We start from the raw sequence: 101054 nt of genomic DNA, 5'->3' as shown, positions 1-101054 counted from the left end.
GTCTGCTGGTAGAGCCTTCTGCTGCCAGAGAGGTTTCTTCCAGTGGCTGGTGAGTGCAGGGTCTAGCCTTGGCCAGTGTCCAGAGCAGGGCTGATCTGACACTTGGAAAGGCGGAGCCATCTCATTGGTCAGCGACGTCAAGAAGCTCTTTGCCTTTTGCCTCCCTCCCCCCACCCCACTCCCTTCCACTGGATTCCTGCAGCTTTAGTGTCGTCTCAGTAGATGCCCACTCTCTGTCAGAGACCCTAGATCCTCAGAAGATTCAGCCTTCTTGCTTACTGGTTGGCAATTCAGGAGCAGCATGTGAAATTAGACCTGATCCCCGACCTGTAATCCCTAACCCCCAATTAGGGGTTTGGAGATAGTTACTGCAACATTTACGAAGTCTGCTGGAAACTGTCCCCTTCTCTAGAAGCAGTCCCCAGCCAGTGGGAACAGGAGCCCTCTTGGCTCTGGCTGGCCTGGCTGATGACAAAGGGCAGAGACGTGGACGGTGTGGACCTTGCAGATGGACAGGGCCGGGCTCACACTTTACTGCCCATCCTCTGCAACCCTGACCCCACCCCCACCCCCCTCACTGCAGCCTCACCTTTCTGCTCAGTCTTTGCTGGATGCAGGAGGAAAGGGGGAGCAGGGCTTCCTGTACCACCACCCACAGCCTGCTCATCCTCAAGCCAGGGCAGGGAGGGAACAGGGTCCAGCCCAAGGCAGCCCACCGGCTGCCACCTGAGGCCGGAGCTAGGGACACTGGCGGGCGGGCAGGGGTGAGCAGGGCCCTGACCAGGGTGGCGGGTGGGTTTCCTATCGGGGCCCCTGCCCCCATCACTTCAGGACACAGCGGGGCTTCTGACCAACCAATGGCCAAGAAGGGACAGTGAAGACTGTAGCCCTGGATGCCACTCCTTTATTGTCGTGCCCCCAGGATGGAGGCGGAGGCTAAGGAGGGGCGTGTTTACGCTGGGGCAATTCCTCTCTGTGCAAAAAGGCGACTTTTCCGTTTCCAGAACGTTGTGATGACCCCTCGCCAATGGGCAGCTGGATCCAGGAGTCCTCCTGACACTGGGCTGCCTGGGACTCCTGGTGGCACCTGCAGGGGTGTGTCTGGTGTGGAAGCAGAGCAGAGAGGGGGCCCCCATGGAACTGTGAACAGAGCACGAGGCTGAGCATTGTGTGGAAACAGAAGACGGGGCGCGAGGATGGAGTGGGCCCTCCCAAGGCACACAGAGGTGGTGGGAAAACGGGGCTGGGGCATCACTGTCCCTTCCAGGGAGAGGACCCAGGCCCCCGGTCTCCCTGCCAAGGTCACGGACCGGCAGGTACACAGTGGGTCAGGCGCTTTATCCCATGCTCTGGTGAGTCCAGTGGGATTTGGCCTGACACCTGGTGGGGGGCTTCTGAACCCTGGGGGGTGTGACATACACGGGAGGTGGCAGAGGCCTGCTTTGTGGCGTTTTCTAGGGCAGGTGCTGTCAAGGTGTGGCCCCGAGGCCAGTAGCATCAGTGTCACCTGGGAACTTGTCAGGACGTAGGCTTGTGGCCCCTGCTACTGATAAGAAGCCCAGGGTGGCCCAGCAATGGTTCAGAAGCTCTCAGGCTGATCCTGACCAATGCTGAGAACCCAGCTTAGACAACTCCATCACCAGCGTCCCCCGGGGGTGTGGGCACCACCCAGTGGCGATACAAAGACAGGTGTCTTCCTTAGCCCGTGGAAACCCCCGTCCCCTTTTGTCCAGGCTTCAAGTGGCAAACCAGGCAGAGAACCTTTACAAGGCTGACAGGGGGATGGGCAGGGATGGTAGTAATGGTTTCAATTCACTTCCTCTACCTCAGCCTCCCAAGATGAACCAGGTGGCAGAGTCCAGGCCAGAAACTGGCTGTGGGGATGAGAGTCCCCGGGGTGTAGCACTCCGCCCCTCCTGGGTGCTGCGCTGGGAGCCCAAGGAGGTGGGGCAGCCTGGTCCAGGGGGAGGACCAGGGCCGCGTGGACTTCCATGCCTGCCATGTCCAGACCTCTGTACAGCCCTGGCTTTCTGGCCAGTCTCCGGTGTTGGGGGACCAATGGATGACCTTTGAGCACTGTGTCCTCCTCTCCAAGCAGCTCAGGATTGGGACACCTCCCAGCAGGGACCTGGGAGGGGCTGTCCTGGGCACAGAGCTGCATCCTTGCAGGCAGGATGGGCCAGCCTCCATCCTAACCCTTTGTGTGCTCCATGAGAAACTACTGTTTCCTCTCACATTGTCTCATCTCCCGAGCTGCTGGCACCAACAGGGAGGTCCCAGTTTCAGAAAGCACAGGGCTGTTCTCTCCCTCTCTGCAGTGTGGACCTCCACCCTCTGGGTGGGACCATTCCCAGGGCAGAACCAGAGTTCTCCTACCCTAGCCAGGATGGCCTCTACCCATGTGGGCAGTGGGAGCAGACAAGTCCGGCTCTCCTGGGCCTCCACCAGGACAAGGCTGTGCAGGTGACACCTACCCATTATCCCTCCGTGAGCCCCCGCTGACCTTGATAAAGTAAGCAGGGACCTCAGCAGGGGCACATGTGCAGCCAACCAGCACTGCCCGGCCCACTGCCGCCTCCCTCGCGCCCCTCAGGGGGAAGAAGGTGAGGGCCCCTCAGCCTTCACTTTGTAAGACGTCAGCTAACAACTAGCCCTGCAGAGAACTTGGGACTTATGGTCATTTTTGGTTATCTGCACGAATCCAGGAAGTTGGAGGCAGCAAAGACAATCACAGCACCAAATTTTGGGGGGCCTTGGGACTCTAGGGTTGCTGGAAAGCTGGTCTCCCTTAGAGTGAACTGGCATCAGTGACCCCACGGCTCTTCCTGACAGCCCCAGAGAATCCCAGGGCAGGAGGCAACCAGTTGCAGGAGGCTGGTCTGCCCTCTGTGTGCATGGGTCGCCCCTCTCCGGGGGTGTGTGGTTTTAGTACAGTGGAGGCTGTGACAGGGACAGCACTGATCCATGAATGGGAAAGAAAACACCTTCACCTGGGATGGGCCCAGGTCAGCAAGAGACAGCGGAGGCCAGGTGTGCCCTTTCTGGACTTGACCTCGGCATCCTGAGGGTGGGGAGTAGGAAGTGCAGGATCCAGGACCTGGGACCCGGGGACCAGCATGGGGGTCTCTGCCCACGTGGGACCCTCTGGGGGATCTTATGAGCTGATTCATGTTCTCTGGAAAACTGCCAGCATCTGTGCTCAGTGTTTCCTAGGATTTCCTTTCTGTACTCTGTCTACATTTTGGAAAGTCCTTTCTGAAAATTCTGTGCTCCAAGAGATGCAAGAGAAAACCTAATGAAGGGACCGTGTCCACTCTGGGAAGCAGAGCGGGTCTCTGCAGGCCAAGCACTGGGGGCTGGGTGGTCCAGGAGCACCAGCTCAGGAAAAGGAGGTTTGAGGCAGAGCACCCTTCAGCTCAAGAGCTGCACCTTCTCAGTGGCTCCAGCTTCGCAGGGTCTGGGGTTTGGTTTAATCAGGAAGGATTTTACTCCCACCAACATGAAGGGCAGACGATAGTTTTAAAAACCTGGCTTTCTTTGAGCGTCAGTCCAGAAAGGAGACCCCCGAGGGGTACATGGCTGGAGACTGGGGCTTGGGGTCATGGGCTCCCAGGGGACCCTCCTGGGGAGGGCCTGGGGCAGGCACCTGCTCCCCACCCTGGTGGCTTCACTCCCTGCCCTCCACCCTGCCACTACCCAACCCTGCCCTGCAGGAAGGAATCAGGCCATGGGACACTTCTCTCCAGGTGAGATGGTGCGGGTGGGAGGGAAGGGGAAGGGGGGAGGGCAAAGGCCGCGGTCTTCTGGGGGCAGAGCCAACTCTAACTGCCTATTCGATGCATTTCTCAGAGAGCACATCCAGCAGGGGTGGGAGAGGGGTGCTCAGCGCCCATAGTGGGTATCATAGGCTCATATGCGGGCGTCCCAATGGGGGCAAAGTGGCCAGCCGCAGTTCAGGGTTCAGGAGCGGGGAGGAAAGCAGATTTCATCACAGCCCCCCAGAGTCCACGGGAGCCTAGGCCTGGCGAGGCTCGGGCTGTGCCCTCTTGCCCCAGGATTCCGGTGGTGAGCACACAGAAGTGGAGGGCGGGGGCCGAGGGTCCCTGGACAGGTGGGGGCTGCAGAGGCCGTGGTCGCAGTTACTGGGTGGGTCCGGAGGGGCTGGGCACAGAGGAGAGGGAGTTGCTGGGAGCTTCCAGGCCAGCTGGTGCTGACCCCGCAGGCCTGGCCTGTGGGCCTTGGGCCCCTGAAATTGTGAGGGGCAGTCGGAGCAGGACAAGGTTGGCTGTTAGTAAAAATGCAGTTGGAGCCTCCGGTGCAAGCCGCAGGTAAGTATCATGCCGCAAATCTGTGGGGAGAGAGTGCAGGGACACACAGGAGTCAGGAGTCTGCCAGCCTGCCGGCCAGAGCCAGACTTCCCACCCCCAGGAGCCCCCTGTGGACTCAATCAAAGGCAGATTCAGACCCAGGGGGCCTTGGGTGCAGGCCTGCGAGCCTGCGTTTCCAATAAGTTCCCAGGTGATGTGGGCAGGGGCTGGAGGCGGGGACTACTTTGAGAACTACTAGCCAAGAGCAGTATTTCTCCCATTTGAATGTGCACGGGTTGCCTGGGGATGCTGTGGATTCCAGTCCTGCCGCCTGGGTGAGGGCCTGCACCTCTAAACAAGCCTCCCGTCCACATTGCAGCTCTGTGGTCCCAGTTCTTCTCCGGAGATGGCCTGATTCAATTAGACCCCGGGTAGTGACATTGTCACTCCTCATCACTGCCGAAGCAGCCTTTCTCCAGGAAGGTCTGTCTACGTCTTGCTGCTCTCAGATTCTGGAGCAAAGACCAGGGTATAGAGTTAATTCTCTAGCTGATGTGCAGGAAAGGAAACCGAGGATCCGAGTGGAGGGCCCAGGACAGTCACCAGCTCATCCTGTAAGCCGGCTCAGGACAAGCCCCAGGCCCCGGGAGCCTGCCCTGCCTGCTGGCCGCTCTGTCCTACCAACTAGCTGGCCGAGGCTGGGCAGTGCTGGGCGGTCACCTACCACGTCTCACTTGCCGACCTCTGAACGCAGAGGAAGACGATTGCTGTTCCCCGCCTCGCTTTTCGTTTGCCTCCTCCGCCCTCCCTCCCACCCAAGGATGCACTGAGGACGAGGAGGGCAGGATGTGAAGACCAAGGAGGCCCAGGGCTGTGACGGTGACCCTGATAGAGATGACGCTGCTGGCTCCTGGCTCCCCACCCACAGGAGGGGGCGGTGGGGGGGGGCAGCCCATGACTGTGCCGTGGAGAGGGGTCCAGAGGGGTTCCCAAAGACGGGAAGCAGAGCCCCGTCTTTCCCAGACCCTCCAGCTGACCTGATCTTGCTGAGATACCTCTGGACACACCTGACGACAGGCTGACGAGGATGCCCCAGGACTGGCAGACACTAGTTTCTCTCTGAGAGGCTCAAGGAGGGCACAGGGGGTGAGCCCTTCGGCGTCCCCTTCCTCCTCCCAACTCTGTCCCCACGCGGGAGGTTCACCCCCTGGGAACACAGCTTTCAGCTGTCAGACTTGGTGCTAAGAGCAGTGCTAATCCACCTGGGGGACTCAGTCTTGGGCTGAAAGGTGGCTTAGAGCTCATCTCATCTTTCACTCTAAGCGGGTGGCTGTCCCAGCCATTCTACCCAGGTGTCAGGCATGCTCTCTGCCCTATCCCCCCATCAGGGCTCGATGACTCATCCTGCAGGGTCATCTGGACCTTTCTGACCCTTGTTGAAGGGAAGGCCAGATGGGAGCAGCCAGCTCAGCACAGGCTCACGACTGCATCTTCCAAGGTACACGCCTCACGCTGGGGAGGACCCGGAGGACGGAGCGCCTAGCTAGCGCTCTGTACACAAAGTGTGGCCCCAGGGTGCCCCGGGGAAGGCACAGTGAGATGGACATCAATGAGTGTCCACACACACACACACAAGTGAGCACGCACACACATATACACACCACCCCGGTACCTGCAGACAAGGCATGGGTGCTAACTACCTGTCTCTGAAAGAGCCCCAGCGCCCACTTCCTGACAGAGGACACAGAGGGATCTGTACCAACAGCTGTGAGTGGAGAACACGTAGGACAGGGCGCTGCGGGAGAGGAGGAGGCAAGGGCGGGGCAGGACAGGCTGCTGGGCCCAGCCTTTGTGAGGCCCAGGCGCTTGACCCTGGCACTGTGGCCAGGGTGCCGGCTGCAGATGGTGTTCTCATTGTGCTGGGGTGCAGCCTCGCCTTGGACCTTTCAAAGCTCACCGGGTGACCCCAACGTGCAGCCCTGGCTGAGGATCACAGCCTGGAGGCTCCCAGAGGCCTGTCCCTTCGTGCATCCTGGCCATTTAGCCTGCCAGCATCTCTGCAGGCAGACCAGTGCCTGGTCCGCGAGTCTGGGAGTCTGAAAGCAGGTTTGCTCTGTCATCGTCGTTTCCTGCTTGGTCTTCACAGAATTCATGAGACATCCAGGAGCTGTAGCGCCTCCAACACACTGAGGCGCGCTCCTTCCTGGAAAACCATGGGAGGCTGTTTTGGACAGCTGTCACCGCAGTCTCCTGACTCCTGCCTCCTCCCGCCAGGTCAGCTCTGGCCTCACGTTGAATAAACTGGGCTTCTGGGTGAGATTCCCACCGATGAGAGAATGTGCGTGCTGCGTGCTAAGTCGCTTCAGTCGTGCCCTGGCAACCCTATGCGCTGTAGCCCGCCAGGCTCCTCTGTCCACGGGGATTCTCCAGATGAGGATCACTTCAGTTCAGTTCAGTCGCTCAGTCATGTCCGACTCTTTGCGACCCCATTAATCGCAGCACGCCAGGCCTCCCTGTCCATCGCCATCTCCCGGAGTTCACTCAGACTCGCGTCCATCGAGTCAGTGATGCCATCCAGCCATCTCGTCCTCGGTCGACCCTTCTCCTCCTGCCCCCAATCCCTCCCAGCATCTGAGTCTTTTCCAATGAGTCAGCTCTTCGCATGAGGTGGCCAAAGTACTGGAGTTTCAGCTTTAGCATCATTCCTTCCAAAGAAATCCCAGGGCTGATCTCCTTCAGAATGGACTGGTTGGATCTCCTCGCAGTCCAAGGGACTCTCAAGAGTCTTCTCCAACACCACAGTTCAAAAGCATCAATTCTTCGGCACTCAGCCTTCTTCACAGTCCAACTCTCACATCCATACATGACCAATGGAAAAACCACAGCCTTGACAAGACGGACCTTAGTTGGCCAAGTAATGTCTCTGCTTTTGAATATGCTATCTAGGTTGGTCATAACTTTTCTTCCAAGGAGTAAGCGTCTTTTAATTTCATGGCTGCAGTCACCATCTGCTGTGATTTTGGAGCCCCAAAAAATAAAGTCTGACACTGGTACTGGAGTGGATGGTCGTTTCCTTCTCCAGGGGATCTCCCCAATCCAGGGACTGAACCCCTCTCTCTTACGTCTCCTGCACTGGCAGGCAGGTTCTTTACCACTAGGTGCCACCGGGGAACCCACGATGAGAGAACACTGCTGCTTAGAAAGGCTTGCAGACGTCCCACTCCTCTACGCTACAAGTGAGGGAACTGAGGCTCTGGAGGGAGGGTGGCCCCCCAGATCACATCGAAGAGGAACCTTTGTCTACAACGGGGGCCTCCGACTCTCAGGCATCACCCTCCCACCCTGTTCCTGGAGGCAGGGGGACAGGACATCTTGGCCTGTATCTCGTGGGCCTGGGGATCTCCAAAGTGCCGGGTCAGTGTGAGCGGGGAAGGTTTCTGGGTGCCGGGTGAATGACAGCCTGGGGGCCCGGCTGGTAGTTCCAGCACTGGACGGCAGGGGGCGATGGAGCCCGAGGCTTGGTTGCTGCTGCAGAATGGATGGAATGGACAGAGAAAATGGGTCCCTGGTGGTGGCCCAATGACGCTCTCTTGGGGACAGGAGCACATTTCTGCAGGGCACTGTGAAGGGTGAGCTGCCCATGATGGAGTCAGTGTGGAGCTGTGGGCACTGCCTGGTGGCCCAACCTCCTTGGAATTATTCCTATGGCTGGACTTGCCTGACCTCAGGCTTGGTGGTCATCTCATTCCATGCCCTTGGCCTCACTGCCCTTGTCTTCAGCTTCAGGCTTTTGAGGGCAGAGGTCAGGAGGAAATGGATGGAGAGTGAAGCCCAGATCCGGTCAGTGTCTGCAGAGCGGGCCCCCTACACCTGAAGTAGGCAGGAGGTGTCTGGTGAGGGAGGCGCAGCAGCGGGGCACCCCCTCCCCAGTCAGGCTGGCAGCTCCCAGAGGTCAGTGCATTGGGCAGGAGGCCTGCCTGGGCAGGTACGAAGGGGCCGTGTGAGTGCCCCCGAGACCCGCTGCGCCTGCACTTGAGTGGGGATGAAGGGGATGGGCTGGTCTGGCCAGGAAACCACAGGTTCTCTGGAAAGATGCCGTGCACATGTGGAAACGATAACGTAGTGGGTACCATTTCCCAAGAAGCTGCTGTCCGTTTGCGATGAGCCGAGTGATCGCTGTGCACACTGGTCACTGATCTGGTGTGACCAGCCCAGTTTACAAATGAGGAACTGAGGCTCAGAGATGGAACAGCCAGCCCTAGGTTGGCTGGTCCCCACCAGAGGGCAGGCCGTCTCCCACTCACCCTGGCTACAGCCAGGTCCCCTGGGTGCACAGATGGAGATGGTGATCAGAAGGAACCCTACCCGGGGAGGCTCCCAATCTAAAGACCGCCACCACCCCAACTCTTTCTACGGACCTTGCATCAGGAACAGAGCCTGGGAAAACAAAGGATCAGGAGCCAGGGGCCTGGTGCCAGCTCAGGGAGCGAGACCCTTGGGCCATCAGCCCTCTAATCTGCTGGCCTGGATAGGTTCTGGCCGTGGCAGGGTTGGAGGAGAGCACTCAGGGAGGCCTTCCGTGAGCCAGGTACCCCCTTTCCCACTGACACCTCTCGCGGCTGGGAATGAGCTGCTCGCTGCGAAGGCCCTGAGGGGCGGGCAAGTGACCTCTCATGTCGCACAGGAGCAGGGGCTGGATGGGACGGGTCCTGTGATGCCAGCCTCTGCTCTGACCTCCCGGGATGAGGATTCGGGGGTGACACTTTGTGGTGAATCAGCTACTCTAGCTCTGCTGGGCGAGGTGGGCCTGCAGAACCCTTACTCACTGCATCTGCCCCTCCTGAGTCCACTCCCTCCACCTTCGACAGGACCCTGGGTGGTGGCTGGGAGAGGGGTGCGAGTGATGAAATGGGGCAAAAGCATCACTCATCCTTGGAGCACAGAGCCAGGTGTACACAGGGGTGCACACTCCCCGGGGGTGCACACACACACATCGCACGCACAGAGGAACGAGTGCCTGTCCATGCACGAACATATACACACATGCACAGCACGCCTGAACACATACATGCATCCAGCCCCGACCACGTACTCCTGGGTACATGCAGACACGCCCACGGGCCCCACGCACACCACAGCAGGCTGGCGTGCACACACAGCGTGCCTGCACATACCTGCACCCACGCTCCCACTCCTCCCAGGTCTTTGTTCCTGACAAGTTCAAGGTGGCCCCCAGGGCCTTTTCCTTCATGTTTTCTGGGGGAAGAGAGTGACCTTGGCTGCAGAGGGGAGAGATGGGAGTGGAGAGGGCAGGCTAGGCAGGGGTGGGCAGAGGGCCAGGAGCTGAGATCTCAGCCAGCGAGAGACGGGTTCGGAGCTCCAGACACCGCCCCCCTAGAATCCTCACTCCAACTCACCTGCAGGCAGGCCACCCCGATGCCCACAGCCCCCATGAGCAGCAGGTGGTCAGCCAGGAACTGCTCCAGCTTGCTGATGCAGCCTCCCTGGAAGGCAGGTAGGCAGGTCACACATACACACACACACACACACGTTGGCCTGGAAGTAGGTGAGGATGGGGAGGAAAGGCTGGTGGGAGCTGCTCCCCGCTGAGGGAGGCCAGACACTTAAAGGGCCAGGTCTAGCCTCTCAAGTGCCCATGGGCTTCTCAGATGACCCAGGGGCACACTATGATGTCCCCAGATTTCCCTGGAGCAGCTGCAGCCCCCAGACTTTGTGGGGACCTTTGAAGGCCCATGGCCGTCTTGTGGTCAGAGAGTAAGTGTGATCTCCACCACCCCACCCACCTGCCCGGCCTTTCTGGGCCCCGCGGGACAGGGCACTCACCTCCACCTTGTAGATGTTGGAGGGGTGTGCCCGCTGGCCGCAGCGTGCCACCACTGTCTTGCAGCAGCTGTCCGGCACCCGGCGGCCCTCGGCCTCTGGAGACAGGATGTAGCTGCTCTGCAGCCAGTCGGCTGAGCTGTTGCTCCCGCAGCATTTGAACTGGGGGGCAGAGGCAGAGGCTGGAGGTGAGGAGGGAGCCTGGCCTCTCCAACCCCTCAGTTACAGGGCCACAGGACAGTGTTCAGACCCTAATCTCATCCATATTTGCTGGAGACTTTTCGCTTCCCCTGTTTTGAGCAGGGAGCTGGCTCTGGGGGGGGCCTTCTCTCCAGGCAAGTAGGCAGCTGGCTGCAGGAACCTGATGGCCACCTCTTCGGGGCACCCATGTCCTTTAAGGAGATTGTCCTGGGTGTCCTGGGGGCAGGGAGGATCTGAGAGAAGATGGGTGGGGGGTGGGTGCTGGCAGGTCCTCGAGGGAGGAGGGCTGTGTCTCCCTGTGTGGCAGGCCCAGGGCAGCACCAAATCACCAGGGCATGGGTTCCTGGTCATCCAGGGAGACAGGACCCCCAGGATAGGGACCCAAGCCTTGCCAGAGGCTCAGGTGTCCCCCATCCAGACCTCGAAGCTTCAGCACCTCCAGGCCTGCAGGACACAGAGGTGTCCCAGAGGCCGCTGGATGAGCAGGTCAGTGCTGACCAGAAGGGCTGGTGTGCGTGCTGCATAAGGCCGAGGTCTTACATTTGGACGCAAAGAGCCATGTATGGCCAGTGGCAACCGTGTTGGACTGAGGTCCACATGCCCCTCCCTACCTCTGCCTGACTGCGGGCCTCGCTGGGCGATTGCGAGTCCCCGCTTGGCAAGGAGAGACCCTCCATCCCCTGAGTTCTGCCTGATGATAACTGGGAAATTCTCACAGCTGCTTTTCTGAAACACTCTGCTCGTTCCAGTTCACTCTCTCAGAGCCGCGGCCGTCAGTTCCCCAGGGAGGAAGCAGGAGGCCCGCTGATGGGAAGAGCCTGGATTCTGGCACGGCCAGCTTGCTGCCCACCAGGTACCCAGAGGGGAATGCAGAGGAAAGGGAGGAATGAACGAACCAGGATCCAGGAAGCACTGCCATGCGGAAGGGCCTTCTGCCTAGAGGACTGTGGTTAACGCTCCCATACCTTGTGAGGCTTCATCTCAGAGACGTGGCAAGTTAGGCTCAGAGAAGGCAAGTAACTTGCCCAGGGTCACACAGATGGGCAGGGACAGAGACGGTTGGGAACCATGTCTGCGTGGCCTTCAGGCCCCAGCGCGATGCTTACATCCTGCTGTAGACGGTCCACAGACGCTGTGATTTCCGCGGCACCAGGCTGCATGTAGTTCTCGGCCAGGGTGCGGGTCAAGTGCTGCTTCAGCTCGTCGCTCAGCTGAGGAGCATGGAGGGAGAAGGTGCGTCAGCAGAAACACCCATCGACTGTCCCCAGGCCCCTCTAAGGCCATGCCTCCTTCATCTGGCATCTCATCCTTAGAGATGCCACTCAGGTGTCACCTCCTCCAGGAAGCCCTCTCTGACTGCCCAGGACCAGGGGACCATGGGAAGGAGGCTGCACAGAAGGCAGGATCTGTGAAGATGGTGTTGCAAAGGCTATTATCCCGTGTCAGGGCAGAGTGTGATGGATGGGAATGGGAGACAGGTGGGGGACCACAGTTCCAGGCTGGTGGAATGGCAAAGAGGAGGCCGGGCACTAGGTGACTTTAGATAATCCTTTGGTACCCAGGGACTGGTTCTGGGGCCAGCATGGGTCTTCCGTGGATGCTCAAGTCCCTTATATAAGATGGTGCAGTGTTTGCATATCACTTATGTGCGCCCTCCTGTACACTTGAGTCATCTCTAGATTACTGATAATACCTAATGCCATGTAAACACTGTAGAAACAGCTGTAAATTCAATGTAAATGCTACATAAACACTTGCACATGGCAAGTTCTGCTTTAGGGAGTTTTCTGGAATTCTTTTCTGAATAGTTTTGATCCAAGCTTGGTTCAGTCTGTGAATCGAGCCTGTGAATATGGAGGACTGTCTGTATGTGTTGATTTTCATTTTGATTACAAGGTGATATTCAAAACAGGGCTTTCCTGGTGGCTCAGTGGCAAAGAATCTGCCTGCAATGCAAGAGACTCAGGCTCAATCCCCAGGTTGGGAAGATTCCCTGGAGAATGGCAACCCATTCCAGTATTCTTGCCTGAAAGATTTCATGGGCAGAGGAGCCTGGCAGGCTACAGTCCATGGGGTTGCAAAGAGTCAGACACGACTGAGCACACACGTGTGCTTTCAAAATATTTACATAGTTATCTGAGGATATCTGCCAGTGACATGGGCGCTGGTGTGAAGGGACAATGTGGTCATCTGTCTGTATGAGCTGAGTATCACCCCTGAGTCACAGAGCGCCCAGTGGGAGGGCCTGACCACCTCTTCCTTGTCCAGAGCAGGCAGGGGAGGCCTGGGAACACCGTGTGTCGTTACCTCCCTGCCTCTGTGCGCCCCTCCCACTGTGGTCCCTCCTGGGGGTGCTGATGGGTAAAGTAAAGACAAGGAGGGCGTTCCACTCACCCTCTGGTAGTACACATGGGCCAGGACCCCCGCCACCAGCTCAACGAGGAAGATCGCCAGCAACAGGCAGAAATACTAGAAGCAAGGAGAGAAGGCAGTCACAGGGGGAGGGTCAGGCCTGGGTGGCCAGCTGGCCCCTCAGGGCCCCTGGCAAACACTTCCCCAGGACAATGGGGACCCCCATCCCTCACAGCATCTTCTGGACACACCCACCCCTCCTGGCTGCCAGCCTGGAGTTCCCCTCTCAACCCTTCACGCACTGATCTGCTATCAGTTCGTTAATCCATCCACACAGCCAGTGTTTGTTAGATACCTACCATGTGCCAGGAATGGTAGAGTAAGGCAATTATTGCCCTCAATTATTGGTGGAGGGGAGAGATAAGTATGTGATCACAACGGTGTGTTATAAACGCTACTATGGGGCAAGCTCTAGAAACTATGGAAGGCCCCAGGTTGGGGAGAAGTCAGAGTGGGCTTCCTGGAGGAGGTGACACCTGAGTAGTATCTCTGAGAATGAGACGCCAGGTGAAGGAGAAGGGATACACGTTCTAGGTGGAGGGGAGAACCTGGGGAAGCTTGGAGGGTGTACAGCGCTCGGGGGAGGTGGGGCTGGAGTTCAGGGAGTGGAGAGGGAGGAGGCTGAGTATGTAGAGGCCGGCTGGGCAGCAACAGCCGAGGCTGGGAGACAGCAAAGTGGAGATCCTGGGAAAGGCACTGCCCTGTCTTCTTCCAGCCCTGCAGGGCCCTGCCGGGCTGGGTTCCAGGCTGCGCACTCGTGGTGACTGCGGGAGGACGGGTCTGCACCCCTCGCCCACCCCTGCCTGGTGTCACTGCCTGTCCTGCGGTGTTCTTGCAGGAGCCAAGGGGTCGGGAATGCCTGCCAGACCCATGTGGCTGGGAGGGACAGGGAGGGGCTGAGGGAGGATGGGAGCAGGGACGGGGGAGAGAGGAGGAGGGGGAGGAAGGGGCCCCTCCCCCAGCCCTAACTAGTGCTGTCTCCTTCTCTGGGGGGAACCGCCCCCCCCCATCAGCCCCTGGGTCACTGGACTCCAGGGAAGGCTTGGCCTGGGGGTGAACGTGGGAACCAGGGTTCATCAGGCAGGGGACGGGAGGAGGGCAGGAAGGGGTACAAGTGGGAAGGAGACCACGCAGGGCCTGGCCCGGGTGGGGCCAGTTCCGGGGTGATGCTGGTCCACGGGGCTGCAGGGCTAGCGCGACCACCTCCCAGCCCCTGGGGCAGCTGGCACAGAGGAATAACTTTCCACTGAGAGTCAGGCTTCCTTTCAGGCTGAGTAAATCACCCCCTTCCCCACAGCCGTCTTCCTGGGTCCCGCCCTCCCAGCATCAGAGCTGCCAGGAGGGCCTCAAGTATGGGTGGGGTGGGGCCTGAGGCAAGAGCACAGCGGGGGTCCCTGGGCCCCCTTCTGCACCCACACCCAGGGTCAGCACTGTTCTGGGAAAGCCTGCATGTCCGAGCTCTGTCCATCCCCCAGCAGGGCTAGGAGCCCTGGCTATCCCTTGGCAAGGATGTGAATCAAGGCCGGGTCCACAGGACCTTCACATCCGTGCGGGTTCTGGATGGAGGCACGGGGCTCTCCAGGCTCCTGGATGCCCTAATGAGAGGTGGGGATGGGAGCGGCAGGTTCCACAAAGGTCCCGTGGACCTTTCCTGCCACGGGGAGGAGTCTGGATGAAGGGGTCCCACCATAAGTGGAACGCTGTCCAGATGAGCTGAGGCTGGAGGCTGCTCAGAGGTCTGTGGATGCGCCCTTGCTGCTGGAGGAACCTCTGGGATACGGGGCCTGGATACAGGGCCTGGAAACCCAAGCAGCAGTGATGGGACACTGGCTGATACCCAGGCTCAGCCACCGCCTGGCTCCACATGGGGGGCCCTGGTGCCTTGTGTGAAGTGATGATGTGGCGCAGTGAGTAGGGGGCTGGAAGCAGCCTCCCCACCCCTCTAAACCCAGGCAGCCAGGCCTGTGTGGCTGAACCAGCGGTTGGGATGACGGCACTAGCCTGCCGCCCGCTCCACCCTCCTCTAGCAGGTGAGAGCCCCTGTTGCCCTGCCTGCCTGGCACTGACACCACCCTCCTGCCACCTGGCCCCTACTCGCAATGACCGCTCCCAGGCTTCCTGAGTGCACACCGGGGCCCTCGGTACTGGGAGGCCCAGCGCCCCTCCAGCCACGGGTCACGTGGGAGGGTGGACCGTGCTGCCCCCGGGACATCACTGCCACAGTTGCTCCCGAAGCCAGGCTGGGGTGGAGGGCTGATGGGAAGGGAGGGGACCCAGCCACATCCTGACGCGATGGCAGGCTAAATGAGTGCCTGCCAGTCACTCAAAACCGCCCTGGGGCATCAAGTGGGTGTCAATTGTGCTACCCGACCTGGACCTGCGAGAGCTGTCAGGAGGGAGGGGAGTGTTCCCGAGAGGCTTCCAGGCTCCCTCCACCCGGTGCCCTGGATGTGAGGATGCCTCCGCAAGGGGAGAGAGGGTCAGGCTGGGGCTCTGGGGGCTGGACAGAGGGTGCCAGCGGTGAAATGATCAGGGGACGGGGTGATCAGGGGGCGGGGTGATCAGGGGGCGGGGTGATCGGGGGCGGGGTGCCGCTGCAGGCGTGTCACTCACCTGCGCGGGGGAGGCCCTGAGTCACAGATCAGGGTGACAGTCGCTGGGGGTGGGGAAGGGTCATGCTCACTGGGACCCTCCTGCACGGAGATCCTCCCACACAGGGAGCCTGGCAGCCTGGCTTCTAGAGCGGGGCTGGCTGCGGCCTGGGCATGGGGGGCCAGGCTGGGGCAGAGGGGCTCTGCCATCAGGGGCCATGAGTTGTAACAAGCCTCATCTTTGCACCCTGCCTCGCACTCCACCAAGCCTGCCCTGACTCCCCGGGTCCAGCCACATCATCTTAGCACTCCCACGGCATAGAAGTCTGTGTAGACGGTCCCTGAATCCAGGCCCAGCCTCCCAGCCTTTCTTTGCCCTGTTCCCAGGCCTCCCTGGCCTTCTATGTTCAGCTCATCACAGCCCCCAAGATCCCCCCCTGGGTCCCAGCCCCAGCGCCTCAGCGCTTCACCTGCCTCGTCTCCTGATGGCGCCTGTTTTGCTTCTCCCCTTGACCAGGCCCTGGTCTTCCGCTGCGGCTTCCCCTGCCCACCTCCTGGTCCTCATGCAGCAGTCCCCAGGTGAGTGAGGGGCCTCTACTGGGCGAGGGGCGTGACTTCACCCGCCGCTACCTGGAGGCTGCATCAGCGCGACTGCACTCTCCCCAGGTGGCCGTGAGCCCCTGGGGGAGTGGGCCCCTCTCTTAGGCTCCTCTGGCTCTTCCTCAGGGCCTGGTCCAGAGCTGGGTCGCCATGCTCGGAAAACAGCTCCAGGAGACTGCAAGCGCACTTCTCACTGAGTGTGCCTGTGAGATGGGGAACTGGCCACAGCAGGCAGCCCACACGTGGGGGCAGCAGCTTAATCCTTTTCTGATCTGCGGATGGCGTGAAATTGTTGCTTTAGTTTAATTTATGCCAAAGCTTCTCCACCTGGCATGATTCTGCCCTCCCTGGGACAACCAGCGATGTCTGGAGGCATTTTTTGTTGTTGTCACAACTCCGGGCAGCAGCGCTGTTGGCTTCGAGTGGGTAGACGCTCCGGGGACACGGTCATGGGGCAGGTCCCATGGCAAAGGTGATCTGGCCTAAATGTCACCGGTGCCAACGCTGCTGAGAAGCTCTGACTCACACATTTACCTTTCGGCTCTGAGGCTGATGCTGGGACTTGATTTGCGCGTGTGCCTCTAAGTACTATGGGAGACACGGCAAAAACGAGCCCGAGGAAGGTTGTCTGGGCCCTGAGAAGCCTGAAGCAACACAGACTGAAGCAGGTGAGGGGTTTTGCCCTGCACCTGCCTGCGAGGGCACCTTCACAGCAGGAGCTTGCAGACCACGATTCAAGGCAGGATGAGGGATGTCTACATGGACTCAGCTGAGGGCACCGTGGGACCTGGAGTGCAGAGAAGATGTCGCTGTCTGGGGGACACTCTGGGGTCCCCAGGTGGGTCCTTGGGAAAGGGCTGGCCCTGAAGGTCTGTGTGTAGTACTTGATTCTGGGAAGCATGAAGAAGGTTCTTAAGCTACAGTGTGTCCCCTTTAAATTTGGTTTGCTGTTACTTTGGAATTAACAAAAGGCAGTAAAAAATTCTCAGAACCCCTGTGAGTCATTTGCAGAAGTTGTATTTCAACATGAGTCAGGACATAAAGGACCCCAAGCCCACCATCTCCAAGGGGCCCCCAGAATTCCCGGCCCGCGGCTTAGTGGGTGATAACTTCATGGGTGCCGCCTTCTCAGGAGCAGGGGAAAGGCAGGTTTTCTATATGGGAGTGGTGGACAGGATCCCCTATACCACAACGCCCCCCAACCCCAAATTAGCCGTCCCTGGGCAGAATCAGTGCCTGACCCACCCAGATGCTCCCCAAGCACACACAGCAGGTGCTCCCTGCGCGACCCTGTTCGTCACACGACTCTGTGGCCCCAGCGTCACACGGCTCTGTGGCACGGAGGGGCTACAGTTTGGCAGAGGTCATGCTGCTAGCATGAGTCCGGAATTGAACCCAGGGATCCCGGCTGCAGAGCTTGGTGCTGACCCCACTGCGTCCCCTCGATGGCTGACAGCATGGGGGGGCAGTGGGTGGATGGGCTGGCTGAGCTCATGGTGGGGGGCCAGGGTTAGGGAGACACCGGTCATCAGGAGAGGGTGGCGACAAGAGGCAGAGGGGAAACTGGGCACAGGATGGTCTCTTTCCAACCACCACTCAGCCCCCAGCCTACAGCGCCCTCCGGGTAGGCCAGGCACGGCACCCCCTGGGCAGGCCACCTCCTCCCTAAGGGGCCCTGAGCCTTCACGCCTGTGCTGGAGTCACAGCCACGGCTCTGATGCCTACATCCGTCCCGTTCACTCTACTCAGCCCAGCCTGACCCTCCGAGTCCAGCGACTGCCCAGCTGAGCTACACCCCTCGAGCGCACACCGGGCGTGCCTTGGTCTCTGCTGGTCCTGCCTGGGTCTGCTGCCCTGACCACAACTCTGTGTGCAGCTGAGCGCCATCTAGTCTGGGCTCGGGCAAGGCCTCCACAAAGCCGTCCCCGAGCCAGAAGGTCCTGACCCTGACCTTGTGGCCACACCCTTCCTTCTGACCCCGTCCGACTCCCGGGACTCAGGCCTGTCCGACCCCCCGGGGATGTTCGCCCTCTGGCTCTGATCTGCATCTCGTCCTGTCCCCCTCCTCCGTGAGGTGAAAGGAACGCACCCACAGCCACTCCTCCCAGACCCCTGCCCTTTGCTGAGTTTTGTGACCACCTCCCAATCCTGTACTCAGCCCTGCCCCCCGTCCTTCCAGAACTGACCCCCCAAATCTTGGTCTGATAGAAACCAGTAATGATATTTCCAAGGACAGCTCTCAGAACCTCTACCCCAGAGCCCTCCATCAGGACAGGCCCCTTCCAAACACGCCAGACTGGAGCCCAGTCACAGAACGGACCAGCCTGCTAAGACAGAACAGGACCCAAACATTGACCTCCACCCTGTACCACCTACCAACATTTTTTTTTTCTTTAATTCTCTAATGGAGTAGTTTGCACTGGAAGAAAAGGTGGATAGTTTCTAAAGCTACGGATCCCAAATGAAGCTGAAACACCACAACCCTTTCTGAACCAATCTGATACCTTCTTTAATGAGAGATTCCACAGGAACCATGCAAAAATATTCCTCCTTGTGACATTAAGGTGATTAATTAGCAAGTGGATCTTCAGATGGACTTGCCCTGCCTGTATCTGGGGCAAGCCGAGCCCCAGATATAGTTTCTGGGGTGGATTCACTGGTGCCCACGAGATCGGGCAACTTAGCCCAGCTGGTGCTGTCTTGAGGTCAGTTTTAAGAACTTTATACCACTGGACTTTGGGAATTTCTCCATGGGACTGCTTCTGCCACAAATAAGGGGGTTTGGACAAAGGTTTTCTACTCTGTCTCCTCCACAATCAGCACAGTCAGGGATGGAAACCAAGCCACAGCTGGCTCGGTGTCCAGGCAGGTGGGGGTGAGGCAGAGACACTGGCCGGCTTGACTCAGAGAGAGTCTTGACTCTCTCCAGTGGGGAGAGAGCAGAGTCAGGTGTAGCTGAGCTTAAGTCTCGGGAAGAAGTGGCGGCCTGCAGCCCCCAGCTTGGCAGTGTGATCCGATCACGGCCGTGGGAGGGTCAGGGAGCTTGGAGCAGCCAAAGAGGCTGGACCGGAAAAGACAGAGCCAGCTGTTTGAGCAGCAGTGACCTCAGGCCACGTTATTTGCTGGCAATTAACTGCCGGCTGGAGGCAGTCAGGGCTCAGGGGCGCAGCTGCCTACTTGTTCGTGCAGAAAAGTGAGGATGTGGATTTTGGAGCCTGGAGCCATTCCAGTAACAAAATGTCACTGTTGGAAGGATGAAGGTGACCTCTACCCTTCTGGCCCCAGCCCAGCCACAGTGACTCCACCCGGCCGGGGGCTGCTCTGCAGGACGCCGGGGTGTGCTCTGGTTCCTGCCTGGTGCTGATACGCGAGCTGGCCTGAGAGGCTGGGAGCAGAGAGAGGGCCAGGCTGGGAGGGGAGTTTTTCCTCTCCACATCAGCTCTGTTCCACGGCCAGCCCTCACTGGGCCATCCTTGCTGGGCGCTTGCTTGTGAAATAAGGTTTGTGTGGAGCCCTAGACCAATGCATGAGATGCAAGAGATGGGGGTTCAAATCCCTGGGTAGCAGGTGCCACACCAAGGTCATCTCCAGAACTGACAGAGGCCCATAGCAACTGTTGCCATGAGCCCCCCTGACCTGCTCTCCAGGGATTGAACCCCATTCTCTTGCATTGACAGGTGGGTTCTTTACCTCTAGGACCACCTGGGAAGCCCCAGCTGTGTTAGGCTCATCTCCAACTCAGCCGAAGCGCTTCTCTGGTGCACTCACAGCTGACCCCTGCACCCCAGCGCTCTGCAGCCTGACCCCTACTTCCTGGTGGGCCAGGTGGCGGGTAGCCAGGTGACCGGCCCCCAGTCCTCACCTCTGTGTTTCCCTTTGCACCCAGAATGTAACCATGGACCCCGAGTCACAACAAGCTGAGTGCCCACTCCCTGTGTGGGAGCGCTCCAGGAAGCAGGGGCGGAGGCGGCAGGGACAGGGGAAGGGCCTGGGCCAAGCCAGGTGACGGCTGTGTGGCCTCGGGCAAGTCTGTTTTTCCAGGGCTGTGGTGAGGGTGGGGCGGTTCGCCCCTTGGCCACCAGGGAGCCCCTTCCTGCGCAGCCCCTAAACTAAGCAAGGCCAGCAAGGAGGAGGCTGATGGGAGGATCTGAGAGGAAGGGGCTGAGTTTCGCAGGCGACTACCGTGTGCTGTCCTGGTGGGGGGCAGAGCCGAGTTCTGCCCAGGCCCCAGCTGGGAGACTGGGGCCCCGGGAGACTGTGGGGGCTCTAGTGGGGCACCTTCTGGACGGCTCCTGGGGCTACTCGTACCTGATCCCCCAAGAGCCTGGCGAGGGTCCTCTTGCCCACTCCCTGCCTCCACTGATCCAAATCAAGCAGATAAGCAGAGGCCCTCTCTGACGGGGCAGAGTTGGGGTTCCCCAGGCCTCGGCTGCAGGACCCATTCCTTTGACACATGCAGGCGGTGACACCAAGAGCAGAGTGCCACCAACGGACGAGGCTGTGACCACCTGGCTGGGTGACTGGTGGGGCCCTGACCGAGTAAGGAGTGGGTGAGAAACCAGCCTGGGGAGGGACTTCCCTGGCAGCCCAGTGGTTAGGACTCTGCACTTCCAGTGCAAGGGGCACAGGTTTGATCCCCAGTCAGGGAACTAAGATCCCACATACCACATGGGATGGACTCCCTACTCCTCCAAAAAAGAGAAAGAAACCAGCCTTGGGAGGACATGGTCAAAACCCTGGCCATGGAGATCCAGGCACCCTTTATGCCACCCTGTCCCCTGCTTTTACAGAGAGAGTGGCCCAGCCAAGATGTGGGGACCTGGGAGTCACGGCCCTAAGAATAACTCCATTCATTTAGGCTCCTTCTCAAAGGAGCTGGTGCTGGTGATGCAAATGATAATTATAGCCACACTTGATGATCTTTATATAATGCGGTGACTCGTTTCCTAAGACCTAAAATACTGTCTTGTTCTCTTCATGCTTCCCCCCAGCCCCCCGTATGGGGATGGGGACATCAAGGTGGCCGGGAGGGGCCAGGTGACTTCCAAGGGGTCCCCGAGCACGCTGCACCAGGTACAGTTTCTACTCCAGCTCTGACTGCCCGGGTTAATGAAGCCCAATGGAAGCGCTGCAACTTGGGGTCCCCTCATTTTCAAAACCGGTTCTAGAACTTCTTCAACTCCTTCTCCTAAATATAAAAGAAGCCCTGATGAAGACCCAGCTGAGCCTGAACCACCCATTCTCATCTTCATCTGATTGAAGATGTGAGCGTTCAGAGCCCGCATTCAAAACTCTAAAAACATCCCTTGCTTTGGATCAGGGTAGCATCTGTCTTGGTCATCGTCTTGGACGGGGCTGGCCTGAATGACCTGGTTCATTCACGCAGCCTGCGCTAAAAAAGAGCTGGCGTGAATAATTTAAATCCCGTTCCCTTTCCCCTTTTGCAGATTTCCGACTTCTTGCTGATCATGATTTCGGCACCAGCGAAGACGTGCTATTCCTGTCCCTGATGAACATTTCCTTCTGGGGAAAGTGACTCTGAGGGGCTGCAGATGTGCTAGAAGAAGGGCTCGGGCTGGGACAGATGCCGTGCCTGTGGGAGCCGGCTGGCCCTCTCCCGGCAGCTCGAGGGGAGCTTTTGATGTCGGGCCCCTTCCTCGGCCTGAGCTAAGCTGGACGTAGATTCTTCGGATGCCTGGTCTTTCATCTCCCCCTCTCCTCTTCAGGGACCACTTTAGATAGTGTTCCACTCACTGCACGTCTCCTTTTAGCTGACTCAGGGTTTCAAAAGGAAGTCAGACATGGAGGGGGAGAAAAGAAATGAAACCAGGAAGGAAACTCCAGAAACCACAGAACACTTTTAAACTGCCTTAAGCATCCCCGCTTGCCTCCAAATGGGAGCCTGGGTTTTAAAATGTCCACTGGGGTTAACCAGAGAAGAAGTCTGACAGCCGTCTTCTTGGTTAAAACATTCCAATGCTCAGTAATTCAGGGGCTGTGGGCCAACAGGTGGATGACTCAGGGTCTGCTCCCTCACCTGTGTTCAGTCCCCAGACTGGGTCTGCCTCGGATTCTTTCAAGGGTCGGGCAGAGAAAAGCAAAGGAAGAAAACACCAGGTTTTGAGGTTTGCTGTCTGTAAGCCCCGGGCTCCACACTCCTAGATAGGTGTGTGTGTATGTGTGCGCGCGTGCGCACGGGCACTTTCTCCTGACCTCACTTTCAAGTGGACGCCTCTCTTAAGTGTCTGGTTAGTGATGCTGGGGCAAAGAGACCATCGGTTCTGTATGGATGGAAGCGAACGCAGGCAGGGGGGTCAAGGTGGGGCTGAGAAGGAGGAAGGCATCTCATAGCAGCCTGTCCAGCAGCCCCTGTGGTCCCCTGTGCTGCCTCCAGGCCCAGGGAGATGAGAGGTCTGTTTGCTGACCTTCCAAAGCTCAGAAGGGTGAAAGGTGTACTCTGGGGCCACAGGCCGAAGCTTCTGGCCTTCCTGGGTCTCCGCATCTTCCATGGTTGCACCCCCCACCTACCTCCCCAGGGCAGGTCTCAGACCACATGACGGTCTGGCTGTGATTGGGGAGGCCGGATGGCAGGACAGATCTCACAGATGGATGGTGTAGGAAGGGGAGGCTGTGGTCAGTGCTGTGCGGGTCGGTTATGGACACCTTGGCTCTCCTCTGGTCCCCAAGGACGCCAAGGGGAAGAGCCCAGCAGCCCCAGCCCCTGTGAGCCTCTGTCCCATCACAGCTGGGTCTCCCTGCCCCCAGAACACTGCATTCCTGGTGTCGCTCAGCCAGGCCTGTGTTCTCTCTTATCCAGCTCACAGTGGTCTGATCAGGGGCATCAGCAGGTTCGCTGGGACTCCAGCGTGGGGGATATTGTTGGGGATGGGCTGGCTCAAGGCACCCCTGCCCTATGGCTGGAAGGACAGGTCGGGTCAAAGCCAAGCTCTGGAGGCTGGTCCCTGTGGGCTTCAACCCCCCTTCCCCGGGAGCCACATCTGCACGGCCTGCACCTTGCTCTGGGAGATCCTCAGAGCAGAACTAAAACTTCTTCCAGGCAGGGGAGAGCCGTCCCGCTGAGCCTGGACACGCACACTGTTGCATCCAGAGCTGAAACTGGGTTGTGGCTGGTGAGAGAGGCCTGGGATTCAGCCCCTCTGGACGGAGCTTCCTCTCCCTGGTAGGATGTGCGGGTCCCAGGCTGCTGGGTCAGCAGTGGGCACGTAAAGACGGGCAGGCTAGGCACTGACCTCAAGGCTTCTTCTCGTCACTTGATTCCTGTAGCTCAACCTGATTCCTCACTGAGACTCAGACTGGATCTGCCTTGACCCTTCCTGTCTCTGTCTGAATGTTTTGCAGCTTCCCTCCTCCCCTGCCCTGGTGGCTCAGATGTAAAGAATCCGCCTGCAAAGCAGAAGACCTGGGTTCGATCTCTGGGTGGAAAAGATCCCCCAGAGGAGGGCAAGGCATCTCACTCTAGTATTCTTGCCTGGAGAACCCCATGGACAGAAGATCCTGGCAGGCTACAGTCCATGGAATTGCAAAGAGTTGGATGTGACTGAGCGACTAACGCTTCTTAATTACTGCCCACACAGGGCTTGTGGTTGGGGACATGAAAGGGGAGATGCCAGCCGGGCCCCAGGGAGCGTGATCTGTGACAGGTGCCCAGGAGGGAGGGAGGGTCAGGCCTGGGAGTCCAGAGTGGGACTCTAGCTTCTGCCCCTTTGGGTATAACCCTGACTTCCTTCCCTGAGGCTCAGGGTCAGCAGTGGTGGGGGTGGGGGGCGGTCTTCCCACCTTCCCAGGGGGTGTTTGTCAAGGAGCCTGTGCCCACCTCACCCATGAAACAAACACCTGCCTGAACGATCCCACCTGAGTCTGACCAAGCTTCTACATCCAACTCCCAGAGCATCATCAGGACGGCATGGGAAAGCCCAGACGGGGAGGGAGCAGAGCCATCAACGAAATGACCTGGTTCCTCCAGCAGACACGTTGGGAGGAAGAGTCAGAGACTGATGGGGAGCGGAGAGGCCGACAGAGACCCGAGGGGCAACTTGGCCGACTTTAACACACGGACCTCACTTCCATCCTGACTCAAATAAACTGAAAAAACAAAAAAAAGAATAGCTTATGGCTCAACGGGGGAAATCTGAAATTGCCTGGTTATTTCATGATATTAAGGATCGGCTCTTAATGGTTTCTAGGTGTGATAACAGTCTTGTCGTTACCCTTTCTCAAAAGAGAATCCTGATTTTCGAGGTATACCCTGAGGCACTGACAGACGCCTGCAGTCTGGGGTCTCGGGTGGGGTCGGGGCGGGGGCGGGGGAGGGTGCAGGCAGAGAGGATCGGCTCTGAGATGGTGGAGGTGAGTCTGGGTGATGACGTGAGCTTCATGAAAACGTTCTGTTCATTTTAGCCTATGTTTGAAAATTGCCATGATAAAGCCTGGACAGAGGAAGAAGAGGAGGGGACAGGAAGGAGGTGAGGGAGCAGCTTTGCCACCACCAGCGAGGCGTCCTCCTGGCTTAGGTCCTAATAAGAACCTGGAGACGGTGGCAAACAGCTGGCTCGTGGCCACCCGCCCCTCCCCAGCCCTCCGCAGGCCTCCAGAGTGGGGCTCTCAGCACAGAGCCTGGTCGGGGGCTCAGGGGGGGGAACAGGTGGTCGGAGGCCCAGGGCAGGTGACCCCCTCCGCCCTGCTGCCGGGCAGGCACTCACCGCAGAGAGGCAGCCCCTGTCCTCGCGGATGATGGCGCCGAAGCCCAGGAAGCCAGTCAGCATGACGAGGGCGCCCGCGAAGATGAGGATGTAGGCAGAGGCGGCGAAGGTGCTGGAGGCCAGGACGCCGAGGTAGCCGCTCTTCTCCACCAGGGTCCAGACGCCCACGGCCATGACTGCGGCGCCCCCGACCTGCAGGACACGGGGTCTGAGCACCCACTGCACGCGGGACCCTTCTTGCCCATCCACTCACTTGGTCCTTGGAGGAGCCCAGGGAACGGGTCTGGCTGCCCATTTTGCAGATGCGGAAACAGAGGCTTTTCCGTGGCCAAGGGGAGAAGCAGGGACAGAGTGAGAATCCAGGTCTGACCCCCCAGTCCCCTGCTTCCCACCACGATGCCCGAGCATCTCTGTTACGAGTCAGGGACACTTCAGTCGTGGGGACCCCTCCTGCCATCCTGCTGCTCGTGTCCCTGGAGGAGCACTTTCACAAGCCCCCTTCTCATCACCCTGGGGGGCCACACGACTGGGCTTCTTACCTGCGCCCCACCAATGGAGTAGGAGCTGCCTGAGGGCCACCTCTGGGCCCTGGACTGTGGCTCAACCATGCTGCCCCCTCAGCAGAAGGGACACATGCCCCACAGGCTGGAGTCTCTCTGGGACAGCAGGACATTGAGCAGGAGGGGAGGAGTCCTGTTTGCTGACTGATCCTTTCTAGCCCTGATCCCAGGAAGGGGCCCTGGGGACACACCTGCCCTGTTCCTCCTACAGTGAGGCTCAATGACCCTTCCTGTGATGCCGGGCAGCGTGTGTGTGCCTGTGTGTGTGTGTCCTCCAGGGGCCGGACAGGGACCTCTGCGGGTGGGTGGGGACTCCTTAACCATGAGTCTGCACCAGGCACCTCTGGGACTCAACTTCCCATGGTCTTCTTCTGAGCTTTACAAGAGTCCAGGAGGCTCAGGGCAGGTAGGTGGGAGCGCACATTTCTCCTCTTTTGCACATGAAGAAACGGAGGCTGGGGGGACTAGAATGTGCTCACGAGCACAGCGCTCAAGTTTTAAGACTGAGACGCAGATCCAGGTCTGCTGAGGGCCAGTCCGAGTATGCTATCCTGGGACTGCCCACACCGGGCTGGGAGGCTCTCGGCTCACTCCTTCTTTCAGATACACGTGTTTCCTTCTAAGGACCATTTTGTCCCGCTTAGCACCTCCAGCAGGTTAAGAGAACCAGCTCTGAGTGGAATCCACCTGCTCTGATTCCATGACACATTTTTTTCCTCACACTGTGACATCTCTAAGATCAAGATTTTTTGCAGTCCCTTGGACTGCAAGGAGATCATACTAGTCAATCCTAAAGGAAATCAACCCTGAATATTCGTTGGAATGACTGATGCTGAAGCTGAAGCTCCAGTACTTTGGCCACTTGATTCAAAGAGCCGACTCACTGGAAAAGACCCTGATGCTGGCAAAGATTGAAGGGGATGACAGAGGAGGAGATGACTGGATGGCATCACGGACTCAATGGACATGAATTTGGGCAAACTCCAGGAGATAGTGAAGGACAGGGAAGCCTGGTGTGCTGCAGTCCTTGGGGTCCCAAAGAGCCAGACGTGACTGAGTGACTGAACACCACCAACAAAGCTCAAGATACAGCTTATGGTTGATGGCACCTGACGACCACAGCTGGCAGCACTCCTGCCTTGTGGTACCGAAAACAAGGGTGTATCTTACAAGCGATGGTATCTTAGGTTTGATGAAATCCTGGCCTAGGACGGACTTTCCAGTCCTCTGAGGGCACGGGCTATCTCTGGCCACGCAACCTCTGTGACCAGTAAGGGATTTCCCACAACTGGGTCCACGGGATTGTGTCAAGTGAGGGTTTCCAGCAAAATATTCAGCACATATTCTTTCTGCCCCTACAGTCCACCTGAGAAGCTTGGGGCTGAGGGCCTCAGCTGTGCATAACTAGTTGTGTGACCTAAAGATGGTCCTTGAACCTCTCTGGGCCTCATGTCTCCATCCCTCAAACAATGGGGGTATATCAGGCCAGGGGTTCCCAACCTCTAATCACCACGGGCCCCTTTGATGACTTTCTCCCAGGGACCTTAGGTTTTGAAGGGCTTCTGTCCACCGAACGCAGCGTATTGAGTGAAAATTCCTTCCTCGTTTCTTATTAATCAAAGGCGCGTGCTACCACCAAGAAGGGATCCTGGGCAGCATGAAACAGCCAACGTGACCACGCTGAGTGGCTCTAACTTTCAGCACGTGTAGGGTCTTTAGAGAAATCTGCACATCATCCACGAGGCCTGTCGAGCCCACAGGCTTACACTGGACCTAGAACCACCCAAAGGCATGGGCGCGGACTGCCCCGGGGACACTTAATCTGCTGGGGGACATGGAACCCACTGAGACTCTGATAACCAGCTCTGCACACAGTGCCCAGAGAAGTGCCATCCACATGGACTAATGTGCCCTGCTTCAGGGGTCATGGTCCCATCTTGCATAGATAACGACCCCAGCATAGATGCCTCTCGAGGGGCCATCGCTCTCCTCTAAGACAGCACTCCTCAGTCGGGATGCACTGCCTGGGGACCCTGGAGCATCACGCAGGGGACTGGGGGGTGGGACTGCCACGGTTCCTTTACCAAGTTCCAGTAGCTTCCAGTTGAGAACCATTACATAGTGTCCTAGTTAACAGGGGTCAGTGTTCTGTCCCCCCTCCCCGAGCAGGACCCCAAGAACACCTTCCCTTTGGGCCACCACCTGGAGGCACCTGGCCGGGCTCTGGACTGCCCACCTCCTTCCCTGTCTGCGCCAGGGTGCTCGCAGTGATGGTAGCTTTGGGGTATAAGGTGGGGTAACAAGGAGCAGGATTTTCGGTCGAAAGGGATGAAAATCAGATTATGCAAGGAAGGAAAAGACTATGTGCTCCCGAGGAGGAGCACATTGACCCCTAAAGGAACAGCGCACCCTGTGGTCACAGACGGGTTGGGGTCTCACAAGGCAGGGGGCGCCGCAGCTTAGGCATGGTGGCAGCAGGCCCCTGCCCACACAGGAGGGTCTGGGTGGACACAGTGCCCTGGTTTGGGTCTGGAAAGCAACAAACCCAGACTGGTTCTGACATCCAGAAATCAGGAGGCGAGTCCGAGTCAGTGGGGCCTCCAACCCTCCCCTGGGGTATCCCATGCGTCTACTGGGGACACGGAGTGGGTTTCAAATCCTCCAGGGGGGGTCCTCCTTGGGATCCGGTTGGCTCTTTAGAAAATCATCTTTAGGGACTTCCCTGGTTAGTCTAGTGGTTAAGACTTTGCCTTCTAATGCAGGGGGAGTGGGTTTGATCCCTGGTCAGGGAGGTAAAATCCCATATGCCTTGTGGCCCAAAGCCCAAAAGACACAAAAAACCCAGAGCACTCATAGCTTTCGACAAGCAGTTCTGAGATGTCAGGTCAGCAGAAAGAGCAGTGGAAGAGGCCCCGGGGGAGGATGATTCGGGCTGGAGCCAAATGACCCCGCTGAGCTGGGCAGACAGCTATTTGCATAGAGTTGATCCAACAGCATTTGGCTCTTTGCAGAAACTGGGTTGGTTTCCTGTGGAATATTAGGTACATCTTTCAAAACCAGAGCCTGCAGCCAATCAGCCAGAAAAACCCTGCAGAGGGTGAAGTTGGCCTTCTTACCCACGAGGACACACACGGGCCGGGAGGGGCGGCAGGGCACCCAGGCCGTGTAATTTTAGGAATGGCCCATTTATAGAAGAGAAGCATGGCCAAAAAGTCACTTGTCATCACGGGGAGGATTAGCCTGAGTGGCTGCACACGCTCGTCCGTGCGTGTGCTGGAGAGACCTCAGGCTGCAGGCAGAAAAGGAAAGCAGGCAGAATGGAAAAGTTACTGCAGCTTCTCCTTGTCTTGTGTGGCCGCTGAAAGGCTTTCTGTGCTGGGGTCGGTGGAGGACCGGCTGGTGGAGCAGGCCCAGGATGGTGGGGCTCCCAGTGGAGGGACCCCGGTCAGCAGCGGGATCGCACAGGTGACAGTGTTGTTCTCTCCCTTAAGTGTTTGCTACAGGCCGCCAGGGGCCAAGCACCACCTGGGCTGGAAGGGCTGGGAGCTGGATGTGAGTTCACCCAGTCAGAACCACTTCTGTCCTCCATGCTCCCCACCCCTGGCAGCCTCATCAATGGGACCACCACTGCCCAAACCAACCAGCCCCCCAGGGTCACTCTGGACTCTTCACTCTCCTGCAGGAACAGCAGGGGCCTGTCCCCCTCTGACATCACAGCTCGCCATTTGGCCACCCCAAGTACTGCCACGGGTTTTCGTCCCCCCACCCCACCCTGGAGAAGGCTCTTGAGAGTCCCTTGGACAGCATGGATATCAAGGAGATCAAACCAGTCCATCTTAAGGAAATCAACCCTAAATATTCATTGGAAAGACTGATGCTGAAGCTGAAGCTCCAATACTTTGGCTGACTGATGCGAAGAGGGGACTCCCTGGAAAAGACCCTGATGCTGGAAAAGATTGAGGACAAGAGGAGAAGCGGACGACAGAGGATGAGATGGTTGGATGGCATCACTGACTCAATGGACATGAGTGTGAGCAAGCTCCGGGAGGTAGTGGAGGCCAGAGGAACCCGGCATGCTGCAGTCCATGGGGTCGCAAACAGTCAGACAAGACTTAGCAACTGAACAACAACAACAGCCCACCCTGTATGGCCTCCTGGTCCCTGCTCACTCCAGAGGCAGTGTGTGTGCTTCCAGGGCTGACCAGCTGGGATCCCCACCGAAAAATCGCCCCCAGCACCCAGCACCCAAGGCCCCCAGCCTGGACTCAGGTGTGGATTCCTCCAAGCAAACTGGTTTCTGGGCCGCTTCAGGGAGAGCTCAGAGCAGCCACCCCAGGCTTCCTCCTGGACCAGCCTCCCCACCGTGGCCCTGGCAGACCAGATGAGCAACCCCGCCCCAAGCAGGGCCCGTCCCCCAGCAGATGCTGCGGCTCAGAGAGGCAGGATGCCCGGGCACCATGGAGTCCTGCAACTTCGGCATCTTAAGGTGGGACGTGGCAGAAACGCCAGCCACGGGGCCCCTCAGCTGTTCTTCCTTGGATGGCCTGCTTCAGGAGGTGGGCACAGGCCACATTCTGTGGAGGTGATGGTGAGCAGTGAAGGTTTCTCCCCTTGGTGGGGAGGTGAGCAGAGTCTCTTCCTTCCCTGGGGACCCTGGAGGGCTGCTCTCAAGACACCTCTCTCCCCCTGGCTGGGTGAGTCCTCCATCACAGCTGCCTCCCGCCTTGGCCCGTGTTCTCCCAGAGGATCCCAGGAATTTCCTGGAGGCCGAGCCCCATGGGCCCCTGAGGGAGATGCCCACTCAGCAGCCAACACCCCGGACAGCACAGAGCTTCCGGAGCAGAGACGCCTCTCCAGGGAAGGGAGCCGCTGCTCCTCGGTTCTCCCAGCCCGCGCAGCTCCTGGGAGGCTGGGAAAGCCTTGATTATTAACACAGCCAAGCAGCTAATTAAAACAATAAGTTAGAGAGCAACATTGCAAGAGGGATGGGAACTGTAGGGACCCATGTAGGACACGGGAGGGCGAGTAAAGCATTTCCTAGCAAGCCTGGGTCACGCTCATTTTAGGATCATGAAAGCACTGGCATTTTGGTTCCTGACCCAGAGCTGTATCCTGCTGGTGAGATGGGCATGATCAACTCTGTGTTAATGGAACTGCACGGTGGAGTGGGGGAGTCAGGGGCAGGTGACGGTGAAGGATGGGGGGCAGACATGGGATGCGGTGGGGGTAGGGGTCTGGAGGTGGGGCAGAGCTTAGATGCAGAATGTGGGTGTGTACTGCCACGCTACTTCAGTTTTGCTTATATTCTTCACACTCTGCGTGTCTAAACTACCTATGCCATTAAAACACATCTTAATCTGGGTTCAACTCTGACCCCTGGGGACATTTGGGAGTTCACAAGGGCATCAGCGAGAAGGGTCTAAAGCTGTCTGTGGTCTATGGAGATGGAAGAGCAGCGGACTCAGAGTCAGAAAGCCCAGAACTGACCTCTGGGAATCATCTCAGCTGACATTTTATCATCTACAGATCGGGAGTGAGGATAATTACAGAGTGCTTGTAGGATCTTTTTGGAGAGTGAGATGATTTATAACCCTCAAACTGTGCTGTGCTGGCAGCTGGTGGAGGCTTGGTCTAAAATCTCATCAAGACCTTGTACTGCATAGCTGGCATCTGAATCTTCCCCTCCAAAACCCCCATCCCATTGCTCTGGGTGTTTCAAACTGTGGGATGTAACCATTCAGGGCTGTGAGATAAACTTGGTGGGATGGGTGTAACCTGCACTAAAGGGCTTCCCAGGTGGCTCAGTGGTAAAGAATCCGCCTGCTAATGCAGGAAGCATAGGAGACATGGGTTCGATCCCTGGGTCCGGAAGATCCCCTGGAGGAGGAAATGGCAACCCACTCCAGTGTTCTTGCCCAGAGAATCCCATGGACAGAGGAGCCTGGTGGGTTGAGGTCCACGGAGTCATAAAAAGTCAGATAGGACTTAGCAACTAAATCACAAAAGCAACAACAGCCTGCATTAAAACACAGAACAGAACACCCACCATGAAATGGAAGAGAGAATATGAGTGCACAGCACACAGTAAAGGTAAGTTTAGCTTCATGGAAGCATTTCTTATGCGCTCATGAGCTGCTTACATGGGTGGTGATCCCCAAAGCCATCGAGTCAGAGATCTGGACACAGAAAGCTTTTGGAGGTGAGGCAGACCCCTTAGTCTAATCACCGTAGCAACACAGAGCAGCTAAGCACCCAGTATGTGCCAGAAATAGAGGGAAATGTTTTCCTCGATACTAATCTTTAATTCTTACAGGTACTGGTAGTCCCACACGACGTATGAAAACAGTGAGGCTCGGTGGGATGAAGTGATTTGCCTAATGTCTTACTCTGCTCAAGGTTGCCATGATAAAACACCATAGCTGGGCAACTTAAACAGAAATTTATTTCCATTTTCCACAGCTGTGGAGGTGGGAAGTCCTCAAAATAAGGTGCTGGCTGATTCAGTTTTGGTGAGGATCTTCTTTGCCTACGGACAGCTGTCTTCTCACTGTGTCCTCACAGGTCCTCTGGAGAGTGCTCTCCTCCTCCACTGAAGGCCACCAACCTATGGAATTAGGACCCAACCTCCATGATCTCTTGTGAGTGCATGCAGGCTAAGTCGCTTCAGTCGTGTCTGACTCCTTGTGACTCTAGGGACTGTAGCCCGGCAGGCTCCACTGTCTGTGGGATTCTCCAGGCAAGAATACGCCTTCTCCAGGGGATCGTCCGGACTCAGCGATTGAACCCAAGTCTCCTGCATTGGCAGACAGATTCTTTACCACTAGCGCCACCTGGGAAGCCTCTTATGACCTTCAGTTCTGTTCAGTTCAGTCCAGTCGCTCAGTTGTGTCCGACTTTTTGTGACCCCATGGACTGCAACACGCCAGGCCTCCCTGTCCATCACCAACTCCCAAAGCTTACTCACATTTATGTCCATTGAGTCGGTGATGCCATCCAACCATCTCATCCTCAATCGTCCCCTTCTCCTCCTGCCTTCAATCTTTCCCAGCATCAGGGTCTTTTCCAATGAGTCAGTTCTTCGCATCAGGTGGCCAAAGGATTGGAGTTTCAGTTCAACATCAGTCCTTCCAATGAATATTCAGGGCTGATTTCCCTTAGGATGGACTGGTTGGCTTTCCTTGCAGACCAAGGGACTCTCAGGAGTCTTCTCCAACACCACAGTTCAAAAGCATCAATTCTTCCATGCTCAGCTTTCTTTATAGTCCAACTCTCATATCCATACATGACTACTGGAAAAACCATAGCTTTGATTAGACGGACCTTTGTTGGCAAAGCAATGTCTCTGCTTTTTAATATACTGTCTAGACTGGTCATAATGTTTCTTCCAAGGAGTAAGTGTCTTTTATTTTTTATTTATTTTATTTTTTAAATTTAATTTTATTTATTTTTTATTTTTTTATTTTTATTTTTTTTTTAGTTTTTTATTTTTAAAATTTTAAAATCTTTAATTCTTCCATGCGTTCCCAAACATGAACCCCCCTCCCACCTCCCTCCCCACAACATCTCTCTGGGTCATCCCCATGCACCAGCCCCAAGCATGCTGCACCCTGCGTCAGACATAGACTGGTGATTCGATTCTTACATGATAGTATACATGTTAGAATTCCCATTCTCCCAAAGCATCCCACCCTCTCCCTCTCCCTCTGAGTCCAAAAGTCCGTTATACACATCTGTGTCTTTTTTCCTGTCTTGCATACAGGGTCGTCATTGCCATCTTCCTAAATTCCATATATATGTGTTAGTATACTGTATTGGTGTTTTTCTTTCTGGCTTACTTCACTCTGTATAATTGGCTCCAGTTTCATCCATCTCATCAGAACTGATTCAAATGAATTCTTTTTAACGGCTGAGTAATACTCCATTGTGTATATGTACCACAGCTTTCTTATCCATTCATCTGCTGATGGACATCTAGGTTGTTTCCATGTCCTGGCTATTATAAACAGTGCTGCGATGAACATTGGGGTACATGTGTCTCTTTCAATTCTGGTTTCCTCGGTGTGTATGCCCAGCAGTGGGATTGCTGGGTCATAAGGTAGTTCTATTTGCAATTTTTAAAGGAATCTCCACACTGTTCTCCATAGTGGCTGTACTAGTTTGCATTCCCACCAACAGTGTAGGAGGGTTCCCTTTCTCCACACCCTCTCCAGCATTTATTGCTTGCAGATTTTTGGATCGCAGCCATTCTGACTGGTGTGAAGTGGTACCTCATTGTGGTTTTGATTTGCATTTCTCTAATAATGAGTGATGTTGAGCATCTTTTCATGTGTTTGTTAGCCATCCGTATGTCTTCTTTGGAGAAATGTCTATTTAGTTCTTTGGTCCATTTTTTGATTGGGTCATTTATTTTTCTGGAATTGAGCTGCATAAGTTGCTTGTATATTTTTGAGATTAGTTGTTTGTCAGTTGCTTCATTTGCTATTATTTTCTCCCATTCAGAAGGCTGTCTTTTCACCTTGCTTATATTTTCCTTTGTTGTGCAGAAGCTTTTAATTTTAATTAGATCCCATTTGTTTATTTTTGCTTTTATTTCCAGAATTCTGGGAGGTGGATCATAGAGGATCCTGCTGTGATTTATGTCTGAGAGTGTTTTGCCTATGTTCTCCTCTAGGAGTTTTATAGTTTCTGGTCTTACATTTAGATCTTTAATCCATTTTGAGTTTATTTTTGTGTGCGGTGTTAGAAAGTGATCTAGTTTCATTCTCTTACAAGTGGTTGACCAGTTTTCCCAGCACCACTTGTTAAAGAGATTGTCTTTACTCCATTGTATATTCTTGCCTCCTTTGTCAAAGATAAGGTGTCCATATGTGTGTGGATTTATCTCTGGGCTTTCTATTTTGTTCCATTGATCTATATGTCTGTCTTTGTGCCAGTACCATACTGTCTTGATGACTGTGGCTTTGTAGTAGAGCCTGAAGTCAGGCAAGTTGATTCCTCCCGTTCCACTCTTCTTTTCTCAAGATTGCTTTGGCTATTCGAGGTTTTTGTATTTCCATACAAATCTTGAAATTATTTGTTCTAGTTCTGTGAAAAATGTGGCTGGTAGCTTGATAGGGATTGCATTGAATTTGTAAATTGCTTTGGGTAGTATACTCATTTTCACTATATTGATTCTTCCAATCCATGAACATGGTATATTTCTCCATCTTTTAGTGTCCTCTTTGATTTCTTTCATCAGTGTTTTATAGTTTTCTATATATAGGTCTTTAGTTTCTTTAGGTAGATATATTCCTAAGTATTTTATTCTTTTCGTTGCAATGGTGAATGGAATTGTTTCCTTAATTTCTTTTTCTACTTTCTCATTATTCGTGTATAGGAATGCAAGGGATTTCTGTGTGTTGATTTTATATCCTGCAACTTTACTATATTCATTGATTAGCTCTAGTAATTTTCTTGTGGAGTCTTTAGGGTTTTCCATGTAGAGGATCATGTCATCTGCAAACAGTGAGAGTTTTACTTCTTCTTTTCCAATTTGGATTCCTTTTATTTTTTTTTCTGCTCTGATTGCTGTGGCCAAAACTTCCAGAACTATGTTGAATAGTAGCGGTGAAAGTGGACACCCTTGTCTTGTTCCTGACTTTAGGGGAAATGCTTTCAGTTTTTCACCATTGAGGATAATGTTTGCTATGGGTTTGTCATATATAGCTTTTATTATGTTGAGGTGTGTTCCTTCTATTCCTGCTTTCTGGAGAGTTTTTATCATAAATGGATGTTGAATTTTATCAAAGGCCTTCTCTGCATCTATTGAGATAATCATATGGTTTTTATTTTTCAATTTGTTAATGTGGTGAATTACATTGATTGATTTGCGGATATTGAAGAATCCTTGCATCCCTGGGATAAAGCCCACTTGGTCATGGTGTATGACCTTTTTAATGTGTTGTTGGATTCTGATTACTAGAATTTTGTTGAGGATTTTTGCATCTATGTTCATCAGTGATATTGGCCTATAGTTTTCTTTTTTTGTGACATCTTTGTCAGGTTTTGGTATTAGGGTGATGGTGGCCTCATAGAATGAGTTTGGAAGTTTACCTTCCTCTGCAATTTTCTGGAAGAGTTTGAGGAGGATAGGTGTTAGCTATTCTCGAAATTTTTGGTAGAATTCAGCTGTGAAGCCATCTGGACCTGGGCTTTTGTTTGCTGGAAGATTTCTGATTACAGTTTCAATTTCCGTGCTTGTGATGGGTCTGTTAAGATCTTCTATTTCTTCCTGGTTCAGTTTTGGAAAATTGTACTTTTCTAAGAATTTGTCCATTTCTTCCACGTTGTCCATTTTATTGGCATACAACTGCTGATAGTAGTCTCTTATGATCCTTTGTATTTCTGTGTTGTCTGTTGTGATCTCTCCATTTTCATTTCTAATTTTATTGATTTGATTTTTCTCTCTTTGCTTCTTGATGAGTCTGGCTAATGGTTTGTCAATTTTATTTATCCTTTCAAAGAACCAGCTTTTGGCTTTGTTGATTTTTGCTATGGTCTCTTTTGTTTCTTTTGCATTTATTTCTGCCCTAATTTTTAAGATTTCTTTCCTTCTACTAACTCTGGGGTTCTCCAATTCTTCCTTTCCTAGTTGCTTTAGTTGTAGAGTTAGGTTATTTATTTGACTTTTTCTTGTTTCTTGAGGTATGCCTGTATTGCTATGAACTTTCCTCTTAGCACTGCTTTTATAGTGTCCCACAGGTTTTGGGTTGTTGTGTTTTCATTTTCATTAGTTTCTATGCATATTTTGATTTCTTTTTGATTTCTTCTGTGATTTGTTGGTTATTCAGAAGTGTGTTGTTCAACCTCCATATGTTGGAATTTTTAATAGTTTTTCTCCTGTAATTGAGATCTAATCTTAATGCATTATGGTCAGAAAAGATGCTTGGAATGATTTCAATTTTTTGAATTTATCAAGTTTAGATTTATGGCCCAGGATGTGATCTATCCTGGAGAAGGTTCCATGAGCACTTGAAAAAAAGGTGAAATTCATTGTTTTGGGGTGAAATGTCCTATAGATATCAATTAGGTCTAACTGGTCTAATGTATCATTTAAAGTTTGTGTTTCTTTGTTAATTTTCTGTTTAGTTGATCTGTCCATAGGTGTGAGTGGTGTATTAAAGTCTCCCACTATTATTGTGTTATTGTCGATTTCCCCTTTCATACTTGTTAGCATTTGTCTTACATATTGCGGTGCTCCTATATTGGCTGCATATATATTTATAATTGTTATATCTTCTTCTTGGATTGTTCCTTTGATCATTATGTAGTGGCCTTCTTTGTCTCTTTTCACAGCCTTTGTTTTAAAGTCTATTTTATCGGATATGAGTATTGCCACTCCTGCTTTCTTTTGGTCTCTATTTGAGTGGTATATCTTTTTCCAGCCCTTCACTTTCAGTCTGTATGTGTCCCTTGTTTTGAGGTGGGTCTCTTGTAAGCAGCATATAGAGGGGTCTTGTTTTTGTATCCATTCAGCCAGTCTTTGTCTTTTGGTTGGGGCATTCAACCCATTTACGTTTAAGGTAATTATTGATAAGTATGATCCCGTTACCATTTACTTTATTGTTTTGGGTTCGGGTTTATACACCCTTTCCGTGTTTCCTGTCTAGAGAATATCCTTTAGAATTTGTTGGAGAGCTGGTTTGGTGGTGCTGAATTCTCTCAGCTTTTGCTTATCTGTAAAGCTTTTGATTTCTCCTTCGTATTTGAATGAGATCCTTGCTGGGTACAGTAATCTGGGCTGTAGGTTATTGTCTTTCATCACTTTAAGTATGTCTTGCCATTCCCTCCTGGCCTGAAGAGTTTCTATTGAAAGATCAGCTGTTATCCTTATGGGAATCCCCTTGTGTGTTATTTGTTGTTTTTCCCTTGCTGCTTTTAATATTTGTTCTTTGTGTTTGATCTTTGTTAATTTGATTAATATGTGTCTTGGGGTGTTTCGCCTTGGGTTTATCCTATTTGGAACTCTCTGTGTTTCTTGGACTTGGGTGATTATTTCCTTCCCAATTTTAGGGAAGTTTTCAACTATTATCTCCTCAAGGATTTTCTCATGATCTTTCTTTCTGTCTTCTTCTTCTGGGACTCCTATAATTCGAATGTTGGAGCGTTTCATATTGTCCTGGAGGTCTCTGAGATTGTCCTCATTTCTTTTAATTCGTTTTTCTTGTTTCCTCTCTGATTCATTTATTTCTACCATTCTATCTTCTATTTCACTAATCCTATCTTCTGCCTCCGTTATTCTACTATTTGTTGCCTCCAGAGTGTTTCTGATCTCATTTATTGCGTTATTCATTATATTTTGACTCTTTTTATTTCTTCTAGGTCCTTGTTAAACCTTTCTTGCATCTTCTCAATCCTTGTCTCTAGGCTATTTATCTGTGATTCCATTTTGATTTCAAGATTTTGGATCATTTTCACTATCAATATTCGGAATTCCTTCTCCGGTAGATTCCCTACTTCTTCCTCTTTTGTTTGGTTTGGTGGGCAACTCTCCTGTTCCTTTACCTGCTGAGTATTCCTCTGTCTCTTCATCTTGGTTATATTGCTGCGTTTGGGGTGGCCTTTTTATATTCTGGTAATTTGTGGAGTTCTCTTTATTATGGAGCTTCCTCACTGTGGGTGGGGTTCTATCAGTGGCTTGTCAAGGTTTCCTGGTTAGGGAGGCTTGTGTTGGAGTTTTGGTGGGTGGAGCTGGGTTTCTTCTCTCTGGAGTGCAGTGGAGTGACCCGTAATGGGTTATGAGACATCAAAGGTTTGGGGATAATTTTGAGCTGCCTGTATATTGAAGCTCAGAGGAGTGTTCCTGTGTTGCTGGAGAATTTGCGTGGTATGTCTTGTTTTGGAACTTGTTGGCCCTTGGGTGGAGCTTGGTTTCAGTGTAGGTATGAAGGCATTTGATGGGCTCCTATTGCTTAATGTTCCCTGAATTCAAGAGTTCTCTAATGTTTTCAGGCTTTGGATTTAAGCCTCCTGCTTCTGGTTTTCAGTTTTATTTTTACAGTAGCCTCTAGACTTCTCCATCTATACAGCACCGATGATAAAACATCTAGGTTAAAGATGAAAAGTTTCTCCACATTGAGGGACACTCAGAGAGGTTCACTGAGTTACAAGGAGAAGAGAAGATGGAGGGGTAGTTAGAGGTAACTGGAATGAGATGCGGTGAGATCAAAAGAGGAGAGAGCAAGCTAGCCAGTAGTCACTTCCTTATGTGCGCTCTATAGTCTGGACCGCTCAGAGGTATTTACAGAGTTATACGGGGAGGAGGAGAGGGAGGAAGTAGACAGAGGTGACCAGGAGGATAAGAGAGAGGAATGAGTAGGAGAGAGACAAATCCTGCCAGTAACCAGTTCCTTAGGTGTTCTCCACCGTCTGGAACACACAGAGATTCACAGAGTTGGATAGAGAAGAGATGGGGGAGAAAAGAGACAGAGGCCACCTGGTGGAGAAAAAGGAGAGTCCAGAGGAGGAGAGAGTGGTCAAGCCAGTAATCTCGCTCTCAGGTAAACTTGGGTAGTGAAGTTTGGGTTTTTAAATGTACAAAATTGACAACAAAAACCTAAGAGCAAAGATTAAAAATCTGTTTTTGAAGACAATGGTCTGCTTATCTGGTTGCCTGATGTCCTCTGCCAGCCTACAGAAGTTGTTTTGTGGAGTTTGCTCGGCGTTGAAATGTTCTTTTGAGGAATTTGTGAGGGAGAAAGTGGTCTTCCCATCCTATTCCTCCGCCATCTTTTCTCTCCCCGTAAGTGTCTTTTAATTTCATGGCTGCAGTCACCATCTGCGGTGATTTTTCAGCCCCCCAAAATAAAGTCTGTCACTGTTTCCACTGTTTCCCCATCTATTTGCCATGAAGTGATGGGATCAGATGCCATGATCTTCGTTTTCTGAATGTTGAGCTTTAAGCCAACTTTTTCATGCTCCTCTGTCACTTTCATCAAGAGGCTTTTTAGTTCCTCTTCACTTTCTGCCATAAGGGTGGTGTCATCTGCATATCTGACGTTATTGATATTTCTCCTGGCAATCTTGATTCCAGCTTGTGCTTCATCCAGCCCAGTGTTTCTCATGATGTACTCTGCATATAAGTTAAGTAAGCTGGGTGACAATATACAGCCTTGACGTACTCCTTTCCCAATTTGGAACCAGTCTGTTGTTCCATGTCCAGTTCTAACTGTTGCTTCCTGACCTGCATACAGATTTCTCAAGAGGCAGGTCTTATGACCTTACTTAACCTTAATTACCTCCTAAATGTCCTGTCTTCAAACAGAGCCTCACTGACAATTCAGGCTTCAACACGTGAATCCCAATGGGTCACAATTCGGCCCACAGCACCATGACAGTAGACAATAGGCTCTGAATTTGAGCCGGAACTTGAGCCTGAGTCTTCCTGGCACGCTCTACTATGTCACTAATTCATGGGCTTCCCAGATGGCACTAGTCGTAAAGAACCTGCTTGCCAACGCAGGAGACATAAGAGATGCAGGTTGGATCCCTGGGTCGGGAAGATCCCCTGGAGGAGGGCACAGCAACCCACGCCAGTATTCTTGCCTGGAGAATCCCATGGACAGAGGAGCCTGGTGGGCTACAGTTCATAGGACTGCAAAGAGTTGGACACGACTGAAGCATCTTAGCACATACCCCCAGGACACTGGGAACATGCAGGACTCGGAGCTGGAGGCAATGGATGACATCAGAGCTGATGGTCAAGCACACAACTCAGGGATCGGAGAGAGGTGCCTCCAGCTCTGGGGCTTTGGGCAGATAGCCTCCCCCTCGGTAAGCTGGGGCTCTCACAGAGCTGTTCACAGCCTCGGGACGCTGGGAGGTTATCTAGGACAATGCAGGTGGAAGCACAGCCCAGGGGAGCCCTCAGCTGTGAGTTCCATGGACACAGGAAGCTTCCACAGACATACTCCAAGGGCCCACAGCAGGGCTTGGCACTTAGCATCTGTTTAATAGATGCCACGGACTGGATTTTCCATTATTGTTGACCAGAAAACCTGGATGTCAGCTCCAGCTCGCTTATCACAACAAGACAGTAAAGAGGAATCTGAACTGACTGAGCCTGCTCCCTGTTGGTGACAGAGGTACGGTCACCAGGGCTGATCCGAGCATTGCAAGGGATGGATGATCCACGGAAGGTCTTTATCCAGGGGAGTCCCCACAAATCCTCCCACTGGGAGAACCTGGGCTTTCTTACTCTCTCCCAGCCGGATCTGGACGGTGTAGCAAGGAGATGCCCGGGGCAGGACCACTGTTCTGACGAGGAAGTGTTTGGATTGTTCACCCCAATCAATCTGCCTCTGCCTTCTAGGGCACCTTCCGTGGCTGTGCTCGGGGTGGGGGGAGGGGCTGCTGCTGCTGCTGCTGCTAAGTTGCTTCAGTCGTGTCCAACTCTGTGCGACCTCATGGACTGCAGCCCACCAGGCTCCTCCATCCATGGGATTTTCCAGGCAAGGGTGCTGGAGTGAGTTGCCTTGCCTTCTCCGGGGGGGAGGGGCAGTGGATGGCAAATGTGGGTGTCTGGGGACCCTCCCTAGTGCTCTACACAGATTCTATGGGGAAGGGGGAAGAGGTGGGGATCTCTGGGGGGCGTGGAGAGCACTCAAAGTGCTGGCTCTGATATGCGTCTTATGAGAGGGGCTGCTCTGAGCGGAGGACCGGCCACTAGACTCTGGGGTGTGTGGGAGGGGTCCTCGTGGACAAGATCCCTCCCTGGAGAATTCTTGAAAATTCCCAGGGACTCTGTGTGCCGCTGAATGCATGAGGCTGGGCTCTGCCATGGGAGAAGGAAGACCAGGGGTCTGTCCCATGTCTACTGAGATCGCAGGGAGTCTGGGGGACAGATGCCAGAACCTCAAAGCTTGAACCTTTGAAACTGACCATCCCCTACATGGGGAGGAGACTTGGCTGACTGAGTCCCTGGAGTCCTGCCATGTTCAGCCAGGCCCCCCGGGCAGGGGTATTTTTAACTCAGAGCAGGAGGTCTGTGTGGGGGGAGCTGACTTTGGACTTTTGGCCTCCAGAATTATGAGACAACAAATTCCTGTTGTCTGAGGCCACCCAATTTATGCTGCTTTGTTAAGGTTCCTCAGCAGCCCAAGACAGTGAGATACTGGGCCAATTTTTCCTTATTTATATTTTTCAGTATTTTAAGATTATTAAAGTAGATACATCAGACTTTCACGATCAGGAAAAGCATACTTCTTCTTTAAAAAAAACCCTCACTCAGCGAGTATCCTAAACACCCCACTGGATTTATCTCTGGGAATCGGAAGTGTCTACACCCACAGAGCACACTGATCACATCCACGTGACTTTACTGTTCTACTGTCTTCCTCTATACAACTCCACTATTCCAGGAAACACTTGCCCAGGAAGATAAAAGGTGCAAATAAAATGAGTTTATGGTCTATTTCAGCAACTTTGCATTTAAACAAGTATCAGCTCATTCAACTTCTGAATAGATAGCATCACGTGTCTCCTCTCCAAGACTCTTTGAAACCCTTGCCTCGGTGTGTGCACCAAGCCTTAACTGCTGCGCCAGGACCCTTCCCCGTATTAAGCAATTTCATTTGTCTTAATGAAAGACCGAAAAGGCAGACACAGCCCATCTCTGCCTCTGTCTTTCCGAGATGCTTCCAAGACTGCATCTTTTGCCATGGCAACAAGGAAACCTAGCCCAGCCTCATCGGCAGGTTGATCTGGTGGCATTTGGGGGCCTTCTACATCTCATGTATCCAAAATACTGCACTTATTGAGTACTTTCTGTGTGCAGAGACGGAATCAAGCACTTTACATACATACACCATTTCAGGGCATTTGTGAAACACACCAATAAAAGATAAACGGAGGCACATTCAAAATCTGAGGTTGATTTGAACAAAACTCCATTTGAATCTAGGTGGCGTCCCATTGAGCAGTTGAAAAGGAGCTCTTAGAGACGTATAACATGAATGATTTTTCCAAGCGGAGGGAGGGGGAACAAGAACATTATTCAGGTAAAAATGCAGGTTTGTCACTGCAGAGCTAACTTGTGTTTAGCTGGGGATTCACTGGAAGGACTGATGCTGAAGCTGAAGCTCCAATACTTTGCCCACCTGATGCAAAGAGCAGAATCATTGAAAAGACCCTGATGCTTCAAAAGACTGAAGGCAGGAGGAGAAGGGGGTGACAGAGGATGAGATGGCTGGCTGGCATCACTGACTCAATGGACAGGAGTTTGAGCAAATTTCGGGAGACAATAAAGGACAGGGAAGCCTGGCATGCTGCAGTCCATGGGGTCGCAAAAAAGAGTCGAATACGACTTACTGATGAACAACAACAGCCTTAGCCAGCACAGAGGAGCTGCTCACAGCAGAGCTGCCCACGCTGCCCACATCCTAGCCCTCCAGGTCAAGTGAGACCATCTCACAAAGCGATACACACACTCCAGGATCTGGCTATTTTGGGCACCTGATGGTATTCTGCTCCCGGTTACCCGGAGAGTTGTCTCAAGTGCGCAGACTCCTCTGCTCCCAGAAGACCTAGTCTGGGCAGTTTCCTGGGGCAGGGTCACTATGGAGACCATTCCCCAAGCACAGAGGCATCCTGCCCCCCGCCCTGCCGTCCTCCACCCCACCCCAGGACTTGCGTCTCTCTGCCTCGGGCCTGGAGAATGTGAGTCATAAGAGGCAAATGGGCTTCAAACACAAAGAAGCAGTAATTAGAGGCCGTCACACTTCCAGCCAGGCCCCGGGGCCTCGAGCTATGGCTGGGAAGGCAGAGTGGACCCTGCGGGCCGAGGATGCTGGGATACAAGTGAGGCCGAGCATCCTTCTCTCAGAGGCCATGATGCTGCCCACGCCAATCTGTGGGTTGAGACTTTTGTTCCCCCTCAGTAGCAAATGCACACATTTGCTCTCAAGCAGGCAGAGTTTGCTTCTGAGTGGTCTTTGGAAAAGAAAAAAATCAATGCCATAGTGATAACTCACAAAACAGCAAAGATGACTTGACTCACTCGGTGCTGGGGTAGGGGGGAGCATGCTGGGTGCACTTACCCAGAAGAAGAAGTTAAAGACGAAGAGCAAATACTTCAGGTAGACGGTCAGCCAGTCATCCTGCTCCACCTTGTAATGGGCCATGGCTGCTGGGCCTGCAAAAAAGACGCATGTGTGGCCAGGGCGTCCAGAGAGGCAGCCTCGCCAGCCCAGAGCCAGGCTCCCCAGTGAGGTTCCTTTTAAGGGGCTCCCAAGCCTGTTTGATCAGGGGCTCTGAGGTTGGGGGTGTGCAACCCTGAGCAAAGAACAGAAAAACCCAGAGTCCACTGGACATACAAAGGAGGTGACCCAGACAGAATTTTCTAGGCCTGTGGATCTTGGTTTGGCTCCTCTGACGTAGGTCTAACCTGCAAGTCTTCTACCAACTTTGCACCGTCCTGATGTATTCTTTTTAAACAGGCTTTTCTGGTGGCTCAGATGGTAAAGAACCTGCCTGCAATGCAGGAGACCTGGGTTTGATCCCTGAGTCGGGAAGATCTCCTGGAGAAGGGAATGGCTACCCACTCCAGTATTCTAGCCTGCAGAATTCCATGGCTGTGCTGGCTCTTAGCGGTGATGTGTGGGATCTTTAGCTGTGGCATGTGAACTCTTGGTTGTGGTATGTAGGATCTAGTTCCCTGACCAGGGATTGAACCTGGGCCCCCCACAACGGGAATGCAGAGTCTAAGCCACGAGATCACCAGGGAAGTCTCCAGTCCTGTTGTGCTCTTACTCTCTGCCCTGTCTCAGCAGGGTTGCCAGACACAAGTGCATGAATACACACAACACACACACACACACACACACACACACACACACACACTCAGTGCACCTGCTTTGCAGTGGAATCCTGCATCATTTGAATAGGACCTTTGCACACGTAGGTGAGGTGTGAACCTCAAACCAGAGCATCATGCTCGGAAAGGGCCTCAATGATCCCCAGCCCACCTTGCCTGCCCCTGGCACATCGAGTTTCCCAAGAAGGAAGTGGGTCAGCGGGCTGAGGGGCTTGGCAGGAGGAAGACAAGAGCTCTGGAGCCCGGCTCCCTGGGTTGCAACCCTGATCTGTCACAGCCATGTGAAAATCTGGGTAGTTAGGGAACCTCTTGTCCTCCGTGTCCTCATCTGGACAGGAGGAAATGATGACGATGCCTGCATGGCGGGATGTCTTACAGACTCGATGGGCCAGTCTCTGTGAGGGGCTGATCATAGTCCCCAGCACAGGGTAAATCTCGGTTGGCTATTTTGATTACTTGGGACACGGATTAAAACCAGGACGCCAGCCGTAGAACTCCTAGTCTTTGCCCCAGAGCCATGCTCCCTCCCCTAGTCCTGATGCCCACCGGTGGGCTCCTTGGGCACTGGCGTCAGTGAGATGAGAAACTGAAGGGTCCCTGTGCCTGGTGGTCTCATTCGCATCTAAGTTCCAACAGCACATACACGCTGACACTCAGCGTAGCTGCTCCTTAAGGAATCGCCCCTTTAGGGGGACCTCTTTTATTCCAAACCCAGAGCAGCAAGGCCATGGTCTGCCCACCTCTGTCTCCTTCTCCCCAGTTCCCACCACTGTCCACTCGGGCTCTTCCCCCACCACCTTGCCCACGCTCGGTGACTGGTACCGGTCCGACCCAGATTATGTGATTTATTTCGAGCTCAGGGGCTCCTGAGACAAGGCAAGAGGAAGAGAGAAAAGAAGAGGTGGCTGTCTTATTTGGGATTTCTATTTGCAGACCTCAAATAAGGTAATTTAAGACTTTGTCTTCTCGTTAAAAAAAGACAAAACCCATTTTCTTCCAATTTAGTCTGAGAGGTAGGGTGGCAGAAAAAATACAGAAGGAAGCCCTATAAAAAAGTGGCTGGAGTTGACTAGGCGACTGACCCGGGAGCTATGACACAGTCACCATGTAGGTCACTAGGCGGGTCCCTAAGAAGGGACCCCCTGGGCCAGTGGGCTCGGCCTCTCCTGTCTGTATTCTCCTCTCCCTGTGACTGGTCCTTCCCTCCCAGCCGAGGCCCACTGGGTCCATGCACCAGAGCCTTCTCTTGACCTGCAAACTGAGGTATCAGGATACTCTGAAGGAAACGGTATTTTTAAGAGTTCAGGCAGGTGACAGGATTTAACTAAAACCACACATTGCTAATGGCAAAGTTTCAGCCACTAGGGGTAGAGAAGACAGAACCACTAGGGTCTGTGGAATGTCAGCATCAGTAGAAACCTCTGGGCTCACTTAAGCCAACCTTCTGCAGAAGAAATGAGGAAATTAACACACATCTGAGTTAAGTCACACATTTTAACATAACCTCTCTCAAGTCACATGGCTAATGGTTTCCTATCCTCCCTGCTGTGCGCTCCTTCCATGGGGCCCTCCCATCTGTGGGGCCCTCTGCTGGGGGTGGCAGAAGTCCCCAGAGAAGTATCAGAACCAGCTTGGAGCCAGATGCCTGGATGCGAAATCTTGTCATTTCCTGGCTGTGTGACATGGAGCAAGTTACTTAACCTCTCTGTGCAGCTAACACTGAGCATTTATCACGTGCCAAGCCCAGGACTAAGTGCCTTACACACATGATCTCGTTCCAGCTACCCAACAGCCCTATGAAGTAGTAGTTGCTGTTGTTCATTCGCTCAGTCGTGTCTGACTCTTTACAACCCCATGGACTTCAGCACACCAGGCTTCCCTGTCCTTCACCACCTCCTGGAATTTGCTTAAATTCATGTCCACTGAGTCGATGATGCCAGATGGATGAGATAGTTTGAAATAGAGTTATTCTCATTTTGCTAGATAAACAAACAGAGGCTCCAACAGGTTAAATAACTCATCTGAGTTACAGAGCAAATAAGTGGTAAAACCAGAACAGAACGAGGAGCTTCTGACTCAGCCCAAGCCCTTATCCACCATGCACTGCTGTTGGGACCAGAGCTGCCAGGGGAAGGGAGCAAGGAGGACTGAGGCTGCTGGCTTCCTAACACCTGTTCCCCCTCAGCCTTAGGACCAGAAGCCCCCATTTCAGTTGGGCACCTGGCCACCTGGAGCAGATGACACTTCCCAGCCCCCCTCCCTGCTGGGTACTGCCAGGATTAACTGACGGCAGAGGGCACGGAAGCAGAAGCAGTGTATGCACCTTCTTAAAGTAACATTTTTGGGTGAATGTTTCCCGTGTGTTTGAGAAGGTAAACCCTGTCACTGCGAGCTGCCATAGTTCTGTAGTCATCAATTAGGTCAAACTTGCTAGCTGTGCTTTTTACAGCTTCAGTCTCACTGATTTTACGTCTGCTTGCTCAGCCGCTACTGCTGCTGCTGAGCTGCTTCAGTTGTGTCTGACTCTGTGCGACCCCATAGACGGCAGCCCACCAGGCTCCCCAGTCCCTGGGATTCTCCAGGCAAGAACAGTGGAGTGGGTTGCCATTTCCTTCTCCAATGCATGAAAGTGAAAAGTCAAAGTGAAGTCACTCAGTCGTGTCTGACTCTTCGCGACCCCATGGACTGCAGCCCACCAGGCTCCCCCGTCCCTGGGATTCTTCAGGCGAGAGCACTGGAGTGGGGCGCCATTGCCTTCTCTGCTGCTTGCTTTACTGACTCTTAAAAATGGTATATCAGACTCTCACTAGGACCATGAACTTGTATATCTGTCTTCAACTCTGTTTATTGCTTTCTTTAAACATTTTTTATTAAAATATAATTGATTTACAATGTTGTGTTAGTTTAAGGTATATAGCAAAGCGATTCAACTATATATATAACAATACATAATATATAATAATATTCTATAATAATATATGTACTAATCTGAAAAAGAATATATATACATATATATGTATCAGTTCAGTTCAGTCGCTCAGTCATGTCCAACTCTTTGCGACCCCATGAACTGCAGCACTCCAGGCCTCCCTGTCCATCACCACCTCCCAGAGTCCACCCAAACCCATTGTCCATTGAGTTGGTGATGCCATCCAGCCATCTCACCCTCTGTCATCCCCTTCTCCTCCTGCTCTCAATCTTTCCCAGCTTCAGGGTCTTTTCAAATGTGTCAGCTCTTCACATCAGGTGTTCAGCTTCAACATGAGTCCTTCCAATGAACACCCAGGACTGATCTCCTTTAGGATGGACTGGTTGGATCTCCTTGCAGTCCAAGGGACTCTCAAGAGTCTTCTCCAACACCACAGTTCAAAAGCATCAATTCTTCGGCGCTCAGCTTTCTTTATAGTCCAACTCTCACATCCATACATGACCACAGGAAAAACCATAGCCTTGACTAGATAGACCTTTGTTGGCAAAGTAATGTCTCTGCTTTTTAATATGCTGTCTAGGTTGTATATACATATATATTCTTTTTCTATACATATATATTCTTTTTCAGATTATTTTCCATTATAGGTTATTGCAAGATATTGAGATAGTATATATATATATATTTTTTCTTTTTCAGGTTATTTTCCATTAGAATTTATTACAAGATATTGAGCATAGTTCCCTTGCTATACAGTACGTCCTTGTTGGTTAACTGCCGGGAGCCAGCATGGGGAATCCCGCCTGTGGCAAAGGTCATGAGGAAAGGGGCCTGACAAAACGCAAAGGCGGGATCAGGCCTCACGGGTCCCCTTGGATTTTCTTGAGCTTCTACCCCCAAAACCAGAGTCTGCCTGCTTTACTGTGTTATGCTTTCCACCCACTCTTCTGGCATTAACAAGGGGCTGTCCCCCCACCACCTTTTTCTGGAAAAAGTTAATTTAGAGCTTTTAGATAATAAGTCTCCTGGGCATAATATGAGTGTTTCAATCCAAAAACCCCTCTGATGGCTTTCTAGCCTGCCTGACAGGTTTGTCCAGACTCTTACAGCTGCGCATGTGATTATTTGCGGCCTCATGACTGGACTTCGAGAGGCACAGGAAGCTTAAAACATCCTAGGAATGTAGGGGCTTCCGAGGAGTCAAAATCATTAGAATAGGACTGATTAACGGTTTCATTGTTGAGCCAATACTTGCTGCCAAGTTTTCATATCTTTTATTTGTTGATATAGTTTGTATGTAGAAAAAACAGGTAGTAGCCCCGGTATTAGCAACATTAGATCTTTGAGTTAAGTACTCTCTTTGTTATAACCCATTGCACCTTTGTTCTACAGGAATGTAACTTTATTTAGTACTTTGAGGGTGATACAGATTAAAGAGAAAACACATCAAGGGAAAATGAGTTTTCTGGTTGATAGACATTTATCTAGGAAGAGAGCCATAGAAATGTTAACAGGCCCCCTGGCCAGAAGATGATGTAAAACCACCTAAGACCTTTTGTATACAGGAAGGTATGCAAAAAGAAAGCCTGGTCTCAGTAAGGGTCAGTTATGCCCCTGCATAACTCTGCATATTCCATTATTTCTCTGTGTACAACTTGGGGTATATAAACTGCTTTTGAAAATAAAGTTGTGGGTTTGGCACCAATGCTTGGCTCCCCCATGTTGTTCTTTTCTCTCCTTTCAGGCTCTGGATTCCCATCTGAAGCACAAAGGCTCTCCGAGTCTACTTATTTGCCCTGGCTTCTAAGACCCACGCGAGAGGGAGCCCAAGGTGGGGCACCCTCCGCTATTCAAGTGGGCGCCGGTAGCCTACGTAGATGGTGCAAACTCCTTGTCTCAGAGCTTTATTGGTCTCCTGTGTAAACCAGTTATTCAGCCTCTATTCTCCACTAATTTTCCTACTACACTATTCTTTCCTAATCTCTCTTTGTAAATAAATCTCTCCTCGCCGACTCCGTCCCCACTTTGAATTCCCTGGATCCACTGGGGCTGGACCCTGGCAGTAAACTCTGTTCATTTTTGTGTCATATATCTTGGAGTGTATATAGATTTAGTGTTGTGATATCATCTTGATGGATCAACCCCTTTATCATTAGTAAATGCCATTCTTTATCTCTAGTAATCAGAAATATCCTTAAAGTAAGGCGAGGCATGTCTCTCTTCACCTCTTCCTTCTTCTAGCAAGTTGGAATGCTGATGGAATGGCTGGAGCTCAAGCAGCCATTTTGAGCCATGAGCTGGAAACCGTGAGTTGAAAAGAGTAGAGCAATCAGTTTAAAGAGCCTGGATCTCAGATGATTTTGGAGCTGCTACACCATCTGTGAGCTGTTCACCTCCAGACTTAGTTTATATGAGAGAACAAAAAATTGATGGCTTCTTTAAGGTATGTGTTTGAATATTCTATCACCCACAGCTAACTTCAGCCTGGTGTGGTGGATGGAGTGGTAAGCACAAATGTCTGCCAGAGAATGCGAACAGGGTTGCTGAGGATGGGCAGTGAGATGGGCTGTAATGCTGGGCACTGGTCACCAAGCTCTTCTAACTGTATACTCATCACTAAAATGTTTTCAGCACACCCCATAAATATGTATATTTATTTATAAATTTTATTCATGGATTGTTGTCAATCTGTATAACAAATACCATCAAAGCTTTTTTTTTTTTTTTTAAAGATGAAAGTAATTAGGAACAGAATCCTAAGTAGATTGTCTGTCTGCACTTTGGGGCCCACTGGTACGGGCTGTAAATGGAGGGATGAGAGGTGTACAGGCAGGCAGGAGTCAGACCACGGGCAGCCAAGCCCTGGAACTTGGACTCACATCCTGAGACCCACAGGAAAGTGCTCAGTGAGGCAGTCCCTTGATGAGAACCGCATTTCAGAGAGAGTCCTGGGGCAGGGGCGGCACGGGGCTGGGGCTGCCTGGGTGCTTGGGGAGACCAGTTAAGCAGTTGGTACAGTTGAGGCTGGTGTCCAAGAGAAAGACGGCAGGGTCTGAATGGGCCAAGGGCAGCGGGCTAGAGAGCAGGGGGCAGACACTGAAGGCAGGTGCGCATATAGCCAGGAGGCTGTGGAGGAAAGATCCTGGGAGGAGGAAGCAGCCTTGGGGAGACTGATTCGCGAGGGACTGGGCCGAAGGAGAACAGGGGAGCCAGAGGTGGGCCATGGGGCCAGTGCTGCTGAGACAGCCAGTCCCAAGAGCCTGGCAGGTCTCACCTTTGCCAGAGCAGCATCAGCGGAGGATGCTGAGGGGTAGGGGTCCAATACTGGGGGCGAGGAGGGAGTGGAGATCCAAGGTAGATATTTTCAAATGAGAAGGCAGGGGAAGCAGCTAGAAGGCCTAGTTAAGGTGGAGAAGTGTTTCTGACTTTGTAAGAAAGGGTGATTTGCATGTTCATCTCATGGGGAAAGATGCCACCGCCACCACTAAACCCTCCTGGCTAGTGACCAGGGATGGGGGGACAGGCTGAAGGCGGGTGGGTGGGCCTGAGTGGTTCCAGATGGGCCTGGCAGGCAGCTGGCTTAGAGCACTCTCTTCCCTGCCCTCCTTTCTCCCTGCTTTCCTCAGCCCTCCCCTGTGATTAAGACCATCTCCTGGGGAGGCCCGTAGTAGGGGGTGGGGTGGGAATAGGGCAGCAGCCCCTGGAGAGGAAAGCAAACCCCAGCTGCCTGATAGACTTTCTCCTGCCCCCCTGCCCCGCTGCCCCCCCATCCTCCACCCCCAGTGACTGGAGGAGCCAGCCTTTGGATCATCTTCCAGAACCATTTTCCCCTGAGCTCTAAGGAGTGTCTCGTGATTTCTCAGAAACAGACTCATCTTCTTAAGTGGGTTTCATTGGGTGGGCAGGAATCAATGGGAGGACGCTCCTGTAAGGGGTACGAGATAGACAGTGGTGGGGGAGGCAGGTGGGGCAGAGACCCTCCCTCTCCTCAGGGGATGATAGTCAACTGTGTCACAGGATCCCAGAAAGTCCTGTGGGTATGAGGAGGTGGCCCTGCCTCCTTGACCCTCGTTCCTGGTGGCTCAGATAGTAAAGAATCCGCCTGTCAGTACAGGAGACCTGGGTTCGATCTCTGGGTCGGGAAAATCCCCTGGAGAAGGGAAAGGCAACCCACTCCAGTATTCTTGCCTGGAGAATCCCATGGACAGAAGAGCCTGGCAGGCCCCAGATCATGGGGTCACAAAGAGACGAGTGTGAATTAGCAACTGAAAAGAACAACACAATAATACACTGTCTGTAATATACTCTCTACTCCCGGGGTCTCACCAACCCCTTATTCTCTGATGCTCCTGTGAGCCCTAGCTCAGACTGGAGGTGCCCTGAGCCTCCATCTCTCAAGTGGAGAGATCCCATGCTTGGGGTGTAGGGGAGGCTTGGTGATTCTAAAATAAAAACGAAACCAGTATATTTGCTGTGGAAAAACCAGCTCCACCCTCTCCCATCAGTTAAATAAGTGCCACCTTCCTGCTCTGGGTTCTTGGTCAACAAAAGGTCAGGCCTGCGTGATGGTCAAACAGTTGGAAAGGAAAAAACAGTCTAAGTGGTTTAACGTGTAACTGAATATAGGCTTGGAATGAACCGTGGCTGCAGCCGCTGCGTGTGTGGTCCTGCTTCACCCTCTTCCCTCTCTGTTTCATTTCCACACGCCTGACCTAGTCCTGGTGGGTGGACCGTCCCTCTGAATGGGTCCGAGAAGTGGGGCTCCCTCAGGCCTCCAAGAGGGACAGCTGGTCAGAACCCAGCATTCCTGACTTGGCCCCTTTGAGAACTGAGAAAGCTGAGTCCCGGGGTGGGCTGGGGGGTCACACTGTGGCCAAGGTCACACTGCAGATTAACGGCAGGACAGAAAGCTAGACTTTTCGCCCCATGGCCACCAAGAGGATTATGATTGGCTGATATGCTTATCATCATCAACTGTTGCTAAAATGCTAATAGGTGCTTAGGGGCTTCCCAGGTAGCACAGAGGTAAAGAACCTGCCTGCCAAGGCAGGAGACGCGTGTTAGATCCCTGGGTTGCGAAGATCCCCTGGAGAAGGGAATGGCTACCCACTCTAGTATGCTTGCCTGGAGAATCCCACAGGCAGAAGAGCCTGGTGGGGCCACAAAGAGTCGGACACCACTGAGTGAGCAACAACAATGACAGCGCGTGGCAATCTCTGCACTGAGTGCTGTGTGTGCACTGACTGGTTTAACACCGAAAGCATCCACGAGAGGATTATCACCCCTTTCTCTGGGCAGGAAACCGAGGCGCAGAATGAGAACGTGGAGAGGGATGGGGGAGTGGGAGCAGATGTTCACCGGTCTGTGGAAAGTTCTAGTTTCGGCCTCTTGTAACTGCTTCCAGCTCGGTGGTCTCTAGCTGAAGCTGAATGGAGGGGTGTCACCGGGCATGGACCCCCGATGGGGACCGCAGGAGGGGGCGGGGCCGCTGTTCTCTGATCCTGGCAGGATCCTGGGTCAGGAGTGCCACCAAGACCCCAAATCGCCCTCCTCCCTGCTTTTCCATCTCCTTGACCTCAGGGCTGAGGGTCGCCAGCTGTGAGTGCTACAGCAAGACTTCGGCTAGCCTGGGGCTCTGGGTGACCACCGGCTTGTCCTGTGACGTCATCGTGTTCACTGTGGGCAGGTAGGGCTGCAGGCGACTCTTCTGGACCACAGGTAGGTTCAAACGCTACTTAGAGCATCATGTGGGTGGTGCCAGAAGTGAAACTTGAATTAAAATCCCAACACCAGAGGCACATATTTTCCTAAGTACGGGGCTTTTTTTTTTTTTTTTACTTCATTTGCAAGTACCCCTGCGTATTCAATGGATTATTCGGGGCTGTGCTCAAAACCTAAAGCAGGTGGTTTGTCTGCCTTCTGAGTCTCTGCAGCGATACATACACAGTCTTGGAGGTCCTGCCTGTAGGCGAGTATCACTCTTTGTTGTTTTTACTGAGTCCTTCTTTAAAAAAAAAAAAGATCGCCGTCTGACCCAGGAAATGGGGACTTCCCTAGCGCTTATGATAGGAATCAGTGAACAGGGAGGGCTTCCCTGGTGGCTCAGTGGTAAAGAATCTGCCCGTCAATGCAGGAGACAGGGGTTCGATCCCTGATGCAGGAAGATCCCACATGCCTTGGAGCAACTAAGCCTGTGAGCCACAACTGCTGAGACTGTGCTCTAGAGCCCAGGAGCCACAACTGCTGAGCCCATGCGCCACAATTACTGAAGCCTGAGCACCCTAGAGCCTGGACTCTGCAACAAAAGAAGCCACTGCAATGAGAAGCCCGAGCACCACAGCCCACAACTGGAGAAAAGCTTTGCAGGAGCAAACATGCAGCACAGTCAAAAAAAAAAAAAAAAGAATCATCGAACAAACAAGAACAGTCGGCAGATTAGAAGATGCTGGTATGACTGTCAGCTGTCACCTATGACTGTGTGACCCTGGGCAGGTCATAGGTGCTCTTGGGCCTCAGCGTTCTCACCTGTCAAATGGGGCTGATGCTGGTCTGGCTTTGTCTCCCGTGCAGGGTGGTCATGGGGATCACATGAGCGGAAGAATTTACAAGAACTGTGTGTACTATGATGACAACCTCAGTGCCGTGCCAGGGTGAAGGGATTATTACAACCAACGCCCTAAGAGGTCTTTGATGAGGAACAAGGCATGGGTAACCTGATAGAAAACATCAACCAGAGGCCGTGTATCTGGCCGCTGGAGATACAGGCTCACGGCCTCTGCACCTAAGCCCACTGCCCACTAGTGGGGGTCACGTCCATGGCCGTGACAGGAGACCTTGTCCTCAGCTGCTCAGGAAGAAGCACCTGCAGAAAATCAGTCCCCTACTTTGACAAAGTTGATTGGTCCAGACGTGACAGTCATTCAAAAGCAGGGAGCATAAATATTAATAATATTTAACTAAGGCTACTATTAAGATGAGCCTCTAAGTCATGAGAGTCTATCAACTAACCTGCGGTGGAAGCATGCAGGGTAAGAATGATAAAGAATTATACTCTCTATAGATTAAAGGGAAATCAATTTGAGCTTATACATTGAAAGGCAACTGAGCTTTAAAGGGGATGTTTCGGAGAAGGCAACGGCAACCCACTCCAGTACTCTTGCCTGGAAAATCCCATGGGCGGAGGAGCCTGGTAGGCTGCGGTCCATGGGGTTGCTAAGAGTCGGACACGACTGAGCCACTTCACTTCACTTCACTTTACTGAGGATTATACTAGAAATAGTATGGTTGATACCAGTAAAGAGCTCCTTAGGTCTCTGTCAACTGTGTTTAATATGAACCTATAAAATATGTATTTGCACATTATTTTTCCTAGACGTCCCCTTCTTATCTTTCATCAACATCTCTATTTCTAAGCTCTCTTTCACCCAAATATGTTTCTATGTGTGATTTTTGTGCAACCTCCTGCTGGATGGGTTGGTCTCAGTTTCACTTGAAAGGCTTCCAAACTCTGACATGGGTCATCTGAAATCTTCCGGTTTGTAAGGACATTCTGCTTAAAAGTGTGGCAAAAAAACCCCATTTTTTTCCTATACTTTTTAATACCCTTCTCTTAAAAGGTAGATATAGTTGAATGTTATCACTCATTTGTATTTTAGTGTGAATTTGCTAAATTGGATGATTTCCTGTTTTACCAAATTTTAAAGTTGAAGTTCGACACATATATAGTAAGGTGCAGAGATCTAAGTGTATAGCTTGATGATCTTTTTCAAAGTGAACAGATTCATTTTAAGGCTATGTATTTTCCTCTGAGTACTGTGTTGGCTACTTTCTGCACATTTTAATTCATCATATTTTCACTATACATTTCAAAGTATTTTCTAATCTCCACTGCCATTTCTTTTTTGATCCAGGATTATTCAAGTGTTGCTTGATTTTTCAAACATTTGGAGAATGTTTTAGTTGGGATTTTCTTGCCAATTTCTGGCTTGACTCTACCGTGGCTTGAGAATATGCTCTGTATCATTTTAGTCCTTTGAAATTTGTTGAGACTTGCTTTATGGCCCAGAAAAAATCATTTCCTGTAGTGAATGTTCCACATGTATTGAAAAGAGTGCGTACTTCTCAGTTTTGTTAATTACGTTTTAAAAACATTTATTTCTACTGAAAAAGAAGGGGGAAAGGGGCAAGGGTTTTGGTGAACTTTAAGCACCTCATCTCCATTCTTAACACAGGAAGATGCTGCGAAAGGAACACCCTCTGTGAGGTGGGAGAAGGGGCTCCAAGGCAGGGCTGCACCCTGGGGGACCCATGGGTGGGGCTCCACGGGACAGTGTAGCAAGGCCTCTGTCATCAAAGTAGGGCTAATGAGGTCATTAAGCCCCGAGAGGGGTGGCTATCACCTCTACTGATTCCCTCCATAACCCTTCTGTCCCTCTGCAGGATGTAAGGAGGACTAGCCTTGGCATCTAGAGACCTGGGTACTGGTTCCATCTCTGTTTCTAACTTGCTCTGTGTCTGTGGGCCTTGATTAGGTGGAGCTGGTGGTAAAGAACCCACCTGCCAATGCAGGAGACATAAGAGATGCAAGTTCGAGTCCTGGGTCAGGAAGACCCCTTGGAGAAGGAAATGGCAATCCACTCCAGTATTCTTGCCTGGAAAATCCCATGGACGGAAGAGCCTGTCGGGCTGCAGCCCATGGGGTTGCAGAGAGCCAGACACGACTAAAGCAACTTAGCACATAAAACTGCAATGACTCTATACCCCTTACTGAGGTGGGTAAGGCTGAGTCTCTAGCCTAGGCCTTATTGCTGGCATGTAATTTCTGCCTCACCTGAGGCTCCGTGTATATGATCGTGTGCTTACACATAACAAGGGCCAATACTTACTGATCCCATACCAGGTATGGTCCCAAGCTCTTTGGAAGTGTCCCCTCTTTTAATTCGCACAGTAACCCCATGAGTAGGCATAGGCATTACTCCATGTGACAGAAGAAGAGAGGGAGAGAGAGGGGACAGATTCTGCCTGGGCCACTCGGTCAGTAAGCAAGGGGTGGAATTCAGTCACGCAGTCTGGCTTCAAAGTGACTCCTCTCGGGGGCCGATGTGTTCCAGTTTGCCCACCCAAGGCCGGTTTCATCAGACAGTCCTGGTTCACACTGATTACCTTGACATGAAGATTGGCAGTACTCTTTTCACTTAAAAAACTATCCCGACGTGGATGTTCAGTCCTGGCTCCTCACCCGTATCTTACATTGTGTGTCAACAATGCTCAACATTCCTCAAGCCCCCGACTCTTTGGCCCATCCCCTCCACACGCTGTAGATTTCTCCAGCCCACAAGCTCTGACATCCAGCCTCACCAATGCCACAAAGATGCATAAGGCATTTCCCCTAACCACAGCGCTGGCTAAGATTTGAGCTAAGTCTGTATCCTGAACATGCTTCTGGCACCCAGTGCATCACTGGATGGGGAATGGATGGATGGATGGACATATGCACCAAAGAGCCACGTGAAAGTCTGTGCCTGTAAGAGTGACAGAACTATGTCTCCCAAGTTCCCCAGGATGCCTGGGTCAAAGACGCTGAAAAGGGAGAAGCGAAGCTTACAGCATCCTTTCTGCGCCCTGATGCACCCGAGTGTGGAAGACATTTCGCATGGATGGTTCAGCACCAGCCCAGCACCTCCCGCCAGGCCTCCTGGGACGTCCCACCCGAGCCACCGGGTGCTTCCTCCCTCCTCTCTAGGCCACCCTCTCCTTTCCCTCATCTCTCAATGCCAGCCCCAGCTGAGAAACACAGTCCCAGATCCACGGTATGTCAAAATAGAAAAGCTTTCTGAAAATAATCCAAACACGGCACGAAAGGGACCTGGGACCAGGACATACCCAGGGACCTGGGACCAGACATACAGGTGCTCCCTAGAGGAGGCTGACCTCAGATGAAACCACAGGTGTTGAAAATGGACATGTATCAGCTCCTCTCCGACCTCCATGTGCCCTCTTTTCCCTGCACTGGCTTCAGCCCATGGGTATGGCTCCCTGGCGGAGGCTAGGAAAGCCCACAGCCCTGAGGGCAGCCCCAGGGGGCTCTCAGGCTGACAAACCCTCTGGCTTCCTCCCCCTCCTACTGCAGGAGGCCCAGCATCACAGCAGTAGTGGCTGAGCTGTTAGAGGTGCGCTGAGCTGGGAAGTAGCTCATTAAATAAACAAATGCCAGCTCCAAGGGAGGCAGGTCATCCTGCTCTGTTCCAGAAACGGAAGCTTTCCTAGTCATGGAGATGAGCTGTTTTAGGGCCCGGAGAAACCATCTCCAGCCCCAGCGCCTCTCCCAGAGTCTGGCCAGCAGTCCGAATCCCAGCCTCCTCTAGCTTTGGTCCTCAGCAGGGCCAGGCCTTCAATGGTCTTGATGGTTCAGCAAAGCAGGTGCCATCATGTCTATTTCATAAATGAGGAGGCTGAATCTTTCCCTGACACACCCGGGAACCAGGTCCTGGGGCCAGGGACATCAAAGTCCAGGCCCCTCAGGTCTGGGTTTTCCGCGGGCTTTGAGGGGAGGAGAGGAGTTGCCTCCATGCAGAGTTCACTGCCCTGTCCAGGCTTGGCCCCCGGAGCCCGGACACACCTCCTGAGAAGCCTCGTGCAGCGAGGATGGAGGCTCACAGGGGGCCTTTCAGGGTGGGTTCAGGGTCTGTAGGGCAAGCAGCAGCAGAAGCAGAAGTCCTCAGAGCCCAGGCTGTGGGGCTCTGCAGAGGGGAGTCACGGGGGTGGGATACAGCCAGGCGTCTGGCCCCCTACCCCCTCCACTCACCCCAAAGTCACTTCTAGTTGCCAAAGCCAGAGGCAGCATCTCAAACCCATTCTTCTTCAGCTCTGCTGCCTTTGAAACCACCCATCTCACCTTCCCCTGGAAGCTCGCTTTCTGCTGCTGAATTCAGGGCTCTTCTGTCTCCTGACCCCTCCCCTGGCTCTCCTTAACCCACCTGCCACGATCCCACTCCTTCTGAACCTCTCACTGCCCACATCCTGCCACAGACCCACCCACATCTCTGGCTGCAGTGGGCTTCTCACTGCTCCTATATCTGTTTTCCCATCTGAGAGGAACTCATTAATCTATGAATTCATGGAACCTCACTGTGTGATGCGCCAGGTGCTGGGATGAAAGATGAGAGGTGACTGAGACAGCCCCGACCTCGCAGAGACCACAACTGGGGAGTCAGACACATGGGCATCACTTCCACACCATGCACAAGGCTCAGACTGAAACGCGTGCCTGGGGTGCTGAGGAGGGAGCCCCGGAAGAGTGCTCAGGATCAACGGGAATTTAGCAAAGAAGGTGCAAAGCAGGTCTATGCCAGGCTCAAAACTGGCCTTTATTCTGGAAGCATGCGGACACCACTGGACCTTCTGACTCAGGGGATGACAGGATTAGGGTCACTACTTAGGAAGTTAAATTAAGTAAACCCAAATGGTTAAGCAAGCTATAAAGCAGAGCCTGGGGGGATGAGCATTCACTTAAGCGAATTCTCAAAATCACCCGTGGGCCCAGGTATGTGTTTTGTTGACTTCTGGTGGCTCTGTAAGGTCATGATAGAGACCGTGGTATTAGGAAGGCCAGTTCAGTCCAGTCACGCAGTCATGTCCAACTCTTTGCAACCCCATGAACTGCAGCATGCTAGGCTTCCCTGTCTATCACCAGCTCCTGGAGCTTACTCTTACTCACGTCCATTAAATCAGTGATGCCATCCAACCATCTGATTCTCTGTCATCCGCTTCTCCTCCCGCCTTCAATCTTTCCCAGCATCAGGGTCTTTTCCAATGAGTCAGTTCTTTGCATCAGGTGGCCAAAGGATTGGAGTTTCAGCTTCAGCTTGAGTCCTTCCAATGAACATTCAGGACGGATTTCCTTTAGGATTGACTGGTTGATCTCCTTGCAGTCCAAGAGACTCTCAAGAATCTTTTCCAACACCACAGTTCAAAAGCATCATTTCTTGGGGGCTCAGCTTTCTTTATGGTCCAACTCTCATATCCAAGGGCTGGCCATCTCAGCCACCATCAGTCCCAGGTAGCAGCCTCGGCTGCCCACCTGCATGGGTGGACCAAGCCAGCGGAGCAGAGGAGGCTGGTGGTGAGATGTGGGACTCTGAACCCACCAGGGAAAATCGTTGCTGCTCCAAACTAACACCACAGGGTTTTAATTCTGATGCACTGGGTCTCAAATGCACCTTTAAAGAACAAAGCATTGCCATCAAATGTACTTACTGCTCCCACTAAAACCAGCTTAATTATAGTGAAGAATACAGTCTGTAATTTTTCCCACACTCACAGATGGATCTATATTATAATTTTCCTGATCTTCTTGAATGAATGGATCACACTTTCCACCTAGAAAGAGCTGCTCCTTTCATTATCCACATGGAGGCTTGTGTGTGAGGCCTTGTTGGAGGCAGGGAGCTACTTGGTCATCATCCCCAGGGAAAGGAGGCGCTCAGCATGAGGGGATTTGGGTGGGAGAGAGTGTGCCCTGGACCCCGGGCGAGGAACAGGCACCAAGGGTGGTCCTCCCTTCCCATGACTCCCAAAGAGAATGATGCTCGGAATGGCTAATGGACATGGCGAGGTGTTACAGAGGCACTGGCAGACAGGGGAGGGCCTGGGTGTCTGGGGGTCTAATTTGGGGCATCCCTCCCTACCTCCCTACCTTGGGCAGGTCACTGCCCTCTGTGTACCTCAGTCTCTTTATCTGCATAGGAGGACGTTGCTGTTCTAGCAGGACATTCTTTTAGGTAAGTTTTCCTGTAGACCCTCAACATATGAAACAGATAAAAGTGCGGCTTCTCTGGCAGAGGGAGTGTGTTAAGCCCCTTACCCGCATTCAATTTCACTTGATCCCTGTCTCCCCTCCCCTACACACCCTAAAGCGGGAACCACAGAGTAACCCACTCCAGCTCTGTCTGAGGCCAAGATGCAGGTGTGAGCTTCCTTATTCTTTAATGGTACCATCACCCGGCATGAGGGATTGTGGCTTCGTGTCCCATCTGGGTTGCATTGAGATTCGTTTTGGAGAAGGAAATGGCAACCCACTTCAGTATTCTTGCCTGGAGAGTCCCATGGACGGAGGAGCCGGTGGGTAACAGTCCATGGCGTTGCAGATGAGGACACGACTGAGCGACTAAAGAACAGCAGCGGCAACACGATGAACCGGGGGAGAGCCAGGGGGCTACATCCCAGGGGTCTGTATCATAGACCCTGAAGGTATTTTTCGAACTGAAAGGGACCTCCACGATCATCTGAGAAGCCCCTCTTCTGATAGATGGTTTGGGTTGTGCTGAGATTCCCTGGTGGCTCAGACAGGAAAGGATCTGCCTGCAGTGCAGGAGACCTGGCTCTATCTCTGGGTTGGGAGGATTCCCCCCACTCCACTATTCTTGCCTGGGGAACCCCATGGACTGAGGACCCTTGGGGCTACAGTCCATGGGGTCGCAAAGGGTCGGACACGACTGAGTGACTATAATTTCACTTTCAGCTTGTGCAGTCCTCCTTGGCCTCAACCCCATTCTACTTTTTCTTTCATTTTTTATTGTGGCAAAATACACACAACATAAAATGTACTGCCGTCACCATCTCAGGCCACCTGCACAGATGAGGGGAATAAGAAAGCCAAGCGGTGAGCAATTCTCATGATAACTATGAGGTCGACATTCTTAAGACTCCCAACCCCACAGACAAGCAAAGTCATTCAGCCTAACTACAAATCCACCCCCTTGCCCACTCCCCGCATGCTCCCCCGTATCCCAGAGCCTGGCAGGTCATCCTGCCCAGCTCCCAGTGCCTGCTCCCTGGAGCATGTCCTAGTTTGGGTCTGGCCAGGCTGGTTCATGAGCCCAGCTGTTCTCCGGTTTCAGCATCAGGCTTCTCTGATATCTGCTCAGCTTTTAGCTGCTAATGACAGCACCTCTGCCCAGGAGGCCTCTGGCCAGTGGAGCCTTGCTCTGTGCCCTCGGTGGGGACCTGGGGACCCCAGGCCAGGAGGACTGGCCTCTTCCCTCTCTCCACAGCAGCTCCCAGCACTTCTGACTTGCACTGTCCTGACCCTGGACTCAGCCAGGAGACAGAACCTGGGCTCGGTCTTAGGAAGCTGCACTGGGACCTCAGGAGTCCGGGGCCACGGTGACCAGAGCTGGGCAAAAAGGCTGACCACCACACACAGGCCCAGAGGAGGCGGTGGCCAGAGATGCCAGCCGGTGGGCTCTGGTCCAGCCTTCTGGCACAGGGTAGGCTGGGAGCATCTGGAGCAGGTCTCCCCATCAGTGTGCCACTCACCCGTCCACCCATCAGTGGTCCAGCCGACATCTGGGTGCTAGTGCCTTGGAGGGACGCACAGACGGTCAGAAGGGCTGGGTGAATGTGGCCCCGAGAGGGGAGGGAAAACCCCATACCTGCAGTCTCCCAGTGACCCAGGCAGAAGTGGGGAGCATTGGGCCCACAGGCCTCCCAAGCTTGGGTTCGAGGCTCAGACTGGAGCTGGAGGAACTCGCGGTGGCGCTGTTCTTGGATGCCGGGGTGGGGGGAGGTGTTTCCTCCGTTGTGGGTATTGAGCAGGGAAGGGGTGTAAGACGCACTCATAGCCTGGAGGGTGCAGGAGGCACTCAGGTCCCCCGGCAACGATGGTCCCAGCTCTCAGACTCAACAAGGACTCGCCACCGGGCTTGACTCGGGGGCCCAAATCTTCAGACAGAGATGCCCCCACAACACTGCTCCCACCCCCTTGCCCCCACTGCGGTTCTCTGGTGTTTGGCTTGCGCTGTCACATACACGTCATCCTGACCAGTGGTGTGACCTTGGGTAGGTCATCCCAGTACCTAAGTCAGTTTCCCCCTCCATCCTGTAAGGGCGAGAGAGTGAGGACCGCGAGAGCGTGACCACGAAGACCAGGAAGTGTGGCTAACATGCAGCCTGCCCCCACCCCACCCCCATCACACCAGCAGCAGCAGTGCCTCCATCGAGGGGACCATGGTGGATTGGACGCTCTGTGGCTCTAAGGACCAGCCAGACTGCAGGAGGGATGCTGGGGGCGGGAGTGACTCAGAGCCCCTCAGTATGATGCACAGGACGTCATGCTGATGGACATTCACAACCCCCACTCCCACTCCCCGGGAGTCAGAAAGGCACAGACACTTCTTTCCAGGCACCAGGAAATTAAAAAAAAAAAAGCCCTGAATGACACAGTAAGTCATCTCCGTTCCCAGAGAGGAGGATTGGTGCAATTCCTCATCTGGTTTCAAAATAGGGCCTGCACTGCGTCTGGTACGGGATACTATGGCCTAGCGGTAAGGCTTTGGAAGACCATTGCTTCCAAGGAGTTAGATATATAACTTGGAGGCCCCTGAATTTGTGTGGAAAAATGCTGCCATTTACTTGCAGGGGGATCCCATAGGTTTCAGCACATCCCCAAAGGGGTTTATGACTTCCCTCCAAAATAGGTTAAGGTGTCTGTTTTGGGTGGGTACAGACAAGACCTGGACTGTGAACTCGTGCAGGAAAGGCCGTGTCTTAGATACAGGCTCAGAGACCCCAGGGAAGCAGCAGAGGCCAAGCTGGGGAGGAAGCCAGGCGTCCCGGGTCTCCAGACCTCCCCCCGCTTCAGCTTGCTGTCTGCCACAGCACACAGACTGGTGGATCCGTGCACGTGTGTGTGCAAGGCGGCGAGAGAGGGCACTCATGCATCCGATTCTAAATGCCAATTTTCACTTTGGGACTCGGATGTAAATCTGCTAGGTATTAAGTCCAGGAGATGACGTAATTTATTGAAGAGCATTTGGAAGCTGCTAAGCTCCCTGATAAATAAATCATGTTTCTTCATCCCCAGGTCTGTGAAAATGCATCTTCTAGGGACTTTCATCATCCCCCATCTTGCCCCCCCACCAAAGCATTAGAATCTCCCCTGTAGGAGAGCCAAGCATACAGAAACCTGTCTCTTTGGAGATGCTAGACCTTTCCGGGCCAAGAAATAGCACACTCATATGGCAACTAACCAGCAACCCCTGTACTGTCACCCTAATTCTTTCCAAAAGAGCTTTAGTTTCATGAGTTACAGAGGGAGGATGTTATAGAAACGGACTTGGCATCAGAACACCCTAGCTATTGCCCACATTGGCTCCCGAATCGGGTACCAATTACATCATCACCAGGAGCATCATTATCCATTGTTCCTAAAGTTTGGAAAGCTGTCTGCAGATCCCAGGTCCAGAAGATGGAGAAATCACTTAGAAATCACTTCATCCCCATACGTTGGCCAGGGAAACCATTTCTGTATTCTCACCAGGTAAGACTGGAAAGAACTGGGACACAAACCTGTATTTCTGATCTTCAGTCCTGGTTTGGGGTGGGGGAGGGGCGATGCTGTAGACCCACAGGGCTGTCCCCATGACCACGACCCCTGAGCTGTCGCTGCCTCTGGCCGTAACCAAGCCCACTAACACCAGGACATCAGAAGCTAGGGAGGGTCTAGTACTTTGGAGATGTGAACACTCTAAAATGATGCCTCATTACTGCTGATGCTGATGATACATAAAATCTGCCTACCAGTCTGGCTATTAATTTTCTAAATGAGGAAGGAAGAATGGAAGGACCCAGCCAGCTCCGCGGGGAGCAACCACATTCCTGACAACCCAGATGGAGCCTTTCTTTCTGGTCGCCCATGCGCCTCTGATCCTTGAATTCTTTCTAAGATGGCATGTCAGTGCATGCAAGCCTTTGGAGGGAGAAGGCTCACCCTTCCAAGGACACCCAGGACACTGGGCAAGGCTTGGGAGAACTGGGAAGGAAATAACTGGTTTCCATGTCCACAGGCTCACCAGCTTAGATTTACTGAAATGCCACATACCGCCTGATCGTGGGCGAGCTTTCCCTCCACCCCCACCAATGCTGAGGCCAGATATCCTGGGACTGGGGGAAGCCTTGAACTTTGCGCCTCAGAATCCACAGCTGTAAAATGGGGATAACTGCACCGTGATGATGGTAGGAGATGACACAGGCTAAGCCCTCACATGGGCTTTCCAGGGGGCTCAGTGGTAAAGACCCCACCTGTCAACGCAGAAGAGATGTGTTCCATCCCTGGGTTAGGAAGGTCCCCTGGAGGAGGAAATGGCAACCCACTCCAGTATTCTTGCCCAGAGAATTGCATGGACAGAGGAGCCTGGCAGGCTCCAGTCCACAGGGTTGCAAGGAGTCAGACATGACTTAGTGACCGAGCATGCATGCATGCCTCACACAGTGCTTGGTACGCAGCAGGACAGCAATAGGCTCAGGTCCCTGCGACGCTCTGGTCAGTGTCCACGTGCTACATCACTGGAGGGCCAGCAACTGGCTGAAGCACCCTGGGTGGGAGTGGTCTGTCTACCCTTGAGGGATGCTGCTGCTGCTGCTAAGTCGCTTTAGTCGTGTCCGACTCTGTGCAACCCCATAGGCGGCAGCCCACTGGGCTCCCCTGTCCCTGGGATTCTCCCGGCAAGAACACTGGAGTGGGATGCTAAGAGAACAGAATTCACACTCAGTCATGATGCGAAGGTCAGCAATACAGCTTTCCGACTTCCCAGGCACGTATAATGTTTATTTAAATGATTTCAAGGTGGTTTAGAAGTGTGCTTAAATCTCTGCATTTACCAAACGCGCACCTTCTAAAAGGTGTACTAGAAGAGAAACATACACATAGTCATGAAAAATAGAGCCCAAAGCTAATATTGCTATTCATGGTAACACTGATTAAAGATAACATTATTGTTGGGACTTCCCTGGTGGTACAGACTCTGCTCCTCCAATGCCGGGGACGACGGTTAGAGCCACGGTCAGGAATCTAAGATCCTACATGCCATGTGCTACAACGAAATAATTAAAAAAAAAAAATTAAAAGGATAACATTATTGCTGTCGATGGTGGTGGTGTTCTAGTCCCAAGATCTGCTTCCTGCATCGCATGTCACTTCCTGGGGCCCTGTGCTTAGTCGCCCAGTTGTGTCAGCCTCTTTGCGACCCCACGGACTGTAGCCCACCAGGCTCCTCTGTCCGTGGAATTTCCCAGGCAAGAATAGTGGAGCGGCTTGCCATTTCCTTCTCCAGGGGATCTTCCCAACCCAGGGATCAAACTAGTGTCTCCGAACTAGTGTCTCCTAGGGCCTTGGTTGTGTATAAAGTAATGATTACAGTTACATGCAGCCTTGGAAGAGTCTTCCAGGCCTTGCTGTTCCACCCCTCTCCACCTTGCCCTCTCCACCTAACCATCTATGACGTTTGCCTGCAAACTAGAAGGTTTAGGTTTGAAAGGCCAAGGGTAAGAGAGACAGTGGTCTCTGACTTGAGGTGCATCAGAATCCCTTGGAGGGCTTGTTAAAACGTGGTTTACTATCCCTGCCCAAGAGTTCTTGAGTTGGCAGGTCAGGAGGGCCAGAATGCTGCATCTCTAACCAGCTGGAGGAGGTCGAGATCTCCCTTTGAGAACTGTTGCCTCAGGGCAGTGCTTTTCAGCCTGAGTTGCACTGAACGTTGGGATCTCAGAGTGGGGACACCCTGGGTGTGTTGAGCTGTCCACGATCTCAGCCTGGGGCTCACTGTTACTGCCTAGCACTCTGTCTTTGCACAGGACCAGTTGAAACATTTCAGGCTTTGTGGGCCTCTGGCCTCGGCTGTCTATTCTTTGTGTTTTGTTTGTTTTGGCCCTTTAAATAGGTAAAAATCACCCTCAGCTTGCCGGTCATCCAAAAATGGTGTGCAGAGCCCTGGAGGACAGCCAGTTACGCAACTACTAAATCTAATGATGGAAACGGCGACTCACGATCAGCATTAATCACACAGTAAATGGAAACCAAGGTAGAAGGCAGGCTGAGTCAAAGGAACGGAAGGCACCCTGTAAACGCGGCTTCTCCCGCTCACCTTTCCGTTATCCTCACTGTTTCCGCTAACACAGTGTTCCTTCTACATTAAAGAGGGGGCAGGCTTCCTTTCACCCTCCTCCTCCGGCTCAAGGTACCACTATCTGCTTCCTACCACGTGCTTGGAACTTTCCATTTCCAGTGACTGAAAAGCCCTCAGTGGTCTGCTCAGAGCTGCCAGAAAGTGCTCATTGCTTTCTGAGCATTTATTTCTCTCTCTGTGCTTCTAGTCCGAGCTTCCTGTTTCACCCTCCCTCCCCACAGGGAGAGAGGAGTTTTTCTTCTGGAATGAAACTCCTGGCTTCCCTAAGCCTCTGTGTATGCCAAACACACCCCAAATGTGGAGCCACGTGGCACCTGCACGCAGCCCCTCCTCTCCTCCCTTCTCTCCAGCCCTGAGGGCACTGGGTCCCTGGTCATCAGGCCACTCCTTCCCCTGTCCCAACTTATCTGCTCAGCTTTGGCCAGAAAATAGCCATGCCCGGAGCAGCTGGGGAGCTTCTCTGAATGGGCCTCAGAACTCCTAGAGGCTTTTTGCTTTCTGATCCGTTCCAGATCCCAGATGAAATGGACAGCACCCACCTCTGCTCCTTTCCTGTTCTTTTCTTCCGAGGCTTTAAAACGCTCAAGAACTTGTGAGTGGAATGACCTAAGCTGACTTTCAAAAAATGTAAATGATTTCAAGTAGAAGGGTGGAGGCCTAGAAAGGAAACGGCAGCCTCCAGCATTTTCCAAAGATATAAACCTTGAATGGGGATCTGAGGACACTTGACCGGCCCACTCTTTTAAGAGATTTGTTGTTGTTGTTCAGTTGCTAAGTCGGGTCTGACTCTCTGTGACCCCGTGGACTGCAGCACGCCAGGCTCCTCTGTCCTCCACTATCTCCTGGAGTTTGTTCAAATTCACATCCATTGAGTCGGTGATGCTACCTAACCATCTCATCCTCTGCTGCCCCCTTCTCCTTTTGCCTTAAAGGATTAATTCTGCCCTAACTGGGCCACTATCCAAAAATGTGACCCACACGAGGGTCCTCCTGGGCTTCCTGGGCCAGAAACATGTACAGCTTCACAAGGCCCCACCTCTGGTTTAATGCTCAGCCGTTTCATCTCGGCATTCTTAATCATTTGTCTTTGAACTTGTGCTTGGTACATGGAGTCCCACAGGTTGGTGGGCACGTCGGGGAGATACACATCGTATACGTGCCCACTGCTCCTTGCTGCCACGTCTGACCTGGCGTTTCTGGTGTCCCGTGAGCACAGAATCCCAGGGCGTTCTTGCTGTGTGGGGTTCAGAGAGCCCAGAACAAGTACAAGAAGCCCCCTGCATACGAAGGAGTTCGGTCCTGTGACTGCGTTCGTTAAGTCCAATTTGCTGGTAAGTCCAATCACGTTAGCCTAGGTACCCAACTAACACAAAAGGCTATATAGTACTGTACTGTAATAGGTTTTATAATAGTCTTCATACAAACAATGCATTAAAAAACACAAAAATAAAGAAACATTTTTAGTCTTACAGTACAGCACCTTGAAAATTACAGCAGTACTAGCTATATCGCCGCTGGCTTTACACTTGCTTCCAGACATCCTGGGCTTGAAATAAAGACACTGTACCACCGTCCTCTACGCACCACTGTACCAAGAACACAAATACACACCCACTTAGAGAGGATGCATGCACGCGACAGTGTACCCCAGACACGGGAACTAACTTATGTGATCGGATGTGTGAACGCACGTTCGCATCCGTGAAAGTTCATAATGTGAAGGTTCGTACATAGGGGGCTTATTGCACAGGTAAGGGGTTACGTCGACAACGTAGCAGCCCCCGAGGCCAGGCTCCCTGCTGGCCAGGAACCAGAGCTTGGTTCAGAGCCGACAGAAAGCCGTGCATTCTGAGAAATACCAACAACCACAGGAGCCAGAGACGGCCCGTCCTGTCCGATTTCTGCTGCTTCCAGCACGAGACACCCACTTCCTCGGCAAACGATGACACGGGGGAAGAGCAAGGACGGTCAAGCATAGCTTCTTTTCCAGCCTTCCTTTATCATCACTAAGCCAAAAGCAGAGTGTGTTGATAGAATGTGCGTGTGCCAACAAGTGAAATAAAAACAGTTTGAATCAGTTTCGTGCCCCACTTCTACTGTCCTGATAATAATAAAATACCTGTGCACACAAGGGGTGTGAGATAAGAATTGTGTCACATTGATGACTCAACATACAAGTTAAAGGGCTGTCTATTTACATTGAAAACTGGCACCGCCCAATGTGAAGGTATTTCTGACTCAGTGGACACGAGTTTGAGCAAACTCCAGGAGATGGTGAAGGACAGGGAAGCCTGGCGTGCTGCAGTCCACAGGGTTGCAGGGAGTCAGACACGACTGAGCAGCTGAGCAACAATGTAAAAGTGAATGGTACTATTCATGCAAATCATTCAAAATGTTGACTTTACTCACAACGTTATTAAAAAGCAAGTTAAAAAAAAAAAAAACCTGTCATGACAAGTCAAGAAAGAGGGCATGGAAGAAAGGAAAAGGCTTTATATTTTGGTGCCTTTAATAGTCCTTTTTTCCCGATTTTTGAACTAAGGTCCCGGATGAGAGTTTGAGACACGGTCTCAGGCTGATGAGTCCTTCCTGAAATATTCGCCCAGTGAACATTTACTGAACTCCTACTGTCTGCCCAGCTGTGTGCTGGTTGCCAGGAGCAGAAAGTCAATACTATGAATGTAATTTCCATCCTCTAGTAGTGGGGCGCAATAGCACTCTGCAACCAGGTTTTGGGACATCATTTTCTGAATGTGAGAACTCTCATAGATGTCTGTGAAGGGGGCTTCTAAGAGAGAAATCTCTTTACAGTATTACAAGAAACTTGGGCCTTCACCTATCCAATATACTTCAGAGATCAGCTACCTTCTCTACCCTTCTCGATCAACCAGAAGAGGTGATGCTTTTTTATTAAGCTTTTGCAATCAGTTCCAGACCTCAAACAAACTGACACACACAGCTCACTCCTGTCCTTTGTTCTTTCCTCTTCTGAGTCTTTTATTTTTATTTATTAATTTATTTTAAAAGATTTTTTAAAACGTGGATCAGTTTTAAAGTCTTTATTTAATCTGTTACAATATTGCTTCCGTTTTACGTTTTGGATTTTTGGCCCCAAGACATGTGGGGTCTTAGTTCCCTGACTAGGGATTGAATCTGCACCCCCTACACTGGACCACCCAGGATGTCCTCCTTCTGAGCCTTTTAAACACAACAGAATTTGTCAGTAAATGACATAAGCTGATATTTTTTAAAAACATAATGAAGCAAAACAGAAAGGTGGGTCTTTGGTTACTTTTGTCAGATAGAAAAACACATTTTCACTTATGTTGAAGTTTGGCTGATAGAACATCTTTCAAAGGTCCGTGTTTAAAAAGAAGAGGAGGAATCTATAAGTCAGGACGAGGGTGAGGACTACTGTGGGTTACCCACCCCCACTACCTTTAGAGAGGGTTTGAGAACACTACTCTGGATCTCAGCAGTCCAGGGACCTGGCAGAGCAACTTCCCATAACATTTCCTGAGCCTCTGTAATCTCTTCAGGTCTTGAATTCTTGGTATTTGCCAGCAAAGCTCCTTAAGCCTTTAAGAAGGGCCATCTGCGTACCCACCTCCTCCCACAGGGAGTAGGGCAGAAGTTCTGGAATATAACTGGCTCCTCCTTGCAGACCTTTGGGGAGGGGAATCGCCCAGCTGGAGGGGAATCCAGAGGTGGGGCTGGCCTGCTGGGTAACCTCAACGACTTGAATACAGGTTACGACTTGAATACAGGTTACGACCCAGAGACCATCTCCTCTGTTTACATGGCAGGAGACTGAGGCTTAGTGAGGTCACGGAAGCTGCTCAGGAGAAAGCAGAGCCCAGATTCCAGGCAGGACTTTCCCGATTCTTCTCTGAGCTCCCACTGTGGCCTGGGGGAGCCTCCCTTCCCGCCTCCTCCGCAGTCTGCACTCAGCTGTTCTCTCCTCTCCTCCTGGGAGTAAGCATCGTCTCCTCCACAACTAGATGCCCAGAGGTCAAGGCTGGCTCTTTATTATTTCTCAGGACCAAGGCTCACGCCCCAAACCCCTGGCTCCCCCCGCCACTGGCTCTGCCCTCTGCCTGTGCCATCTTGTAGTATAAACCTTATGGACCCGAGAACCACAAGTCAGCCTGGGGGGACGCATACAAGAAGCAAGGTCAATGGTCAAAGGAATTAACAGAGGGCTCAGTCTTGCACTCAGGTCCCTTCTGTCCACTTCTCTCCAGTCTCCCTCCTTGACCAGTGACCTAAAACAACCCTACAAACAACTCGACCTCCTTCTCCATCCCTGGGTGAACCACTGATGCCTGGCCCTCGGGGTTTAGCAAAGGTGGTGATGAACTATATCCCGAACCCAGGCAAAGCACTGGACACGGAATCACCCCGCCATTCACAAGTGAATTTACAAGAAGAGACAAAGGAGGGACATTTCCCATGGCTGCTTAAATATAGGGCAGGGCCTGCCATCCACCTTGGCCTCCAAGCTCAAGAATCACTCAAAGAGAAGGGTGTTCTCCACTGCCAACTACTCAAGAGAACCAGGCTGAGCAATCTCCTAGAGACAGACATACCCGGACAGGTGGCCTGGGACACACCCAAGGGAGGACAATGACAGAAGGGTCCCCTGCACATGTAGTTCCCCAGTATCAGCGTGCATTCTGTTCACTCTGGGATGCCTGCTGTAGCCTCCTGATTCAGTGCCCCGTGCCATACAACGTGCAGAGTCAATTTCCCACTAGCCTTGACCCAAACTCAGGAAATTAAACCAGTTGCAAAAAATCAACCATATGATGGAAACCATGGCCAAGCAGAGACACCTGGTGGGATGATAGCTCTGACCATCTGAACCTCCGCCTCTGGTCCTCCCCGAGTATGGGATATGCTCAGTCCCAGTACTGGTATTGAAAGGGCCCTATCGTCTTTGGATGCAATGGTTTTCTAGCTTTATTATAGTGGGAGGGCCCTTTAGTCAAAGGAAGTCCTACCCAGAAGCCAGCCTGTAACTCAGGTCAGCGTGGAGCTGGGGTGCACAGCCCCAGGACCTGCCTATGGGGCTGCAGCTCTTGCACAAGCTCCCAGGAGCACAAGGTGAAAGACACACTCCTCACTGAGTCACTCACTCACTCACTGACACAGCCTCTTGGAGCACCCACCAGGTTCCAGGCGTGATGAGCCAGCCGGCAGGTAACAGGACCCAGGCGGGGCCACTCCTCAGCGAAGCTCTCCGTGAGGTTGGATGCTGGCAAGAGAGGGTCAGACGGTGCTAGGAAGGAAACAGACCAGCGCAATGTGACTTAGCCAGGAGGTGGCTGCTTTAGATAAAGGGTCCCTTCCTCTCTGAGGATGTGAAATGTGAGTCAAGATCAGACTTGTAACCTGGAAAGATGCCGATCTCAACCAAAGACGAGGGAACAGCCCAGAGAGGTGAAGGGACTTTTCCCAGGTCACACAGCAGGTAGGAAGCCGAGCTGGACTGAGCCCAGTTTTCCTCTCAATGTTTCCTAAGCAGCTATTATGGGCCAAGAAGCCTCGGTGACAGGTGACATCCAGGGGCCACAAAGCACAACCACACCCCGGTGTCTGGGGCTTTCAGGACTCTAGACACCCTCTCAGGTTTCCTCGGCAGGTCCAGTGTCGGGCAGGGGCCCCTGTGACCAGAACTGAGAACCCTGAAGCTGGTGAACTGACTCATCTGAAAAGACCCTGATGCTGGCAAAGATCGAAGGCAGGAGGAGAAGCGGACAGAGGATGAGACAGCTGCATGGCATCACTGACTCAACGGACATGAGTTTGAGTAAACTCTGGGAGTTGGTGGTGGACAGAGAGGCCTGGAGTGCTGCGGTCCATGGGGTCGCAAAGAGTCAGACACGACTGACTGAACTGAACTGAGCTGAAATGAGGCTGGTGACTTGGGACAGAGAGCTCCCTCCTCTGCCACCTCCCTGGCCTGAGCTATAGAAGGTGCCCTGGCTGCACCCAGGGATCACACAGGAGAAGAGCCAGCCAGTGGGTGTGAAGGTCCCGGCCTGCCTGGAGAAGGCTCTCTGCACAGCCCAGAGGACCCATCGAGCCGGTTGCCCTTGTGTGCTGCTGAGGCATCCACACCAAAGGGCCTGCCCCAGGCAGGCCTGCACAAACCTCACACTCCAGGGGATCACGGCTGGTGTCGGGCACACACTCTCATCTCTGGAACATGCAGGGAAGCAGTGAGAAGATAGCTCCTTCCACTGCCCGCAGAGGGGGCCCCCAAAAATGTTAGTTGCTCAGTCATGTCCGACTCTTTGTGACCCATGGACTGCAGCCCGTCAGGCTCCTCTGTCCATGGGATTCTCCAGGCAAGAATACTACAGTGTGTTGCCATTCCCTTCTCTAGGGGATCTTCCTGACCCGGATTGAACCTGGGTCTCCTGCAGGCACTCCCCAAATCCTCAGCTGGAACTGAGGCCCAGCCCTCGGCCTGTGCTGTCAGAGCCTGCCTGCTGTCAAAGCACTCTGCCAAGGACTCAGCTCTCTTAAGCAGCCAGCCACCTCGAGAGGTGGGCAGGACAGCACTCATTAGACCCAAAGCAATGGAGCCCCAGGATGACAGGAGCAGGGGACAGGTCACTGGTTCAAACTCAGGCCTCTAAAGCCACCTCTAACGCAGCTGCCCACAGCCCCGGCCTCTCCCTACATGTCCATCTACCCAGGGTGTGTCCCCAAGAGTCCAGGAGCTAGAGGGCACTTGGGGTTTTTCCAGAAGCTCTTTCCTCTCCAACTCTTTGCAACCCCATGGACTGTAGCCTGCCTCTGCTCATGGGATCCTCCAGGCAAGAATACTGGAGTGGGTAGCCATTCTCTTCTCCAGGGGATCTTCCCAACTTGGGGATTGAACCTGTGTCTCCTGCACTGGCAGGCGGATTTTTAACCACTGAGCTACCAAGGAAGCCTTACCTCTCCACCCTGCCCCACAGTGTGTGTCCACACGCAGAGACCACCAGCACTCACCCCTCACCCTCGGCCCCTGAGACCCAGCTCGAGATGCCTTCCTGAGCCCCTTCCATGTTCTCCAGCCAAGTCATGTGTGTGGACACAGAGTTGGTGAAAACAACACACCCAGAACCTTCCACACCTCCTGCCCTTCCATACCTCCTGCCCTTCCACACCTCCTGCCCTTCCACACAAGCCAGCCAGCTGCACGCACAGGAAGGGGCAGGACACGCGGATGACAGGCCCTGCAGGGCCGCGTACCCCAAGTACACAGATGCGCCCACGGACTTGTGGACCAGCCCGCCCAGCAGACAGACGACTCCTGCGCCAAGAACAGTCCAATGTCTGGAGGAGACATGCCAGCGGCCCGCATTAAGCCAAGGACACTTCCGTGCTAGCTGGGATGGCCCTCGACCTGTCACCTTGGGTTGCACATAAGAGCCACCAGGAGTCAGGGTGGACAAAGGGAGTGACGTCTGGAGGAGGGACAGAGTGCACTGAGCTTCCTTCCAAGACACAAAGTGCAGACAGGCGGTCTAGGGAGGACAGCTGGGGACGCCAGCTGGGGACAGGGCAGCCAGGACTGCGTGCCCCTCCTTTCCAGAATGGGCCTCCGCGCTGGGCCCCGGGCACCCCCAACTCCAGCCCCCTCCCCTGGAGTCGCGAGCGGCCGCCGGGCCCCCTCCCGCGCCTCCGCCGCACTCACCGGCTGCGGGCTCCGCAGCGAGGGCCTCCAGGGCCGGCCGGCTAGGGGCTACAGGGCTGGCGGGTCAGCACCGCAGCCGCGCTCAGCCCCGAGATCGAGATCGGCACTTCCTGCGGCCGCGCCCCGCCTCCCGAGCGCCCACCCCCGGCCCCTCCAATGCCCTGGCTCCTTCTCCCGCCGCCCCGCCGGCTGCGCTGGTCTTTGTTTGGGGTTGGTCTTTCTCTCGTTTGGAGAGCGGGGGCGAATCCAGTGGGAATCAGGGCCGCTGGGGGGTGGCCCCGGGGTCCCTGCGAGGAGCGGGGATTGACGGATGGATGGATAGATGTCGGGCGGCCTGTAAGTCCCCACTTGGGCCTCCGCCAGGGCTCGCTGCCCAGCCCCCACCCCCACCCCGGGTCGGCCCCTAGTGGGGCGTTAAACCGGCAGGGTCCTGGGAGAAGTTGGCCGTGGTGGTGGTGGGGGGTGGTTGCCCAGGGCCTCCAAGAACCAGGCCTTATCACAGAGCCTCCCTTCCCTCCTCCCCTCCCCGCAGAGTCCTCCCCACAAGGACGATCCCATCACTGCCCTAGCCCTCTGAGAGTCTGGTGTGCTGCCACTTCCCCATTTCCTGGGCCCTGGAGGAGGGAGTGGAGGAAAAGGAAGAGAAGGAGCAGAGACTGCCCCCCGCCCCCCACCTTGTCCTGTCCTGGCCTCCTGCAGGGGCAGAGGTGCCTAAACTGGATCTGACCAGCAGGGCTAGACAGCTGTTGCCATTTCCCCAAGTAGCAAAGGCCAGAACTTACCCACCTCGTGGCCTCTTAAGACTTGACCATGGGGAGCTCGGTTACCTGTTTGCTGGACTGCTGGGTCCGGGAAGACAGAGTCGGCTGAGAGCTGACAGGCCTCCCAGGACTGTGAAAGGTGGACAGAGGGGAGGTGGGGTGGGGGTCTCGGTGGGGTCCGTGGTCCCCATGGAGGAAAACCTGAAATGGGGCGGTGACTGGGGAAGATGCCATGGACAGCTCTCTAGAGCTATGGGGTGGGCGGTGGGGGGGAAGGGGGTGTGCAGCTGAAGGGCGAGGGCGGCGGGTCTCAGAAAGGAGGCCACTGTGGTGCTGGGCGTGAGGGAGCCAACCCGAGATCTGGAGGGCTGTGAAGCTGAGTTGCAGGACGGGTGTAGACGGGGCAGAACGGGCCTGGCTGAAGACAGACCCAAGTCTAAGTGGGAAAGGAGTGGGTGAAAGAAACTGTCCTGGTTGGCGGGGGTCTGCACGGTGCCAGGGGCCACATCACTGGAGTAGGAGGTGGGGGAGGGGCAGGTCCTGCAGGACCCTGGCTCCAGGGATGCTGAAGAGGAGGCGGCTTTAGACTTGATGATGAGTATATCTTTGGGGGCTTCTGAGAGAGTCTCTTTGCCAGAGGTGGGGGGGGGGAAGATGAGCCACGATCCCCCACCTTTCAGTTCAGTTCAGTTCAGTCGCTCAGTTGTGTCCGACTCTTCGAGACCCCATGGACCACAGCATGCCAGGCCTCCCTGTCCATCACCAATGCCCGGAGTTTACTCAAACTCATGTCCATTGAGTCGGTGATGCCATCCAACCATCTCATCCTCTATTGTCCCCTTCTCTTGCCTTCAATCCCTTTAGGGGCATCTAGACCCACTCGGGTGAGCTGCTTCTGCTCCAGAGGCCTCTGAGGCCATCTGGGCTCCAAAGCTTCCTGAGGGCTCAGCTCCTGGGGAAATGGCATCCAGTTCAAGTTCACTGTCTGCCCGGTCTCATTCTCTGGCTTTCTCACAGTCGTGTCCCCAAGAGTCCTTCCCATTGACGCTGGGCTGTCCATCTCTATGCACAACCTGTTTCCCAGAAATCCATTCTGAGATAGAGGGTCAGTGAGAAAGAAAAGGTGGTGGGCTGGGCAAGGGAGAGGCTGTGGACCCCCAGCACTGCACTTGGGGTGAAGGCTGAGCCTGTGGTGGGAGAGAAGACAGAGCAGATGGAATATGAGGGCCTCTCCCTGACCTTTCCACAACCTCTGAGGAGGACCTTGACCTCTGGGGAGCAGCTTAACTTCTAATGAAGTGACATAGATGTGCCAGAGAAGGGAACGGTAAAGAAAAAGCCCTGAGAAATGGGTGGGAGGAGATGTAGAAGGTAGTTTCAAAACGGTGGAGGAGAGAAGAGGGAGGAGGCTTGAGCAGAGAAGAGGCTGTGGGGGTGAGGAGCAGGAGAGGTGCGTGCTCGTGGAAGTTAGTGTTGCTGAAACAGTAATTGGAAAAGAGAGGGCTGGAAAATGTTCCAGAGGGACCTTTTAGCAATATGAGAGGGCCAGTGACAAATGTCCGCTTTCCAGCACTGTCCCTGGCAACATTAGCATCGAAGAGTAGTGAACCCATGGAAATGTGATACGTAATTTTAAATTTCCCAGTAGCCTCATTAAAAAAAAAAGTAAAACAAGAAACAGGTGAAATGACTTTTCATAATACATCTTGTTTAACACAGTATATCTAGACTGTGATGGCTTCAGGACGCATCAATATGAAAAGTTATTAGAGAGGTATTTTAGGTTTTCTTGCTACTGAGTTTTCCAACCCTGGTGTGCATTGTACACTCATAGCACCTCTGAGTTCAGATGCTCCCTTTTCATTGGAAATGTCCACTCTGCATTCAGATTTCATAAAATTTAAGATTGAGAAAATAGATTTATAAACCTAAGTTGCTCGACACACACGCTTTCCAAAAACCAAATCGAATGACCAATTTTTCATTTTTACTAATTTATTTTTTGGTCACCCTGCGTGGCATGCGGGATGTTAGTTCCCATACCAGGGATCGAACCTGCGTCCCTACAGAGGAATTGCAGTCTTAACCACTGGACTGCCAGGGAAGTCCCTCAAATGGTCAGTTTTTACATTTATTTAGGTTAATTAAATTAACTGGAATAAAACATTTAGTGCTTTAGTTGCACTGAGCACATTTCAAGTGTTCAGGAACCACACGTGGCCTGTGTTCCCATATCAGGCTCATAGCCGTGAAGCCCTAGACTTTGGTTTTTGCTTTGTCCTCAGCTTCTTTGAATGGAGAAGGCGATGGTACGCCACTCCAGCACTCTTGCCTGGAGAATCCCATGGGCGGAGGAGCCTGGTGGGCTGCAGTCCATGGGGTCGTGAAGAGTCAGACACAACTGAGTGACTTCACCTTCACTTTTCACTTTCATGCGTTGGAGAAGGCAATGGCAACCCACTCCAGCACTCTTGCCTGGAAAATCCCATGGGCGGAGGAGCCTGGTGGGCTGCAGTCCATGGGGTCGCTAAGAGTCAGACACGACTGAGCGAATTCACCTTCACTTTTCACTTTCATGCATTGGAGAAGGCAATGGCAACCCACTCCAGTGTTCTTGTCTGGAGAATCCCAGGGATAGCGGAGCCTGGTGGGCTGCCATCTTTGGGGTCACACAGAGTCGGACATGACTGAAGCGACTTAGCAGCAGCAGCAGCAGCACCTTCTTTGAAAGAATGGATCCCCAGCCCCCTCCAGGTGCTGCTCCACCAACAAGAACCTGATCCGTTCCATTCTGTTTCACAGGACACACTAGGAGAAGATGACAGAGTGGCTGGGGATCCAGCCCCTGTGGGGAAGGGAACTGGGGGTCAACTTGGACCACCTTGGTGAGGAGAGGCAAGTGAGATGTGAGCTGGACGTAATCCATTCCCATCCTCCTCCTGTGTTCATGTGTAGAAGGTCGTGGTTTCCAGTCAAGCTTGCTCCTCCAAAGGCTCTCTTTATGCAGGCCAGGACTCCCTTTTGTAGCTCCCCACACAGGCCCCCCGAGCTCTGAGCACTGAGTCACAGACGCCTGGGCTTGGCTGCTGGGTCCTGGCCTTGGCTCCTGGCTCTGAAAAATGGGAAGAATAGCCCTTCATTTGAGCGTCCCTGGTGGCTCAGTGGTAAAGAGCCTGCCTATCCATGCATGAGGCCTGGGTTTGACCCTGGGTCAGGAAGATCCCCTGAAGAAGGGAGTGGCTACTTACTCTAGTATTTTTGCCTGGGAAATCCCATGGACAGAAGAGCTTGGTGGGCTACAGTCTACAAGGTTGCATAGAGTCAGACACAAGTGAGCAACTAAACTATAACAACAAAGTCCTTCATTTGAGGAAAAACCAGGAGGGGCTGGTGAAACCCCCAGTAGGAAGCTACAGTGAAGGAGGAGTTTCAGTCCCTGATTAGAGATCTGTGCTCCTCATCCTGGCCTTCCCTGGTGGCACTAGTGGTAAAGAATCCGCCTGCCAGCTCAGGAGACACAGGAGACATGGGTCGACCCCTGGGTCAGGAAGATCTCCTGGAGGAGGTCATGGCTGCCCACTCCAGTATTCTTGCCTGGCGAGTCCCATGGACAGGGTAGCCTGGCAAGCTACAGTCCGTGGGGTTGCAAAGAGTCGGACACGACTGCAGCACGCACGCACCTCGTCCAGGCCTGCAGGGCACTCTCTGCCCCTGGCTGGAGACCGGCAGCTTCTGCTTCCAGTCTGCACTCGGCACTGTTTGCTGCCTTAGGTCTGAGCGAGACCCATCACGGAGTGCTGGGGGGTGGGAGTCATTGAGACTCCTTTAGAGACCTAAAAATGATAATGCCATTTAGACTTCTTTCCTTAGAGCTAAAATGACCATCACCTGTTGCTTGGAGGTACAGAGTAGGTCTTGTGGGGTCCCCTTCATGCCAGCATGGGGCTTGATATCCTTGTTTCCTGGCAATGGTATCTATGTCCACTCCTAGAGATGGAGTCACAGAAAATACCTTATTATTTGGGTGGATGTTTACACACACACACACACACACACACACGCACGCACACACACACTAAACAGCATGATCTGATGTTACTGGCATCCCCGCCCCCAGGACATTTGGTGTATCAGCCTAGCGTTCAGGGTGGACCCTGAGCCATCACAGGTCAGAAAGTGTAAAACCTGGCTTTCTCCATCCTCCAGGACAAGCCTGTCTTCCCAAACAATTTGCAGTCAGCACCCAGGAGGGTTGCAAGGAAATGAAGTTTCCCTTGACAACCTCTCCTCCTGCTCCCTGACATGCCTGCTGGTTAAACCGCAGTCCTGATGTGGTCCCGATAAGAACTCTTTGTGTAGACTCTGCGAGCCCTTTTCAGGAAGAATGGCCATGTTCCTGCAGGTGGACTCAACCAGGTAGAAAGCACTCCCCTCATGTGTACAGCCTTTAGCTTGTGTGACAGCCTGGCCCCTCATCTTTATTTAAAATCAGGAGAAACTCTTCTTAAGACTCTCTCTACCCCTAGGGTGCGGGAACTGGTCTTGGTTTCTTCACGTGACAAATTGCGTTAAGTAGCCTCTGGTGAGCCTCTTCCAAAGGGACAGGGGAATGACAAGATATTAAATATTGATCAGCTTGACTTCAGCCTGCGTTTAACTGTGAGCTTAATGACTAAGCTACTCTTTTTTGCAGCAACTCCTGATGCTTAATAGGAGGTAGTAACAAAATGATTGTGGCACCAAACCTCACGATCTCAGGGGTAATTCCCAGGACAGAAATGTTCCACCAGGAGTAGGAGTTTTTCAGCGGTTGCGAGGCACACTTTCAATGATGCCAAGAGCATTAATTGCACTAACGAGTACTTGAAATAATTATTGATTTTCATTAACAGTGTCAGAAGCATTGCTTAGACCGCTTGCCATGCTCTTGGCATTCTTTGCGAAGGGCTTTACTGCCTGCTTCTTTTCCAGAAGAATATTATTTAAGGCAAAACACAGAAAAACGTGTCTAGGGTTCAGAAAACATAAGGACTGACAGCTAAGCAAATAACACCAGTGACATGTGAAGTGACACAGACTATTTGCAGCTGGATGTTTTTAGTATGCATGGCGCATGATGCTAACCCTCTTTCCTCCTTATTTAGAAGTTCTCCAGAGCTTGCTTTTATAATGGAGACATAGGATCTCCCAGCGTCAAAGGCCATATGCCAGGGAGGAGGAGAAACCTTTGGATAAACATGACAAATATTCCCGGAGCATTTATGTCATTTAAGATTAATCTTTTTGGAAAAGATTTTTAAAATATTTTTAAAATTATAAGATCTGTGTATGCTGATTGTAAAAATTCAATTAATATAAGATACTAAAGAAAGCAAAATCACTTGAAATCTTAGCCATCACGGGGAATCACTAGATTATTATGTCAGTACCCTTTCCCGTGTGTGTGTGTGTGTGTGTGTGTGTGTGTGCGCGCGCATGTTCACGTGTGCCCACTTGTGTGTGTGTGATTGTAATCTGATTATTTCTCTTTCTGCTTTTTTAAAAAAATATTTATTATGTATGTGGCTCTGCCAGGTCTTAGTTGCAGCCTGTGGGGTCTAGTTCCCTGATCAGGGATCAAACCTGGGCTCCTTGCGCTGGGAGCATAGAGGCTTAGCCACTGGACCACGAGGGGAATCCTTATTTCTTTAAAAAATATGTTCTAGTCACTGTTTTATATCAGTGAAATTAAGAATATATTGCATCACCTTTGATGTAATATATGAATATACCATAATTTACTTAACCAGTCTTCTGTTGATGAATATTTAGAATGTTTTTAATTAAAAAATTTCACAGTGTGGTTGTGAAACATTTTTTCACATATATTTTGGTCTGCTGCTGCTACTGCTAAGTCGCTTCAGTCGTGTCCAACTCTGTGTGACCCCGTAGATGGCAGCCCACCAGGCTCCCCTGTCCCTGGGATTCTCTGGGCAAGAACACTGGAGTGGGTTGCCATTTCCTTCTCCAATGCTCGCATGCGTGCTAAGTTGCTTCAGTCGTGTCTGACTCTATGCAACCCCATAGACAGCAGCCCACCAGGTTCCTCCGTCCGCAGGATTCTCTAGGCAAGAATACTGTAGTGGGTTGCCATTTCCTTCTCCAATATTTTGGCCTACTTATTAAATGGAATTAATGGAAATGGAATTGAAGGAAATACCAGTTCTCGTGAATATGCGTGTATTGAATGTGGCGCTTCCCAGGTACCACTAGTGGTAAAGAATCAGCTGGTCAATGCAGGAGATGCAAGAGATGTGGGCTCAATCCCTGGGTCGGGCAGATCCCCTAGAGTAGGAAGTGGCAACCGGCCTGGGAAATCCCATGAACAGAGGAGCCTGGCAGGCTACAGTTCATGGAGTCACAAAGAGCTGGACACGACTGAGTGACTGAGCACACAGGTACTGCATGTCTATATAATATATAGAATATAACCCATGGAAAATGCTAGAAGGATATCTCTAAACTTAATATAGTCACTACTTTTTGAGAAGGGACTGGCATTGAGGATATAGTCAAACAGGAATTGACCAAATCCATAATGTTTTTGTTCTTCACAAGAAGAAAATATCCATGTAACTCAACATTGCTAAAAATTAACAACAACAACAACAAACAGGGCAAGATAAAGTAGTTGTCAGCTGAAAATCACACACCACTGGAAATAAAACTCTTCATTTTCTGCTACTGAAAAAAATTAAAGGTTTAAAAAAAGAACAGAAATGGGATATATAAATTGTAAACTGTTAAAAGAGAGAAGGGAAACACAACAACTAAAACGTGATTAGTCGAACAAAAGTAAGAAATGAAAAACAGAAGAGAAACAATAGGAAAGCACTGTGAATAGAAAATACAAGTTTATGGACAAAATACATCCTTGTATTCCAGTGCTCACGATCTGTGTGCTTTGGTTAAAGTGTCCATTAAAAGGTTGTGCCTCTCATATTGGGTAACAAAACAAAATCCAGGTATATGTTGTTTAAATGGGGATACAAGAGTATAAGACAGAAAGTTGCAGAGGGAAGAAATGGAACCTCTAACCATGGGAAACAGGTGTGCCGTTATTAACGTACGATAGAATGGAATTTGAAGCCAAAAGAATTAATGGTCCGAGAAGAGGGTTTTGTTCTGCTTTGGTCTTATGTACTCATAAATCTCTGTGCACAGTTTCAAAATGTATAAGGTAAAAAGGACATAAAGGGAGCATTTTGACTTAAGAGATTTTACATTCTTTTTTTTTAATTAAAAAATTTAAATTGAAGTGTAGTTGATGCATATTATACAAGTTACAGGTATAATACAGTGATTCACAATGTTTAAAGGTTATACTCCATTTATGCTTATTATAAAATATTGGCTATATTCCCCATGTTATGCAGTATTTCCTTGTGGCTTATTTTCTGCTTAGTAGTCTGTGCCTCTTAACCCCCTACCCCTCTATTGCCCCTCCCCTTTCCCCTCCCCCCTGGTAACCACCGGTTTGTTCTCTATATCTGTGAGTCTGCCTTTTTTGTGTTATATTCACGAATTTGTTGTAGTTTTTAAATTCCACATATCAGTAACATTGTACAGTCTTTGTCTTTTTCCTTCTGATTTATTTCTTTTTTTTTTTTTCTTCTGATTTATTTCACTTAGCATAACGCCCTCCAAGTCCATCCATGATGCTGACTTGGAGACAAATTTTCATTCTTTTTTAATGTCTGAATAGTATTCCGTTATATATAAGATTTGACCCTAGGTGCCAAAAGGGGTTGGGGACTGCTGACTTAGTATGATCATCTCTAGGTCCATGCAATTTTCTGAAAATAGCATTAATCTTGTACTTCTAATTACCTCATGCCCATTGGAAAATACATTAATCCCTTGATTATCTGGCCCAGCACTTAGAAAGAGTCATGGATGATACAAAGAAGCTTGTCCTTCATTTAATGCTTTGCTGGTGCTGTCTTGAAATTCTCTGTAATTTTCTAACAGGAGGCCCCAATTTTCATTTTGCATTAGTGATCCTGAACATGGGCTTCTGTTCGACAGAGCCGGGCCCTGGGTATTTCTGCAAACTACTCATTTCCCACTCAAGTTAAAGATGCAGGCTTGTGGAATCTCACCGATCCCAAAGAAAGTGCCATCATGTGTCTTCAGACTAATCTTATCTTTTCTGCAGGGTTTGAGGTGTGTGTGGGGGGGCATTGAATTGAGAGGAAATAAAAGGAACAGAGCCACATCCTTGATTTTCTTTCATGAGCTGCTTTCCCTTGCCCTCCTTCCCCCTCCTTTACTCATCCCCTCCCCACATCCAGCCACATCACAGCCTGCAGTCAGGATGTCCACAAAGCTTGCTCTTTCCTCTCACATCTGCACAAGGCTCTCCCCATCCTGTCTGCTCAGGAAGCTCCTACTCGGTCTTCAGAGTTGTTTGCATTCTCACCTCCTTCAGGAAGTCCTCCTTGACCTTTCCAGGTAGAACTGCGTGTCTTGTCTTTTTGATCTGAGGTCTCCAGTACAAGTTGAGTCAGGGAGCTAGAGTTCTTCTCTTTACACCTCTTTCCTGGTAGACTAAACGTTTCCAACCTTTGTGTATGTGTGTGTTTCCTCATTAGTGTGTGTGGCACCCTGTGGCATTAAAATACTAAAAACATATTAAACAAGTCGAGAATAATTATAGCACAGTCACTGCTGCAGTGTAACTGGATCCCACAGCGACTATAAAAGCTCCCACTCTATCTATCACTTGGTTCCCTTTAATACTGGTTGCTGCTCTGAATATGAGCTCTTGTGTATTTTAAGCATTATGGTTTCTTATGTTCCAATAAACACCATGCTGGCTTGAGTTTGCAGCTCTTACCTTCTCAGAGCTGGCTTACTCCTCCCTCCACTGTCCCAGGACTTTCTGGGTCTGTTTTCCATTTGAAAGACGTCATTAACCTGCGAATCCCACAGGAGCAGAAACATCTGCTTGACACTGACTGTAAGTTGTCAGCCTATCATGACCTTCCAGCTCAGAGACAAGATTGCTTGCTGCATCAGGGTGCTCAGATGAAGGGACAGAGGGGGACCAGTGGCCGGCCCTATCTGTCCGCCAGACTACATTGGCCTAGAGGGGGTCCCTCTTCCTAGTTTGTGTAAAAGGTGCCATTTGGACTAATGGGTGCTCTAGCTCAGGACACCCCAGGATGCTACAGTCGGTCAGCTGGAAATTGCTGGAGAGTGAGGACTAGGTTCCATTCATCTTTATTTCTCTAGCTCTGAGCACAGCCGGACAGTAATAGACCTCGATACCTGTGGGATAAATTATGAAACCAGCCGGAGGCTCTGCTGACAGCATAGATCATGATTTGGGCCCAATCTAAAATGTGGTTAATGTAAATTTCCCAGATCCGGTCTGCTGGGGGCAGTGGCTCTTAAGCCTGTTGGATACACTCAGGTGATGCGGTCAGTTTCAGCAGCACAGCCCTGGGCAGACTTGGCAAAGGCGTCTTTGGGGAGTCTGTGCCTGGGGTCTGGCCCTGCCAGAGGCTGGGGGGCCCGGCTGGGGGTAGGGCTCTTCTGTGATGCTCTCTGCTGCTCTGCTCCCTGGCTGGCCTGGGAGTCTGCCTGCCAGTCTGCTGTGGGGCCGCCAAGGCCGTCTGTGCAGCAGAGTCAATTCTGGGGGTTCATGTGGGGACTCCAGGGGCTGTGTGCTTCCTCGCGTACACCTGGTGGACTCGTGGCTGGGATTCCTGGTTTTCATCTACGCTACCCAGGTCCAATTCCTGGACAAGAAACTAAGCTCTTTCTTCAAGACTGCTCACTGCTGTCCTTCCGAGAACACTTTGATATGTGGTGCTGGTTCTGAGGATTATTTGCTTGCTTCAGGGTCCCAGAGCTTGGAGGGCTTGGGGAGGGCATGGAGGATAATGGGGGTAAGAGAGTGAATTCCTGGGCAAATATTTGCTTGAAGAGAGAGTGAGGAGAATGAGGCGGGAGAGCCATGGAAAGGTGTCATATCCATGGTGGCCCTTGGTCATCATAAAGGCACCAGGGATTTGTTCTCTGATCCTTACAACCTAAAGGAGTCTCCCCCACCCTAATCTCTTCTCTGTCCTTTTCTTTTCTAGTCCTTATTACAAGTTATAACTGTCTATGTATTTCTGTGTTTTTCCTTGTTTAGTGTCTGTGCAGACCATTAGATGCCGGGCAGGGGGCATACAGGCTGTTTGTTTCCTTCAAGACCCAGCAGTGTCTGGCTATGTACAGCAGATTCTCAACACATGTTTGATGAGAGAATGAACAAGAATTTATGTTTGTTTTAAATATTCATGAGTCAGGTTTGGACAGTAATATGAACTGAAATGCCATGGCCAGTGGAAGAGCTGCAGCTTGTCTCTGAGTACTGGTCGTCCCATGCATGCTGATTTTGTTAAGATTTTTTTTTTTTTAATGTGGATCAGTTTTAAAGTCTTTATTGAATTTGTTACAACATTCCTTTTTTTATGTTTTGAATTTTTGACCTGGAGGCCAAATGTGAAATCTTAGCTCCCCAACCAGGGATGGAGCCTGCACCCATGGCACTGGAAGGCGGAGTTTCAACCACTGAACCGCCAGGGAAGTCCCTGGTGCATGTTTAAATCAATTACAATTATAAATCCATTTTTTGGGGCTCATCATCCATGATTCTTTTTTTAAGTGCTGGGTCAGATAACCAAGGGATTAATGTATTTTCCAGTGGATGTGAATTCATTAAAGGTACAAGATTATTTTAGATTTTTTGGTTCCTTCTATTTACATCCTTAATTTGTATAATTAAAGATGCCATCCTAGACACAGTGATTTGTAGTGTGTCTCACTTTCATGTAGAAAAATGGTACTAAAGGGGTTTTCATTTTGCTCCTTTGACATGACTATGTCAGGCTGGTAAGAGTCTTTCAGAATCACAAAGGACTGAAGCAATCGGGATGCTGTCCATATGTAGATTAAATGGTGGGCATCCCGGAGTTGGGCAGTGCACAACCCGCACAGCTGTGCAGTGCCGCCTTGTGAAAACTCCAGGCTCACAGTTTAATGAGGACGTGACCTGAGGACTGCTGGCCCTGCTTGAGGACTCAGCTGCCTCTTTGTGCTCTTGCCCCTTCTCTGCTCTTTCCCCAGCATCCAGAACAATCTTTTCACAGCTGAAGTGAGAGCCCAGGCTCAGGTGCAAACCTTGCAGCAACTTCTCATTGTGTGGAGAACAAAAGCCAAGCCCCTCTCCCTGCCCCTGGGCTATACGGGACCTGCCCTTGGCCTCCTCTCCCACCTGTCACTTTCTTCTCTTCCAGAATCAAGCCCCAGTGGCCTCTTTTCTTCTAGGGTAGCCAAGCCCTCTCCCTGTCAAGGCCTTCTGTCCTCTGCCTGGACCATTCTTCCTCCAGACCTTCACCTGCTGCTTCTTTATCATCCTTCCTCGTGTAAGTGTCACCTCCTACAAGAGTGCGTCCCTGACCCCGGTTCTAAAGTGCAGCTCCAGGCCCTTTACACAAGCTTCCTGTCTGCCATACAAGAATATAAGCTGCACGAGTACCTGGTCATTACCTCTTGTTTGTTGTCCCATTTCCAGAACAATGCTGGGCCTGTGGCCCTCTATCTGGAAATATTTTTGTGCAATTGACGAATGGAAATCCACAAGGTAACTATGGTGGGGGCAGCTTCTCGGCCTGGCCCCGTGAGTGACTGTCTTTGGAGAGCTTGAAGATCATGCTGGAAACTGCGAGTGGCCTAGAAGCTGTGGTCTGAGGCCTGGCTCCATTTCTTCTTGTTGCCATTCGGGGCCTCTGTGTCTTCACCTGTCTCCGGAGGGAACTGGATTGGCTGGTCTTGTGCCGGCCACCTCTGTGACTCCAGAGCACAGCTCGCCCAGCACAGGCAGAAGAGCGGAGGTCTTGGGGTCCTAAGGCCCCCTGTAGTTGCAATACTTACTCTTTCCATGGCCTCCTGATGTGGTTTTTTCTGGCCTAAACAGAGAGGTAAACATCAGCAACACGGGGGAGGCACTGAGTCGTGCCGCGGAGGGAACGGGCTGCAGGCAGCCTGGGTTTGTATCTCAGCTCCTTGCTTCCCAGCTGGTGACCCTGAACACGCCCTTAACTTCTCTGAGCCGTAGTTTTGGCAAATAGGAATGCTTATACCCTGCGTGCAGGTTCGCAGGGAGACTACATGAGTTACTCTATGAGAAGCCGAGAGTAAGTGGAACTGTTGGTCGATCAGTCGTGTCCGACTCTTTGAGACCCCATGGACTATAGTCCACCAGGCTCCTCTGTCCATGGAATTCTCCAGGCAAGCATACTGGAGTGGATTGCCATTCCCTTCTCCAGGGGATCTCCTGAGCCAGGGATTGAACTCATATCACCGGCATTGCAGGCAGATTCTTTACCATCTAAGCCACCAGGAAAGCCCTGTGAAAGGCTGAAGAGAGATCAGCTCCTTTCCAGTTCCCTGAGATAGCTGGGCACATCCATGGGATGGCCAGATGCCCAGGATGCCTGGCTGGTTCCCGCCGAGGCTGAAGGGGCCGCAGGGCTGAGAGTGCACAGGAGTGGGAGCAGGAGATGGGCTGCGCTTGGTGGAGGGAAACCAAAGAAACCATTTGTGAGCAAAGCACAACAGTGTGTTTATTTATTTTGCACCAGAAAATAAATAGGTGTATGCGCTTGCGGAGACAGTGCTGCAGAATGTTGTATGTCTCGCTCTTCCCTGGGCAAAGCTTATTTGCATTCCTGGAGAGTGTTGGTTGCCACGTTCCAAGAAGTGAGGTTGTTAAGTGTGCTGGCTTCCTCACCCCAGCACAGAAGTCATGCCTTTTTGTTTGTGTGTAGAGGGAAAGAGCTGCTGCTTGGGCAGCTTCTACTATTATACATGGCAGAGACTGGGCTTGTTATTGTACTATGTTTTCAAATGAATTTTTTTTTAGAGAATAGTTACTGGATGAAGCACAAGCTGGAATCAAGATTGCAGAGAGAAATATCAATAACCTTAGATATGCAGATGACAGCGCCCTTATGGCAGAAAGCAAAGAGGAACTAAAGAGCCTCTTGATGAAAGTGAAAGAAGAAAGGGAAAAGTCTGGCTTAAAACTCAACATTCAAAAAACTAAGATCTTGGCATCTGGTCCACCTTCCCAACCCAGGAATTGAACCCGAGCCTCCTACGTTGCAGGCAGATTCTTTACCGACTGAGCTTTGAGGGAAGCCCTATACATGTCAGTCCCAATCTTCCAACTCATCCCACCCCATCTTCCCCCTCATCCCACCCCGTCTTCCCCCTCGGTGTCCATACATTTGTGCTCTATGTCTATTTCTCTATTTCTGCTTTGCAAGTAAGATCATCTATACCATTTTCTAGACTCCGCATATACACATTAATATACAAGATTTGTTTTTCTCTTTCTTACTTCACTCTGTATGACAGTCTCTGTCCATCCGTGTTGCTGCAGATGACACTATTTCTTTCCTTTCTATGGCCGAGTCGCATTCCATTGTATGTGCGCACCGCATCTTCTTTATCCATTCTTTGGATGATGGACATTTAGGTTGCTTCCATGTCCTGGCTATGCTGCTGCTGCTAAGTTGCTTCGGTCGTGTCCGACTCTGTGTGACCCCATAGACTGCAGCCCACCAGGCTCCACCGTCCCTGGGATTCTCCAGGCAAGAACCCTGGAGTGGGTTGCCATTTCCTTCTCCAATGCGTGAAAGTGAAAAGTGAAAGTGAAGTCGCTCAGTCGTGTTCGACTCTTCGCGACCACATGGACTGCAGCCCACCAGGCTCCTCCGTCCATGGGATTTTCCAGGCAAGAGTACTGGAGTGGGGTGCCATTGCCTTCTCCGTCCTGGCTATAGAGCAGCTCTATTTACAGTAGCCAGGACATGGGATTGTTAATTTACCTCCTGGAGCAGACACGACACGTTGGCTCACTCGGAACCTGGGAACCTAAAGCTTACCTTCCCAGCACCCAATAGATGGCCATGCGACCCAGTTCTGGTCAATAATATAAAAGTGGACATTTATTGGAAGGAGCATTTCTTCCTAACCTAAAAGACAAAGTTTCCAGAAGAAAAAGCCTTGAATTTCCTTCCCACGTCTCTTTTCCTGCCATCTGCAATCTGGATGTGATGGTCGAAGGTGCAGCAGCCACCCTGCAACCATGAGGCAAGGCAGCGGGACGAATGCCCCCAAGGTAAGAGTGTAGCTCCTGAGAACACATTGTCTTTCACTGAAACACTGTCTGTATTTTAAGACACACCTTTACTTAAGTATCAGTAGGAAAGAGAGGTGCTTGCTGCTAATGAAACCCTGGTTTGTTGGTAAAGCACGGTCGGATTCCCAAGACGTTAAAATGTGAAAAAGAGAAAAGTGGGTTTTAGGGTCGATGCAAACGGAATAAGTGTCTGAGCCCTGGAATATCTACCTCTAGATTCATGTGACAACAAAGAGCTCCTAATTCTTTGGGGCCTGGTTGTCGGGCTTTCTGTTATTTATGGCACCTCCTGCCGCTGTTGCTCAGTTGCTCAGTCACGTCTGACTCTTTGCAACCACGTGGACTGCAGCATGCCGGCCTCCCCTGTCTTCCACTATCTCGTGGAGTTTGCTCACACTCACGTCCATTGAGTCGGTGATGTTCTCTAACCATCTCATCCTCTGCTGCCCTCTCCTTTTGCCTTCAGCCTTTTCCAACATCAGGGTCATTTCCGGTGAGTCGGATCCTCTCATCAGGTGGCCAAAGTATTGGAGCTTCAGCTTCCGCATCAGTCCTTCCGATGAATATTCAGGGTTGATTTCCTTTAGGATTGACTGGTTTGATCTCCTTGCTGTCCAGAGTGAGAAGGGTGTTCACATCTGTGTCTGGCTAAGAGGACGGAGAACTGCAGGGCATGCAGCCTGAGCACTGGAAGCCCACTGCGCTCGCCCCGCCTACTTGCCCTACTCCGTTGCTTTTTCAGCCCAGTAAGTAGCCTTCATGGTACAGCTGAGACAGAGGATCAGCAGCCCTGCAGATACACCCCAGGCTGCTTCCCCTGTTTCTGAGGACCTTCCCCTGTAACCCATGAGGACACGCTCTTTCACTCTGGGAACGGGGAGTCGGGACCTCAGAGTCTTGGAACTGTCCCATCACCAGGTTTCTTAGTCATTTGGGCAGTTTTCCTTGTCCTTTCTCTCACTTTTCTCCTCTGTGCCCACCTCACCCCCTGCTAAACAAAAGCACAGGCCTTGAGAAAGTTCCGTGTTTGGATAGAGAACATTCATGGTCCCTTCTGGCTGGCTGACATTTCTTTCCAGTATGTGGCCCCTGAGACTGCATGTGATAAAAGACGTTTGTAGAAAAGCCTCTGGAAAATTCGTCAGCTGCTTTTCTTTGCCTTTGAGGATAGTCCTGGAGACCCTGGACGGAGGGAGAGGGCTCAGGACTCTGACCTGAGGCCAGATGGAGGAGCAGTGTGAGCTGATAGCTTAAGGAAGTGTTCTCACTGATTTATTTTTGAATCTTATTTATTTTTGGCTGTGCTGGGTCTTCACTGCTGTGTGAGGGCTTTCTCTAGTTGTAGCAAGCGGGGACAGCTCTCTAGCTGTGGGGCACAGGCTCCTTATTGCTGTGGCTCCCCCTGTTGCAGAGCACGGGCTTTAGGGCGCACGGGCTCAGTAGTGGCAGCGCCTGGGCGCAGCCATTGTGGTGCATGTGCTTAACTGCCCAGCAGCCTGTGGGATCTTCCCAGCCCAGGGATCGAACATGCGTCCCCTCCGTTGGCAGGATTCCTAACAACTGGACCACCAGGGAAGTCCTCACCTATTTATTTATTATTTTTGATCAGCTACATGGCTGTGGAATCTCAGTTCCCTGATCAGGGATAGAATCCAAGCCCACAGCAGTGAGAACTCAGAGTCCCAACCCCTGGACTGCCAGGGAATTCCCGAAAGTTTCCTCATCAAACTCTTGATTTCTGTTTCCTGAAGCAGATGGCGGGGGGAGGAGAAATTGTTGAAAGGATGTCAGCATTAAGTAAGAAAGAATGAGCTTTTCCAGATCTCTGTGATCCCATCCGGAAAAGAAGTTGAGAATTGTAGGGACAGATTAAGTGAGAAATCGGTCAGGCTAATACCTTAGAACATGATTTTTGAGAGTGTGGTTCATGGAACCCCTTGAAATGCCCAAGAAGCACATTAGGACAAGAATGGCTCCTCTGGGAGCGACTCGTGTGAAACAGGCCTTGCAAGGGCCAGGGTGAGTGGGGGCTGCAGCCAGGCAGCGGGGAGGCAGTGGTTTTGCTTGATGTGTGTGGCTGGCCTGCCAGCTTTCCCTCTGGGCTGCAGACAGGGTGGGGGTAGACAGGGCAGGGGCTCTGAGCCACTTCCCTGGTTCCCAGGAGAGGCCAGAATGGAGCAGTGGGTCAGTCCTAGAGGGATTTTCTTCTCTGACACGAGGGAAAAAAAGATAAATAATCTTCTGAGAAAAATGCCTGAGAGCAGGCCCCATCTGCACCCCGAGGCCCACAGTCTAGCCTGCTGGCTGGAGAACTGCCCCTTAGACCCCTTGTTTATGCTCAGCTAGAAATTTAGTCCGACAGCCGGCTGGCCAAGCCTCCCAAACCACAGAGATGCCGGAAGACATGTGATGAAGGCCCGCGAACCTCACAGGAAGCCTCCGATTGCAAACACATGTTCCAGACTGCTGACTCTGTGCAAACGGATCGCATCTCCAAGTCCATGTCGGGGAGGGGTGGGGCCTTGCTGTTTGAACATGTGCCAGGCTGAATGGAGCCTCTGGCTTCAGAGGAGTTCGGGCTGAAAGAGGTTTCTTTGGTAAACCGGTCTGCGTGGTTTAATTCTCTTCCTTCCTTCTTCCTGCGAGGGGAATATCAGTGTGTGTGTGTCTTGACCCCTTGTGAGGCTGTTGACTTTTTCCCTCTTGTTCACCTGCAGGGCCTGTTGTCATCTTTCTCCAACACCCACCACAGGGCTCTGGGCTTCCTGGTGCAATGTTTAAAACTTAAACTTTTTATTTATGAGCTCATTCTCGATTCACAGGCAGTTGTAAGAAAAATTCAGAGAGAGTCCAGGCCCCGTTAATGGGTTTCCCTCACGGTAGCATCTCGCAGAGCTATAGCCAGTATCACAAGGAGGATGTGGAGGAGAAACATGCTGGTACTTTCAAGATGCAGGGTATCCTATCACAAGGGTCTCTGCTGTTATGCTTTTATGGCCACGCCTTCCCTCATCCCTCCCCTCCTACTATACCCCTCAGTTGCCCATGGCAACCGCTAATCTGGTCTTCACTTCTATAATTTTGTCATTTCAAGAAAGCTATATAAATGGAATCATATGTTCTGTCACCTTCTGGGATTGGCTTGTTTTGTATCCTAGGCACAATTCTCTGGACACTCATCCAAGCTGCTGCATATATCAATAGATCCTCCTTACTGCCGAGCAGTATTCCTGGTATAAATTTGTCCCCGTTCATTCATTGAAGGACACCTGTGTTGCTTGCAGTTTGGGGCTGTTTTGACGAAAGCTGCCAGAAACAGTTGTGTATGGGTTTCTTGTGTGAATACAAGTTTTTGTCTCTCCAGGATAAATACCCAGGGGTGCAATTGCTAGGTCATATGATAGCTGCGTATTTAGTTCTTTTGAACAAAACGGCCAAACTGTTCTCCAGAGTGGCTGTTCCGTCGCACATGCCCATGTGTGAGTCATCGTTTCTTTACGTCTCCACCAGTGTTTAATGTGGCCACCACTTTTTCACTGCGCTCATTCTGAGCGGGCTCTATGGCGTCTTCACGTGACTTACGTTTGCCTGTCCCTGGTCACCAGTGCCGTTCAGCGGCCTCTCGCCTGCTTACCTGCCATCTGCATAACCTCCCTGTTGAAATGTTTCTTTGTATTTCTTGCCTATTTTTCTAATAGGATCTGTTTGTTTTTTACTATTGAGTTTTAAGAGTTCCGACCTCCTCTGGACACCAGTGCTTTGTCAGATACGTGGTTGGCAAATATTTTCTCCCTGTTTGTGGGCTGCTTTTTCATCCTCTTGACGGGGTCTTCTGCAGAGCCAAAGGAAGGAAGTTGCTTAAGAGCTGATTCCCGAGTCAGCAGAATTTGCTGGTCTACTGTACTCCTTCCCCAGTAAAATAAGCTTTTTTGTCTCTTGCTTTCATTTATTCTGAGTGGGTTAGCAAGACATTCTCCAAAAGTCTGGCAATTCTTCCTAGATTATGCCCGCAGTGACCGTGTCTCTCTACCAGCTGGAGGGAATGAATAAATTTGCTCTAGTTTTGTATGACTGAGAAGGGGTAAGAGATGAAGAGCGTGATTCAGCCATATTATCTTGCTATTTCTAAAAGAAAAACTCCTCATTAAAGCAACAGTTTAACTATTAGGGTATGCCTTAATTACAACCCAGAGTTTACAGTTCTTAAGAAAAGATATGATTAGGACAAAATTAAAATATGGCAGTGAGTATAAGTTGTCTTCCTCAAGTATTGTTTTTAATTACTCCATATCTAAGCTCTGGCTTTCTTCATGCTTTTTTATTTTCTCAATGATTCTAGGCTTTGTAAAGCTATTTTGCTTGTGCAAGGCTTCCAGGAGGCAAAACCAGCCACTGGAAGCTTTGGTGTAGACACATCCTTAAGGAAGCAATTCCTGGGGAGCATTTCTACTTTGCCTGTATTGAGGGTTAGTCATGACTTACCTCTCCATCCCTTTGTCTGCCTGTTCATCCATCCATCTATCCATCTCTTCCTGTATCCCTCCATCCCTCCATCTTTCCATTATCCGTTCATCCATCCATCCGCTCAACTATTCTTTAACTCAACTATGATTTGGTAAACACAATGACCCCACCGTGTTTTACATGCCTTAACACTTAAGGAAGAATTCATATGGTTTGTCGGTGTTTTGATTATGAGATTTTTTTTTTTTCCTTCAATAGGTTATAGATCCTTTGAGCAGGGACAAGAAAGGGTCTTGTTCCTCCTTCTGTGCCAAGTGCCTGACACAGAGGAAGGTACTCAGTCAACGTCTGTAGAACTGGACTGTCCCTCTGACAGCGCCTGCCCTCTCGTCAAGCCTCCTGAGACAGGCAGTCCTTTTCCCTTTTAAGTTTCCTGGGATGTTAAAAAAGCACAGAGAGACACTGATTTCATCAGAGTCTGAAACAGGATGAAAAAAAAAAGAGGAAAATAAACCAGGACAGAGTTCACACAAATAATCAGAGTGTCACTGTCGTGATTGCAGAAATGTGGACTGACTTATCCCGGCCCCTGAGAAGAATTTGATTGCTCCATTATGTCTAATTACCATCCTCTCAGCATCCCATTTCTCATTGCTATTCCACATATGGATCTGATAACTGTCCTGGTTTCTGGGTAGAAAACCAAACCTCAGCCCAATGGCCTAGGGGCTGAGCCACCTCACAGGGAAGCTCAGGAACTGAGATATAGCGATAGAGTAGGCATTGTTAGGTTTTAGTAGTTTCCATCAAGCCAAGATATAATCATCGCCAGCATATCATATTTACTATTTATGGAGCTTTTATTAAGTGCCAAGAACTTGATAAGCATTATCTTTTCTCCAAAAGCTTTATTTTGAAAAAATTCCAAACCTACAATTAGTAGTAATATATAATGAAACATTGAATTTTACTAATTGCTTCATTTCTTACACCTATTTCTTATACCTAGTTTCACATTTTTGCTGTACTTCTCTCTTTCTCTCTATATACATATATATTTGAACCATTTCAGAGTTACATGCAGACATCACGACACTTTCATCCTAAATATATCAGCATATAATTCCTCAGAACAAGGGCATTCTTCTACATAAATAGAATAGAACCATGACATGCAGGAAATTTAACATTAAACCAGTTCCATTATTCATTTTGTGGTGGTTATTAAAAATTTCCCAATTTTCTTAATAACAATCCTTCCTTCCTGGATCTAATCAAGGCTTGCCAATTGCACTTATTTTTTATGCTTTGATAGCTTCCTTTAGTGTAGAACAGTTTCTCAGCCCCCTTTTCTCCTTCCACTGTCAGGAGTCCAAGCTAGTTATTTTTGCAAAATGTCCCTCAGTTTAAGACTTGTTTGATGTTCCCTCATGGAAAGATCTTGGGGTAAATATTGTTTGGCAAGAATAGTTGTACAAGTGACGCTGTGCGCTTCTCAGTTCATCCCACTGGGGGGGTGATGTAAAATGTCAGTTTGTCCCGCCACTGATGATGTTAGGATCACTTGGCCGAGGCGGCTGTTGCCTGACTTCTGTGTCTCAGAGATGCCATTTTCCCTTGTAATTAGTTTGAAAGCTGCAGGGCGCTACTGGGTGGTTGTGTGACAGTCCCTGGTGGTTTTCGCAATCATTGGCCATGATCATATGTTATCTTTTTAAACTCACATAATAACCCTGTGAGGAAGATACCATTTTCCCTATTTTTACAGTGAACAGGCTGAGTCTTAGATAAAGAGGCTTGCTCAAGGCTGGTAAGGGATGGAGCTGGGCTTTCAACCTAGGTCTGGCTGCCTCTCACCCTTCTTCTATTATTGCTCCCCACATCGCTCTGTCTGGAGGTAGACATCACATCCCTTTTGCTCCAGGCAAGATGAGATAAAGTGATTTTTTAAGATCATATCAGACACAATTTATTTCAGCCCTGGAGTCTCTTTCCTCTTATTCCCTAAGCGCATTTTTTCCCCCTGTTGAAGACTCGTCCCTCTTGATTCACCTTTCACTATTACCTGACGTGGTGACTAAACTATGCTTTTGTCCAGTGGCCCCTGGACTGTGCTGTTCTCCTTTGATTTGCTGTCCCGGTGTCCAGGACTGACCGCTGGCCAGCACTGGACTATGGTCGACGCCCTCAGACGTGGGATCGGTCCCTCCAGGTGTGAGGAAGACCACTGCCTCAATCTCCAGTGATGACTTCATGGGGCTCCTTTCTGGGTCACGGCAAAGGTGGGGGAGATCAATTCAATCACCATAATATTCTGTGCTAAGTCCTTGAGTGATACTGTTCATCTGGGGTGTTCTTGGGACCCAGAGAGGTGGATTTTAGGGGTCCTGGGAATGGGGGTGGTGATATACTTTTCTATTGGTGCCAGACTTGCCAGTCAAGAATTGAATTCGGGGGACTTCGCTGGAAGTCCAATGATTGGGACTCTGTTCTTTCAGTGTAGGGGGCACGGATTTGGCCTCTGGTCAGGAAACTGATATCGCATATGGCACGGGGCAAGGCCAAAGAGAAAAAAAGAACTGAATTAAAACATGGTCATGTATTAAAATTACAAGAGTGAAGGGATCACCCGGCCCAACTCCCTTCTTTTGTAGATGAGGAAGCTGAGCCCTAGAGCGGTAAGAGGACTGCCCAAGGTCACAGCTGGTGACCCACAGGTCTGGGCCCAGACTAGGGATTCCTTGCACGTTTGCATGCTCTGTCTCTCAATCGTGTCCAACTCTTTGCAACCCCCTGGACCTGTAGCCCACCAGGCTTCTCTGTCCATGGAATTCTCTAGGCAAGAATACTGGAGTGGGTGGCCATTTCCTCCTCCAGGGGATCTTCCCGACCCAGGGATCCAATCCATGTCTCTTGCATCTCCTGCATTGGCAGGTGGGTTCTTTACCACTAGCGCCACAAAACCACTAAGGTTATGCTCGGTCGCACCCTTACCCAGGGTCAGCCTCACTGACCAGCCTGCCCGCCCCCCGGTGTCTCTGCTGCCCTCTCCCAGCCGTTCTCTTCTCAGATTTGTTGTTTGGAAGGTGCTGGGTCATGCTTCCCCCTTCCCTCATTGGTTCATTCATTGCTAACCCACATTTATCATCCTCCTGCTGTGTGGCAGGTGCAGGGGTACAGAGAGAAGAGAAGCACAGAGTCGGCCTTGAAGCAGGTCCTGTTTAGCTGGAGGAAGGAATCCACTCGACAACCACCATCGTAAGTGTTCAGTGCCAGGGTAACACTTGCATCTAGAGCCCCTGGGATGCAGAAAAAGAAGGATGCCTTGATGTTCTGTGGGCATGTGGGAGTTTGCTGGGATAGATATGACTCCCCCCTCCCCCCCCACACACACATATGAAAGGGGAAGAAAGGATGGGAAGGAACAGCAGAATAGATCTGGTAGATATGTGATGAGAGGAGTTCAGAAGGGAGCCAGAAACACAGCCTATCAGGGCCTCGGGAGTAATTGGTGTGGCTGGTGTGGCCATTAACAGCCTGGAGCTGGTTATCGGCTCGGTTCAAAGGTTTAGATGAGAGCTCGGCGTCCCCTGTGGCCGTCCAGCTCCAGAGCTGTTTGTGCTTGTGGGCATGGGGGCGGGAGCTGGGGGCGAAGAGGGGAGGACACCGAGAAGCAGGGACATTATGGCCCACGGGTCACTAATTGCCGAGCCAGCTGCCGGGGGCCCTGTGATCCCCCAGCTCAGGGCATGACAGACACTAGGTTATCGCTCCACTCTAAGCCTGAATCTGATTCTGCACAGGGGAATGATCATATCACAAGCTGGAAGGGAGGAATTTGTTGCTGGTTAGACCAAGGCATAGACAGGCAATGAAAAGTTTTGGGCTGCACTGTTCTGTTCCTGCCACTGACCAGTGGCACCGTCAGGTCAGTTAGGAAACATCAGCTCTCAGGGAGCTGATGAAATGACTTCATGCAGCTTGGCCACGGATCCTTGCCCTTGACAATAGTTGGCAACAATCATGACAGATTCGTGACATTTTATGATGCCAGACTGTTGTGTGGTATTTATATGGATGACCTATTTCATCCTTGCAGTAACCCAGATAAGATGAAGATATTACTAAGATTCCTATTTTGCACAGGAAGGAACTGAAGCTTGGGCTTCCCAGGTGGCGCTAGCGATAAAGAACCTGCCTGCCATTGCAGGAGCAATAAGAGATGTAGGTTCGATCCCTGGGTCAGGAAGATCCCCAGAGGAGAGTGTGGCAACCTACTTCAGTATTCTTGCCTGGAGAATCCCATGGATGGAGGAGCCTGGCAGGCTACAGTCCATAGCGTCATAAAGAGTCAAACATGACTGAAGCGACTTAGTGTGCGTGCATGCATGAACTGAAGCTCAGAGAGGGTAAGTAAATTGCCCAAGGTCACACAGCTAATAGTGTGACCAGGACTGAATCAGGTGGGGTGCTTTCTGAGCTCACACTGCTGTCCACTAGGCCACACTGCCTCGTCTCAGAAGGATGTGACTTGAGCAGGAGTTCTAGCACTTCTTATGATGGATAATTCTGCTGTTCATTTGCTTTGATGTTGTTCATCAGATGATAATGTCCAGGAGGGCAGAGAACTGGTCATTTTGTTCACCACTGGGCCTCCACTGCCCAGTGCCATCCTTGGCACATTGTAGGTGCTTAATTTGATCCCTGGTTTGGGAAGATTCCCTGGAGAAGGAAATAGCCACCTGCTCCAGCATTCTTGCCTGGGAAATCCCACGGACAGAGGACCCTGGTGGACTACAGTGCTTGAGGTCACAAGAGTCAGACGTGACTGAGAGACAGAGCACATACATACACGCGCGCACACACACAGATGTTTAATGCATCTTTTGGGCTGAATGAATAGCTGTGGGTCAGGCCAATAGCTGTTTCATTTAGGTGATTACTCTAGCCTGAGAAGTCAATGAAGGTAGGCTGTGTGTGTGTTTTTCTCAGTGATCGGGCCTCTGGGCTCTGGAGGGTGGCCTCTGGGGAGAAGGACCAGGGCTCCTCCCATCCTTGGCCCTGCTCTCATCTCCTGTAGTGTGCGCTCATTCTCTGATTAATTTATCCAGCCGATAGTTAAATGCCCATTTCACAGGCATAATACAGGCACCTCTTACCTGCCAGATACCTTTCCAGGCAGAAATGAACAAAGATTAAAATTCCTCCTGCCTTCCCTGGACTGTGCACCACCCTCTCAACCCTGCCATGCTTGTCTGGTCCTACCATCCCAAGCAGCAGACTCACCTTCCCCAGGGTGCTTGTGGCTTTGTTCCCTGGATCCCCTATCAGGACCCCCTCTCCTGTTCCCTCCACCTGCTACTCCAGGGCTTGTCCTCCCCTTCAGTGGGTAGAGGCTGTGCCTCTCGTCTGGGAAGACCGCCCCCCCCCCTCCCCGCCCCAGGCTCGGCGTTCGCCTTGTTGAGACTCTGGGGTAGGCCTGGCTTCGTCTGCACGCTGGCTTCCTCCTGGCCCACCAGTCAGTGTCTGGTGTGAGTGCTGTAAACACTTGCGGAGCAGGTGTGAGCTGTTGGAAAGAGCATGCTTGTGAGAGGCCAGGGCAGGTCTGGAAGGAACAGACTGGAAATGTGGATGAGCCGCTGGCAGAGGGACAGGCAGTGCAGAGCTTCTTAGCAGAGCCCTTCAAAGACTTTCTGCCGGCCTCTCTTTTCTCCTGGATGCTGGTGTCGGTTTCAGAAAGACGTAAGAGGGCCCTGAGTCAGGAAGGGACCGTACTGAAAGGAGAAGAACAATTTGTGCTGTTTGAGGTGAAGATAATTGAAAGAGGAAGCAATGGGATGGGGACTCAGGTCTGGAGAGATGGGGGACTGCCTGGAGGAGGTGGGGTCCCTGCACTGGCGAACTTTCCTGGGTATGGAGTGGGCTGGTCTTAGCACCTGCACTAGTGGTAAACATTCCTTCTGCCAATGCAGGAGACATTAAAAGACGCGGGTTTGATCCCTGGGTTGGGAAGATCCCCTGGAGTAGGAAATGGCAACCCCATCCAGTATTCTTGCCTGGAGAATTCCATGGGCAGAGGAGCCTGGGGGGCTATAGCCCATGTGGTTGCAAAGAGTCAGACACACCTGAGCACTGAGCACGCACTTGAAGTAGCATCTAGACCTCAAAGGGCTGATGCTCTGACCCCAGCTCAAAATCCCACCTGTGCTCAGAAGCCCGGAGGCTGGAAACTTCTCCAGCAGGCATTCATCCCACCTTGCCACCCCTTCCTTATTCAAGTGAGGCTTAGGGCGGTCCTCTTCCCATCTCTAAGGGGCTTTGAATGGCGTCTGGGGAGGAGAGGTGGGACGAGGAGTCAGAAATCCCACCTTAGTGGGTTCTCTGGCCATGGACGTAGACCAGGTGTCTTCATTTTCAGAGGGGCCCTGGTGGAAGCCACCTGCCTGGCTTCTGAACCGGGCTGTGCAGTGTCCACCTGGGGGGCTTGGGGCTGGTGGTCTACCCGCTTTGTGCTTTGCTGTCCCATCTGTAAAATGAAGATGCTAAGAGTATTCACTTCACAAGGCTCTCGTATTGCATGTAAGGTACTCGGCGTGGCTCCTGACACCTACAAAGGGCTCAGTACCGATTCTGTCCTTACTCGTCCTAGCTTTCCGCAGGCTGGTGGCTGCTGTTTGAGGGATGGAGGCTGGGTGCGGCTGCGAGTTCTCTCCGCTTCTCAACTGCAGACCCTTGGAATGCTCTTCAGCCCTTGTGATAGGAAGAATGAAACTGGGATGTGGAGGGAGCACTCAGAGGAGGGAAGGAAAAATCAAATAAAAAGGTCACAGGAGAAGCGAAACCTGGGCTAAGTGTTTTCAAGAGAAGCTTCCTTGGAGCAAAATCTCACACATTGGATCTGGTCACTGGTTAACGAGGGGGTTGGGCTTCCCTGGGGGCTCAGTGGTAAAGAATTTGCCTGCAATGCAGGAGACCTGAGTTGGATCCCTGGGTCAGAAAGATCCACTGGAGGAGGAAATGGCAACCCGCTCCAGTATTCTTGCCTGGAGAATCCCATGGACAGAGGAGCCTGGAGGGCTACAGTCCACGGGGGCGCAAAGAGTTGAACATGACCTACTGACTAAACAGTGACAATGAACAAGGGAATTGTTGAATCTCTGCTCTTCAGCTCCCTATACAGCTGATACCAGACAGCAAACACAACAGCCTCGCTGGTCACTTTAGAGGCAATTTATTATTTTTTTAATATATGTATTTTTTTGATGTGGACCATTTTTAAAGTCTTTGTTGAATTTGTTACAATAGTGATTCTGATTTATGTTTTGGTTTTTTGGCTATGAGTATCTTAGCTCCCCAACCAGACACTGAACCTGCACCCTGGCATTGGAAGCACGGGCTCTTAACTGCCAGAGAAGTCCCTAGAAGCAATTTCTGCTTAAATAAAAAAGCAAGTAGTGGGAAGGATGGGAGGATGAGGCAAATGCTTCTGACAAAGTGGTGCAAACCTTGATTTTGGTCCAAGTGACAAAAAGGGTGGGCTGGGACTCCTGGTCGATTCAGCTCCACTGCTGATGACACCGGTGATCTAGCCAGTGACCAGAGGGCTGAAACTGACATGCTGCAGAGACCTTCCCTGATCCCACAGCTTCCAGGGGACGTGTGTGTGTGGGGGGGTCAGGTTTGAATCTAACTGCGCTGTCCCTCCCTTCAATTGGGTCCTAACTCCTTGCCTCCCCTCCCCTTCGTGTGCTAAGTTGCCTCAGTCGTGTCCGACTCTGCGACCCTGTGGCACCCATGGTCTTTTTCTCTTAGGTCTCTGCTGGTTTCTCTTTCAGGAGGGGGCTGGGCAGACCCAACGAGGCAGTGTGTCTGGAGGCTTTGGTCTTCTCTGGGGGGAAGGTGGGTGTGCTGGGCTCCTGAC

At 51.8% G+C, this 101054-nt stretch overlaps 1 protein-coding gene across 5 annotated transcripts; it reads right to left on the bottom strand.

Moving 5' to 3' along the window:
* Positions 1 to 886: 886 nt before the first annotated feature.
* TSPAN11 (tetraspanin 11) lies at positions 887 to 73780 on the bottom strand. 5 transcript variants are annotated; one of them, XM_042247640.2, is made up of 10 exons: positions 73667 to 73780; positions 71145 to 71254; positions 43307 to 43401; positions 24673 to 24864; positions 12744 to 12818; positions 11456 to 11560; positions 10152 to 10310; positions 9725 to 9811; positions 9482 to 9586; positions 887 to 4348 (listed from the first exon to the last, which is right to left on the bottom strand). In XM_042247640.2, the coding sequence occupies exons 3-10, from the start codon at positions 43388 to 43390 to the stop codon at positions 4289 to 4291; spliced, it is 867 nt and encodes a 288-aa protein (XP_042103574.1). In that variant the 5' UTR covers positions 43391 to 43401; positions 71145 to 71254; positions 73667 to 73780; the 3' UTR covers positions 887 to 4288. The 5 variants fall into 5 exon arrangements, with proteins under 5 accessions (XP_042103574.1, XP_042103576.1, XP_042103575.1 ...); XM_042247642.2 differs by lacking the exon at positions 9482 to 9586; XM_042247641.2 differs by lacking the exon at positions 71145 to 71254.
* Positions 73781 to 101054: the final 27274 nt, after the last annotated feature.

The sequence above is a fragment of the Ovis aries genome, chromosome 3, assembly GCF_016772045.2.
Source record: "Ovis aries strain OAR_USU_Benz2616 breed Rambouillet chromosome 3, ARS-UI_Ramb_v3.0, whole genome shotgun sequence".
Classification (NCBI taxonomy): domain Eukaryota; kingdom Metazoa; phylum Chordata; class Mammalia; order Artiodactyla; family Bovidae; genus Ovis; species Ovis aries.
Note: the sequence above shows the minus strand (reverse complement) of the source record. Positions and strands in the feature narration are given on the sequence as shown.

Bases quoted from the DNA above. Each gene is read 5' to 3' on its own strand.
- TSPAN11 (XM_042247640.2), bottom strand. From the start codon at position 43,390: ATGGCCCATTACAAGGTGGAGCAGGATGACTGGCTGACCGTCTACCTG. The intron at 12,819-24,672 runs GTGAGTGCCTGC...CCTTGCTTCTAG, and splicing joins ACAGGGGCTGCCTCTCTGCG to TATTTCTGCCTGTTGCTGGC. The intron at 9,812-10,151 runs GTGAGTGCCCTG...CCTGCCTTCCAG, and splicing joins CCAACATCTACAAGGTGGAG to GGAGGCTGCATCAGCAAGCT.